At 49.3% G+C, this 138,437-nt stretch overlaps 9 protein-coding genes across 23 annotated transcripts in view; 5 read left to right on the top strand and 4 right to left on the bottom strand.

The window, feature by feature from the left end:
* TTC1 (tetratricopeptide repeat domain 1) overlaps positions 1-9,351 on the top strand; it is an 18,786-nt gene extending 9,435 nt beyond the window's left edge. For both annotated transcript variants that reach the window (XM_066196836.1, XM_066196837.1), the window contains exons 4-8: positions 442-554; positions 742-778; positions 2,553-2,701; positions 4,644-4,698; positions 9,054-9,351. In XM_066196836.1, coding sequence (XP_066052933.1) covers positions 442-554; positions 742-778; positions 2,553-2,701; positions 4,644-4,698; positions 9,054-9,187 — 488 coding nt within the window. In that variant the 3' untranslated portion in view covers positions 9,188-9,351. The remainder of the gene's footprint in view (positions 1-441; positions 555-741; positions 779-2,552; positions 2,702-4,643; positions 4,699-9,053) is intronic.
* A 1,265-nt stretch (positions 9,352-10,616) lies between these two features.
* On the bottom strand, positions 10,617-39,980 carry PWWP2A (PWWP domain containing 2A). 5 transcript variants are annotated; one of them, XM_066196899.1, is made up of 4 exons: positions 39,318-39,980; positions 28,564-29,531; positions 11,513-11,593; positions 10,617-10,879 (listed from the first exon to the last, which is right to left on the bottom strand). In XM_066196899.1, the coding sequence occupies exons 1-3, from the start codon at positions 39,974-39,976 to the stop codon at positions 11,562-11,564; spliced, it is 1,659 nt and encodes a 552-aa protein (XP_066052996.1). In that variant the 5' UTR covers positions 39,977-39,980; the 3' UTR covers positions 10,617-10,879; positions 11,513-11,561. The 5 variants fall into 5 exon arrangements, 4 of the variants coding, with proteins under 4 accessions (XP_066052996.1, XP_066052998.1, XP_066052995.1 ...); XM_066196901.1 differs by lacking the exons at positions 10,617-10,879; positions 11,513-11,593 and adding an exon at positions 16,281-19,028; XM_066196898.1 differs by lacking the exons at positions 10,617-10,879; positions 11,513-11,593 and adding an exon at positions 25,595-26,673.
* A 14,451-nt stretch (positions 39,981-54,431) lies between these two features.
* On the top strand, positions 54,432-56,417 carry FABP6 (fatty acid binding protein 6). Of its 2 annotated transcripts, XM_066197122.1 has the most exons (4): positions 54,488-54,592; positions 55,426-55,601; positions 56,038-56,127; positions 56,308-56,417. In XM_066197122.1, the coding sequence occupies exons 1-4, from the start codon at positions 54,526-54,528 to the stop codon at positions 56,359-56,361; spliced, it is 387 nt and encodes a 128-aa protein (XP_066053219.1). In that variant the 5' UTR covers positions 54,488-54,525; the 3' UTR covers positions 56,362-56,417. The 2 variants fall into 2 exon arrangements, with proteins under 2 accessions (XP_066053218.1, XP_066053219.1); XM_066197121.1 differs by lacking the exon at positions 56,308-56,417 and having other exon boundaries at positions 54,432-54,592; positions 56,038-56,193.
* Positions 56,418-56,859: 442 nt separating this feature from the next.
* Positions 56,860-62,342, bottom strand: C1QTNF2 (C1q and TNF related 2). Its single transcript, XM_066196961.1, has 3 exons — positions 61,841-62,342; positions 58,966-59,253; positions 56,860-57,797 (listed from the first exon to the last, which is right to left on the bottom strand). Exons 2-3 carry the CDS (start codon positions 59,204-59,206, stop codon positions 57,184-57,186), a joined length of 855 nt encoding a protein of 284 aa, XP_066053058.1. The 5' UTR covers positions 59,207-59,253; positions 61,841-62,342; the 3' UTR covers positions 56,860-57,183.
* Positions 62,343-66,061: 3,719 nt separating this feature from the next.
* GDF9 (growth differentiation factor 9) lies at positions 66,062-69,680 on the top strand. Its single transcript, XM_066197317.1, has 2 exons — positions 66,062-66,651; positions 67,677-69,680. Exons 1-2 carry the CDS (start codon positions 66,240-66,242, stop codon positions 68,609-68,611), a joined length of 1,347 nt encoding a protein of 448 aa, XP_066053414.1. The 5' UTR covers positions 66,062-66,239; the 3' UTR covers positions 68,612-69,680.
* Positions 69,681-71,458: 1,778 nt separating this feature from the next.
* Positions 71,459-72,461, top strand: UQCRQ (ubiquinol-cytochrome c reductase complex III subunit VII). The gene is made up of 2 exons (XM_066197239.1): positions 71,459-71,838; positions 72,259-72,461. Exons 1-2 carry the CDS (start codon positions 71,685-71,687, stop codon positions 72,351-72,353), a joined length of 249 nt encoding a protein of 82 aa, XP_066053336.1. The 5' UTR covers positions 71,459-71,684; the 3' UTR covers positions 72,354-72,461.
* Positions 72,462-72,555: 94 nt separating this feature from the next.
* On the bottom strand, positions 72,556-125,933 carry AFF4 (ALF transcription elongation factor 4). Of its 9 annotated transcripts, XR_010723145.1 has the most exons (26): positions 125,606-125,933; positions 109,475-109,601; positions 107,284-108,054; positions 105,951-105,995; positions 104,994-105,080; positions 100,066-100,102; positions 98,544-98,592; positions 97,403-97,423; positions 96,804-96,858; positions 95,799-95,836; positions 95,279-95,441; positions 93,902-94,819; positions 91,284-91,372; positions 89,520-89,757; positions 88,748-88,845; positions 88,160-88,223; positions 87,881-88,017; positions 87,407-87,478; positions 86,664-86,757; positions 85,908-85,951; positions 84,885-85,105; positions 79,067-79,133; positions 77,475-77,558; positions 75,130-75,223; positions 72,811-72,897; positions 72,556-72,724 (listed from the first exon to the last, which is right to left on the bottom strand). XR_010723145.1 is itself a non-coding variant. In XM_066197237.1 (23 exons), exons 2-23 carry the CDS (start codon positions 109,595-109,597, stop codon positions 77,534-77,536), a joined length of 3,456 nt encoding a protein of 1,151 aa, XP_066053334.1. In that variant the 5' UTR covers positions 109,598-109,601; positions 125,606-125,933; the 3' UTR covers positions 77,324-77,533. The 9 variants fall into 9 exon arrangements, 5 of the variants coding, with proteins under 5 accessions (XP_066053334.1, XP_066053330.1, XP_066053332.1 ...); XR_010723144.1 differs by having other exon boundaries at positions 72,556-72,897; XR_010723143.1 differs by lacking the exon at positions 72,811-72,897.
* On the top strand, positions 76,693-78,671 carry LEAP2 (liver enriched antimicrobial peptide 2). Its single transcript, XM_066197240.1, has 3 exons — positions 76,693-76,917; positions 77,335-77,486; positions 78,409-78,671. The coding sequence occupies exons 1-3, from the start codon at positions 76,861-76,863 to the stop codon at positions 78,443-78,445; spliced, it is 246 nt and encodes an 81-aa protein (XP_066053337.1). The 5' UTR covers positions 76,693-76,860; the 3' UTR covers positions 78,446-78,671.
* A 1,450-nt stretch (positions 125,934-127,383) lies between the features above and the next one.
* On the bottom strand, positions 127,384-137,756 carry ZCCHC10 (zinc finger CCHC-type containing 10). Its single transcript, XM_066197294.1, has 4 exons — positions 137,678-137,756; positions 135,170-135,331; positions 132,740-132,781; positions 127,384-129,418 (listed from the first exon to the last, which is right to left on the bottom strand). The coding sequence occupies exons 1-4, from the start codon at positions 137,716-137,718 to the stop codon at positions 129,142-129,144; spliced, it is 522 nt and encodes a 173-aa protein (XP_066053391.1). The 5' UTR covers positions 137,719-137,756; the 3' UTR covers positions 127,384-129,141.
* Between the last annotated feature and the right edge of the window lie 681 nt (positions 137,757-138,437).

Here is a 138,437-nt window from a genome sequence, read left to right as displayed (position 1 = left end):
AGGAGGGAAGAGGCCTGGAGTGCAGCTGGAGTCTCATCCCTGGCCTCGCCTTGCCCGTCCCTCGGATCTTCAGGTCAGGTGAAGATGATGTGACCATAAAAGCTCCCTGCAGCAGGTCCAGAGCAGTGACAGCTTTCAGCACCTCATCCAAAGGGATTCCACCTCTGCTCAAAGAGCACACAGTTCCAGGGATGAGAATTACATCCACGTCCTGCTGCACTTGTTGCATTCAGCTCAGGAGTATATTCCCGCTCTTGTAGGCAGAATTGAGTCAGTTTTTAAATACTTGATTGTATTTATGTACTATGGGATGTTCTTTGAGAGCAGCTGCTGATTCTGGTGTCACATCAGCAGATATTGAGAATTGTTTCCAAAGGAATCTCAGCCGTGGGGTTCCGTGGTTTGAAATCAATCCTTTGGGTTGGCTTTTTCCCGGTGCAGACTTTGGAGAGGCAGAAGATTCCTACACCAAGGCTCTGCAGATCTGCCCAGCCTGCTTCCAGAAGGACAGGGCTGTTCTCTTCTCCAACAGAGCTGCTGCAAAAATGAAACAGGTGAGTGTTGGCTTTGTTCTGTGCCACACTGGCTTGAGCCTGGCACAAAAGCAGCTCTGAAGGGATCAGAGCCCTCCAGCACCAGGGAGTGGCAGCTGTGCCCAGCCCAGAGCACTGAGGGCCACCTCCAGGGCTGGGGACGTGAAGAAATGTGACTTCAATCTAACAGAACTGTTCTGTGTTCTAGGACAAGACAGAGGCTGCCCTGAGTGACTGCACCAAAGGTACTCTTTTCTCTCTGTGCTGCCCTCGTGGCAGGTTTTTATCCATGAATTGTGTCATTTAGTGCTTTTACTGCAGAGCTGTAATTTTGGGCATAAGGGTCTTTTAAGAATCGAACAGAAAACTCCTGATTTGTGTCACTTATTTTGTAAAATGTCTGCCAAGCCTTTCCTATCTGCGGTAATTTACTTTCTATTCTCTTGCACCATAAGGCTGCAGTTGGTACTTGTTTTTAAAAAGTCTTTTCTCTGGAAACTGTTTCCCACACCTGGGATTTCAAACCCACTTCCACCTGCCATCCCCCCCCCAAAAATCCTGATTTAATCCCAGATTCCAAAGAGCTCTGAGGCTTTATAGAGTTAAAAGCTTTATCGAGTCCCTTTCCTGCACAGCTTTTGCTTTGTCACCAGGGCTTATGTTCCCCTGTTCCTGCCCTGCACAGTTCTCTCTCTGCACCTTCTGGTGGAATCAGTTCAGCTGTGCTTTGCTTTATTGCTTCCACCCACTCACCCACCCTCGAGTGTTTGTTAAACTCCCTGTGACAGCTGGGGAAAAAAAATCCAAATTACCAATCAGAGAACTAATCCAGTGGCCGTGTGCCAGCACTGCCTGCACAGAAATGGGAGCTGTGCCTGCTGAAAGGGCTCCTGGAGGTACCAAAGCCTCCCTGGCCTCTCTCACTGGGGCTTTGGTGCTGCTGCTTGCTGAAAAGCACCTTGAATTTTGCAGCGACTCCGAGGGGATTGATGTGCTTTGAGCAGGGAGAACTCAGCTGCCAGGGCCTGCTGCTCCCCGGGGACCGGAGCACAGCAGAGCAATTCAGTCACCTGCAGCTTGCTGACTGTGCCACTGCCTTTGTCCTTCCAGAGGAAAGAAACTGGAACATTTACCTGGATAACCTGAGATGTAATTGTCCCCAGAACCATTTTAATGGGCTGGGAATTATAAAATGGACAGACCCCTTTCTGTGATGAAAAATCCCTCCTAGTCCCTCTTCCTGAGGTGAAATCTTGCATTTTTCCTCTTTGTGTGATGAAAAATCCCTCACGTTCCCTGTTTCTGTGGTGAAATCTTTCACAATCTCAGTTTCTGTGGGAGGGAAATGGATGGAGGAATTCTAGAGGAATTCCCATGTGGAGGTTACTGCTGAGTTTAGCATTGAGCCTGAACTGCCACTGCAAACAGCCCTGGGTGCCAAGGGAATGAGGGGAGGCAGAGCTGAGATTCAGTCAGGGTGCCCCTCTGCCAGCTCACAGAGCCGAAATCACTGTTTGTGCATTCCCAGCACAATCTGGGCTGTTTGATATGAGATTCAGAAGAGCTCCAGAAATTCTCCTGGAGTTTGTCTCCACTTGAACTGAGATAAGCGTGGCAAGGCTGATTTTCCCTGCTGTGTGTGTCTGGAGGGATATTTAACTTGAGCTGCAATCTAATAATAGCCACTTGCTAAACACACCAAAACTGAAATCTCTTGCAGGTCCTTAAGGTTCCTGTAGCATCACTTAGAATCCCTGCACGGATAGGATTGCACATTTAAAGCTTTGTGATGATAAATCACTTCCATCTGTGAGAGATTGTGGACATTAAATGAAACATGATCCTGAGACTGTCCCAGGCAGCTGTTTGTGAATTCTGACTTAGCTTTAAGCTGTGCCTCTGCTTGATCCTGAGTTACATTCTAAGGACAACTTATAACTGTAATGCACACTTCAGAATTCATTTGAGGGGTGGAGAAATGTTTCAGATACGATCCTGGGCTTTGCTTTTGTTTTCCAGCCGTGGAATTAGACCCTCACTATATCAGAGCTTTGCTGAGGAGAGCAGAACTCTATGAAAAAACAGAAAAATTAGATGAAGCTCTGGAAGATTATAAGGCAGTCCTAGAAAAAGACCCATCAGTTCATCAAGCCAGAGAAGCTTGCATGGTAAGCTTAAGCCTTTCAGTGAACTTTGGCCTAACTTATTTATCATTATTTTAGTTCAGCTTCACACCAGTGAACCTGCAATGGATTCTGCCTCAGAAGGGAAAAAAAAAACCTCACGTGCATCACCTGCAAATTTGTCTCTAAAGCCACCCTGAATATGTTGTTACAAAAATCTTTTTGAAAGGCTTAATTGTTCTAAGTCTCCATTTGGGAAAATAAATCATTAGCAGTGATTCTGCCCCCCCTTTCCCCACACTGTGATGTTGTAAGTGACAGATTAGGAGCAGCTTTTATGGCATATTAGGCAAGAAACCTTGCCTGGAATGATTTCCTGGGGGACTGGATCAGTTGCACTGATGGCAGAAAATATTCTGCTTAACTGTGTGAGTGCTGTTGGTGCTGGGGGGTGATCCCATCAAACAGCTGAGCTCCCACAAAGGAGCTGCTGCCTCTGGAGCTGGCCTGGGCCTTCCCCTGGGCCAGGAACTGCTCCCCAGGGAATGGCAACGGACCCTGAGGCTGCCACAGCTCCAGGAGGGTTTGGACCCCACTGCTGGGATTGCTGGGGAGCTGTGCAGGCCCAGAGCTGGGCTGGGTCATCCTGGGGGTCTCTTCCCACTCAGCACAATCCAGGACTCTGAGTCAGACCCTCAGGGGTGGCTGTTCAGGCTGTTTGGAAGCCCTGCAAGTACAAACAGTGTCCTTGCAGCTCTGCAAAGCCAGGGGTTTCTCTCAGTGCCTTGATAATCCCACAGCAGAGCCCTCGCCCAGCCCCAGGAGGGAATCTCCAGCAGTGCTGCTGCTCCTCTGCCCGTGCTTCAGGCCCAGTTGAGAATGCTCAGGGTTTATTCCTGATTTCTGTGCCTGGGCAGTGCAGAGGGTGGGGGTTCCACCCCCTCCTGCTCCCTGACCTCCTTTGGCTGCAGAACCCTTGGGACAAATTTTCCCCCAAATTACCCTGCACTGGCATTTGGTCTGTTCTGCTCCTTGTCAGATCTGAGGGGAGAAGCAAACTATTGAGACTGAAGCTTAAAATTCCCTTCTTGAAAAGCTGTTAAGGAAATCCTGACAGCTATAATTTTACACTTTTCAAATATTCATCACAAATCTCTAAATTTCACAATAAACCCCCCCCTTCCCAGGTTTCAGCTGTTGACTCCACATACCTGGTGACATCTCCAGCCTGGAGGAGGCTGAGCAGCTTTGCTCTCTTGGAAGGTAAAAGTGTCTCTGCTTTGCAGGAACGTCACAGGATCTTCTCCCCCCTCACTGGCAATGAAAATGATGCCTCAAGAAAATCTACAACTTGGCTTCATTCACAGTTAGAGCAAAGCTTCCTCCTCCCTGCCCACAGGAATGATCTCACACTGCTCTGGGGAATGTCATGACCCTGTTAAGTGACAGATTAAAACACGAAATGCACAGTAGTTCTTTGATTCCTGATTTGGTACCTGCTCCAACACTTGAGCACTGTTTGTATTTCAGGAGTGCAGAGCTGGGGTTCTGATTTCAATCCTCAGCTATTTGTGGCTTTTTCAATGCCAGACTAAACAGTTTGGAGTTATCATGGTTTGTGGTCAAATCATCCCTAGTGCTGCTATCCCAGGAAGTTTCATTATATGGAAGCAATGCTTAGGTTTGGGTTTTCACAGGTGTGTAACTGCTGGGAGAATTTCAGCTTCCACACAGATTTTGAGGGATTTTAGGGCAGATAAAGTGATTTCCCAGAAGCAGCTGTACTCTGGGATAAGTATCCCAGATAAAAATGGGTGTCCAGAAGGACATTCCTGGAGTGGGAAATGCTGAGTCTCTGGATTAGCAGTGGTCAGAGTCTGGAGCAGGAGCTGCACATCAGGATTCGTGTCTCTGTCACTGCTGATGTCCAAAATGGGAGCACTGTTGAAAGCAGGGATCTGATTCCAGTTTTTCTCTCTCTCCACAGAGATTACCACAGCAAATAGAGGAGAGGAATGAAAAATTAAAGAAAGAAATGTTGGGTGAGTAGCATGTACTGCCATAAAAACCTTCATAATCTACTAGAAAAAAAAAAAAGCATGAATGGAATCTCTTGTACAAAATGTAAAGGAGGTAAATCAGAAAGGAAATATTTGTTCAGTGTTAAAAAAACCCTCCTGATTTCTTTGTTGCTCTCAATTGCTTGGTTTCTCCTACGGTAAACTGAAGACAAGGAATTCTCCCATGCAGACAAGGCCATTAGTTCCATTTAAAGAAAGAAAACTAAAAACTTTCTGAAACAATTTCAGACTGATGTGTGTAAGAGCTGAGGGGAATGGTCTGACACAGCCCAAGTGCTCAGCCCTTTCTCCCTGCAAATAAACCCTCAAAGCAAACATTCCCATGGAAGGGATAAACCAGGACTTTCACTAAACCTGGACCTAAAGGAACTCCCCCAGCTGGAATACCTGGGGGCTGAAGACATAATGTGGTTCTTTCTGTAGCACCTCCAGCCCAGAGACCTCCAAGCGTTCACGTTTGCCTTGATTTATTCAGCATTTCATTGCTGGCTGGTTGGAGGCAGAATTGGACCTACCCAGGGTCAGCACCAGGACTGGAATTACATTTCCTGAGGCAGTGTTTGGCTGCTCTGCAGAAAATCAGGTTAAACAAACTCAGCCTGTCTTTGCCACTGATTGTTGTATATTTGGGAAGAAGAGGCTGTTTCAGCTTATGCTGATGTTTTTCTGGAATTTCTATCCTGCAGCCTCTGGTTTGCTCTGCTCTGACCTAGCAGAGTGTCAGTGAGGTTTGCAGAGCTTTGCAGGATCAGAGGGGGACATTCCTGCCTTCCCACGGGGCAGCTCAGGGTTGTATTCCAGACTTTGGGGCTCCAGGACAGCAAGCCTGAGGCATCTTGAGAGTTCCAGGCCGGGCTGCTCCAGGAGCACTGACACTAAACTGAAATCAGGAACAATGATCCAGTTTGTGCTTTGCCTCCTTTGGGTATTGAACTGATCCTGTCAGTGAACTGGCCTGTCCTGGCTTTGCTGAGCTTTTATTCTTTCAACTCAAACGAGCCCTGGGTTGCCCAACCATCTGCCAGTGCCATGGAGGTGTGTACAAACACCCCCAGGTAACTGGAGTGCATCCTCCTCCTGCCCAGGTGTGTCTCCTGTTTCCCAGGGCTGCAGCTCATTTCTGGCCGAGGCTGAAGGCCCTGTGCAGTGCTGGTGTGTGAATGACCCAGCGCACACATCCCTGGATTTTCCCTGTGGGCCGTGTGACTGCTGAGGCTGATGTCACCAGGAAAATCCCATTTTGTGGCCAAGGCAAGCCCACTGGTGCTGTGCGTCCTCAAGGATGTCCCCTTGCCAAGGCTGACGTTTAAACTGAGTTGTTTCCACGTTTGGATCAGCTCTGCTGCCACTGAAGTGTGCTCAGGATGAAGTGACCCCTGAGTTCACATCAAAGAGAGCTGCACCTGGAGCAGCCTTGGGAAGGAGCTTTCAAATCCAAGTGCCTTTTCCCTCTCAGGACCATCATCATCATCCTCAGTGGCTGAGGAAATGAGCAGTGACCATTTTCTCGGGGGGGGGTTTGTATCTCTCTCCTTAAAACCAACAATTTCCAGTCTTGTTTAGAGACTTGTCCAATTGTTGTGATATCTGGGACCACTCTTTTGGGGAGAGGGGACCTTTGGAATGGTTTTAGCAGTTTGGGGGCCAGAGCACCTCCCCTGGGCCTTCCTGCCAAAAAGAGATTTTTTTTTCCAGCTACCTGAGAGCAGCAAAGAGATTTATTAGGCTTTGTGCCTAAAGAATTAGGGCTTGGTTTTTTTTCTTAATATTGACAGTTATGTTGTATTTGCAGCTGAGCTGCACAAGGTGATTTTAAGCAGTTAAACCAGAGCCAAATTGCAGTTACAGTTCAGTCCTCATTTACCATTTAGGGGAGGGAAGGGAGAAGGATTTGCCCTTGCTCTTTTAACTGCTTAAAAATGTTGGTAATACAAGAAGTTACACAGAGAGGAGACCTCATCAGGAAATTTGTCTTTTCTCCAAAAGAATTCTTTACACAAGCAAGATGGAGCTTTTCAACTTCCAAACCCCACATTACCACCAGCAGCTAAGCCAGAATTGTTGCCAGAAAGACTGAATAGCAATTAATTTTGGCTGCTACATCTTAATGTAAATTGTGAGTAATCTTTTCCTGCATCTGCCTCTTTCAATAGGGTGTTGAATTGCAGTTTAGGTGAGTAATGAATCACAGGCTTCGGAGCCCTAAATTGATTTTTACAGTTCTGTTTTCTTGTTAGCCTCTCGTTCATTTGCTTTGGTGAAGAACCTGAACGTGCTGGAGCTGCAGGTGGAAAATAAACGGGGCGTGTTTGGAAGAGAAAGAGCAAAATGTGTGAGAGTAAGGGCAGAGGGAGGAGAGGGTGACCCTGCCTGGGGACAGGGAGCGTTGGAGGCTGGGCAGCCTCCGCAGCTGAGTCCCAGCTCCACGTGGGGCCTTTTCCTTCCTCCCAGCACAGGCTCTGAGGGAGCTTTTCTTCGGGAGGGGGTTGCACTTCACTCCAGCCCTTAATTTGGGGCTGAAAGGAGCTGAGGGAGGAGGAGACAGAGCTCCCCTACAATGCTGGCTCTGTGTGTGCCAGGACAGCAGCAGCAGCAGCAGCTCTGGGCTGGAGTGCCCGGAAAAGCCAAGGCTTTCTTCTGCCTCATTAACAATTAATTCAGTGTGGCTGCCCCAGAGCCTGCCTGGGGAGGGAGAGAGCAGGAAGGTGAGCTGGGATGTGCTGCTGGAATTATCATAAAGCCCCAAATCCCTGCTGGGCTGGGGAGCTTCTCCCAGGAGCTGCTGCAGCTGCAGGGGGGATGCTGAGGCAGGCAGGGGGTGTTTGTGGGTTTGGAAAAGAGCATCCAGCCAGCTGCCTGCAATTGGAAAAGACCTTTCCCAGTGTCCTGCCAGGCAAACTCTGCTCTCCTGCCCAGCTGCAGGGCTGGGGGGCTCCAGCCAGGCCGGATTCTGCAGGATTTTCCACAAAGACACTTCTCACCCCAGGCCTGAAGCTCAGCCGTGGCCAAGTGTTTGTCCAGAAGTACAAAAAAATCTCTTTGTGTCACTCAGGTGCTACCAGAATGGTTTTATAACCAAAATGCTTTCAGGGTGCTGCATAAAGGGATGAACATCATAGTTAATTGATCTTAAACAGGTGTACTTTAAAAAAAAAAACCCAAAGATGTACAAAGAGGTTAATCCTACAATCCTACCTGAGCTGCTGCTGGAGTGACTTTGGCCACATCCCTGAACCACCTCATCTGTGAATTCCCACTTAAAAAAATCAAGTTGAAGCAAACTTGTGTCTCCCCACCCATTTGCTTTGGTGGGCTGAGGGGTAAGGGTGTCTTTTTCCAGGTACTGGAAGAAATCCTTCCCTGGGAGGGTGGGCAGGCCCTGACACAGGTGCCCAGAGCAGCTGTGGCTGTCCCTGCATCCCTGGCAGTGCCCAAGGCCAGGCTGGAGGAGCTTGGCGCAGCCTGGGACAGTGGGAGGTGTCCCTGCCATGGCAGGGGTGCAATGAGATGATTTTTAAGGTCCGTTCCAACGCAGACCATTCCAGGATTCCACTGGTCCAGTGTGTCCTTGCCCCAGAGGCCCAGGGGAGGTGAGCACAGTGCCAGGGGGGACTCAAAGCCCCTCCAGGCAGGAAGAGGTGTGGCATTCCCAGGTGTTGTTCCAGGCTTTTGGCTGCTGCAGCTGCTCAGTGGATTTTCCGTGGCAGCAGTTGCAGTTGTCACACTCGGCTCCCAGCAAAACAAAAGCCATTCCCTGAGGATCAGTGCAGGTGGGAGCTTTTGCAAAGGTGGGATGGAGCCTGGGGAGCCAAACCTCGAGAAGGCTTCAACTTGTCCCAACTTCTGCTTTTCCTGTGGGAAATCTACAATTCTGCATTGAAACCAGAAGGAAAAAGAACGTTTTTCTTTGAAAACTGACCATCCTCTTGCTTTGTGTTGTCATGCCAGGGGTTTGTGTTCAGCCACAAGTGAAGTTGTTACCTCTGCTTCCTGTTTCACTTCATCTATTCTGTAATTTCTATGTAGGATTTTTTTAAAAGATGTCCTTTTGTTGTCCTTCCCCTCTTGCAGCTGTAGCCAGATTCATTTCCCAGAGTCAGGAATCACGTGTGATCCATATGCTGACAGCACTCGATTTAAACTCTCATACTCTGTGGATATTTCACAATGATTTTTAATTCCTGCTAAGAGCCTCAACATTAACAAAATGCAGAGATTCCCTCAGGATGGATAAACCAGCAGGGCTGGGTGTAATTCCATGAGAGTTTTCCCTCTGCTCAGCTCTCACCTTGTGTTCTCTTGGGCTGTCATTGCAGGCAAACTGAAGGATCTGGGCAACTTGGTGCTGCGCCCCTTTGGCCTGTCAACAGAGAACTTCCAGGTCAAACAGGATTCATCAACTGGCTCCTACTCCATCAATTTTGTTCAAAACCCCAACAACAACAGATAACGTGGATTCAGTGTGGCTCTGCACGTGCCGTGCCAGGATCCAGCCCACCAACACCCTCCACCCCCAGGGGAAGGGGAGACTCAGCAAACTCATTTCCCAGCTTGTGAAATTCTTTGCAATGTGGATGTAAAGCAACTCATTCAACTTCTCATAGTGATAACTGTGTCCAGTGTGTGATTTATTCTTTTTTTTATATATTTTTTCTCCCCCCCTTCCCTTCCCTTGCGGTGTTTGGCTTTTCCAAGAGGCAGTTCCTTGGTTTGGCCCGCTCAGTGCTGGCAGCAGCAGTTCAGGGCAATCCAAAGGCTGGGACAAATGGGAATGGGGAAATCCAGCAGCAGCAGCTGGGTGGGACTGGCAGCCCTGGACACAGCTCTGCCCTGGGATGGTGGATCTTGAAATAAAGGCTTGGTACTTGTGCTCTTTGGGTTGTGAGGTTCTTGCCTGGGCCTTGTTAAAGGTCCCACAGGTAACACCTTGCAGGACATTCATGGGGAGCAGTGGATGGTTTTGGCCCTGCTTGCAGCAGTGTTGTCATTTAACTTCACGCCACCCTGCCAGCAGGTTTGTTTACTGGGTGTGGGATTTTTGTGAAGGCAACAATGACATTTTGTGCCTCCCTTTCTCTCTGCACACCTTATAAAGGTACCTTCAAATGAAACGTGCTTGTTTGAGATCCATTCATGTTGCAGGTCTCCACAGTAACTGGACCTTGAGGACTTGGAAGTGTTTCTAGAATGAGATGGTCTCTTCAGCCCAAAGCGGGTTGTGATATAAATATAAATATATGTATATATATATCTGTATGTTCTGTTGTGGTGGTTCATTCAGGTTTGGGAGAAGCTGCCTTTTGTCATTCCTGCTCTCCTGGGTTTTATCAGTGCTGAAGTGGTTAATTGGAGGCAGTTGTCTCCATGCAGATTTCAGTACATGATTTCATTAAATAATTAGCAGTGGCTGCCTTGGCTATTGGGTGTCATCTCCGATTCCTTTCAGGAAGTCTCTGTGTGTCTGAAATTCAGGAGCTCCAGCCTTTCACTGAAGGGAAAAGCCTTTCCAGGCACAGCAGGTTTGGTGCTTTAATGTCATTTTTGTCTCTGCATCTGTGCAGAGTTCTTTTGATTGTTAAACTCTGTCCTGGTGCATTTTTAGTTTAGTCTTAGTTTAGAGCTGGGCCTGGGGTCGGATGAGCTGTGAAAGCTCTGCAGCCTGAGCTGAGCTCTGCAGGGAAGACTCAGTGGCTTGGGATTAGTAGAAATGTTAATGATCTTCCCTAAAGCCCGCAGCACTGCAGAGCAGAGGTGTCCAGGCTGCTGCAGGGAGCCCTGGCAGGGCTGGGCTCAGGCCCCAGCACCAGCCCTGCACCACCAGCTGGTTCCACTCGCCTGCACCATCCCAGCTCCCCCCAGCACGTACAGAAACGGAGCCCCTTTGGAACGACCCTGGATGCTTTAAATTTTAGATTTTTCTTTTCAATTTCCTTGCTCTGAGCAGTGGCTTTCTGTCCCTGCCCACACTGTGTGCAGTGTCACTCACCCGTGGGTGGCTCCTGTGCCCAGTTACACCAGTGGCCTTTTCCAAGCTGCTGCTCCAGGGGCAGGAGTTCTGTTCCTTCTACTCTGTTCCTGCTTCACCCCTTTGAAGGCCTGGGGAGCTGCAAATATTCCTCCTCAGCTGGAGGCTGGGGAATTTCTGGGAAGTAGAAGCACAACAAAGCTTTTGAATTTCCCACCTGCTGTGCAAACACATCATCAAATCATTGTGCAACTCCCCTGCAGGACGCCTGATGTGCACCTGGAGTTTTCCAATGAGGGGAAGGGCAAAGGGAGCAGGACTGCAGCTGATTAGTGTTTGCAATTTGACTGGATTGTGTGAAAGTCACTGGGAATTGGGCAGGCTGGTAGTGAGGACTCAAACCTCCAGGTCATCCCTCCCTCCTCAGCCTCTCTCCAGCTGGAGCAGAAACCTCTGGCAGGTGTTATCTGCCACCACAGCAAGTTCTCCTCTAGGCAAAATTCCAATTAATTGCCTGAAAGTCCTTTTGCATTGCCCAAATCCTGAACAAGTGCACGGATCTTGCTTTTGATTTTTAAAGTGGTTTTTTAATGTCTAAACTAAACAGTCACAACTGCCACCAGTAAAATAACTGGTGCCTCCTCCTGGTGCCACTGGCCACAACCCGGGGAGTGCCAGGGAATTTTGACTCACACACGCTGGATTTACAGCCTCTAATAGGAAAAAACTGTTTCATGAAACACAATCTTTTAAATACAAGTGCTCTTAAACCAAACAGTTCCTTGCTGCACTGTTCCAACAGTTACTCACCCTCCTGGTAAGCAGCACGTGCCTCTGTTCCAGCTGGAGTTGTCCATCCTCAGCTCCCACCTTTGTTCCTCCTTCCTTTGCCTGCCAAACACAAAACCTTTCAGTACCCGGCCTTTGCTCTGGGGTGTTTGCACAGAAATAAAGGGAATGTTGGTCCTGTCTGTGAGCTGGGTTAAGTCTCTCCCTACAAAGAACTTTCTCCAGGATTTCCATAACACTTGTGGCTCAGACCTTCCACTTTTGGCCACCAGAACTGACACTGGGATTTGTCTCTGTTTTGTGGAGAGGTTCTCCCTCAAACTTCTCTGTTTGTCCCCTCAGAGACTTCAATCCTTTTGGCTGCAGATGGGCTGAGGTTTGGAATCACAGATTGCCAGGATGGTTTGGGCTGAAAGGGACATTAAAGTTCAGCCAGTGCCGCTCCCTGCCATGGGCAGGAACACCTTCCAGACACCAAGAACACCTTCCAGACACCAGGTACACCTTCTAAAGACCAGGGACACCTTCCAGAGACCAGGAACACCTTCCAGAGACCAGGAACACCTTCTAAAGACCAGGAACACCTTCCAGAGACCAGGAACACCTTCCAGAGACCAGGGACACCTTCTGAAGACCAGGAACACCTTCCAGACACCAGGGACACCTTCCAGACACCAGGGACACCTTCCAGAGACCAGTTTTCTCCAAGCCCTATCCAACCTGGCCTCATTCCAGATCCAGCTCATGAATCCCAAGGCCTGGCTCTCTGAGGAGCTGGACACTTGCAGTTCCCTGCATCCCACCAAAGATCGGGAGCATTTAATCTCTTTTAAAAGGTAAAAGAGCAGCTCCCCAGTTCAGCTCTGTCTGCCAAAAGCTCCCCAAGGGAGGCAGCCAGAGGCCACACTCCAGAGAAGCGTCAGTGGGACTGAGGCAGGTCCAGCACAGCTGATCCCTCCTGCCCTGCAGGATCCAAAATCCCCCCCCAAGCTCACCCCTTGGGATATTCAGGATCTGACAAAGCACTGAGCTTTAAAGCCCAATCCCTCCTGACTTGATTAGCCCAAAACTTCCTGGGCTCTACCTGCCCCTGATGAGCACAGCCCCAGCCCGTGGGCTGGGAGAGAGGAGAAGCTGCTGGTCACCAGTTCCTGGGCTTTAATTAGCTGTGTTATTCCCAAGGGATTAGTGCTGCAGCCAAGAACCAATTATATCCCAGGGCCTCCTCTCCAGCACAGGCAAAGATGCGCTGGGGCACAGTTAATGTGCAGCATTCATACGTTGCTCATTCACAAGCTTTCCCTCTTTGGATGGATCCCAACATTTTCTTGCTCAGCAACTTCATTTTTCCCACCCTGGGCAGGGCTGTGACTGCTGGGGGGGCTCTGGGCAGCCCTCGGCACAGCAACTGTGGCTCTGAGCCAGAGGCATCACTGCCTACCCTGACAAAGATTAAAGGCTCTAAAACAAGTGAAAATTAAAATAAACCCCTTTTTTTTTTTTTTTCCCTGATTCTGCACGTTCAGTGGGAATCTCCAAATTGGAAACCAGCTGCAGCTGCAGCCTGGAGTCCCCAGAACTCACGTTTCTCCCCCGTTGTTTCTCAAGGAGACAATTTACAAAATCTTGCACGCCCTAAATGGATGCAGCAGGATTAGGTCTGCCTTTCCTGGCCTGGCTGGGCCCAGCGCTCTGCTCCTGGTTCCCAGGACACCCTGCCTGATGTCCACGAGCTCTGGGCAGTGTCCGGGAGGCTCCAGGAGCAGACTGACCCCCCGCAGCCACGGAGCCGAAAGGGAGCCATGCCTGTTCTGGGATAAGCACAGCTGGGTTTGGTTTCTGCCTCTGGGCAGTGAAGTGTAGCACCCCCCTGCCTGCAGACCCTCCAGGGAACAGGGATGGCAGGAAGAAGGGGAAATGCTGTTATCTCGTCTGGGCGGTGGCTGCTGGAAAAGCTTCCTAAGTGTATTCCTGAGTGGTGCTGGCGAGTGCCCAGCAAGGTCCCTGGAGAGGCAGCGGGGCCAGGCCTTTGCTAATTGCATTTGTCCTGTTTCCATGAGCTCCTTTGGCTGTGACCCTCCATCACGGGGCACTTGTCTGTCTGAGGGAGGAAGAATTGCAGTATTTGGGACTTAGGGAAGGAGCAGGCTGGGAGCTCCCAGATCTCCTGCCTGTGGCTCCAGCCCTGAGCTGCCCTTGAAGCGACAGCTCTCGCTGTGCCCCAGCACATTTGTGTCCCTGCTCCCAGCTGGAATGCAGCTGAGGCCTCGGAACCCGGAGCCAGCAGCAGGTTTTCCAAGCCAAGATGCAGCTGATGGCTCCTGACAGGATCCTGCAGTGTTAATGCAGAGAAGTGTGAAGTCAAACCCCTCCGCTTCTGCTCTCACAGCTCATGCCCGGCGCTGCCTTTTTTAAAGGCAAACCACGGCCAAGTGAGTGGATCACGGGAGCATCGTCCACATCCGTCGGAGCAGTGTCAGCATTCCTGGGGGTTTATCCTTAGCGCGGTCCGGTGTCCATCCCTGAACACTCTGCAGCCCCCAGCCCCTTCCCCTGACAGCTCGGAGTTTGGATAAACCCTCCAGCAGGAACAGCCTCACTTAATATTTAATGAGCAAGACAACCACAGCCAGAAACTCCAGTCCCCAAGCTCTTAAGCTGCGGAGCTCAGCTGAAAATCTGGATTTCAAAGTGAGAACTGCCCCTCCTGGCCTTGGAAGATTCACCGCGAACACAGAACGCGCCCAAAACCTCTGCAGGGGTGTCCAGTGACCCACGGCCTGTGCTGCAAACCCAGCAAGGAAGGCCAAACAAAGAGCACTGGGACACTCAGGGGAAAAGCGGGAGCAGAACCATAAAAGCCGGATATGGAATATGAATAAACCCCTCGGTATGACCCGGCACAAACAACAGGAGCCTTTTCCTGGCTCCCGGTGAACAAACCCCACAACGAGCGGAGCCACGACGAGGGAGGAGGACGCAAAGCCGGGGCGCTGAGGGCGGGCCGGTGCCGAGGGCTCGGCCCCGGCACGGCTTCCCTTGGAGCAGAGGGACGAGCCCTTCCCAAAGCGCTGGGAGCTCTGAGCGCCCAGCCGCGGGATCCTCCCAGCCTGGGCCGCTCCGGCCTCTCCACAAAGTCCTTAGAGGCAGAAAAGCCTGTCCGTGCAGGGCGGACCCTGCCGCTGAGGGCCGAGGCCGACGAGCGCGGGGAGCGCCCCGGGCCCGGCCGCGCCTCAGGCCGCCTCACCCGCCGCGCTCCCGCACGACCGGCGTGTGGCGGCGTCAATGCGCAGCGCCGCCGTCACCCGGCCCCGCGGGGACGTCCCCGCTGCGATCGCCCCGCGACATCCAAACTCCGACCGCTCACGAATCTCTCCGAACCGCCCCGGGCCGGAGCCGCGCTTTTGGCCGCGTTAAGCGTCGCCCTTTCGATGCTCGGGGGCGGCAGCAAATGCGTTTAGAGGGTCCTTGTGTGGGCCTCGGGTCACCTTTATCCCTTTGCCAAGCACCGGAGTGAGGATTAATCCAGGGAGTAATTGCAGAGCTCTCGAATGTGCCCGGCCAGCCTCTCCGGTGGCTGCGTCCCCTCAGCGCCGCTGCCAGCCCCGTGTCACAAAGGAAAAGCCATTAGCGAGCAATTACATTTCAGCAGGATTTCCCAGCCTAATGAGGATCGCCAATTCGAGAGGAACTGCTGCAAGGCCGAAGGGATAATGAGAGAAAGGGGATGGGAGTTGCTGTAATCCCGAGAGAATGAGAAACAAGCATGAAGGAGAAGAAAACCATCTGCTGGAGCTGTGCTGGGGCCACAGCCAGATGTGGGCGTTTGTCACAGTCCTTCCAAAGCATCCCCGGCCGAGCCAACAGCAGTGGTCACAGTTAATTCGATTTTGGGGGGAAAACTCCTCGTTATTGACGACAGGTTACTGCAACAACCCCTTCCCGGCAGGGTTAGTACCCTTGGGTGAGCCAGCAGCTCCCGGCACCCTCGGTGCCATAAAAACACCCTGTGCCATAAAACCACCCATGCTGCCTGGGAATCAGAACTTCCTAGACATCAAGTTTACTCAGTTTCTTTTTTGTTTAGCCTAGGAGCTCAACTCAACTTGAGGAATCTTTCTTTACAGTACCAAAAATGCTAAGTGGAAAAAACGTGTTTTAAATGCTGCCTTCTATTTGATGGGAAAGTGCAGTTTCAGAGTCTGCCATTCCATAGAATCATGGAACCACTAAGGCTGAAAATGAACCTTTCAGATCATCAAGTCCAAGCATCAAGCCAGCACCACCAGATATTTTGGAAAAATACTTGCTGGCATGGCCCCCCTTTGAGCACAGTGGGATGGAGCTCTGGAACAGAAATCACCTCTCCAGCACCACCTGATCCCTGCTCCAGGGCAAGGAAACACAGCTCAGGACAAGGCAATTCCTCCCTGGATGGAGAAATTCTCCGTACACTTACCTGTGAGGGTAAAACTTGTCTGAAACTGAGAGTTCCATAAAAACCAGCCCAAGGTCTGCTTGTGCCAGGGCAGGAGCCCCTTCCCATGGCATTCCCTCCTCCTGGGATTGTGGCAGAGCCACCAGGGCTTTCTCAGATCTGTCTCTACCACACCATCTTTTCTCGCTAATTACAATTTTTCCTACTGCTTTGGGAAGCATCCAGCTGGCTGAGCATGGCTTGGGATCTTTCAGCTGCTGTGGTGAAAGGTGAGGTTACGTAGAGACTTGGCCACGTGATGGAATGCCAGCAGTGGACCAGCAACCTCAGTTTCATCTGCGTTTAATCCAGAAAAACCACTTCTGACATAAATCAAAGGGTTCGGGGTCAAGGACTAATAAAGCAAGAAAGTTAAAGACATCAAAACATTATTTCCCTTTAAAAGAGCACTGAAAAAAATCAAGGCTTTATTTGAATAAATGTTACACAACATTCTTTATCATTTTTACTTCTCAGCAAACCTTAAAGGGTGAATCAGATTTTCCTCATTCAAGTCTACAAAATGAAAGAGGCATAGTGACCATTCAATATACAGACAAGAAGGTAGCACGGAGCAAAGCTTAAATATTAAGCAACTAAAGCAAAAAAGTGAAAAGCAATACATTACTGTCACTCTCTCTCATTAGAATATCCCTGACAATTTCATTTCCAAACGAAAACGTGGTTTCCAACGCAATGCTGGGAAAAGCAAGGCAGACATGAGCTCCCTTGGATGCTATTTGCTCTATACCCATATTCTCCAGTGCACACCTGCATCCCTTGGGTTAATCCCTCCTGCTTCAGCTGCTGTGCTCAGGGAGGGGAGGGGAGGAGAGCCCTGGGGGATCCGGGGGCACAGCCAGGCACTACCGGCTTCCAAAACAACAGCAGGCACTCCTCAATCCCATGTGCAACAACAACCCTGCCACCACAGTCCCGGGCCTTTTTTCCTGAGCAGAAACTGGTTTGTGCCATGTGGTTTGGTGGCTTTTCTGTTTGGTTTTTGTTTGGGTTTTTTTTGGGGGGGGAGGTGGGGGAAAATGTACCTGATTAGGCCAAGCCCCCCATCCATTGTCAATCCAAGCGGAGGGGAAAGGCTGGCACGGACCTGGCACCAAGTCACCCCTTTCCTCATTCACGTGTCTCAATCTTTCAGTTCTAGTCACATCCCAGGCCTTGAGCAGGACCAGACTGCTGGGCCTCTTCCACTGGTGAAAAGGAAAAGCACTGTAGAACAAATATTCATCCAAATTCTAAAAAAAAAAAGTTTGTACTTCACGGTGAAATCGTTATGGCAAACGGTACGATTTGAATGCGCTGCACAGCACTGTACAGCCTGCTTTTAAAAAGTAGGTAGCAAATATTCAATTTCTGCATTTATAAATAAAGAATTTAGCTCTGAAAAGCAGACACTGAACCAGCACAAAGCGCGAGCTGCCACACACTCGGTGTGTGAATCCCTGATGGGCCTGGCTGGGGTTTTGGGGGCCTGTCCCAGCCTGTCACTTCCTCCTCTCCGATTGTTTAACAAGTATAAACCTGTTGCCAATGACAGAGTTGTCCTAACTTCAAATTTGATGTGGTTCATTCAGGCTCCAGACACGAAGGAATTGTCTTTGTGCTGACCCAGAGGCCCCTTGGAAAAGTCCCTCTGGTTTGAAACGGTCCAGACAAAGACATTCTATTTTCTCCAATTGAATCAGGATATCAGTAAGGAGGAAAAGAGTTTCCTACTAGTCCTCTCATCTCTATAGAAACAGAAATTTGACTTTTCGTAGATTATGTGCACATTTTCATCTCTTCAAAACAAATATTTATTTTCCCAGGTTACACAATAAATTCCCTGCTAAGAACTTTTAAAGAAATGGTTCTGCCGAGACAGTGTGCACACAATGGAAATAATTAGTGACAAATAAATTAATATTTAATAACTCAAGATTTCAGCAGCGTGTCCAGCATTCCCAAGCTCCACTGAAGTCAGTCTTACCCAAGACCTTTGCGGGAGGGGAATAAAATGGATAAAACCCAGTGAGTTTCTTTTTTTTTTTTTTTTTGATTTACAGCTTTTCAAAGGAGTCAACGCAACTCAGATCAACAACCATCAGAAACTCTAATAAAACCTTTGCTCTCTACTAGTTACCTATCTGAAAAATATTTATGTCAAAAGGAAAAAAATAACCCATGATTTGAAATAGAAATGCCATCCCATTGAATCACTCCCCATTCATGATTCCCATCCTGTTTGAGGATTGTAAGCAAAACGCTGCTCTCTGCCTCGTAGCCTCTCTCAAGGTTATTTCACAACCCTCAATTCCCTAAGTGTTACAATAGCATAAATAAAATGCAACCATATTCACACAGAAGGAGCTTTCCCATAAAACAGAGATCCATGGAGTTTGTGGTCACTGTCCTTTCCATCACCTCTATGGGAAATGTTGGTCTCAATAGCAGGACTGTTCATATTTCACAATACAACTGGGTTTGGACATGCTTTGATCACAGATCACAGCTCTGCTAACACCTGCACTAAATACTAACTAAGCCTCAGAGAATGGAAAAATTGCAATGCTAAAGTCAAGAATTAAAAGAAAAGTTCAAAAGTTACAGTCAACTTCCCAGGCAAATTGGCTCCGTCACTGGCACCTCTCCAAACATACAAGCGTGACTGTCACATTACAAAAACCCCAGTTATCTGCAGTGAGTCTTCATCCTAATAATTCAAGTGGTTCCTTGCATGTAAGTGTCTTAGAGTCTCTCGTCATTTCATGCGTCATTTATTGCAAAAAAGTTTTATAAAATATTTCCTAACATCTTTTGAAATTTTAAGGAAAAATGTACATTAGGTACAGGTGCCCTAACGGTGCGAGGGGGAGCTTTTACATCTTTTACCCCCTTTCCCCTTCAAAAAAAAAAAAAAAAAAATGTTTACTACTTGGTGAAGATTTCAGAGGAAAAATAGGACAAGTCAGTCTCAGATTTCTCTCAGTCCTGATGAGCTGGTGCTCTTCGTGGCAGTGTAGTGAGGTTCCATAAAAACAGCGGGTCATTAGTGTCTCTGAGCTGAAAAGGGGAGAGAAAGGGAACATGGTTAAATGTCTTCCAGTACATATTGCAAAAGTAGGTAAAAGCAAAAGCTGAGGTGGCCAGGAAAGTTACTGGCTCACCTGCTTTGTGCATCGTGTGCAGAAGACAAAAAAATAGATTGACATTATCACGAGACAGACACAAGTGAGCAAACTCCTCCGGGGGCTGGGGTTTGAGGAGGAGCCAGCGTAGCAATCTGTTACATCTCACCCCATTTCAGCATCCAGAGAGAATTCCAATTGGAAAGACGTTCAAAGACAGCTCAGGAAGCAGGGAGATTAATTCACAAAATCCATACATCGATGGCAGTCCACAACACAAAGCTAAATCTGACCCTGCGGTGCCCTTCCACACACGAGAGCCGAGAGCCCGAGGGAGCACTGAACTATAAACCTGCTAATGGTGTTTCCTTCCCATGGCTGCCTGTGCTCTCCCATTTACTGCAGAGAACGGGAATAAATTACCATAAAGCGGACAGGAACAGCCCAAGTGCTGAGCCCTGTGTGAACCACCACCAGTCAGACACCAGTTCTTACTGGGAGCAGGTTGTCCTGAGAAGCTGTGGCTGCCCCAAGGCCAGGCTGGATGGGGCTTGGGGCAACCGGGGACAGTGGGATGTGTCCCTGCCCATGGCAGGGGTGGCACTGGATGGGCTTTAAGTCCTTCCCAACCCAGTCTGGGATTCTGGGATTCTATGGAGATTGTGCTCCTCAGACCCAGCGACTGAAACCCTGAGCACGTGTGTCAGCTCAGTGTCTGTGCCACTGGACCCCCTGAGCTTCCTGAGTGCAGCCCATCGCTGCTCCCCAGTCATTCCATGGGGTCACTCACTCCGTGTGGGACCTGTGGTCAGCGGGGCAGTGACAGCTCAGCCTGGCTGAGGGCACGGCTCTCCTGGGATCTCCAGTGAGCTCACAGGCTGGACTCTGCTTCCAAGCAGCTCCATTCAACTGCTGGAGGCAGAATCACACAGAATGCCGGGATCACACAGATCCCAGATTGGAAAAGCCCTCCCAGAACAGAGTCCCAGCTGTGCCCCATGCCCACCTTGCCCCCAAGAGCACTGAGTGCCACCTCCAGCCCTTCCTGGGACACTCCAGGGATGGGGATCCAAACCTCCCTGGGCACTGCCAAGGCCTGAGCACCCTTTCCATGGGGAAATTCCTGCCGCTGTCCACCCTGACCTCCCCTGGCCCAGCCTGAGGCCGTTCCCTCTCCTCCTGTCCCTGTCCCCTGGCAGCACAGCCCGACCCCCCGGCTGTCCCCTCCTGTCAGGGAGTTGTGCAGAGCCACAGGGTCCCCCCTGAGCCTCCTTTTCTCCAGGCTCAGCCCCTTGCCCAGCTCCCCCAGCTGCTCCTGGGGCTGCATTCCCTTCCCTATGGAGCCATCCTAAGGCCTGGCCCAGGAAGAAGGTGAAGATGTGTGTCAGGACAGGCACTGACACCAGCCAGGCCTCTCCTGCCCGTCCCACTGAACTCAGCTCACAGGGCCTTTCCCTGGCAGCCAGCACTGCCACGGGCACTCTGATTTTCCAACGGGAACATTTTCTCAATCCCTTCACTCACTGCCGTCCAGAGAGAATCGCTGCCTTTGAAAGTCCTGGCTTTTATCTCCAAAGGAAAAGCAGAAGGACACCAGGCAGCCACGGAGGGGGAGAGAAGACACCCCAAAAGGACAAGGGAGGCAAAAAATAGCAGCACATCCCATCAGGGATTAAACCTCAAGGCCAGGAGCCCCAATTTAAATAGTTACAGTAACATTTATGCACCTTCCTGGGGCATAATGCTGTGTCTGTGCAAGGCTATGGAGCAGAAGGCACAAAACTGATTTTCCTGCTGCACATTCCATTTGTAGCCAGGGGAGAAGAGGGAAAGCAGGCTGCTCTTCCAGATGATGAGCTACTAAAAGCAAGAACTGCTCCCTCCTTTTAGAGCCTCCAGCAGCAGCACCTCAGCCCCCAGGAAAACAAAGAGCAGCAACACATCCTTCCCTTTATGTGCCTAATTCCCTGAAATATATGACACAGTATCAAGAATTCCTAAAACATGGTCCAACCCAGTTTTTCTCCATATAAATGTATCAGAAGAGATTTCCCCTAAATCCCTCAACACTTGAAATACCTCAAGGAAAGACTTTTTTTTTTTTTCCCCCATTAACTAAACTAACTAAACTGACTACAATTCTTTTAAAAATCATTTTTGTGGATTTAGTTCCTTTCCACCAGAGCTCCTAAGTACCCACACTGGCACCACGTGCTTTAAAATCCTGAGGCAGGGCAGAGGTGCAATTAAACCCCAGCATTTCCTAAAGCCAAACAAAACCCCCTACACATTACTCCATAAAAAATGATGCTAAATTAGCGTTTAAGCAAATATTTCCTTGGAATTGGATCTGGTTATGTTACTGACAAAGCAAGATCCCATTTCCCCTTTGTGCACCTGTTAAAGGACAGCAAGGACAATTCTGCCACCTGACTTTGCTGTGGCTCTGTCACAGAAGACAAAGCACAGATTCCCAGCACATGTAGGAGAACATTCCTTATTCCTATTTGACATCCAAAACATCTGTAAACAAACATGAAAACTGACCTAGATCTGTTTTTTCCTGCAGAACAACCTGATTTCAAGCTGCTGTTCCATAAATGGCACCAGCCAAGCTGCACACCGAGGCCCCTGGCAGAAGGGGCAGGGCAGGTTTGCTCAGACCAAACCTGGATGACTCCAGGTGTGATTCCTGCAGGATGTGACCAGCACACAGAGGGCAGAATCCTTCGTTATAGCCATATTTCCACAAATATTCTGCTTTTCCAAAACCAGCCTTGCCAATGACAAAGTGCCAGGACAGCTCCATCATGTGTCCTCTCGCACTCCCGGCTGCTCTGAGCCCAGGAGCTCAGCCTGATGCAGTGGTTTTCAAACCCATCACACCCACAGCACCCAGGGTGTCACAAATCAATATTCCAGTGCTTGATTTCACCCCCCTGCCTCAGTCTGAGTGTTATTTCCTGACCCAGCTGCAACTGACCCTGTGCCTCTGCCCCTGTCCCACAGGGATTCACACACCTGGAATATGCTCAGCTCCCACAGTCCCCTCCTCCTCCTCTGCACTGAGGGATGGCATCACTGGCACAGAAACGGAATTACAGCTGCTCAAAACGTGTCTGCTCCCGATTTGGGAAGTAACTTGTCAAACACAGCCCAAATAAACCCCACAGATCCATTTCTTCTCACACTGAAGGAGCAGAGCCTGGATTCAAGCTTGCTCCAGGGGATCCTGATTTGTTCCCCGAGCCAGTTCCTACCTGCAGGCTGCTAAATTCTCCCCTCAGGCCATGGGCAGGCAGAAAGAGGAGATCAGAGATGGCACATCCCATGGCACAAGCACAGGGAGTCATCTTCTCCAGGTTATTTCACCTTTGCTTTTTTTCCTTTTGCTCCCACGTGTCTCCCTCTTGGATGCACAACTGGCTCAGGTTTAGTGAAGCCTGAAAGCCCTGCCAGCACCACCCACTTCCCACCTCCTGCCAGGAACACAAATTGCTTTTTCCTGGGGAAAACACAGAGCCCTGGATGCGAGCTCTCCTCAGGGCTTGGTGCCTGGCACCGAGGTGCTGCTCCAGGGAGTCTCCCAAACTGCCCCAGCTGGGAGCAACAGCAAAGCTGTGCAGGGGAAAAGCAGGAGGGCAAACCAGTCAGCAAGTCCCTGGCACCACAGCCCTGCTGCTCTGCCTTGTGTTCACACAAGGCCACTTGTGTCACTGTTACATTGAAGGAGAAAAAAAAAAAAAATCATTAATTAATTTAAATGACAGTCTGGATTGTATCCACGTCCCAGGTAATGCAGAAGATTGATATGTATGAGTGAATCGTAAGGAATCATAAGCTGCTATTAGGATCCAACAATTAAACCCCAATAATTAAGGGATTTCTGACCTGGGAGGAATTGCTGCTGTTTGATAAAACCCATCCAAAAGAGCACAAACAGTTCCTACCAAGGAGGTCACAGACAGATGGGGTCAGACTGGACCAGGTGCCTAAAACTGCCAGGAGGGTGAGCAGGGAAGAGAAGGGGAAAGGTCCAAGGGATGTCCTGGACCTGAACAGCCACACTGTGAGCACACTGCCAGCGTGACCCCTGCGAGGGAACTGTTTAAACCAAAATCCAGAGGTGGCACAGAGAGCAGCAGCTGGGGGGTTCAGTGCTGCCTGGGAACTGCCCCTGTCACTGCAAGCGCAGGGATCACAAGCCAGCCTCTTTCCACCGGGAATTAAGGACGATTTGATGCTGGACACTCCCATCCCCATCTCTCACACCTGAGCTAAGGGATCTTCGCTCAGCTGGCAGCTACACAAGTTTTCAGTGTTCAGTGTGAGGGATCCCTGGTGACTCCATGGTCAGACGCTTTGTTAGTCATGAAAAAATTCCCTCTTTAAACAGTCCCAGTCATTTTGCCCAATGGATTTTGCCACCACACGCTGCCATCCATCCCTTTCGGCTCGAGCTCAGCGCGCTTCCCTCCCAGCTCAGACTTTAGCTACAGAGCACTGAGGGACGCCTGCCCTGCCTGGATTTGCTGTTCCCGCAGGCATTCATTGGAACACAATCACAAAGCAAAAGATGGACTGAAATAGCCTTTCCCTGGTTCTCAGCCTGCTCCTTTCCACAGCTCCTCAGCCAAGAAAGCTGCTCTGGTTCCTCACTGGACTTCACAGAACAGGCAGAACGCAAGATGACGATGCCGAGAATGAGCTGCTGACGTTTATTTTCCAAAATTCCCGTTCTTATTCTACTCTGACAGTTTTAGCAGACTTGAAAGAAAATCAGTATCGGGACTCCAGAGAGTTAAAGAGAACCAAACCTAAGGGCCAGCAATGCAGAAAGCAACTCTTACCCTTCCTCACCTGTGCTACTCTTAATCCTAACCAGAGTTAGAAACCATGTTTAAAAAACTCAACGGTATTTTACACCAGGCTGGAAAAAAAAAATAAAGAGATCTTTTCAGCCTTGCACAGACCCAAATCACGCAGGAACCCCACCCCAGGGCAGTTCTGTAGCTTCCAACCCATCCGAGATGACGATCTCAGTGAAGTGTTGGCACGAAGTTACGACTCTAATGAGAACAGTAACAAGTACCTGTTGGATTTCCTGCCTGACTCCAGACACACACAAGCATTTCCCCTTCCTTCCAGCTTTGCCCCTGAAGCCTCACACCTTCTCACGCCTCTGGGGAAGGAGATCTAAGTTTTGCAATAGCTGCTCTGTCTCCCAAAGCATTTCAACTGAAGCCGAAGGCTTTCAGAGGAACAGAACGGCTCTACAAAAACTCACCATGCCCTGTCCCGTTCTCCCCTAAACTGACAGGCCAAAAACATCCCCCAGCCACACCGAGGCATTTCACTAACTAAAAAACGCCATCGTTTGCAATTTATCCCATTAAACTGCTGGGGAAATCCCAGTCACCCTCTGTGCTGCTGTTCGCCTTCTGGAGGCAGAGCCACAGCAGGATTTAGGTTGGAAAACGCCTCCAAGTCCATTCTGTGCCCATCCCCACCTCGTCCTCAGCTCAGAGCACCGAGTGCCAGGTCCAGGAATTCCCTGGGCACCTCCAGGGATGGTGGCCCCAAACCTCCCTGGGCACTTCCCAGAATTCCCATGGGGAAATTCCTCCTGATCCCTCAGCGACTGTCCCCTGGCCCAGCCTGAGGCTGTTGGTACAGGGATGCTCCTGGAGGGAGCAACGGAGAAATCATGGAAAAGTCACGGATAGGTCATGGAAGTGCCACTGCCCGGGAGCTGTGGCACTGCTGGGGAGCACAGGACAGCAAAGCGGGGTTTAAGAGCTCAGCTAAACCAGCCCCAAGCCTTGGCCCAGCCTTCAAGGCTCAGCCCAGCCCCTGGAAACTGCTGCAGCCCCAGGAGCAGCTCCTTGGGAGTTAAAAGGAAAATCAGGGTTGAGCATGAAGAGGAGATTTTCAACTTAACTGTAACATGGTGCTGCAAAAAATTAATTGAACAAAACGAGTTTTGAGCCCTGCTTGGTCTGCAGCTACACAGCACATTCACTATGAAACCGAGGAAAGACTTCAAAGTCATCAGCTACAAATCGAAAGTGACTTTAAATCCTTCCATCAACAGTTCTTTTGAACATCCAGCCACCCAAAGAAAACCCTCCCATACCCGTTGCTCCCCCAGCGAACACCTGAGCAAACTCAGCCTACGTAAGCTGCAGTGCCATTCTAATTTCATATAAATTAAGAGAACAAAGCTTCCAGGTCTTCTAAAGAAAAAAAGAACAATGTCAATATTGATTTTGCCACTATTTGGCTTAGAACAACTAACTTAAAACCAGTTCACTTGAGCTCCTAAACCTCAAGGAAGTGGTGTAGACATCTGACCCACCTCACACGGGTTCCTGACTCCAAAAAGCAGTTTGCCTTAAGAACAAAATACAGCTTATTTACTTAAAGAAACTGTTTCTGTTTGCAGGAGAGAATACAGAGAAGTGAAACAGATTTTTTTTTTCCAATTTTTCTTTTGGTTCGTTTTTTTTTTTTTTTTTTTTTTACAAAATTTATTGTGTGTTTGTCACGTTCAAAAAGCATTGACCACTGGGGCTTTTTGGGAACTGTTAGAATGCCAAGGTAAAGCTGGGATACTTGGAAGCTTAATTAGCAATTAATGACTGTCAGCTTGAGGAAAATCTGAACAGCCATGGGTTTGACACTTTAGACTTCCAATAGTTCTGTGGGCACAACAGAATAATTTTAAAAAGCATAAAGAAACTGGATGCTTTGGCAAGACCAGACAGTGTCATGAACATATGAAATTAAATCTTAAAATAAAAATATTTTCAGGGTCCGATGATTAAATCCTTGCCCCCATTTTCACATCTGTTTAATTTCAGTCTGAGCTCAAATTTTTACATCTGTCACAATTGCCTACATGGGCAATTCTGGAAAAACCAGGATGAAAACTGCTTTGGGATGAGCACCAGGAGACTCTTCACAAGGCATTGCAAGGCTGAAGGAATGGGTTGGAGGACACAGGAATTCACATGGTCAGGTAAGGACCAAAACTCACAGGGAAAAAAAACCAAAAGTGCATTGCATGAGAATGCCCCAATAGTGAGCAAAGACCATGCAAGAAAAGCTGGGATGGCAGTGGAGAGCAGCTCTGACTGGCTCCGAGGTGGACACTGAAAACATTCCCCACTGGAAAGCAACATTATCCACATCTCTACTCAAATATATGGCCCAAAAGCTGATTTAGGGAGGAATTTAATCAACTTTCCAGAAAGCCCTCTACAGAGCTGGTTCTGAAACAAAAAGGGACAGAGAATTGATAGTCTCTAAATTAAGACTGAAGCATACCAATGGTATTTACATCAAGCACTTCATCTTTCTGAATGCATGAAAAAGGACAATTTGCTTTTTAAGGGTGTCCTCTAAATCCGGCATACAGATAAAATACTCTGACATCCTGGATTTGTTTCAAAGCTTTTTGAGAAACACACACAAATAATTCAGATTTAGTCAATTTTATTTACAGTTTGTTTTTTTTTTTTACATTTCAGAGCATTACACAATTACATATCTCATTTTTCTGACCTGCAAACAGATACCTTAAACGGAAATATTTAAAAAAAAAAAAAAAAAGGAAAAAAAAAAAAAAAAAAGGAAAAAAAAAAAAGTTAGATACATCCAAAATGCAACAATTACACATCTGACAATTCACAAAGTGTAATTTACTAGGACGTATCCTATAAGAATTTAGGAACAACCAGTCAGGAGAAAATCTGACCAATTTCAGCAATTGATTATTTACACATTCAAAAGGAAGCCTCTCTTTAAGCTAAACCTCCAGGCAAACGGCCTGAAAGATTTCTTCAGGAAGAAAGACCAGCACGATTGACACCTATGCAGCATTAACAGCCCTTGATCCCGAACGCTGAGGCCTCCTCAGCTTTGTCTCAGAGCTACAGGCATCCCTCGACTTCTCCGACCCTGAAGTGATTTACTTGTGCCCCCGTGTGCATAGAAAGGTTGAGTGTTTGAAGTGGTCACTACGAGAAAACCCCATTTAATCTGGTCTTTAAGTCACGAAAATTCTTCTTCCTTACAACTCGTCTCCAATGCCATTGAAACCGGCCCACAGAGGGGAGCTCGGACCCACCCGGGCCTGGCCAGACTAAATTCATCGGAGACTGGGTAAAAAATAATCTTTAAAGACCATTTAGACAAGGCTTACATTTCTACACTTCCCTGATGGGCCACCTACTGAAACAAACAAACAAAAAAAAAGAAGTCACAGCTACTACCTTCATCCCTCGTGTCAACCCTGGGCCACACAGAACTAGTTACATACTGGGTAGAAACTACTAAAAAAATTTCCCTGCAAATCAGCTGCCTTCCAGCTGAGGCTATGGCTCCTATGCGTCGGGTGGTTGAGGAGGTTTGGTTTGTTTTGTTTTTTTTGTGGGGTCTTTTTTGGTTTTTTTTTTTTTTCTTTCTCTTTAAAAAAAAAAAAAAAAAACAAAAAAAACCCCAAAACTCTCACTTGAAAAAAAAAAAATACCTCAGTCCTGACTTTGAGGCTAATTGCGATTGGTTCGAACCGTCACCACGGAGCGCTACGCGCGGCACGAGTCTCGTACGAAAAGAGCAGTCAGTCAACCGAGTGCAACTTCTGACTTTGCCACGTCCTTCCTGGCAGTCCTCCCTAACCTGGCTACGGGTTTTTGGTGGAGCCTCCAGGTTTCTTGCCTACCTTACTCTCCACGTTCACGTCTCAAACTGCGTCAGCAGGGCCCGCACCTCGGGCGTGAGCTGCTTGGCAGCCTTGGCTGCCTCAGTGACGGCCTTGCGGTACAGACCCTTTCTCTTCTTATTAAAGCGCAACTGGAAGCTTTCTAAAAAGGGGGAGAGCTGTGCAAGAGCAAGGAAAGACGTGGTGGTGGAGCCAAACCATGAGATACGAGCCTCCTGGCGCACCAGCAGCCCGGTATCCTTGCGGCTCACAGTTATGGTAAGGATACGGGCCGGCCACCAAGGGAAGCCATAAATCTTGGCCCAAACAATGTCCCCTACACATACGGTCCTGCCATCTGGTGTGACACATTTAGAGACGTTTTTGGAAAAGACTTCTGTTTTCAAGGAATTACTGAGCTTTTTCTCTTCCTTCGAAGAGGAGGAGGAGGAGGAGGAGGAGGAAGAGGAGGAAGGTGCATGCATGCTGCCTGGAGGAAAATCAAAGCTTTCAGTAGAGCTACACTCAGAGTTGGTGGATTTCAAATCATCTGTGCTATCACTACTACAAACTGATGCACTGGAAGAGTCAGATTTCTTTTGATTAAGGGTCATGTAAACCGTTATATTGCTTTTGCTGCCTCTCTTGCCCAGTGTCTGCTGTTCATCCTGCTCAACAGTTACATGCACTTCACTCGTGTCCTGAACCTCACTGCTGGCCTCTTCGGGGCCTTCTGAGGGGCTCTGGGTTTCTGAAGGGGCCTCACCTGCTGAGCGGGTGGAGGAGCAGCGAGACTGGGGCTTAGTTGCCATCTTGCCGCTCCGTATTTTCTCAAGTCCTGTCTTGAGGGAAGAGTCATTCTCTTCGTTGCGGTACCGCTGGGGCTTGAGGCGCAATCGGGGCGGGAGGGACCCTGAGCTGGTGTTCTGAAGACGCCGCGTGAAGTGGACCTTTGAATGTGCGTTTTTGGAAGAGGAGGTTGCACTCTGCTTCTTCTGTGCCTTCTCTTTGGCCATTTTCAAGACTTCCCGAGCTTTCGCATGATCCATGTTTTTGCTCTGGAGAACTTTTTTTGTGTTCAACTGCGCTTTCGAAGTGTTTGCTTGTGCGGAAACTTTGACCACTCTGCTTCTGCCGTGGGCAATGTTCGAAACCTTGACCACAGCGTTCCTTTTCTGGCTTTCGTTTTGGCTTTTCCCATCCACCTTATGGTCAGTCTTAAGTTTTTTATTCACAGTAGTCACGCTCTCGTTTCTTCGCTTTTTACTGTCCTCGTATTTGGAAGAGTCACTTGCATTGCCACCTTTCTTGATCTCCTTTTTCTCTGCCACCACGCTGTTTTTGCACTTGTCGCACAGGACCTGCCGGGGCCGTAGCTTGATGGCGTTCATGATGGAAGTGGGTTCCTCCCTGTACATCTTCCTCTTGGGCCGCTTGATTTTCCGGGGTGGAGGCTGAGGTATTGACTGGTTATAGGTGTCCCTGATAAACAAAGGAGGAGGGTACGGTGCTCCCTCGTGAAACAGAGGAGGTGGTTTAGAAGTCCAAAGGCTTTGAGCTATGCTGGGCTCCGATGGCTGCGTGAGGGAGGAGTCGTCGGGGACCGCAGCGTCCGCCTCGCACTTCACCTGCGCCTCCTCTTGGAATGGTTTGCTTTGGAGCTGCATGGCTTCAGGTTTGTCCTTGTACTCCCTTTTAGGAAATATGGTCACAGGGATTCCATGGGGGCCAAACCTGAAAGAGAGAGGGGGGGGAAATTTCAACGTTTTGAGGGAATTTTCGCGGCGTTCATCGCAAAGGATTTGAAAACTCGTCTCACGTTAGGTACCAGCATTTGAAAACCACGAACCCCAGAGCAGTTAAAGCTTCATATCCAGCCTTATGGGAAGCTTTGAAAATGCAAGACACCAAAATAAAGCCAGCAGAGAACAAAACACACCCAGCTTCACCGATTTTCAGTTTCCCTCATATCAACAAGATGCCCTGAAAATGTAACAAAAATATCCCCGAGACAGCAGCAAAAGGATTAACTTGCTGCTTCCAGAAAATGCTTATGAACATCCAAACTCACCCCAACAACTCCCAGTCTACCCAAGCTCATTTTCCGTGCTAAGTCGACCTCATGCAAAGACATCCTCAGGAACTCTTCTTCCATTTTTAGCACAGCAGACAAGGATGAAAGGCCCAGATTGAACAGAGACAAATCGGGGCTGCCTAAATCCTTGCAGTGAACAGGGAGTGTTCCCTCCATCCACAAAAGCTCAGCACCTGATGCTTTATGGCCCAAAACTCCCCAGCCCAGTCTGAACCTCTCCCAGCAAAACTCCCCTTTATTTCACCTCACTACAAACTATTCCTCACTGTTCCCCGAGCAAACTAGATTTTAAGCCTTTCCCTCCTTTTCTCCAGACTGGAATCGCCCTAGATCAGGACAAGGGAGTAACTCCCCAAGATCTGTCCTCAGGCTCGTGTAGCACTGTGGCTGCTCCACAGCAACATCCCCTCAGCTGATCAAACTGAAGCTTATTTACCTTATTTCTATAAGTGCCTACACGTTGCCTTTATTTCCTCAAAACTGGATTTGAAACAAAGTCACCGTGTGTCAGAAGGTTCTTTACAGTGTCCCCACAAAAGCCATTGCTCGCTTGTCCTTTTGCTTATCACCAGCTTCTTTCTACAGCTAAAGTTGCAATGGAAGCAAACGACCCACCCAAGATTAAATTATCCACCCAGTTTGCATTTCAGCAGCCTGTACTTGTACAGACGTTTTCCCAGCCTATGGTCTGGCATTAAACCACAAGGGACTCGCTCGTAACTAAGTTCTACATTCCCTAAAGTCCCACAAGTCCATCAAGGGTAAAGAAGTTGCTTTTCCACAAATACTTTTCCCTCCACAAAGGATTGTAAGCTCACTCACTTCCAAGCGGGGCTTTAAAAGAAACAACCGGCTGACAGTAATTAAATTAGCAATATTTTCAGTGTTACTTGCATCAAGACCTTCAGCTTCTAAAAGATCCAGATCCTATCACTCAGCACCTGATAAAGATTAGAGGATTTGGTAAAAAGTTAATCTGTGGTAGGAGCTGAAAACAAGGCAGGGCAAGATCTCTGCTGTGCAAATTCCAGCCCCAAAAGCACGAGAGCAGAACTGGACAGGAGTGGGATGTGAAACCCCCCCAGACAAACATCTCAGTGCCTCAGGAACTGCATTTCCAGCCCTCCAGGCTATTCCCCTCTCCCAGAGGGCATTAATGTGACTCTGTGTCGGGAAATGGAGCATAATTAGCTGTCGCTGGGAAGAGGTGGATGAAGAGGACTGCCAGGGTTTCCAGAAGGATCCCATCCGAGCATCTCATCTCTCTTCTCCCAGGTTTTCATTCTGTTGCCTCACCAGCAAAGTGTGCCCGATTTACACTCCAAAGGCACAAAGAGGCTGACGGAAAGCTCAGCACACGCCTGACACCAGGAAATCAAAGATTCATCCTGCACCTTCCACTCTCCTTTCCTCCAAGCACAAAACACAGGCCAGAACTGAAGAACAGGAAGCCACAAGGGGTAATTTTTATGCAGGATGCAAACCTGCTTTAGTAAGACACAAAAGCAATCCAGAGTGAAGCCCTCAAGTCAGAGAATCCCTCACCAAAGGTATTGCATAGAAAACAAACCAGGCTCTGCCACCCCTGTCCACCTAGAAATTCATGACTGGGGAATAAAGAACACTCATGGATATTGTGCCAGGTATGATTCCTGTAAATGATGTGTTAATACAAAACATACAGTTAGTCCAAACAATCCACAGGACAAAATGTGATCGTTAAATCAAGAGACTGATCGCAGTGTGTTGTGTCTTCTCTGGGCCTCACCCAACAGCAGACTCTGTTTAGTTTTTGATTATCTCCCTTTCCTCCCCGGCTAATCAAGTTCTCCAGCAACTTGGGAGAATGACACGAAAACAAAGAAGAGAAAACAATGGCTGAAAACTCGCAAATGAAACAGCAAAGAATAAAGGGAAAGAATAAAGACAAAGAACAAGGGCAGAAGAGAGGGATTTATTTTTCCTGAGACAAGCAGCAGAATGAAGGCATGAGCTTAAACCTCTTCAGGACAAGGCATGACACAGCACCCAAAGACTTCTGCAGCAAGCACAGGTGTTTATTGCGTGTACCAGGATTCCAACCTGCCTTGGTGGACCTTGGAGATAAATACTCCTCATACAACTACAACCTCAGTCGTTTTTGTCACACCCGCCGCAAGGCCGAACTGGTTTGTTGTGTTAGCACTTAGACAGAAGAGCTGCTTTGGTTCATCTGCCACAGGGATGAAGGAGGACTAAAAGGCATCCACAGAGAACAAAATTCAAACACTCCAAGGCACACAGCTCAGCCGTACCGTGACATTTACTGGTCCCCAGGCAGTCACTGCCTGGCACTAGATCAGCTCTGAGGAGAAACCATTTCAGGGACCCCACACTGGGGCTCCCAACACGCTCCTGTGCCCACACCTTGCACGTTTAACTCCTACAAGGAATTGCCTTGTCTTTACTCCAACAACAAAACAGGGTTCTTTTAATACACTGATCCCAAATATCACCTCACCCCATCAGATTGCAAGGGCAGGAAAGTAAAGATATCCTGCAATTACTGTTCACTTAAAATAAAACTCCCCTGGTGCCCAAGTTCCAGCTGCTCCCTGCCCGCCCCAGACTGGTGTGACACTTCTACCTCAGACCATCACACCCCAAGGAACGGCAACAATCACTGACAGGGCATCTGAAAGGGAAGGGCTGGAAAAAACCAAACTCACAAACGGATATTTCAGCCTCAAGCCCCAGGGCCCTGCTGCTTCCCACCTGTGGAAATCACAGCTGGTTTTCCCTGGAGTCACCTCCTCTTCTGCCAAGGTGTCCCAGCCCTTTTTTTGCCTCGGAAATGCATCTCTAAGAGAGGATGGGTGTATAAAAGTCATTTCTCAGAGGTTTTCCAAGCAGCCAGGGCAATCAGCAGGATGTGATTGCACTTCTGCAGATGCCACTGCAAAGTGCATTTTCGCTGGAGACAGAAATAGCAACGGGGGATCAGGACCTGTGCTGAACCAAGAGCCTGATCAATGCCGGCACTGCCATGGTATTTACACTGAGAGGAGCTTCCAATTGACCAGGGTGTGCAGAGACAGAAACAGGGTGAAACCGGGGTAAAAACGGGGTAAAAACACAGAGGCTTCATCTCCACTTTGCCAGCTGCAAGTTAATTAATAGGCAGCCATGGCATCCAAAAACCAGTTTTGGTACCAAACCCAAAATGCTGTCATTCAAAGCCAGAGAGTTTTGTATTGCAGACATCTAAACTTAAGTATTTAAGGAAAGTAAAGCCCCCTTTTTTTTTTCAAATCTAAATCCTGCAGCAGAATTACTGCAATGAATGCATATTACTGTTCAATTTATATGCAAAACAGAACAGTTAAAGAGTACTTTTTCAGGAATAACCATGAGAGAAAAGCAACAAATCCCATTTTAACTCCTGACTGTATGTACATAAACAAAGCACATCAACAACACTCCCCGGGGCAAAGCGTTTTACGTTAACACCTGAAGTTTAAAGTTCTCATCTTTAGCCTCCAATGTCTGGCTTCTCTGCTAAAAGGGAGAGAAATGAAAAGCCCCTTGTTCTGCCAAAGGAACAGGTTCAGAACTATTTCCCATTTGTCTCTGGACACATTGAACTGACACCAACAAAGCAGAGAAACTTGTGTCCAAGTGTAAAGTCTGTGGTAAATGATCAGAACCCATCCTCACCACCAAGGCAGGGCAGAAATTTCCTGTTCTTTCCTGCTCTTGTACCCAAGATCATCCTTGGCGTTCTGCAAAGCCGGGACAAGCAACAACTGAAGGCGTTTTTGTTGCATGGATGGAAGTTCCAGGAGGATAATAACATGCTGAAAGAACTATGGATATGTATTTCATGCATCCAAACTGGGGGTTTAAATTATAACATTCCATGGGATACACAGTTAGATCCCAGCTATTTGAACGCAAACTTTTTTTTTCCAGAATTCCTCAAAATACCCTGCATTGAAAACACAGATTATGCAACCAGCTATTTTTAATGGAGGATTGACTTGGTGTGACAAAGCACAAGATGGGGTATCTTGCTTTAAGTGCAGGCACCTTCCTGAAAAAAGCATTCCCAGAAGCCAAACAATCGGCTCCCCGGTTTAGTCACCTCGTGAGCGACGTAACAGCAGGCTGAGCAGCCCAGAAAACGCACATTTCACCCAGAGCTCGGAAGGCACGGCACAGGACTGCAGGGAGTGACTCCTGGGAACAGCACGGCACAAAGAAAAGACAGGATGCTTTGGGTTTAGGCTTTTCATTAACTCCCGTAATTTTACCGGCACACCTGCGAAGCTGCAGGTCGGTTTGAAGTGAGGTATCTTTTAATTTTTACATCTGGTGCCATTATCAGCTGTCACTTCCATGCTGAAGGAGATACTTCGCTGATACGTTCACTGTGATCTGTTTGGAAGGATTATCCCTCGAATAAACTCTTCAAGAACATCCACATGCCAGACCCAGGACTTGTGGAAGAGGATGGAGCCATTAAATAATGGATGAAGTGTCAAGATGGCCAAGATTCATCAGACCCATGACAGAGAAGAAAGTGAATGCAGAGTGAAAATTTGCCCCCTGCCTCAACACCTTGAGCCAAGCCAAGAACACTGCTGGAATACAGAGAATTCCCTAAGGAAGGACAGACCAACCATCACCTGTCACATCCCAGACCAACAAAGAACAGCTGGAGACCACAGATTCCTTCAGGAGAGGAGAGCTGGAGACCCAATCCAGACCCCAGTTCTAACCCCAGCATCCAAGTGGAGCTACATTGGAAACCTTCAATAAAATCTCTGGCACTCACAAGAAAAACCACCTGAATTACTCTCTGAAGCACTCTGATCACACCTGAGCTTCCCACGCTCTGGGGATCATAAAAACAAATGTCAAAGAGGTGTCGGGGCTGCTCCTCAAATGGCAGAATCTCACCAGGCTCCCCTGGGCTCCTGAGAAACTCCCAAGAGGGCAGGAGACGAGGTGTGGGCACACCCCGGGAACTGAGGGCAAGGTTTAAAATAAAATAAACCCGAGCACACAACCCCGAGTCACAGCCGCTCCTTTACTGCCGACAGTGTGCCTCACAGAACCCCAGGCCTCCGACAAAACCCTGCCCTTCCCCAGGCACGGCTGAGCACAGGCTGGCCCTGGTTATTAAATCTAGGAGCAGGGAGAAATGGATCTCATTTGTTCACGTGAGGCTTCTGCTCTTTCCTCCTCACATCGTTCTTTTGCAGCACAAGCTGAATTAACACACTGGGAACAGCACAGGATTCCAAGTGAGTGCTCTACCTGAAAACTGCTGCTGGGACTGTGAGGATTGCAAATTGCCTGTAAAAGTTTCTTTTCCTCACACAGCTCATGCACACCGCGGTGCAGGAAGTCCTTCCTCATCTTCCATAACAAAAGCCCAATAAAGACATCATTTCAAACATCTGTCTCCTAGGAACACACTGGACATCTCATTAAGGCTCTCAGGTCGGAAAACAACTTTTTGCTCTTTCTCTCTCCCTCAAGAACTATTCTGAACACACACAGGTCAGAAGGGAGCTGGTTTAGAACAGAAGACAAGGCACACGTCCTTCACATCTGCAGGGTTAGAAGGAAAATTTCAGTCAAATGATAAAGCCATAAAAAGGCCAAGTCTTGACTGCTGGCGAAACAACAGAACGTAAATTTAATCCCCGCCCTCCTCCCCTAATCTTTGGGAAGGAAAAAGAAAACAACAAAATAATAAAAGAAAACACACAGAAATAATTATCCTTTCTCCAGAAGAACAAGCTGAAACCACAACTTCTTCATCCTGTGTTTTAAGATTTACAAATGCTCCACTCCTCAGGTATTTCCGTCCCGCAGGTGCAGAGCAGGGTTTCCTCTGAGCCAGCAGGTGGGATGGAGCAATGGCAGGGACAGGCAGCTCAGGGGGCTTTAAACCCCCCAGAACCAGGATGGGCTGGAGGGGACCTTAAATCCCACCCAGCGCCACCCCAGCCATGGCAGGGACACCTCCCGCTGTCCCCAGTGTCCAGCCTGGCCTGGGACGCTGCCAGGGCCTGCCCGCCCTGCCAGGGAGCAATCCCTGCCCAACGGCACTGGGAAAGCCACTCCCTGTGTCCTGTCCCTCCAGCTCCTGATGAAGTTCCCTCTCCAGCCCCTTCAGAAGGTGCTCTGAGGGCTCCACACAACCTTCTCCTCTCCAGAATGAACATTCCCAGCCCATCTCCATGGGGAGGGTTCTCCTTGCAGCCCCCTCAGCACCTTGGGGCCTCCTCTGGAGCCTCCAGCAGCTCTGCAGGTGGGGTCTCACCTGAGCGGGGAAGGACGCCTGGGCTGTGGGGTTTGTCCCCAGGCATTTCTCCTCCCCGCGTGAGGCTGCTGCGCTCCCTGGCCCTGCCCTCAGGGCTCCCCCGGGAGCCCCCAGCAGAACCTCACCCCGCGGCACTAAAGCGCTGAAAAGGCAAAGGCAGCAGCACTAATGAAGTTCAACAGGAGGAACACGTCCTGAATTTGTGCAACGAGCCCTCAGAGGAACCACAGCGGGGACAGGCTCCTCTGCAGATGAGGATTCGCTGCGCAGCAAGCGGACCTGGCACTCAGGACAACGTGGGCTCCTGTTTTCCGCTCTTTTCAAAACTTCCTGAAGGTACAGGAGGCTGCCACTGGGACAGGCAGGGAAACCACCCCCAAAAATTACCTCAAATAAAGGAAGGAATAAAGCCCACTTGTGGTACAAACTGCTAAAGGGATATCCCATGCCCAGGGGGTGGGAGAGGGCATCAGGCCCCTCACACAACCGTCACTGACTTCCTACCAGAGTCACCAAGAATAAAATGCAAAGTCAGGGCATCATCCCAACAATGGAAAAAGCAGTAAGATGAAACAGCCAAAAAAACCCCTTAAATCACAAATACATGGGGATAGTTTTGTTTTTCTTTCCTTAAGAAGTTCGGGTAACTCAGAACATGACTTGGGAAGACGAAAGGGAACACAGTGCACGGGTTTTTAAACTTACTCTTCTCAGTACAGTCTGGAAGCAGCACCTTCACTGCTCCGGAGGGTGCAGAAGGGAAAGAGAAACGAAGATCCAAAAAGGAACAGGAATTATTTCCCCCTGATCACACCACGAACACAGCATCAGCACGTGCAGTGAACACAGCCACTTCTGCAAGCTCCTGAATGATTAAATTCTAATACAGATTGTCACTTTTACTTAGTAACAGCTGTCACTCTTAAAATATTGATCCCTTTGGCATTAGGAGAGTTGGTGAGATTATTCTCATGCATTTGAATGAGGCAGATTTCAGCAAGCAGCCACATCTCAGGCTGGAAATCCCAGTGTTGTCATGTAAATGTGTGGAATCGAGGTGGTTCTCATTTAACCCTGCCCTTCTTTTTACTTCATGGTCCAGTGGAAAAACTTATGACAAGAATTCCAGGGCCTGCCACGGCTACAGAAGGAAGTTCGTGAAAACCATTCGTGTTCTGCAAGTCCAGGTGCTGCCACATGAAACAAAAATAAAGAGATCTAAGGAAAAGCTGCCACCCAGACAATTGCACCTGTTAGTCACCACAGAAGGGGTAAAATGGAATTGCTGGACATACAGGCAACACTTCTTTTTTTTTTTTTTTTAATAATGCTTCCATTTCTTAGAGGTAGGAAGTTCTTGGGCTATTTCTAGAGCTTATTTTGCACTGCATTTCCTGCTCTGAGACATCTGATAAATCACTCTAGTTATCTTACCAACGTCTTGCTGTCACCAGCCAAATGTCACAGACCTTATGGCTCGAAATTCAGCTTTTCTTGTGCAGGCCCTCTGCAGAGCTGGGCCTTGGGGATTTCAATTCCCGTGTCAAAGCACCTCTGGAGGAACAAATGGCTGCAGTGCCAAGAGAGGGCCAGCCCCACGCTCCCTGCGGGGCTTTTCCCCAGGTCCCAGGGAGGCTGGAGAGGTTTCCACCAGGGCACAGCAGCAGCCTGCAAAGTGACCTGTGCTGCCCAGGTCAGAGCAGGGCACAGAAAACACTGTGATGGGATGTCTGCGCTCAGCAGGACAGGATCCCTCCCAGGAGAAAAGGAGGAGCTGGGATTTTCCTGCAGGGCCTTTGTCACCCTCCTGCCCGGGGTAACCCTGCCGTTTTCTGGGACAACTTCAAACCTACAAAAGAATTTGTGATACCCGGGATTACACTTCACTTTGTGTCACCTCCTGCCCTGCTCTGAGACGTTTCACCCTACCCAGGGCTGGAGTTCTGCTCAGCATTTCACACCTCGTCAAGTGACAGACTGCAAACATCATCCCATGACATTATCCCAAACCTGGGGGTCAGGAAAGGCCTTTGAGTGTCAAAGCCCAAGCCACAAGTGCTGGTCCCCACAATTCTCCTTTTAGGAACCACCGACAATATTAATATTTCAGGAAGTTGCTGAACAGCTCCTAACAACATAAAAGGAGTGATAAAAGACATTTGTCCGCACACAGCTTAAATCTGGGGCTGGGAAAGTGCTGCATATTTTGCATACCGATAATTTTAAATAATAACCTCGCTCAAATTTCACTTTTCTCTCAAGAACTTGCGGAGTCCTTACAAGTCTAAAAAAAAAGACGAAGAAGTATTTTCACCTGCTGATAGAAGCTGGATTGTTTGTAAGACACCACGATCTCTCCCGAGAGCTTCTCACTGCTGAAAGGCAGTGGAAAAAAAGCAAACCCCGAACGCTGCTGTCTGAGAAGTTATTCAGAGATGCGTAAAAATCCCCCCCGCCGTCCACGAGGATATTTAAGAACCGTGAAACTTCACCCCGTTCGTTGCATACAAGGAGCAATCAGTGCTAATTAATAACTGAGCTGGAAAACCATTATTCCGGAAAATAGTATGGACTGAAAGAGAAGGTTACCTAGGCAATGTGAGGCCGAACGAGCAGGGCGATCGGCTCAGTTCTGTGCAGACAGGGGGATAAACCCGGCTCTGCGCTGCTGCCGGCACTCGGGGATGCTGCTGCTGCCCGCCCCGGGAGCCGGCCGAGCCAAAGGCTGTGCCCGTGTGCCCCATTCCCCATTCCCCGAGCAGCCCCGGCTGCCAGCGGCCAGGAGGAGGGACAGGAGGGACAGGAGGGAGAGGAGGGACAGGAGGGACAGGAGGGAGAGGAGGGAGAGGATGCCGCTCCGCTCCCCGGGGAGGACGCGGGGGCAGGAGCTGCTCGGCCCGGGGCCACGGAGGGCTGGGATGGGAGGGAAGCGATGGGATGCGAGGGAAGCGCTGGGATGGGATGGGAAGCGAGGGGAGGGAAGGGAAGCCGCAGAGCCCACGAGGGTCCCGGCGGGGCCGCCCCCATCCCGCCCCCGGCGGCTCCGGGAGCGCTCCCGGGCTCGGCGCTGGGTGGGGGCTCGGGCTGGGCTCCCCCCGAGCTCTCTCACCTTTTCGAGAGGTCCATGAGGACCCCGGAAAAAAGCTTCTCTCCCAGCCGGAACGAGACCACCAGGGCGTCCTCGATGATGTGGTCCAGGGTGACCCGCACCTCGGAGCCGGGCAGCAGCGCGGGCGCCTCCGCCTCCGCTCCGCCCGGGGCCGCGGGCACGGCCGGCTCGGGCTCCTCCGCGGCGGCGGCAGCATCCGGCTCCTCCTCCTCCGGCCGGGGCGGCTCCTCCCCGGGCCCCGCGGAGCCCCCGGCAGCCGGCGGGCAGGGCTGCGGCGGCTCCCGGGCCGGCTGCGGCGGCGGGCAGGGCTGCGGCGGCTCCGAGCAGCCCGGGCTGGGCGCTGCGCGGGGCTCGGCCCGCGGCGATTCTCCCCCCGGGCTGCGCGGCGGCGGCGGCGGCTCCTCCGTCCTTCCCGCGTCCGCCTCGCGGGTCCCGCCGGGGCTCCGGGCGCGCTGCACCGGCGGCGGCTCCTCGGCCTTGCCGCCGTCGGCCTCCTCGCCATCCGGCACCGCCGACTCCACGGCCTCGCTGACGGCGGGCGGAGGGTCCGCGCCGGCCTCGCTGCCCGGGATCGGCTCCATCTCGGGCTCGGCCTCGCCGGCCCCGCCGTCCCCCGGCACCGCCGCAGTCGCCGCCGCCTCCGCAGCCATGGCCGCCATTTTCTCCGCCGCCTCCCTCCAGCAGCGGGAGCGACGGCCACGGCCCGCGGGGAGGGAGGGCCCGCCCCCCGCGCCCGCAGCCTGCGCGCTATTGGCGGGCGCGCCGCAACGCTGCGTTCCTATTGGAAGATGCGGCTGTCCATCCGGCCCCGCCGGAACTTCTCGTTGGCCAGCGGGGGTTTCATTCAGTGCGGAGCCGGGAAGGGGAAGAGGGGGCGTGGCTTAATAATTTATAGGCAGCCCATGAGGGAGGGCGGGGCCGGTGGGGCAGCGCCGCCATCTGATTGGCGGAGGGAGGCGTCGCTCCCGGGGGAGGGCGGTGATTGGCGGCGCCGAGTGCCCGCGGGGGGCGCGCGGGGAAGGTGCTGAGGGCGGGAGGGCGCCATGGCGGGCACCGGGCGCCTCTCTGAGGGAGCGCCTCGCTCCTCAGCCTGCTCGGGTCGCCCCTCGTGGGATCGGCCTGGGGCGGCTCCCCCGCGGGGCACAGCCCGGCGCTGTGTCCTGACTTGTACAGTGAGGGCAAGGCAGCTGCTGGTTCCCGTGCTGGGGGAGCACTTAGGGGTGACACTGCAGAGAGGGAAGATCACAGACTATGCGGAGTTAAAAGGGACCCACAAGGATCATCCAGTCCGACTCCTGCCCCACCAATCCCACCCGGGGCATCCCTGGAGCGCTGTCCCAGCCCTCCTGGAGCTCGGGGGACATTCCCTGGGGAGCCTGGGCAGGGCCAGCACCCTCTGCGGGAAGAACCTTTCCCCAAACCCAACCCCAACCTGCCCTGGCACCGCTCCAGCCCTGCCCCGGGTCCTGTCCCTGTCGCCCCAGATCAGTGTCTGACCCTCCTGGTGCCCTCACCTGGTGTGCGGAAGGCAGAGGCACTGGCGCCTTTTGTGAGGTAAATCGGCATTTTCAATGTTAAGCACCATGAATTAGGCACATCAGGTGAAGGTGGGGAACGTGGAGTCGAAAGGGGAGAAAAGGAGTTAATAATTCCCTCCTTCTCCAGCGGGTTGCCCCAGTCCCCGGCCTGGGACGCTCCGGGGCTGGGGCAGCCGCTCTGGGATTTATCCTGCGCCTCCCAACATTCGCAGACACTAAACTCAAACTCCTCAGCCCTGGAGCTGATGGGATGCTCAGATCCAGCAGCTCAGCCCAGCAGGCTCTTTGTTATGTTAAGCTCGGATTTCTGTAAAGGATGGGCATTAAATGGAAGATTTCCTCTTCTGCTGGAACGCACCTTTTCAGCAGGTGTTGCTGGTGGAAGACAGTGGCCATTTAAATGTAAATTGTCGCGGTTTACATCCCCTGGAGTTCCCCGGCAGTTCCTGTGCTCCATGGGGAACAGAGTGGGTGGATGGCTTCTTCTCTGCTCACTGCAGTAACAGCAGATTATGTGCGTGACCCTACTGAGGGATCAAAATAAAACATAAACCGCTCCTTTGAATGTTGAAAGGTGCCCTGTGTGCTTTCAAAAAGGTAAATAAGGACATTTATTTCCCAGAATAATCCCCCACAGAAATACCGTGCCATAGGTAGCTCTTACATTCAACCTCACTAACATAGGCATGTGAATGCAGGATGGAACTCATAAATTTAACAAAAAAAAGCCCCCACTATATAATTTCTCTCCATCCCAAATACATTTGATCACCATTTAATTTCTATTTGTTTCAAATCTAACCTGTAATCTCCTTAAGAAAGGATTTGCCTTACATTGGCTGGTCTGCAGAGTGGTTGCATAGTTGGAATCTTTTTTTTTCTATCCTGGAACCTTTAGAAACTGCCAAAATAAAACTAATTAAGTTAATGAAACAGATTGCACTACCACACTCTCTGTAAATTAAAACAAGTCTGTCTGTGTTCAGCAAGTGGCAGGAAGGACAGAAGTGGAGAGAAGAGACTATAAATTACAGAGAGGAACGGAGACAATCAGCAGGAATAAAACAATTAAAATGAAGGCAGGAAAGATGCCGAGCTCCATTAAGATGTGTTGCAGTAAATCGTTGGGATGGGCAGCTGAGGAATCCGTGAGCTTGGGTGGACAGAGTGAGGGGATGTGGGGAAGATCCCACTGGAGCTGTGTGCAGGGTGCCCACGGGGAGGGAATTGTGTGTGTGGGCAGGCTGGGACACGAGACGGAGTCCTTAGAAGCTGGACAGTGGGAGCATCACTGTCTGGGCATCAGTTCCCTGGAAATGCACTGCCGTGAAAGAGCCAGCACACAGTGCAAGGCTTTAAGAGCAATATTCATAACCGGGCAGTAATCAGGGTTCCAGTGACTGCAGCTTCCCCCAGCTTCCTGGGAGCCGGGCTGCGTTAGCAGACTGCACAAGGAGCTGCCCCTGGGAATTGCCATGGGGCTGGAGTCTGTGCTGCTGCTGGTATCCAGGGAGCTGGAGAGGTGCGAGTTCCCTGCGCTGTCCTTGCCGCAGCTGATGTGTGTCAGTGTGGCTCTGAAGGAGTGTGTGGGTTTCCAGGGACAGTGTGTCCTGGTGGGACAGCAGATCCCTCCCCTGGCACCTGCACTGGGGTGGAGGAACTTTGGAGAGGAGGTTCTCAGTCTGGAGTTCCAGCAGCCCCACGAGGCTTTGGGACTCCCACACTCCAGGATGAGGTTTATACCCTTTGCAGGCTCTCTGCCGCAGGAGCACAGAGCTCACAATCCCAGCTGCAGTGACAGTGGCTTCCTGTGCCTGCCACAGTGACAGCGGCTTCCTGTGACCCTGGGCAGGGCCGCCAAACCCTCCCCGAGTCGGGCTTAGTGTGCGCAGCTCTACACTGTGCTAATAAATCCACCAGTCAGCGTTTCCAAGGCATGATCTGCCGGTGGGGAATGTTCAAGGCTTTCTAAATTAAAAAGGAAAAGTGTAACCAGTGAAAACCACTGTAAGTGAGCAATGCAGAGGGATCCGGGCAAATGAACTGAAAGTAAATCTGGGTCTTGGTTGTGTGCTGCAAACTCACTGCTCCTCTAACAGATCAGGAAAGTAATGCTCTTACAACGATTGTTAACTGTATTTAAGACGGATTGGAATTTGTTAGTGAATTATTACAGAAAGTTAGTTTGGGGTGAGAAAACCATCAGTCCTTCCTGTAATGTTGGTAACTGATTTCTGTGGCCCTGTGAACACGGAGCTCATTTTGTTGGGTTTAGGAATGAGCATTAAGGGATTTGGAATGAGCATTAAGGGAAACCTCACTGCAGGCACACGTGCCCCAGAATTCTGCCCTGCACTCTGAAAAGTCAATTTTGTGCTGCATTTCTTGTGAACAAGAGACGAAGTCAATGAGTGGGGCTTTACCTAATATCCACATGGAGAATTGATTGAAATGGATTTCCATAGGTGGGGTTGCCTTTGAAAAATGGCAATTGTGAGCCCCTGGGGTGAAGGACTGGCAGTGTCTCACTGCTGACATCTCACTGGGTAATTGTAAGGAAATGGAGTCTGGAGGAACTTCCTGTCTTATCTCGTAATGTCTGGTTTCTGCCTTCTTCTGAAGCCTGTGCAGCTGCAGGTGCTGGTGGCATCCACACTGTATCTCCATGGATTTCTCCATTCAGAGGAAATGGGCATCGTCACTGGAGCCAGGACAGACTGGGAGGCCAAACTCAACGGCAGGTAAGGCAGCTTGGTCACTAAGAGAGAATTTCTCATAAAAGTCTCCTGAGAAATTACAGAAGTCTTTAGGCATAAATACGTCAAAGCACCTTTTCTGTTCCTTGTGGTGTTACTGAGGTTGTTCTACATCTGCAGCCAAGCTCTGCTCACATCAGGAGTGTCCAACTGGTGAGGTGTGACCTCTCCTCACCTGTGGTCCCTGGAGATTAATCCTGTTTCAAATAGGAATAGCAGGAAGGTAAAACACCTTAACTAGAGGAGTGGGAATCCTACACAGTCTGTTCTCATGGAGGTTTGTTGCTGACAGAGCTCAAGGAGACAGGACAATAGAGGAAATGGAATTGACTGGTAATCATTTGGATCCTTTGTACTTCCCGAGGAGCAGCTGCCAACTGCCTGTGACACTGTGTCCTTCTCTTTGGCACTTAGGTGGAGCCTCAGCTCTGCTGGCTGTGAAAAATGGACAATAACATTTCATTCACACAAGAGTGATGTGGTTTAATTATGGTGAAGGTTTAAAAACAACTTGAGGATGGAGTGTTGTGAAAGTGCTAAATGTTATCCTTGACAATGACACAGGGACCAGAAAATTGGTCTTTCAGATCATCAAGTTATTCCATAAATTACAAACTAATTTCTCTCCTTAAATGAAGAGTTACTGAGACATTCAGCTTTCTTGCTAATTGTTTGACTTTAACAATTGGATGGATTTCAGTAAATTGGCTGGTGGAGACAAATGTGTTTTCCAGCTCGACATTGTCTGACATACAACAATTAGAAATGGACTGGCTGCAGGTCAGAGCCAAGCTCTGCAGGTGGTCCCCAAAAGAGTGGTGGGATTTGCTGGGGAGATTTTCTGGGGAGATTTCAAAAGGGCCCGTATTTTATGGATATCTGGGAGGCATCTTCTCTTACCCTCTCCTAATCTAATTCCAAACAGGATCAATTTATGGAGTGCCCAGGCTCAGCCTGAGTTCCTGTCAGAGCTCACCTGCAAATCCCAGCAGGGTCCTTTGCAAGTCACTTCCTTTGGTAAAGTCAGGTCCATTTTTAATTTCTCTTCCCAGGTAATCCTGTAAGTTCTGACTGAGCGACACCATTTGCAAGGGGTTTGCACGTCAAGAGAAAGAATTCTTCACACCAAGAGCTTGCTCTGTTACCTTTCCAGGATTGTTAATGGTTGGGAAATTGTGTTGCCCTCATTCAGAGACTCTCTTTAACTCAGGCAATGGAAAAAACATCCCCTCACCTCCAGAACACAACAGGCTGTGGCTCTGCTCCAGGAATCAATAAAGTCCAGGGATTTGTGATGGCAGGGTGAGTGATTGGCAGAGATGATTGACATGAGAGATTTGATAAGGACACGTGGTGATCTGTGCAAAAAGATAGTGAATGTTGCTGGTTCCAGGAGTTTTGGGGGAGTGTAGAGTTGGAGTGATGCAGTCAGAATGGGAACTCTAAAATATCCTTTTCCTTGGTCCTGCCACAGACAAGTCCGTCAAGTGACAAATGCCAGGAATGAGAACCTCTCTGTCGGGGGTCATCCAGCTGTGCCTCTTGCACATCTGTCTGTTAGCAGCTCCAAAGGCAGAAGATGAATGTAATTAGAACCAACCTCGATGATTCGCAAAGCATTGTTTGTGCTTTGACTGCATTCCCTGGCATCAGGGGCTGCATCTTGACCCTCTTTCTAGAGCTGGCCCAGTGAAACTCTCCCCACTCACCCCTCAGCAAACAATAAAAAGAAAAGAGCAAGCCTTCAATGACTGTGTCACCACCCTGGTGAGGAAATGTGTTGGTTTATCCACACTGCATTTCTCCATATTGCCCTAATCTAATCCCCCACGTGGGGCTTATCACAGAGCAGGGCCCGAGCTGCAGTGCCCAGGATGTGCTGCTGGAGCTGGATAATATTTATTTTGAACAGTTCTTTCCCCACTGCTGCAGAAACCACCGTGCTGAGCAGCACAAACTGTGCTGGGAAAAGATACCTTTGCCAGCTTCAATTTATTTCTGTTCACTGGAACAACTGGGTGGAAGTGTGTGGTTGTTTCTCGTGGTAGCAGGCAAGGTTAGGCTTTCAGAACATCGAGAAATGCTCTAAAAATGCTTTTTTCCAGGCGCAGTTCATACTAGTTTAGAAAATACAGAAATGAAACCACAACAGAGGTACTTGATGCTGAAAAGGAAGCACCCGGTAATGAGTGCTCCGCTGTGAGATTGTAGCCTTCCTCTGTTTAGGCTCAGCCTAACTTCTGGAATAAAAAGGGATGGAAAATTGTAAGGGAAGCAAATGAACTGTACCCTTGTCATTGTATTTGTTCAGAGGAAAAGATTGAGAATTACAGCTACTGTTTGCAAGCCATCTGCCCTTCCCACAGGGCTGATCCCTTGTGTTTCCGAGCTCCGCACTCAGGAGAGTTCCTATCAGAGCCCCCTGGCACGTGGCATTGCTCTGATGGCAGTGGCAGTTGGGTGTTTACTGAGTGTTCCTTCTCCCCCTCCTGTGCTTCTGTCGAGGACAGATCTGGGGTGCTCTGTTGTGCTTTGGCATCCCTCGGAATGATAAAAATGTTCTGACATCTGGAATGTGGTGCTGCACCCCTGGAGGGACACGTTTCTGGAGGAAATTCCCTTGGTGAGTCACACAAGGCAAGGTGAGGGACAGGACCCCAAAAGAATTACCAGGATTGAATCAAGTCATCCCTTAATGAGAATGGAGAAGTCTCAGCCAGGATTCTGCATGAAAGCAGCCAAACACCTCCCCAGTGCAGGAAGGAACAGAGGGGGAAGGAGAAAATCTCTTGTCTTCTCTGAGATGAAGAATGAAAGATGTAAAAGTCAGTGCTGTTTAAAATTTGGTAAATGGAATAAAATCAGCCCTCACAAAGCATCCTCTGTACTCATCTGTGCTTGCAGGCACAGAACAGACTTGGCAACTGTCTCCTGCATGAAATGGGAAAGGTTTAAATGCTTGTGTAAGCTCTTCAAACAAAGTAACTCTTTGCAGTTAAAACCCCTTCTCTAGGACATTGTATCTGGGAAATGTGAAACTGTTTCTCTGGTGTTCACCACGGGTCCAGAGCCGTGTGTGAGTGGGGTTGGGAAACTTTGTCATTGCAAAGGGTTTTCCTCTAGGGGATAAATTTAATATAAAAGGCATTTCTGATACTCATTATATTTTCCCCTCAGAATCAAACCAAATTGGCTGGTGGATGCAGGCTTGGACCAGTGACAGCGCAGACAAATCCACTTCTGCCTGCAGACTGGAGGCAGGAATACTTTGTCACGTCAGTAGGTACAATTTGACTTTAGTTTTGCTTTTTCTCCACCGGTCTCCATTTGATTCGAAGTTCTGAAGTCAGCCAGGGTGAGTCAGATGTGGTCAGGCCAGAGGAAGCTCTTGAATCATTCCCAAAGAGGGGAAACATGAGTCAGTTCCGAGTTACAAAGCACCACAGATCTTTGCAGGGTTGGGTGGGAGAGGAGGTGCCCAGTGAGCTCAGGAGATGTTGGATTGCAGGGCTCTGGTGCTGCAGCACTGAGAGCTGTGCAGGTGCTGAGCCTGGGACGTGTTTTCCACAGGGGGGACACAACTCCTGGCGTTCATTTGCATTCCTGCTGCAGCTGGATCAGCCTGGGTGCACAGATTGCAATTAATGCCAGTGCTTCCCCCAGAGTCCTGGGCGAATCTGTGCTCCTGGCAGGGCCCCCAGGGAGCAGGCACTGCTCAGCACCGAGGGAAAACCTCCCCTGCAGAGCCTGCAAACAGCAGGGCTTCATCCACCACAGTGACACAGCAAAAGTCCTGTTAAACGTGCTTTGGGTTTGGCTGGTGGTGCTTCCTGCTCATCAGCACGGGCAAGACACGGGGCACTGCTGAGTCAAGAGGAGCTGCTACAGGGCAGAGCAGGCTCTGGGAGTGGGGCTACAAAATCAGGTGAAAATTCCTCACAGAAAGGCAGGACCTCGGTGATAATTTTAATTTACAGCCAGGAATGTGCCAAGGCAAATCCCCTTCTCTGAGCTCCTTTCTCCTGATTCCAGCAGCCCATTGCTGCTGCCTCATTACCCCCCTGGCCTCCAGTGGGGCAGTAAATCTGGAGGCCTAATGGTGCACAGGGCCCTTGGAGGACAGCCCTGCCTTTTCAAATATTCATTTCTATGCGGATCAGGGATGTCCCAGTCTGGCTGTAATCAGTGGAAGAGGGAAGGAGACAAATAATCACTGAAGATGACTGTTTGGGGAGCAATTCCTGTCAAAAAAAACAATCAGCAGCAGAGGTGGATGCGAGCTGGCCTTGCGGCCCCAAGCACAGGGAGGGATGTGGGTTTGTTTGATCCCCATAAACTCTAATTTGCTCCTTCCTTCACCCCCAGCCAGCTGCTTCCCTGGGCTGGGCTGAGATGCCAGTTGTTCTCTGGGAGCAGGGAAAGCTGCCAGGCTGGGAGAGCTGCTGTTCTTTGTGCGGACCCTGCTGCAGGGACGGGCCACGAGCACACATCCTGCAGCCCACCTCAGTCCCTGGGTGTTTTCTGGTTTCTCCAGGTGCTGCCAGCTGTGGCAGGGATTGCACGGGCTGGAGCAGCTCTCCTCCAGCTCAGAGCTTGGGTTATTTCAGGTGGAACAGACCTTGGGGCCATGAAATCAGTTTGCAGCCCCTGGGAGTTGAGCTGATCCCAGACTGATCTCACCCAGCTTAATGAGCAGTCAGCAGGAGTCACGGTCCCACTAATCCTGATTTAAATGTGAGTTGGAGCAGGGCTTGGATTCCACATCTCCAGAGTAATTCCTTGTGCCATCCAGACCTCCTCGAAGTGTCCTGGGGACATTGTTTTAACCAAGCTGTTGTGCTGTGTGTTGGCACAGGAACCTGGGGCTCAGGGTAACCGAGGTGTCAGCCCCCAGAGCATCTCCCTGGGCTCGGTCCTGGCCTTCATTCACAGGCACAGCTCCGGGCGAGGTTTTTCTTTCTGTTATCAGGATAGCAGCGCTAGCAAGGGCGTGTCCATCCCTTCACCCTCGGTGGGTAAACTGTACATTTTTTCCTCGAAGAGGGATATTGAAACATTCATATGATAATGAAGAAAATAACCCAGCCAGACAGAATTGATATAAACTCATATCTGGCCCTGTGTGAAAAAATATTCCAGAGGCCACAGAAGTGCGGGGCTGGCTCAGCCAGGCAGTGTCACAGAGAGCTCTTGCTCTTGAATTTTTTATTTGGATCCTCTCTGTATGTAGGTCACTATGACTTAAAAGAGCAGGCACTGACCAGACAAAACCAAACCTCTCTGAACAAAGCCATTGTTGCAGGAGGAGGATTTTTTTTCCTCAAACAAGACCCTAAATTCACACTGAAGGATTGCAGCATTCCCTGTGTCTGGCTCTGCTGGGATTCCCATTCCCAGGATGGGCAGAGCTGTGGCCTTGTGCTGGGCTGGCAGTGCAGGAGGGGCAGAGCTCCTTCCCGAGCCCCTGAATCAATCCTGACTGGGTCCTCCTTCCTCAGGACAGAGGAGGGATGGGGAGCCTCTGCCTGCAGCTCCCATCTGTGTGTCCTCCTGCTTTTCCCCAATCCTTAACCCCAGGGCTGGACAAACCTCTCCTGCTGCTCCCACCCCTGTGAGCATCACTCCGTGGCCAACAGCCACTGCAGGGGTTCATTCCCTGGGGGGATTCCTCCTTCCTGCAGGGCCACACAGCACAAACACTTTCCCTGAGCTGCTTTCCAGCTTTGAGGAGGGGAGGGAAAATCCTGGAGACCCTGGCTTGGTTTGGCCCTGGCTCAGCCTTGTGGCAGCAGAGAGCAGCAGGGGGTACCTGTATCCTGCAAGGTTTTATTTTGGGAGAGGAGGGGGAGCAGCCAAAGGTTGGGGCTCAGGAGGCTCAAACGTCCCAGCCAAAGAGTCTTAGTGAGCCCTGGCTTGCAAACAGTGCTGGGTGGCAACAGTGCAGATCAAAATCTCCCAAAAAACAGTGTATAACCAGGCCCTGAGTACAGATCACTGGTAGAAAAGCTCTGTAGAAATGCAGATTGATGGGTTTGAGATCAACAAAAGCCCACCACGTTCCCTTTCAGCTTCAAAATCCATATTATGCACGCAGGCTTTGCATCAGGGGGTTGGAAATGGAGCATGTTTAGGGTCCTTCCAACCCAAACCAGTCTGAGATCCTGTGATCCTGAATTGACACAAACCCCACTTGTGATGCAGGGAGAGCTGGGGTGTTTTGGTTCCCTCCCTCTCCTGTCTTTTAGGATACGAGCTGCAGCTTTGGCCCTGGAATTCCCAGGGTAGGCTTCAGCAGCACGGAGCCGGCGCTGGATGGTGCTGTGGCCCAGCACAGGTGAGCTCACCTGGCTGCCAGACAAATCCTGAGCTCACCTGGCTGCCAGACAAATCCTGCTGCTCCTGGAGCCACCAGGGGAGCCATGGGGACAGCCAGCATCCTGCGCTACTCCTGGATGCAAATTCTTTTCAAAAGCTGATTTTGCAAGAGCATTTTGTGTCCGAGGAAGCAGAGTTTTGGGAAGTTGGCTCCTACCCAGACACTGAGCTTTTAAGCACCCTGAGAATGGCCTGTGCATGTTACCAGGCTGAGCCATTGGACAAGGCAAGTTTAGGTTAAAAATCAAGTTTTACAAAATAAACAGATTTCCAGATCACAGAATGTCCCAGGTTGGAAGGGACCCACAAGGATCACCAAGCGCAGCACTAAAGCCCACACGGGGACTGAACCCACAATCCTGGTGTTGTGAGCACCCTGCTCTGGCCAGCTGAGCCAATCTGCCACTTCTGAGGGGCTTTTGGGCCTCTGATGCTTTCCCATCGTTTAGAAGGGAAACAGCTGTTGTTTGGTACTCTGGAGTAAAGAAACACTTAAGCAGAAGTTCAGATTTTGAAGTGTTTTCCAGATTTTTCTTCTTATTCTGGAAGGAGTCTTTAAGAGAAATGTGGTTTATTCCAGGGTTTGAGAAAATCGCAGCTGTTACCAACCCAGTCCCATTTCCCCACTTTTCCATCAATGTTGTTTGATTAATAAGAGCCAACTTAGTGCTGAACAACTCAGGAATAAATCAGACTGCAGAAGAGGGACACCAGATGTAACGAAAGCAGCTCCTGGAACAAGGAGATGCAAAGATCTGCTTGGTGTGGAGGTGGGGAAGGAATGGCACGTGAAATGTGTGTATTTTCTCTGCCACAGAAGTATATTTTCTTCTCCTGATAAATGTATCCAAGGAAATATAAACAATTTCAACGAGCTGAAAGTATGCAGTGAGATGTTGCTGTGAATCACACACATCAAAGCAGAGCTGAGGCCCAGAAGAGGCTTTCTGTGCAAAGAAAACTGGCTTTTCTTGTATTTCAAGGGAAGAAATCCTTCTCCTCAGACTCCATCTGTCCCTGCACACTTGACTCGGATCAGTATTTTCAGCGGGGCACTTACTAAACACTGCACTGCCATAAGAAAAATCCACTCAAATATTGGTTTCTCCTGCCCGCCTTTGAGATTATTTCAGATCAAATCTCTCTTTGGGTGGCTCCTGGGGCAGTTTCTCCCCAGCTCCAGGCAGGGGCTGCTCCACCTGAGCCTTCTCCCAGGTGAGCTGCAGCGAAGGGAGGGCAGGAAAGGCTGCAGAGGGTGACACAGAGAGGGGGGACTTGGGAATACCAAAAGGTCAACTGCAAACCAGATGTGGCCTCGGGGAAAGGCAAGAGCAGTGTCTGCATTGAACGTTCCCTTTGGCAGAGCCTGGGGAAGCACAGCCGAGGGAATGCTCTGGAACAGCAGGTTTCTCTGGACACAGAGCAGATCCCAGTTGGATTCCCTGGAGGATAAGCTCCATTTGGAGCTGTGTTATCTGATGTGTCAGCAAGGACAATCAGATATTATCAAGTAATAAAATCTTTACAGCACAGCCCGTGAACTGTGTAGATAAAGGGGGTTTGCTCAGGAAAGTCCAGAAGAGTTACAATGATTCCTGTCTTTAGGGCTGTCAGTTATTAACTTTATTAGAACTTCATATATTTCTATATAAGAAATCCATAGAGAAAGGAGCTTTAACTCTGATTTTTGACCAGAAGACTCTGCAGAAAAAGTTGAAATATATCTTCCTTTTCAGCAAATGTTTGAAATGTTGTCTATATTAGACTAAAACCATTGGAGTTCAAAATATTCCACAGTGGCTCTTAATCCGAGGATGATACTTCAAAGGAATCTGAGCAGTTTTGTGGGAGCCAGATTGAGAGCAGCCAAAATTAGTCTTCCTGTGCCTTTTCAGGATACACAAACCCAAACTGGCTCAAGAAAATCCAAGTCTTCTGTTGTAGTTGTGAAAAATCCAGATAACTTCCCATTGCTGCTGTCCGTCCCTGTGTCATTTAACTGGATACCACTGATAACATTTACTACAGGTTAATTTATGAAAGGGAAGAATCCCGGGGAAAGGAGGGAAATAAATTCCCAAGAAGTTGTGGTACCAGGTACATTTTCCCCAGGTTTAGTTTTCTGTCTCTGTAATCCCCAGCCCAGAGCTCAGCAGCCCCCCTGAGGTTCCAGCTGGAGATCAGGAACACCAGTGGGATCCAAGCCCTTCCCACAGAGGCTCTGCCAGCCTGGATCAGTCCTTTGGTTGCCTTGTTTTTCTGGAGATTTCTCTTCTGGAGATCCAGACACACCGAAGGTTCTCCTGATGGAGTGTTGTCGTGCAAAAATAATTGAATTTCCTTTTAAGGAGTCCCCAAAAGTATGGGATTTTTGGAAGATCTGTGCCTTCCTCCCCTGCAGGTGTTTCTGGCTCTGAATCTCCTGTTTTTCCTGGTTTTGTTAGGCGGGTCTGGGGCAGGGACAGGCTCCGTGCTGTGTCACCTGTGGAGCCTGGCAGGTGCATTTCTGTGCAATCTTTGAGCTGTGGCCAAGCTGAGCAATAATTCAGCCCCATTCTGGTAATGAATTCTCTGCTCTTTAGGGCTGGAGAGCGGCAACACCTCGGCCCAGACTAAACGGGCTCCTAGCAAGGCCGAGGTAACCGGACTCCCCTGGAACTACCCAGCGCATTAACGCCAAACGAGCTCGTCCCGAATTCATTAGCAATGATTACTCCGAGTAGCAGAGGAATTAATAATCATTAGCATTTGCTCAGGAGGGCTGCGGAAGAACTGCCGGATCCGGCTGGTTCAGGCTTTCCCCAGCAAGGTTCGTTGGGAGGGAGTCATTAACTGAACTCTGTGGTCACTGGAGACTCCCCGCTGCTATTTTGAATCCGCACTCCCAGTTCAGCCGCAATCCAGCTCTAAAAGCACTTCAAAGCCCGGCACTGCCTGCTTCAGTCACTGCTGGAATTACCTCCCTTCCCTCCTTTTGTCTCCAAGTGAATCTCCCCGGCCTTCTGCAGCTCTTCTGGAAGGTTAATAAACCTGCGAGGCTGCTGGGAGCCACCCAAGGGCAAGGGGACTCCAGAGACAAAAAGGAATGCAAAAAACGTTGTGTTCTTATTTTGTGCAAGCAAACTCTCAAAGTAGAGATATCCAAGGCTTTGATTTGGCTCCTTAAAGCTCCCTCTGTTCCCGGCAGCATTTGAAGACTCGGCTCTTTTGCATTTCAGAGGCAGCTGAGTCGGGAGGCAGAGGGAATTCACTGCTCACTTCGGATGACCTTTTCCTTTGGGGATGAGCTTCCACAAGAGTTTGACTTCTCTGCCAACTTATTCCTGTTCGCCCCTGTCTCCCAATGCCGCACACTTGGAATTTACATCATCCTGCTCCATTCAAATACAGCGCTGGGATTTTCTGCATAACTGCTCCTTGTAGTTGCAGAATCACACCGTGGGGTTCTGGAATATCCCATCCACGTCTTATGGAATATCCCATCCATGTCTTATGGAATATCCCATCCATATCTTATGGAATATCCCATCCATGTCTTATGGAATATCCCATCCATGTCTTATGGAATATCCCATCCACGTCTAATGGAGCTGTCAGCATTTTTGTATCTCGTCATGGGGCAGCTATCAATATGATCTGATCTTTATGGACAGGGAGCATAAAAGCTCAAGTACTGTTCACCTAATCTGATTATCTCCTTCCTTTTACACAGGACTGCTTTCCTTATCCAGTTTGATCTCTCTCCCAAGGTCCCTGTTACTCCAAGGTCCCTGTGGTGTTACTCTACCGGTGACTTGCCCCTGCAAGTTTTGCGTGAGCAGGAGAGTTTATGGCTTGGGGTCACGGGCCTCTTTGCCAAGGCTGTGCAGGTCCCTCTGGAACACAGCAGCGAGGGCTGAGGCTCCATGGCCATGCCACCCCTGCCCTGCTCCCTGTGCTGGCGCTGCTTTGCTCTTCACAGGTTGGGCCTCAGCACTGGGGTCCAGCTGGGAAAGGAAGTTTCCTTTCGTTGAGTTCAGCCACCTTGGGATTAAGGTGAAGGAGTTTTAATTAACAAACGAAGGGTCAAATATGTTTTTGGGATAGTAAGAGTCATTTTACAGCCACTTTTAAATCAAAAGTGCAAAGGAAACCCTGGTGGTGACACAAGCTCTTTCTCTGCAGAGCTGAGAACTGGTGCATGGTCCATTTTTATTTTACTTTTATTCCATCCTGAATGCAAAACCAGTGAAGTCTTAGAAGTAAAAATACATGAATTTTGTTTAAATCTGCACTAAAGGAAAGCTGAGCCTTTGGCCTTGACTCCTGCTGATCTCCAGGTTGTTGGCAAGGATGTACAATTGCCTGATAACCTTGATTGTCACACAGGTCGATGGCATCGCTGTGACTCACGGCGGCCATAAAGTTCCATTTCCAAGGGGTGTGGGCAGGTGGGCTGAGGGCTTGGGCTGCTTTATAAAGCCAGGGCTCAGCCCAACTGGTTCATTCTGCTCTGGTCCAGCTGCTGTCCCGCTTCCCCAGGCTCCTCCCGAGGGAACAATGGCATTCACAGGCAAATACGAGTTTGAGGCAGACGAGAACTACGATGCCTTTGTGCAGAAGATTGGTGAGTCTGGCTGGGGTCAGGCACTGGGCATGGATTGGATAAAAATACTGGGAAAGGCTGGGAGAGCTGGGATTGCTCAGCCTGGAGAGGAGGAACTTCGGGGTGACCCAGCTGTGGCCTCCCAGTGCCTGAAGGGGCTACAGGAAAGATGGACAGAGACTTGACAAGGAATGGAGTGACAGGACTGGACAAGGGGGAATGGATTCAAACTTGCAGGGTGTAGGTTTAGATGGGATATTGGGAAGAAATCCTTCCTTGGGAGGGCGGGGAGACCCTGGCACAGGGTGCCCAGAGCAGCTGTGGCTGCCCCTGGATCCCTGGCAGTGTCCAAGGCCAGGCTGGACACGGCTTGGAGCAGCCTGGGACAGTGGGAGGTGTCCCTGCCTCAGATCATCTTTGGTTCATCTTTAAGGTCCCTTCCAACTCAAACTGTCTAAAGATTCCATGATTCCATGTGCATCTAGGTAAAGAGCAAGAGCAGATATAAAAATAGCTCTGTGCAGCTCAACAGCAAAGGCCCAAGGTCCCACAGGTGAAATTCTAAGAATTGCATGTGTAGGTTTAAAGAGAACGGAATGTTTTATGTACTTTGTACATTCTTCCTGTGTATTGTTTCTTAGGGAAAAGAATGCAAGATTTATTTTAGCAAATGTATCGATGTACCAATATCTTCCTTTCCATCAGTAATTTCAACTCCGAGCTTTGATGCTGTAAAGAAATTAAAAATAAGGAATGAACAACAAATCAGAAGCTCTGAGAACATGCACACCACTGCCATCCTTCAGTTCAAATTCAGCTTAGATTTGATAACCTCTGTGTTTTGATTGTTTAAGGTCTCCCCAGTGACAAGATTGAAATGGGAAGGAACTGCAAAATTGTGACTGAGGTGGTGCAGAATGGGAACGACTTCACGTGGACACAGCACTTCCCTGGAGGCCGCACCACCACCAACACCTTCACCGTGGGCAAGGAGGCAGACATGGAGACCTTTGGAGGGAAGAAGTTCCAGGTAAATTCATGGAGCCCTTCAGCTCCCCAGCCTCAGGAGGGTTTGGATTCAGGGTGGAAAGCAGACCTGTGTCAGGCCCGTGAAGGTGTCCCTGCCCAGGGCAGGGGGTGGAACGTGAGCGGCTCCAAGGCCCTTTCCAACCCAGACCATCCTGGCATTCCCTGACTCCATCACCAGATTCCTGAGCTGCCTGCCAGCACCGTTTTCAGAGCTGTTAATGAGTGATGTGGAGATCTGGAACCTGCAGGAACTGCAAGATGAACAAATGTCTGTTTAAATTGCGAACGTTCAAGAACAAAAGCTCCCAGATTTTAGCCCTGTGCACGAGGCCACCCGTGTAACACGCAGCCTCTGTCTCATAGCTCCCAGCATCGGGGCTGCAGGTGTTGCAGAAATTCCAGCAACACCAGCAACATGAACCCTCTCTCTCTTACAGGCAACTGTCAAAATGGAAAGTGGGAAACTTGTAGCTGAGTTCCCCAACTACCGCCACACTGCAGAGATCTCTGGGGGGAAGCTGGTAGAGGTGAGTGCTCAAAGATCCAGGGTGGTTCATGAAAAACAAAGAAAATCCCCAACATTTGAAGTTTAGGAAAAAATCTTAAGTGAAGGACAGGCTCTGAGCCATGCCCTGGGCTGTTCCCCTGGGATTCTGCAGCTCTGGTTACACTGTTCAACCAAAGTTTTGGGTTGTTCTTTCTTCCAGATTTCTACTTCTTCTGGTGTAGTCTACAAAAGGACCAGCAAAAAGATTGCCTAAGGCAGCAAGGCCAGTCTCCTCCAGTGCACTGAAAGCCAACAATAAAAGAAATAAAATATAGTTCTGCCTTTGTCTCTTTCTTGGTATTACAAACATCCTCATGTTAGTGCTTACCCCATTCCTAAACAACCGACAGGGGTGGAACGAGATGAGATTTAAGGTCTCTCCCAGCCCAAACCCTTCTGTGACTGATTCTCAGCTCTGAGGGACACCAGAGGGGCTCAGAGCACCACTCTGTGCCCTGAGGGGAGCCCTGAACCTTCAAAAGACCTTTGAATCACTTGCTGTACAGACCAGACGCCTCTGCAGTTAGAACTGCCTTGATGGGGCCGAGAGGGACTTTTACAGCTCCAGCTGACAAATTGCCGACTCGGAACTGGCTGGCAAAGCCTAATGCCATTAACCAGGATTGTCCTGGGGTGTAGGGGAGGAGGCCCAGTGACACAATCTCCAGCATCAGTGGCACTTCCCAGCTCAGCTTTAGGAAATCACTCTTGGTTTCCATGCTTTATTATAACAATGCAATAACCAAAGCATTCTGCAGCAGTATTTGAGTTACATGTCCATGGCATGTTGGAATAATCACGGAATACATCACGGGTGGCTTTGGGATGGAGACATCCATGAGGCTGCTGAAAGCCTGGTGCCCTGTGGGTTTGGTGGCATCAAGGAAAAGTTTAAATAGCCCACACAGGGTGCAGCCAGCTGATAATCCCGTAGGCAAATGTGGAATCCTCTGGTAATCCCAGACATGTCCCATGGAAGGCCACACTTTGCTGGACTGAGGCCCAATTCCTGGTTTTTCCCCCCTAGTTTCTCATCCTACACTTCGTTGAGATAATCTTGGTCAGGATAAATCAAGAATCCAGTAAACAAGCTGTCTGTCCAGTAGGGATCATAGAAGAGCCCATTTTGCTCTGAGTAGAAGATTTGCAGCCACACCTCATCCTCCTCTTTGAGCGCCAGCACGGTGGATCCGGAGGCCACGTCGTGGTTGCCCGTGTTGGCGTCGAAAGTCTTGACGCGGTACTGGCCGTTGTGCACCAGCCCGATGGCCAAGTGCTTGTTGGCCAGAGTGATGTCGTAGGTGAAGTAGTAAATCCCCGGGATGCTGCAGACGAACTTCCCGCTGGAGGCGTTGTAATGCCCTCCCTCGTTCATCAGGATCCTGTCAAACTTGATGGGCAGCCTCTCCCTGGGGTAGCTCTTGGACACAGCCACGGAGAAGGCAGACCTGGCCCTGCTGCCGCTGCAGCTGCAGGGCCCCGGCGGGCCCGGGTCGCCCCTGCTCCCTTTGGGCCCTTTCTTCCCCGGGGCCCCGCTCTTCCCGGGACTGCCCTTTAAACCCTTGGGCCCCCGCGGCCCCGCCTTGCCAACGGCTCCCGCTTTCCCCTTCGGGCCTGGCTTGCCAGGGTTTCCTGTCCTGCCCTGGGGACCTGGAAGACAAATGATCCTATCAATTCTTCTTGCACTTTGGAGGGAAAGAGCTGATACAGCGTGGAAGGGGTTAGAGCATTGCAGCAGGGATTTCATTTAGGATGAAGCCATTGCTGGGGTGAGAATCCCAGTGAAATCCTGCCTGGGGCTGGACATCTCTCTGGGCTGACCGGCCAGGGTGGGCAGGGAGTTGGTGCGGTAACAGCGGAACCAGAACAGTCCTTTTTAAGGACCAAAAGGCTGATTCCATTTTCTGGCTCACTTGAGAAAAAGGAGGAATTAAAGCTTTAAATGTTTGGGTTTTACAGAGTGGGATGGGTTTGTGAAGCTTTCAGAGCCTCACTTTGAGCAGGTGAGTACTTTTGATCTCATGTCTTTTTTTTATATATTTATTTTTTTAACATTTAGCATGAAACTGTTTAAAAATGAGGTAAAAGTAAATCTAGACGTGGTAAAAAGCCCAGCCCAGCCCAGCTGGGAGATGAACCAGCAAACAACGGGGGCAGGGGCTGCCTTGAGATGGGAAGAGAGTTGGGCTGGCAGCGATTCTGGCTCGGTGGAATCTGATACGAGCAAAATCGTGAGGATTTATGCAGCGTCTCTTGACCTGCTGCAGCAAGAGCAGATCGAAATGCAGCTGTGCTGGAAATGTGCTCTCCAGATTGCCGGTTTGGGAGGGAGAGGGGAGGCAGCGGCGGGCTGGGCAGGCTGGCGTTGCTGAGGCAGGAGTGCTCTCTAGTGTGGCAGAGGGAAATCACCGCTCTGCACAGGCAGCACCCGGAGCACAGCCCCGCCGCGCGTCTGCTGTTTGCTCTGGATTAGGCCGGCGCCTGTCCCGGCACAGTGCTCCGGGCAGAACCTTTTCCTCACACGGCTCCTGTTCTCCTGGGAGCAGGAACCAGAGAGCAGCTCCTTGTCTCCCCTAGAGAGCCCTGACCAGCGCAGGGCAAACCCCAGTGAGTCACAAAATGAAGGCAACGGGACCTGCCCGCAGCTGTCAGGGCACGATGGAGCTGCCAGAGTCTGGAACCCCTCTGACAAGCGGGATCATTAGGAGAGCGGGCAGCGGGGATTTCTGGCGGAGTTTCCCAGGAGGCGCAGCTGTGAAGGGGCTGTTACACCACAGCTCCCACCTTTCCACGGTTATGTCGAGCGCCTCTCCCTTACCTTCATCGCCCTGCTCGCCCTTGTCGCCGTCCTGGCCGTCCTTGCCGTCCTTGCCCGGGAAGCCCATCCTGCCCACGGTGCCGGGAGTGCCGGGCACGCCGGGGAGCCCGGGGGGCCCGGGGGGCCCTGGCAGGCTGCAGGCCAGCTGGGCGCCCTCCTGCAGCTCCCGCTTGGCAAAGCCGCCCAGGATGTGGTTTGCCACGCAGGGCACAGTCCAGAGGAGCAGCACGGCGGAGATCATGGCACAGCCTGCGGGAAGGAGCAGCGGGTGGGCGCCGCTGCCATGGGCTGGTGTAGAAACGTGAATGAAAACGGGAGATTATTCGCCTTGACTTGGCAGGGTGGGGGAGCTCTTTGCTCTGGTGTGATGTGATTCCAAGGACTTGGCTCACCGAGTTTTCTAGGTCAGATCACTATTTTTATCACATTTACTCTCCTCCAACTCTGTGTTTGTGCCCATCCCTCATTTTGCTTTGCTCCCTGAGCCTCTTTCCCCCAAAAACACCAGGAGCAATGGCAGAGGGGTGCAGAAAGCAGCTGCTTGGGACCGGGGAGTGGAAGAAGGAGAAGGGGTTTGGTGTGAACACCCCCAGCATGACCTGCCCATGGTTGGGTCACTGTGGTTACTTCAAAGCACAAAACCCATGGTGAGCTGCAGGGCAGGACTCAGACGAGAGGCTGGGCAGGTTTTAGGCGAGGTCTTAGTGCCTTCTGCCTCATCCCCTTCCCCACTGCAGCTCAGCTTTAGCAGCTCCCCAGTAACGTTACGTACAACTCCTGCACTGGAAATAAGATGCTTAAAGCACTGGCTAAATTCCATATTGGCCTTATCTCTCATCCTGCTCTCAGCTCCTGAGGGGTGGAAATGCATATTTAGATGCTCCAAATCCAGCCAGCTGATCCTACATATTTATGCTCAGTGGGAGCCCCCAGTCCTGTGATATTATAATTAAGAACACGCAGAGGAGAGGGAAATGCAAACCAGACCCAGGGCTGGATTTGGCTGCTAAGCCCTTTGGTTCTTCAGCTCTGATTTGCTGCTGCTGCTGCAAGGCGTTGGTTTAATGGACCTGTGAGATGGAAAACACCACCCAGGGTTCATGTGGAAAGTTGAATGAAGGCTTCTGAGTTCATGGAAAAGGAAACAAAACGTTCAGATGCCTGTGGGGAGCGAGATCACAAGGAAAGCTGCATCCCTGCTTCTCCTGCAAAGGGCAGAGAAGTGAGAGGTGTCTGGAGGTAGATGACACAAGCTGTTGCTGGGAAAAATGTCATTGTGGAACATAACCTGGAGAAAACTGGGGATGGCTCATGTGGAGAAGAAAGGGGCCAGAAGGAGCAGAGGGTGGGAGGGTAGCTCCTCCTCTGCCAGTTTGTTACCAAAATCACTTCTGTCAACTTGAGACAAGCCAGCTCCTTGACCCGGTGGGACAAAAAGAGGCAAACAAAATCCCCGGAGGCTGGGAGGTCTGTGGGACCAGTACCTGTAGAAGTGGGGAGTATCCAAGAACTCTAGCACAGCTCCAGAGCTGGTGCTAATTAAGGGCTCCACGAGAATGCTTCATCCCATATCCCAGTGTGTGGGATGTAAAGCACCACCACATCCACAAGAGTATCTATAAATAACCTCTTCAAGAAATCTTTTCGAAAGAGAACAAACCTCATGCTGTTCCACCTTAAAAGGAAAAACGTTCCTCGATGTAAAAGGGCCAACGAGCTCCAAAAAAGCAAACTGGAAGCAGATCAGCATCTCCCCTCTCTGTGGTGTGGGCAGCCAGCCCAGCACGGGAGGCTGTGCAGCAGCAGGGCTGATTTTCCAATGACATTGTCACCAGGGTTAGAGACTTTTGGGCCATGACCAACGCCTGTTTTGCATTTAAGAAGTGTTTCTGTAAGAAAAGATCCTTCCTGGAAGAGTCAGGATCAGCTGCACTTTCTGCTGCTTCCAAGGCAGCTGGGCTGAAATCCCAGAGGAAAATCCCTGAGGGTTGCAAGATGCAGGGTTTGGTGACATGTGCGGTGGCTGGATGGTGATTTTTTTGGCCAGGGAAGCCACCCTGTGCCATGTGGTGGTGGGAATAGGAAACTGAGGGAATTGCTGCTTGAAGGGAGGCAGGAGCAGGATGAGGGGATACAGCAGAGAGCAAACACCGTGACTTTCTACTCTATTTCCTTTAAACACTTGAGGCTTTCTCAAACAAAACATCCGTCTTTCTACCTCACCGTTTCCTAGTTTACCTCGAGTAAACTAGTCTTAATTAATCTTTAAGATAATCATTATTCCCACGAGCCTAATTCTCAGCTCTAGAGGTTGCCCTGCAGTGTCCCCGGGGTGGAAGCAAACGGAGCCCTTGGGTGCAAGGCTGACTTAGGTAAAATCAGGTGTGACAGCAGTGGCAGAACACCTGAAATGGGTAGATTGAACTGAAGTACTTGCACCAACAGGGGTTTGATCTGTTCCCTGCTGCTGCACAAAGCAAGGGGCAAAGGAGGGAAAGCAGAGGATGCACCTTCTGTCCTGAACCTGCAGCGTTCTCTTGGCTTCAGGCACCGGGAACCCCTGTGCCAAACCTTCCCTAGCCTGGAGCAGAAACACCAGGAATTCCTGTGCCAGACCTTCCCTAGCCCCGAGCTCAAACCCGTCTCGGCAGCTGCCCAGTGCAGGGACAGGCTGGAGGAGGTGGGAGCTCCCAGCGAAGGCTGAGGAATGTTTCCCTCATGGTGTTATTTCTTTAACTGGCAACTGTTGCCTTCACGGATTCCTGCGCAGCCTTTGGAACCTGAGTGCTCAGTGATTTAGACCTTATTTGGGAAGTTTTCGAAGTTAAGGTTAAGAGGAGGGAGAGGCAGAGAAAGGAAAAGTGGATCTACTCACCAGCCTGATCTCCTCAGTGAGATCCTGACAGGCGCTGGCAGCCCCCAGGGCTTCAGGCAGATGTTTTGCTGCAGATCCCCGGCCCCGTCCTGTCACAGCAGGTCCTGGGAGGGCTCTGCACGATTGATTTTGGTCCCTTTTATTCTTGTTTTACTCCTTCTCGTGCGTAGTTTGAGCTCCCTGCAGCAGCTCCACTTTGGCTCCACGTTGCCAAAGGCATATTTTTATTATTGTGTAATGGATCTGTGCCTCTTCCTCGGTCACGTGGCATGGGAAGAGATTTTTATGCACATGTGGCTGGGAAGCTCTTGATGTTTGGGGAGCTTTTCCCTTTCTCCCTCTCCCTTGCAGTCCTGGAGGAAAGGCTCAGGGGCTGCCTGGATCACTTCTGATTGATGCTGCCCCTCTCTGCTGTAGTTGCTGCCCACACAAGCAGGGAATGGGTAACGCTGATCCAACTTTGACACTTTACCCTCGAGCATTAAAGGGAAGAAAATCTTGTCCTAGGGGTGGAAACTCACTTGAATCACTCCAGGCTTGAATTTAAGGACAAAGTCATGAAGCAGCAGCTCTGCAAATGCAAATTTGTACCTCAGCACTTCTTCAGGCTGATGTGCACTACAAAGCACAAGTTTGTCATAGGGATGGCAGGGCAGGAATGCTTCTGTCTTGGGAAAGGGTTGGGATTCTGTTTTGAGCTTGGAAGGTAATTAAAACCCCTCAACAATTACTTCAGGTAAGGCAGGAGCAGCAGCTGAGGCTGCAGCAGGCTGCTCTGGGATGCTGCCAGGGTTGGTATTGTCCAGACCCATCTCTGGCTGTGGGATCCCACACGGGGCGTGGGACGGGCGTGTGCCTGGTGGCAGGGCTCCAAACCCCGCCCTGCAGCCAGCAAATCCTTTCTGCTCAGTGCAGCACATCAGCTGATCAGGAGAACGCTGGAATTGTCATTCCTTGCTCTGCCCGAATTCATCCTTCTCAGAGCTGTCATGGTTTATTTTTAAGCTTTCCCCTGTGCTTGCTTTTGGCACTTGGTGGGAACGGATCTAACATAAAAACGAAGTCTGTACGCAGTTGGCTCCGTGAGCTGGGGCCAGTTTAGATGCTCCTGGGAGGGCTGGGAACACTTGCCTGAGGAAGCACAGGGCTGTTTTCGTGCTGTGCTCACAGTCCCACGGAGCTCCTGCAGAGCCAGCGCCCGGCCCCAGCTCCCTGACACTGAACAACTTCCAGGAGAACAACCCCCCTTCCCAAACCCCTGCAAGCGTCAGCTTGGCATTTCCCTGGGGAAAGGGCTGTGCTAGAAAAGCTGGCTCACCTCTGGCACTGGGGGGAGCCCGGCTGGGACAGACCCAGATGCTGCTCCGAGGGCTGCTCTGGACATTGCTCAGATAGAAATTCCCACTTTTTGCCTGTTTCCTGCTGGGCCCCTCTGCCTGGGTGTGGGCCAAAAGGCTCAAGGCACTGCACGGAAACCAGGTGAAAGCTTCCCCTGGGCTTTGCTGCAGTGCCAGTTGGATGGGCCTGGGAAGCCACAGTGGTTTCCTCAGACACTGATGGTGTGGAAAAGGAAAAGCTCATATGCTGATCCTGCTCCTAGCTCAATGGCACCTGTGCTTTGGGATGGCTGTGACATGGGCCACGGATGACAGGGCGCTTGGACACACAGCAATCCTGCCGGGCAGCTCCAGGCAGGAGCAGGGAATTCACAGTTAGGGGTGATTCTGTGCACAGGTCTGCAGCATGGGGAAGGCAGTGAGAGCCTGACCTAGTTCAGCAGCGTGGGGGAAAACTGCTGGGAAGCTCCTGCCAGGCAGATGGAAAATCTGTCTGTGCTGCATGGCCAGGCCAGGCTCCACCGGGGTCCCAGACAGCTCTGCTGAGAACACTTGGCAGCACAACTGACTGAATAAACAAACTGCACAGAGAATCAGAGCAGCCTGAGACTCACACTCAGTGATGTTTGTGTCAGTGAGACACTGCAGGGGACATTGCAGCAGATCTTGTCCCCTTTGTGCTGCTTTTTAGCAGAAGCCTCTGTGCTGTGACTCCCGTGGTGGCCCCAGGGAAAGGGGGCTGGCTCAGGGACAGGTGTGGGCTGCGGCTGCTTTTGGGGTGAATAATGCTAAAACCAGCCTGACCCACAGATCCCAAAGTTAAACATCCTGAGAGCGAGGTGAAAATGCAGCAGATGATCAAGTGCCTGATAAAGGAACAAGCAAGTGATGCTACTGACACCTTACCCAAAGCTGCTGAGCTGGCACAGCTGGCCCAGACACATCTGACAGTCCAGGCCACTTTTTAACAGAGGGTTTTCCAACACATCCCTCCTGGAGAGTGTGTGGAGATTCCTCCCTGGAGTGGGACACCTCTTGGAGAGTGTGTAGAGATTCCTCCCTGGAATGGGGACACCCCTGAAGGCCACTCCTCAGGGCTGAGCCAAAGAGATTCACCCACAGTCGTTGGTCTGGATGAGTAGCACCATTCTCTAGTCAATACTTTCTGCTATCTTTAGTGTAATTTAGTGAATGCTTCAATTTTGACTTCAAAAGGAGTGCACTGCAGTATACTAGTAATTCTGGCTACCAATACTAGGTAGCATATAATTCTGTTTAAGGCCTTTTTAGTCTTGTCATCAGCAAGATAAATCATTTATTTCTATATAAATAGATCTGGTTTGCCATCCTTTGTCCTGCAGGACAAAGTCACCTAAAGGTTCAATCACCCTTTGCTGTGCACGTGCTGTGGGGGAGAAGTGGGAGTGCCTAAATGTGGGTGACCATCAGTTCCCAGGCCAGGACAGGGCTGTGTCCCAGCCTGGAAGGATTTCCCCTTGTTTACCTTCTGAGCACTCAGTGCTTTCATTGTTAGGTACTGACCTTGCAGCCACGACTTTGTAACCAAATAAAATGATTCAGCAAATGCCAGAAGAGCTGAAATTCACCCCGAGGCTGGAGCAGCCTAAAAACCGGCAATAAAAATTGGAGTGTGCCTCACCAAACATGAATGTCAGTGCTTTGGGGTTTGGGGGAGATACTAATGGGAAGGAAGAAGCATTTTTCCACCCAACAGGCCTTCAGTCTTAGTGTGGGATGGTGATTTGAGTAATTTTTATTGCCCTGCATAAAAGCAGTTTGGAAGTCTGTAAGCAGCCTACAGAGAGTGATTGTCCCTCTCCAAAAGCCCCCATAAAAATGAGTCAAAACCCTGTTTAAACTTAAAGGATGCCCTTGAGACCATTAGCTCTGCTTAGGAGCTGCAGCCCTGACCCATTAAGATAAAAATAAATAGAGCTTATTTTGGGACGACGGAAGTGGGAATCGGCCCAATCACCAGTGAGCCACTGCCAGCACTGAGCAAATGCTGTGGAAAGCTTGGGGTTGTTGCTTTTTGTTCTCTGCACCTTTTATTAGTAATTCAAAATAGATTCGATAAATTCTGTAATTCAAAGTAAATTCAGCAACCTTTTTGACTCACCACAACTGTAAAATAAACAAAATGATAAACAATTTCCCTACTCCTACCTTAAAGCCACAACTGAGCCCAACGGCAGAGATCCTGCAAGAAGAACAAGAGCTGTTGTATTTAGGAGCAATAAAAAAAAAAATCTGAAAAAAATAACTCACAGCTGGTGTACAGCGGGTGACCTCAAACCTCACCTCAGGCAGCAAACAGGGCAGGTAACACTAGCAGGCTCTCCATTTTTCACAATTTTTGATTCTTCAGGGCTTTCTTTGCTCTCTAACTTGTAAACAAGAGCTTGTCAGGCAGGGAAATACACCAGGGAAGCTGAGAGTCATGAGCTTGGCAAACTCAGCTTTCCACTGCAGCACACCAAGGCAAGAGGGAGAACATCTGATATAACCTCGAATTAAGCTACCTGAAAGATGCTCTCAAAGCAGCCTCAAACCTTCTTCCTCAACAAAACCCACAACTTTATACCCAGAGAGCAGCTGGGGGCTGGGTTGTTCATCTCAAAGCTGGTGAAAACTACTCCACCAGCATATGGAGAGAGGCCAAAGGCCTAAGAGCAGCAATATTTAACTTTATATATTCCTGCAAAGAAACCAGGATTAATTAGACCAGGCAGCACTAATGCCTCCCCAGCTCCCTTGATCCCAGCTTGTAATTTCCCATGTGAAAAAGGTTAATTTAGAATTAGTATCTCTTTAAAATAAGCTTTCAGGGCCAAGGTTTAGCCCAACTGCAGTGAACCTGTGATTTCAGGGGCCACCTGCAGATCTTTCTCCTTGCTCCCTAATCAGAAAGAAACCTCCCTCACATTCCACAGCTGCAACCTATATAAGGGATGGGGCTCAGGCACTCTTGTTTTTCCTTGAATACTTGAGGGGAGGTATTTTATTAAATTTTTTTTTTCCCATCTGCAGCCCTCGAGAGCATGGAGAGCACTTGGAGGGTTTGTGTTTGTTTGTACTGCTGCTTGCCCTGGCTCTCTGCAGGCACCCAGTGCTCCCCCAGCTCCAGGGGCCGGGGGGGCTCTGAGGATGCTCCCGAGGATGCTGCCAGCGAGCTGAGCGCGGTGCTGCAGCTGCCCCGAGGTGGGGGACCAGCCCACGCCCTCCTGCCCCCCCTGCTCAAGGTGCTGCAGGACCGCGGCCCCCGGGGCTGGCACAGCGAGGCCCCGCGGCTGCAGCCCGACTCCAGGGCCCTTCGGTACATGAAGAGGCTGTACAGGATGTCTGCCACCAGGGAGGGCATCCCCAAGGCGCAGCGGGGCCGCCTCTACAACACGGTGCGGCTCTTCACCCCGTGCTGGGAATGTGAGCACGGCCACAGGGGCCTGGGGACAGGTAGGTGTGCACTGCCGGGGCTGGGAAGGTTACCCGCGGTTTCTGGGTGTCCTCTGCTGGCAGCACGAGATAAAAATATCTCCTTTCTTTAGAGCTGTTGCTATTTTAGTGCCGGAGGCTCTTCTCCTAAACGGTGGGAGTTTTTCATAGCCTACTTCTCCCTGAATGGCATCAGGCGCAGACTTCACAGGCTGGGGAACACCACACAAGTGGTATGTACGAGACATGCTGATGTTTCGGGCTGACTCATCTCCTCATGAGTCACAAGCAGATCTAAGTGAAGCAAGAAAAGTGGAAAAAATGTTGAGGCATAATGAGCAGCACATTTCCTTCCACAGCCCATCTTGCTTTTGCCTTTTTCAAAGAACCACAGCACTGGTATAAGACATGTACCAAACTGCCAGAGACTCCTCTCCTTGTCTGGTACATTTGCTAGAGAAGAATCATGACCAAAACCTGAGGGAAAGGTAGAATTACTCACAAATCAGGCTCAGAACTAGGATGGCTGGGCACTCTGTAACTAATGGCGCTTCCATGGCTTTCTTAAATGTGGACTGATCACAATAACAACACCTAGAAATTGTTGGCTGTTAATCTTCTGAGGCGACCTGAGTTCTCCTGACTGGATTTTTCACTGGAAAGACAGATAAACACAAGGATTGCGCTGCTGCACAGGAACAGCCCTTTGAGGTGGAGCTCATGGTTTGTATCATCTGGAGTGCTTAGTTCCTGTTATCCCACACCAGCACTAAAGAGACAACAGCTGGCTTCCTCCTGTGCTGGTTCTTTTAAAGAAATGAATCCTAATAAGTGTTAAAATCAGGGGTTCTCTTTGGTTTAATCTCTTAATTTTTAACTCATGTCCCTGACCAAAGTAGGAATATCACATAGTAAATGTAAGGGAGGGCATCTAAATTGTTTTCTTCTGCTGCTGAATATTTTTTTCTTATCCACTACACCAGTATTTATGTCTAGGTGGAAAAATAAGACACACTAACACTACAGGAATCTGTTTCCCTCCCCAGGAGATCTTCACTCAGTGGATTTACTCTTCAACTTGGATCGCGTTACTGCTCTGGAGCACTTACTCAAGTCTGTCTTGCTCTATTCCTTCGACACATCTGTTCCCATTTCCTCTTCCATGACCTGCATATGCCATTTATCCCTTAAGGAACGGGATTTTCCCAGCCAAGTTTGTCCCAGCACTTCCCACTCTCTAGCATTTAGCCTGCACTTCGACGTTAGGAAACGCAAATGGGTGAAGATGGATGTGACTTCTTTCCTCCAGCCTCTGATTGCTACCGACAGGAGGAACGTCCATATGGCTCTGAACTTCACTTGTCTGACGGGTGACTCACAAGGGAGCACGACACCGGAAAACGCCGTTAACGTGACACTGGTTCCCCCTTCCCTTCTGCTGTATCTGAATGACACCAGCGAGCAAGCTTACCACCGGGGGAGCTCACTGGGGCACGGGAGGAAAAGCAGCAGCCCGCTCGTGGATCCTCCGGAGGGTGACAAAGGACAGGGCAACCCGCAGGGTAAAAGAGCCTCCCGCCAGCGAAGGAACGAGAACCCGAGAGCGGCCGCCGGCACTTCGCCTCATAACCTGAGCGAACACCTGAAGCAGTTGGCGTTCCCGCAGCACGAGTGCGAGCTGCACAACTTCCGCCTGAGCTTCTCGCAGCTGCGCTGGGACCGCTGGATCATCGCCCCGCACAGGTACAGCCCGCAGTTCTGCCGCGGCGACTGTCCCCGCGCCCTGGGCCACCGCTACGGCTCGCCGGTGCACACCATGGTGCAGACCCTCATCTACGAGCGCCTGGACCCCGCCGTGCCCCGGCCCTCGTGCGTGCCGGCCGCCTACAGCCCGCTCAGCGTGCTGACCATCGAGCCCGACGGCTCCATCGCCTACAAGGAGTACGAGGACATGATCGCCACCAAGTGCACCTGCCGGTAGCGCGGGCTCTGCTGCGCCGCACGCCGCGCGGAGCCTTGGCACTCTCAAACACGGCGTTTAGCCCTGCATCCTCGACACCTGCAGCTGCAACGGACTCAGCAGCGTTGCTGTAACTCCGGGAGCTGGGGTTGAGCAGAAGGGGTTCACGTCGGAGCGCTGATTCTTGTACTCACTCAGCCTTTCTGGGAGGTGCAATGAAATGTGAATAGTGTCTTTTTATGGGGAGAAGTTTGCATTTAAAATGGGGGGAAAGGTTTCAACTATTAAATGTCTATTTTTAAGCTGCTTTATTACAGATTAAAAAAAAAAAAGAAGAGAAATAAATGGCTATCACACATACCCTGACATGCAGTGCCTGCTACTCCGCCCCTACAGAAACCTTGTGTGTGGCATCTCCAGCAAGGACTAGGGAGAGAAGAAAGTCTTTAATGTTAGAATTATTTCCTCAGTTGTTCATTCTCTTTCCCTACCACTCTCCAGCTCTTCCAAACAGGATGACAACACCCTTCCTCACAGTTCTATAGTTACCAGGTTGTTTTTTGCTTTTCTTCTGTTGCACTCTTTGGGATTTCAGAGGTAAAAGAAGGGTGAGAATTTAAGGGCAGCTGTGGGTAATCTGTGAACACTTAAATCAAGGCACTATTTTGGTAACTTTTGGCATCAGGTGAGGCTTCCTTTGAGTCAAGACCAAGGAGCAGCTGTCCATGGGGTGAGGGCAGAGGATTGTCCACTGGAGCCACACTGCCACTGGCTTCCGAAGTAGGAAGAATTGTTTAAAAAGCTTAATCCCCAAAAATGGCTTCTAAAAGCCTTAAATGTGTCGATGTAAATGCTGTTCAATGGGTTTAATATTCTGAAATGTGGGGCCACAGCTTTGTTTCCTCTCACAATGAAACTGTAGGTAACAAGTGCCTCAACTCTAGATGCTTTCACACCAAATTTCTACTGTAATTGATTTATTAGGATTTATTTTCTCCTTCTAGACTTGGGGTTCATGCACAAAACCTCTCAGCTTTAGTGAGGATTTTTCTTGTTTGTTTGTTTGTTAATTAAAGGCTGTGGAGCAGCACTAGCTTGTAAAATTTGTTCAGAACATCCTTTAGCTTTGACTTGCTAATGGATTAATAGATAAATGCTGTAACTTTCTGCACTTAGCCACCCAACCAGCCCTTACCTGAGATTCTGAGCAATTCCAGAGGCTGGGAATTCAGCCTGGCAGGGCAGGGACTGCTCCTGAGGGGCTGCTGTGTGGTGTCACAGCTCACCTGGTCACTGAACCCACAGATGATGGGGTGTCTGGAGAGCTCCTGGAGGAGCAACAGGCACAAATCTGCCCAAAAAGTGAGGATCCTGCTCCAGGTTTCAGTCTCTGACTGCTGAAATCAAAGTGGTTGACACCAAAAGCTCAAAACAGGATCTCGGTGTTTGGATTGTATCACACCTGCTCATCCCTCCAAACTCTGGGCACTGGGCTTTGCTCACCTGCCAGAGAAGAAAATGAATGGAATTGTTTCCTGAGACAAACCTTTCTAATTGTGGTGAAATGTCTAATGTAGTCCAATAATTCTAATGTTTCATTAATGGGGGTCATATTCAATGTAGTCTAATAATAGTATATTAAATATGTGTAATATATTGTAACAATTCCAATAATGTTGGACCTAATATATTCTAATAATAATTCCAACAATGTTGAAGATGTTTAACATATTCTGGCAAATCTAGTATATTGTAATGTCAGCTTAAATAATGGCAAATATGTCTAATATATCATAACGATCCAAATAAAGTTGAAAATGTCTAATACAGTCGAATAATTCTACTTTAATTCAAATCATGGTGAAAATGTCTAATATCCTACCCATCCTCATCTAATAATAATTCCAATAATGTTAAATGTGCCTAATAATTCTAATATCTTCTAATAAATTCAATTATATGGAAGATGATTAATTATATTATAGTAATTCCCCATTAATGTGGAAGCTGATTTATTATTATAATTACAATAATGTTGAAGATCTCTAATATATTCTAATAATAATTCAAATAAGTTTGATGTCGAATATGTTCTATAATTCCAATAATATGGAATATGTCTAATATAGTATAATAATTATAATAGACTCTATTAATCATTCCAGTAATACAGAGGATATCTAATAGTAATTTCAATTATGTGGCAGATGTCTCATACATTTTAATAATAGTTCCAATATTGTTTACGATGCTTATTGCGGGGGGTTGGAATTGATGGGATATTTAACCTTTAAAAGCCTTTTCTAGCGGAAACAAATCCATAATTCCACGATTTTCTGCTTCAGACACTCCCGCTGTTCATCGGGACTCCACAACCCCCACATGAAAAGTGGAGGTTTTTTTCCTCAGACCATTATTTATTTTTCATTGGAACTCCACAGCCGCCGCGCAGAAGTGGCGTTTTTCCTCAGACCTTATTTCTTTTCCATGGGACCTCCACAGCCGCCACACAGAAGCGGGTTCGTTTTCTCTCTTTTTTTTGCTTCCGGCGGCGTTTCCGCGCTGAGGCGCCGCCCGTCCCCTCAGGGCGCAGGCGCCCGCCGTGCCCCCCCCCCCCCCCGCTCCCCTCAGGGCGCAGGCGCCCGCCGTGCCCCCCCCGCTCCCCTCAGGGCGCAGGCGCCCGCCGCGCCCCCCCCCCCCCGCTCCCCTCAGGGCGCAGGCGCCCGCCGTGCCCCCCCCCCCCGCTCCCCTCAGGGCGCAGGCGCCCGCCGTGCCCCCCCCCCCCGCTCCCCTCAGGGCGCAGGCGCCCGCCGTGCCCCCCCCCCCCCGCTCCCCTCAGGGCGCAGGCGCCCGCCGTGCCCCCCCCCCCCCCCCCCCGCTCCCCTCAGGGCGCAGGGCGCCCGTGGCTAATCACAAAGGCCTGTTAAAAACACGCTTCAGCGTAACTCCCGTGTATCGCCGGGTTCCACCGCCGCTGCAGCTCGTCGCAACCGGAGAGCGCAGGCCGCGCTGCCCCGGAAGGCGTCGCGGAGGCAGTTCCGGGGCGGCCGGCGGCCATTGCCCACAGCGCCGTGACCGAGGGGACGCGGCGGCCATGGGCAAGCACTTCGGGAACCTGGCGCGGGTGCGCCATGTCATCTCCTACAGCCTGTCGCCCTTCGAGCAGCGCGCCTTCCCCAACATCCTGTCCCACGGCGTCCCCAACGTGGGCCGCCGCTTCACCTCCCAGGTGTTGAAGGTGGTGCCCCGTGAGTACTGGGGGGATTCCCTCTTTTTTGTACCCCCTTTGTCGTGTAAATTTGGGCAAGGGGAGCATTGGGGGGGGGGGGGGGTTGTGGGCTGTTGTTTTGTCGCAGGAGGTAGGTGCGGTGTCCCCTCACTGCGGTGTCCCCATGTTGTGAAGATCCCCTTCTCCCGGTGTCCCCAAGTCGTGAAATCCCCTTATTCCAGTGTCCCTTCCCTGCAGTGTCCTTTTATCGGTGTCCCCCTCACTGCATCGTATGTCACTTTATTGTGAATACCCCCTTCCTGTGCAAGTCCCGTTGTTGTGAGCGTCCCCTCACTGCACTGTCCCCTTAGAGCTGCCTTCCCTCGTTCCACTGTCCCTTGATGCAGAGTGTCCCCTCATCCCGGTGTCCCCTGACGTGCCTGTCCTCTGTCCCTGCCAGCCCTGGCCATCGGTTACCTCATTTATTCCTGGGGCACGGAGGAGTTTGAGCGGCTCAAGAGGAAGAACCCGGCTGACTACGAGAACGACCAGTGACCACGAGGCTCCAGAGCTCCCCGGACACCTGCTGTGCTTGTTCCCATGGCTGGAGGGGATTAACAGGGAGATAAGCCTTGGCTAATAAACTGTAACTTTGCCCCATGACTCTGTGTGAAATCCGTGTCTTGAGCTGTTTGAGGTGAGGAGCATCAAATCCCTCGTCTGGTTCTCTCTGTACAGGCAGATAATCAGGCTGAAGTGCCATGTGCTCGGATGTTTTTATCTTAGAGCACTTCCAGCCTTCGTAATTCCCGGTTCTTTGAAATATTCCTCAAAGTAAAGTGCAGCCAGGGGCTGGTTTGAAATTGTTCCTTGTCCCGTTTTCTTTTTCCCATCACTGGCCGCTGCTTTTCCTCCAGCCTTGAGATCTGTGAAAAACAAACACTGCCGGCTTGGGTATTGATCGAAGCTGGACGGGCTGGCTGGTGGCTTGGGATTTGGGGTGGACCCTGACCTCTGGCCGGAGGCTCGCTCTTCATGGGAGCCCTGGGCAGAAGATGAAGGGGAACAGGTACAGGCTGCACCAGGAGAGCTTTCATCTCTGTGTAACAAAGGAATTTTTTCCAGTGAGAACAATCAGTCCCTGGAACAGCCTGGGGGTTTCAGGAGGTGACTGGACAGGGTGCCAGGTAACCTCCTCTGGGCTCCCTTCCCACAAATGCCTGCACCAGCTGATCTGCCAAGGTCCCTTCCAACCTGGGCTGTTCTCTGATCCTGTGATTCTAATTATCTAGTTACAGTAATGTTAATTGGCTGTTTAACTACACTCTGATACCTGATCAGTGGTAAGAGGCTGTGTTAGAACCTCCTTGAAAACTGCTGGGAGAAGCAAGGCTATTTAATGCCTGAGGATGATTAAAACATCAGCTGCTGGTAATAAAGTTGCTTAAATATGTGACAAATTCACCCCGTGTCTCTGAGTATAGCAACACCTTCACTGTTGGAAGCTCAGAACGCCTGGCTGGTTCCTTTATCCTAATTTTTTTCCTCCCAGTGATTGCCTCCAGCTCCCAGCCCATGCAGAGCAATATGCTGGTGTTCCTGCCGTGCTAGTGCTGTAGCTGTCCTGGGAATTTATCTTATCTTCAGGGCAGGAATGACGTTTCCCTGTGTGAGTTTCCCTGTGTGCTCAGGGCTGAGCTGTCAGGAAGACGATGCTCAGGCTCTCACTTTGGGAAGCTGGGGCGGTGCAATTTTTATAGCTCAGTGCTGGAGTATTTTGGGGCTCACACCGAGCACATGAGGCTGAGCTCAAACTCTCGTGTGTCCTCCAAGCACAGCCTGAGGTTGGGATAAGTGGCAATAAAACCAGTCAGCCAGTGCTCCCAAGTTGTGCCAAAAATATTCTTTGCTTAACCGCATTTTGGGTAGCTGGTATTTTCTAGACAGCATAAGGAAGTAGGGAGCAACAAACTGCCTGCTGTAGCTGTGAGCTGACAGATGTACAGAGGCAGATTTATCCCAGAACTGACCTCAAAACCCACCCAGTGCCACGGGCCATGGGCAGGGACACCTTCCACTAGCCCACGTTGCTCCAAGCCCCGTCCTGCCTGGCCTTGGACACCGCCAGGGATCCAGGGGCAGCCACAGCTGCTCTGGGAAATGTGTGCCAGGGCCTCAGAGGGAACGATTCCATCCCAATATCCCATCTAACGCTGCCCTCTGGCAGTTTGAAGCCATCCCCCTCGTCTGTCACAGAACGTGGTGTCCTGCTCACGGCGCCTCCGAGAGCCGCGGCGCTGGCTGTCCTCTGACAGCCCCTGAGCCGAGAGCCTTGGCACCTCAGTCACCGTGCGCCGTCCCAGCAGCTCTGCTGGAGGGCAGCGCTGCCCGGGGCTCTCCCCAGCTCCCTGCTCCTGCCCGCAGACGGCCGGGCTGTGCTGGCCCAGGGGCCAGACTAACGCAAACAGAGGGGCAGCGGCACCGCGGCCACGCGCCGGCCCCGGGCAGGGTCAGCGCCGCTGTGGGCTCAGCACCCAGGGACAGGGTCAGTGCTCAGGGGCAGGGTCGGCACCCAGCTGCTGCACCAGCAGCCTGTTGCTACCCTGCCCCTGCCCCATCCCGACCCTGCCATCCTGTGACCCTGCCCTGCCATCCCAACCCTGCCCTGCCATCCCAAACCTTCCCAGCCATCCCAACCCTGCCTGGCCATCCCAACCCTGCCCTGCCATCCTGTGCCCGTGCACACCCATCCCAAACCTTCCCTGCCATCCCAACCCTGCCCGGCCATCCCCTGCCCCATCCCGACCCTGCCATCCCGTGACCCTGCCCACCCATCCCAACCCTGCCCTGCCATCCCAAACCTTCCCTGCCATCCTGTGACCGTGCCCACCCATCCCAACCCTGCCTCGCCAACCTCCACCTCGGATGCAGGCCCCATTCCCAGCTGGAACGGCTCCCGCCAAACCTGTGGCAGTGGGAGTTTGACCCGTGGGCATTTCAGAATCTGAACGAGGTGCTTGAAAAGTTTTCGCTCGTTTATTTCTACTCTCCTTTGGGCGATTATTAGATGTGGCAACAGAGCATTATTTTGTGTTTCTTCCCTCACATCTCTGCTGCGGGTCTAACCGGCCCCTGGGAATTGTGGGCATGGAAAGGACCGGCTCAGTTACACTCTTTTTTTCCCCCCAGTTTCTTGCACAGAGCAGTTTGCTCGCTGACAGGGACAGTCTGATGCAATTAGTGACCCAGAAGGACAGACAACAATTGTGATATATCATCACAAAGTACCAGCCTTCCCCAGCCAAAAAAAAGCTGAAGGACGGTGACTTACAGAGGGCTCTGCTGCTCTTCCAAATCCTGTGCTTCATGGAAGAAGTCAGGGCTCCTGCTGCTGCCTTGTCCTCCTTTGTGTTCTACACTAATGCCTGATGGGAACAGCAGAAATTAGAACTCGGATGCATGAAAAGGAAGGACTCCATGGGAAAAACTAGTTAGAAACTCCCAGTCAAATATAAAATAAACGTTTTAAGTTCAGCTACTTGTCTGCTCTATTTACTGTCTTATTTCCTTCCCTTAAAATCCAAGGTAAGATGAAAATTTTGCTTCCTCCTCCCAGAGAAGCAAAACAAATAGGGCAGAGGAAGGTGTGAAAGAACCACCCGAGGATGGGAATGATTGAATAGCGGTTGTAGACTATGCTGGGAAGGTTTTTCTTTTAATCCCAGTGAAATTTGGGCTAAGGGGTAATCATCTGACATCACAGCATTATCTTAATCTAAGTCACTTGCCCTCCACGCTGGCACTTGTGCCTTCATATTAAGCAATCAAAGAAATTGAGCCTGTGACATCCAGATCTGTATTTACAATTTAGCTAAAACACAGTTCATTATACACTTACTACTTTTATGAAGCATTTACCTGAATTAAAACTGTGTGTTCCAAAACCTGCACACAGTGACACAAGCTGGAATTCTCTCTGCCACTCTGCAACCTCAGAGGCACATGGGACAGATGTGGGAAGCAGACAGAGCCACAGCGTGGTTTGGGTTGGAAAGGCCCCAAAAGCTCTTGCAGTTCCCCCCACCTTCACCAGCCCAGGCTGATCCAATGAGATCCACAAGATCCCACAGGTGAGGAGCCAGGGGACACAAACACTGGGACAAACACAAGTGTGTAAGGAGAGGGGAGAGATGAGAGGTAGCAGCTCTGCTCACGCTTTTCTCTGCTGCTGCAATCTCACTCCACAATGGAAAAACCGACGCTTCCTCTCAATGACAAAGAGCCCCTCCACCCCCACGGGAGCTGCTGGCACTTTGGGAAGCCTGACGGTGAGTGACACAGCTTGGGGGCAGAGATGGCTCATCTCTGGGAAACCACAGTCTGCACAAGGAGCTCCTCAGCTCCAGACAAGCCCTGAGCGGCCTCTTGCATTATCTACCTAGAGATGATTATCTCTGACACCTTTGGATTCCTGGGGGAAGAGCTCTGTGAGATAGCACACATTTGACATTCCCAAACCCAGCTGGAAAGCGTTTCACCTGCTTTTTGAGCACCGTGTGCCTGGAAATAAAGGTTAAGCAACTTCCTTATGGTTATTTCAAGTACCAAGAGTGAGGAACAAATCAAAAGCACAATTCTCTGCTCCAAATCAGCTTGGCGAGACAACCCTTACCCCTGGTTGGCTAACTCAGAGCTACAGAAGTTAAGTTAGGCTTTTCCCCCCTTTTGCTTAAAAATAGACCGTGAAGTTCTGGTAACATCTTAGGTGGGCTTTAAAAAAAGGAACAGTTGGCACAAGGGGTCAGCACAAGTGACCAGACAAAGTACAAGTGGAAGGGGAGTAAATCATTAGCTCGAGACAGGCCTTGAACCAGATCACTGCAGCAGATGTAGACTTAGCGATTCCCTCTTGTTCCAAAGTGAACTTTGGCCCTGTAATAACTGGCAGCTGATACAACGATAAGAGAATGAAGTCTATAAAAATGTAGCTGAGAGCCTGGGAAGTCCTGACTGGAGCTCTTTGTGCCTGCTCTGCCCACAAGTGACAGCTCCCGCCGGGAAGATGCACTGGTGGAAAGTGACGGCGGCCCTTCTGCTCTGCTCACTGCTGCTCAGCCAGGTAAACTGAGATGATACTGAAATAAACTATTTAAAGGGCTGATTGAAAGGACAGGCAGCCCATAAAAGCCGTTATGATTTGGATGGACAACTGGCAGGAGTTAAGAGGGAGCTTTTTAGAGGATCCAGCATGGTAAAAACGTAGTTAGTGCCCAGGGAACACTGGGCTACTCTGAGCCACAGCTCAGCCAGTGATTCTGCCTTCACTCCCAAGAAGCTTCAAACCATCATTAATGCTGGTAGATATTTCTTTGGGGTTGGGCTGCAAGCAGAGCTTTACCCCGAGGGTGCTGCCATCTGAAAACCAGAAAGATTTCAAGCTCTCCACTCAAAACGAAGCCCGCTGACCCCAGCAGCAGCAGGAGGACGTGCTGTGGTGGCTGCCACGTGTCCTGACGGTCACCCTGCTGTGTTTCAGAGCCACGGCGTGTCCCTGTCCCTGAGGCAGCCCCCGGCCCAGCCCCGCAGCCCCCGGCAGCGGCGCATGACGCCCTTCTGGAGAGGGGTGTCCCTGAGACCCATCGGAGCCTCCTGCAGGGACAACAGCGAGTGCCTCACCATGCTCTGCAGGTAACCATCCTCAACGTGCCGGGCTGCAGACTGCTTCCCACCTGGGCTCATCCAAACGGGATCCAGAGGTCGCTTGGTGCATAAAAAAAGATACCAGGAATAGGGGATGGGGCAACAGACTCAGACTCTTTAGTAAGCAGAGCAAACAGAGCAGAGTCCAGCTCTCCCGAGTGCCAGCCACAGTCCTTTCACTGCAACCCCAAATAACCTGGCTGGGCAAAGAGAACGCAGGGCTCCAGACAGCTTGTAGGCAACTTACAGACCTTCCCATTAACCCTTCCTTTCAAAGCATGCACTAACAAGAAGTGAAAAAGCCTGCATTAATACCTTACCCTAAATTAAGCACTTTAAGCTCATGGTTTAAAAAGCAACTAGGATATCAAAAGCTATTTAGTTCTCATTAGGCATGAGCAAATTGTCCAACTACACATAAATTGATTAGTTAAAATGATTACTTAATGACTGAAAGGTGATTTTGTATGGCACCTGTTGTACACATACACCAGCCCTCAGAGATAGGACAGAAAATAGTCATTTCCTGCTATCTGTAAATAGCAGTAACGGATAAGTACATCCTATTATTAATGACTATTGTATATCCTATTATTAATGAATATGCTATTAATAATGAATATGCAATTATTAATGAATATTATTATAAATAAGCTTACTGTATATTATTAATTATTAGGGTAACTAAGTAAATAGGGCAGGGTGGTTGGGTTGCTCTGCTATGTTTGGAATTCTGATGGAAAGCAAAGACCGAAAAACGAATCAAGACTGAACAGCTGAGGGGAATTCAGTGTGCCTGACGCCAGCACTGCTGGCACAGGGGCACAGAGATGTAGCTGGGCCCCCTGGCTGAGCGTGGCACGGGCAGCCCCAGCTCCCAAAGCCTCATGATGGTTTTTTTTCCCCCCAGGAAAAATCGCTGCCTCCTCTCCACGGCCTCGGCGTGAGCTGGCACCAAGCACAGCCTGCACTGTTACTGCTGACCATGCTCCACACACTTGGGATGTATTTATTGACTGCTCAGGAGCTGGAAGGGCCTCGAGCAATCGGGGTATTTAATATTTCTGTCACCTGTGCTGATGAAAGGACTTCAGAGCTCGAGAGCATCTCCTCCCACAGCCATGCCTCAGGAGGCCGCTGGCCAAGCTCAATAAAAGGGCTCTGCATCTCCTCCTCGTTTGTTTGTTTTGTAATGTTTTCTATTATTTATTTGAAGGTGTGAATTAAAATATATATTCAGCAAAAGCAGCTTGGTTTTTCCTTGTATCTTGAGCAAAGTGGATGGTGAACACAGAGCTGGGGTTTAATTCCAGCCAGACTTTGGACATTTATCCTCCCCCACCCTGGCAAGAGCATGAAGTGGATCAGGCCCCATCTCCTCCCAATCTAGCTCTTATCAGTCCTCAGATAAAGGCCTGTTGGAAAGAGGGAGCCAAACTGATAATGCTGATAGCAATTCCAATATCTCAAATATATCCAGCGATAAGTGGAATGAGAACTATTTGCTCTTAATTACTTCTAATCAAATTTACTTAAATACGTGTCCTAGACTGACTTTTGCCACTGACCTTATCTCCTGTCTTAAAATGAACTGATCAAAATGCTGTTTTGATGTGCTGGATGTCGAGTTGGAGGCTGAAAGACAAAAAAAAAAAGATAAAATCAACAAGTCTGGACACACACACTGGATGCTACTTTTGTTCCGCAGAGCAGTAGGATCAAGGAAAGAAAAGTCTGCCTAAAAATGCACTTCCAGGGAGGAGAAGTCCCCACAAAACAGATACAAGCACAGGGGGTTGGAAGTTTAATACAGAAAATCTATTTGATATTTATTAAACTTAGTTTCTCCAGTTACAGTTTTGCATTGTACAAAGCATTTTAATGACACAGTAGTTAAAAAGATCTTTACAAATTGAAATGTGATACCCTTTTCTCCAAATATTTTAATTGCCATAAATTTGTTTAAAAATACACATTAAACGCATGTTTCAGACACTAAACTTTCTATAATCTCAATACCACAAAATACATAGAATATACTATACAGATGTGGAAAAAATCTAGTTAGTATATAATACTTTGCTCACCATTAACAGCTTTATTACGTGAAATGCACATACTGACTTAGAAATCCTAATTTTGAGCCCCAAAGTACCCTTTGAAATTTCAAATGTATTGCAACAAATAAAATCACAGTTTGTTTCTTTTTTTTTTTTTTTTTCCGGTTTTGGTTGAAGACAGATGTCCAAATCTTTTGATAGAAAACAAAATGTAACACATGGACTCGTCATGTACAAAGCATAAAACAGAGACATCCCATTAGTTACTAATAGTACCTTTCTGTAGGATTAATCAGGGCTTCATTTATAAGTGACAGGTTAAAAGTTACCTCCCCTCCCCAGCCCTCCCCCAAAAGAAAAACCCCGTTCTTCACCAAATAATAATTTCAAATAAGATAAAGGATTTTTAATAAATATATAAGCACTTTATCCTCCATATACAAAATTTTTTTTTTTTTTTAAACAATTTAAAAGGGGGACCAGATACAAATGTCAGGAACTGTGCTTGGAAAGTCATGCCTGGTCCTCGGAGTAGAGTTTGGGATGTGGAATGCCAAGGCAGCGCCAGGAGCCGTGTCCCGGGACAGGGACAGAGACTGGAGCCAGCAATGAGCCCACTGCCAGGGGGAATTCAATTCCCAGCTGGAATTAGAGCAGGGCACACCAAGAGCTCAGCTCCCTGAGCTGCCACAGCAGCTGGAATTGCTGCCAGGGGGATGCAGGGGCTGAGGAGAGGCCGGCCCCGGAGCAGCTCCTCCCTTCCCTCCCCACAGCCCAAACACCGGGACACACCAGGATTCCCAGGGACACATCCTGCCTGGAAACCCCTCCTGCAACACCCCTGCAGCTGGCTGATGGGAGAGCAAAGCTCTGGCTCCTCTCTGTCCTTCAGGATGCCCAGCACTGACCTCACTGCTCGGGAACAGGGGTTTTCCAGAACACTGACACCTCAGAGGGAGAAGCTTCAACCCTGACCCAAGGATTTGTCGTGAAGGTTAAGAATTTGGAAGTTGTTTACTCCCCAATGGGTAATTCAAACTTGACTTGCTCAGGCCCTCGTGGATCTGCCTCAATGGAAACACTGCAGTGACAGCAAAGGTCTTTTCAGAAAATGACATTAAATACAGCAAAGGTAGTTTCTCTCTCTTTCCAGCGGTTTGCCTTTTGGCAAACTCCGTAATTCTCTGCCTACGGCTTTATTTTACTTGCCCCAGGCAAGTGCTACATCATTCCCATAAATTCTGACTCTCTGTGTGTTGGGGCCATTCATAAATACATTTCAGGGCATTTTTTTGTTACCACAGCAATCAAGCCTCAGCAATCTAAAGGAATATACATTGCACTCCTGGATAATATGCAATATTTATCACCAATAAGATGGTGACTCAGCACTCAATAAATAATATATCAATATAGTCAGTTGCACCATAATCTAAAAACAAGTATAACATATACTTTGGACAGACTGAGTCATATATATATACATATATATTAAAAGACACATACAATACAAATTGCATACTGCCATCGAAGCCAAGGAGAGCCGTCCGTCTGCTCTGCTTTATGGCTGAGATTCAAATCAAAACAAAACTCTTGGGCTGGTTTACTCTGGTGTCCTGAAGATTTGTTTGGAATTATAAATAAATGGTTTGCACCTTTATCACCTGGAACCTGCAAGTCTGAGAGCAAAGTCAAACAGCACAGATAGCTGAGCAAGCCTAGTCTGATTGAGCCATTTTTAAGATTCACCAACTGGGGCCATGATCAGCAAGGGAATTAAAATTACAGTTTGGATATGCATCGATACACATTCCCTGTCCAGGGAATCGTTTGGGAAGCCAGGACTGGGGAGTCCCTCCTTAGTCACTCCTGTGACCTGCACTCCCCCTGTGGTGCTGGGAGCTGCCGAGGACAGGGACAGAGCCCCTCCTACGCTGGCAGAGGGATGGAAGCCTAGGACGTGTTTGCTTTTTTCTTTTTGGCTATAAAATCTGATCAAGTACAGAACTTCCCTCTTGGAAACAAGGGTCAATCCCAAATTAAGAAACGCTTCTGGAATTGAGAGGTCCGAACTGATCCGCTTGCACCAGCCCCAGCTGCACAAGGCATTTCCTATCCACCCCCCCAAGCCCCCTGCGGATCCCCCGCACAGACACACCACCTGGGACAGCACCTCCAGAGGCTCTGCCACCACGGAGTCCACCCTTCAGCCGGGACACTTCCGACCAGCTCAGGTCCGCATTTTTGACATGATGCAAAGGAAAGCCTTCTGCTTGTTTGAAGCCAATTTCTAAGATCCACTGCTCTAGGGATAAGCGATGCGTTTTCGAGAGGCCAATTCCGCGTGACACCAAAAGGTATTTGGGGGACTCTAGTTAAGGAAAACAAAATTCCCCGAGACGACACCATTCCTGCTGACAGCAATGGTGACTGTGCACAAAGGAGCAAGCCAAGAACAGCCACGCTGGCTAGTGCAGCACTACACACAAACCCACCCACGAATGCAACTTCTACCAAGGGATTTCTCAGCGTCAGAGGTGTGCGAGGCACTTCAGAGGAGGAAAGGAAACAGCTGACAGTGTCCCATGCCCACGGCGGGGAGTTTGAGGGTACAGAGTTCTGTCTCCAACAGCAAAGACTAACAGAAAGGTGACCTTGCACAGTGATTCCATAAAAAGGATGCTCCGACAGACCTGGAGAGTCGAGTCAGGGAGAGCCCCAGGTCTGTTCCCCGTTTATCAATCCGGACGTAGCAAAGCTTTTCTGGAAGTACAAAACACGCTGGGACGCAAAGGAAGCTCTACGAAGATGCAGCTACCTTGTAGTAGGTTTACTAATTTGCAAAACTTCTAAACTCTTAAAGCCCATAGGACATACTGCAGTACTAAGGAGCGTAGAATTCTATTCCTTCTCTCGAGGTTGCCGTGATTTTGGCACTTAACTACACCTACACAAAAAATTTAGTGCAATAATTTTCCTGAACATGCACGTTCATATCTGGTACAGAATAAAAGGGTTCAATGGGAGAGAAAACAAAGCAGCATTCCACAATCTCACTCCAAAGGATTCAGAGTTGGACTCTGGGGAAGGAGACCACCACGATGAGTCAGTTTGTGTGACAGACACCGGGACTTTGAAAAAGGAAATGGAATTTTACCCAAGTACTGCAGAAGACCACTGCATACAGTATACCTGGTCCTGCTGTAAAACATCTTGTAAACAGTTCATAAAATCTTCATCTAAAAGTAAGGCATAAGGCACACCAGACATGTTGGGGGCACTAAGCAATACTGAAAGCAGTAGCATTTGAAACCTTTAACTCAGACAAGCACCTCACGTGGAAAGGTACTTTGGTTTGCACTCGGAGAGGGGCCACCTGCAGCTCCAGCAAGCCTCTGTGGCACCCAGCAGCCCCCTCGGGAGTGGACGTTACGTGACATGAACGGGACCTTCATTAGCACGGGGTAAAGCCAAGTTTGCCATCCATCCTGCACAGCACAGTGCTTCCTGCAGGAGCAGCTCCGCTCCCACCCCAGGGTGGCCGCTGCACTGCCAGCCTGTAGTGTCCATCACCCAGCAGACCCTAAGAGGACAGCATGGACCTAGAGTTCTACTAAAGATTCCTGGTTTCTCAGTCAATGGAAAACACGCAAATGACGGTTCTGGTAGGAACTGAGCTACTCTTGGGGTTTGGAACCACAGAGTTCCCCGATTTCCTAACTGTCAAAAAAGTGACAAGCACAGAAACAAAAAGGTATTTGAAATGAAGAGATGCAAAAAAAAGCACGAGATTGTCCTTTTCCAAAGCCTTTCCTGTTTGCATCGCACCCACTGGACTGAAGGTCATTCCTACACCATTGCCTGGACGTTACATTAAACGCAAATTACTGTAATGTTTTGTGATTGTTATAGTGTTAATCCATGGCTTGAAGCTGCCTTGGAAACAATCCAAGGCAGATCCAGCTAAATATTTTTCCATATAAATTTCTTTATAATTCATTTAAATGAAGTATCTCAATACGTAGAAGAATATCTGGAACTTTTCTATTTAGTACAAATTCTGCAATAATAAATCTGTAGTTGTCATTTATTAGTCGACTCATAGGCATTAGGCATGAGAAGTATGGTGTCCCTACTCGTTAGAACCTATCAACCCTAGTTCCTTTTACAGGCTCTACCACCACAAGACATTACAGAGTAACAAAGCTCACAAAGTACTTAAATAAAGTGTCTAGGTTTAATTTCTAAGTACTCAAAAGGGGAAATTTAGGGAAGAAGAAATAGCTAAAACCAGCCCCAAATGGGGCTTTTCAAAATTAAAATTTAAAAAAAACAATTAAAATAAATAGGATTTAAACTGACTATTCATGTATTGTGACTGGAATCCCAATGATCTATCCATGACAGATCAGCGAAACCACCATTTTTCATGTAGCAAATTTTCAAATATTTAAATAACTTAAACCGGGAATACTGGAGAAGTCCGTGAACCAGCTTGATCTGGGGTTAAAACACAAAACACGAATGAGGATGGGAGACATGGGAAAGCATTCCTTGCTCTTAGTGTCAACTAAGCAATGTGTTATGGCAGTCTTCCTTATTGACATGACACAGTGTTGTGGAGAGGAATCAGAGGCAGCTGAAGAACGGGCCGGGCTGGGGCTCCTCACTTGGCGTCCAGGCGCAGCCAGTGCAGGCCCTGCCGCGTGTACCGCACCAGCTCCGTCATGATGCTCGTGTTAAACACCAGGGGCCCCATCACCTTGTCCAGTTCAGCAAAGAACTCTAAAACAGCACAAAGACACGTTAAAGGAGCGCGCTCGGTAAGCGCATCCGACCCCAGTTCCCAGCGCGGATCGCTGGGATGGACAGGAAGGGAACGAGCAGAGGTGGGGGAATGGGGCAGTCAAGGAGGAGAAAGGTCCTTGCTAATCCCTTTCTCTGCTCTTCTGCACAAGACTGCTTGGAAACGACTAAACCATTGCCAGACTTCTCTGTTTTCCCTCAAAACTTACATTTCGTTAATTGAAAATAATTAAACTACAGCCAAACTTCCTTAGGAAGTCTTCGCTAAAGGGAAACGCGCCAAGTTCCTCTTCCCGCGCTGAACGCTTTACAGCAAACGCAACAAAGATTTTTATGTCACAACGCCAACGCCACCTTGACAACCACAACACCCAGCCTGGGGTACCCCTGCAACCCCAAGTGTCACTTCCCCCTGATTTTGAAGAGGTTCAGCACCCAAGGGCACCGCCAACAAAATCAAAGCTTTGGGAGTGGTTCCAGCCCCTTGTGGAGGTTTCAACGCCCCCGAGGCAGCCCTTACCTTTCTGTTCTCTCGAGAGCTGTTCTGCTTGTTCCCAGATTTCAGTGGCATAGAGGAAGTTGGAGGTGACCTGGACGTAGCTGGCAGCCATCTGATGGATGCGCTGCGGGATCGTCACCGAGGACCCGCTCCCTGAAGGGTTGGCTGCCCCGGAAGAGTAATTTCCTGAATTCCCTGGAGACAGCTTTGGAGAGACTGGAGATGGCATCCCCACAGGTTTGCTGCTCACCCAGAGAGGAAGATGGAATTGGAAAGGCAGAAATGCAGCAGTTTTAGACACATCATGCTCTGAGATGTCCCCTAAGATCCCTCTACCCACACCCGGGGTGTGGAATGGGAAAACACTCCCACTTTACACATCAAAAATCAAGATTTGCCCCATAACAAATGAAAATCTCGAGCTGGGAACTGCTGAGGATGATCCAACAATTATTTCTGGCTTACAAAACCTAATTACCAAACCTCAGCATCTCTTTAGTCAATAAAAACTTTAAATTCGTTGTTTAAATGAACTTGAAAGAACATAAAAATTACAGCTACCTGGTAACTCCACTGCCAGCATATTGCACTATACAACATTACTGCAGACAACACAGGGGAAATCTGAACTGTCCTCCCCTCAAACTCATTGAATAATTTAGCAAAGGTCCGTTATTGGGTTTAAAAGAGCAGAAGTAATTGCTAAACTATGGAACAGAGAATCCTGCAAGTGCTTGTAACCTCTGGCCTTGCAACACTAATAAAGCTCTTGTTTGAGGGGGGGAAGCATTAAATTAAACACCAAAATTCCCTGGGATAAATGACTTGTGGGTCAGTGGCACGCTGTCCCATTTTTAACCTGACAAACCCTGCAGAGCTGCAGCACCTCCCTCCACCACGATAATTACAGAAAAAAATGGATCAAAATCCACACCCTTCAAATAACCACCCCAAAAGCTGCTCCCTGAGCCCCCCCACACACACAGGAAATGGACAAAACGCCCTGTGAGTTGAGAAATAGAGGAAACAGCTTTTACCACTCACCTTCCCATGCCAGGTGATGGTGCTTGAGAGTTATTGTAGCAATTCTGTGTTGGGGGAAAAGACACATTTCACCTGATTTGTGTTTATACTTCCACTAGTTACATTTTATCTGGTCGTTTAATTGGGTCGTTTTAAGCAAGTTTTTTTTGTTTTGTACTTGTACTTTCAAGTAACGTTCTCAATAATATCACAGTAAACTGAAATTTAGGGAAACATCCTTTTTTACTGATGGCTAAGACACAAATAAAGGGGTTATTTTAACAAAACAAACAAGTATTAGAGTAGTCCATCGCCCCTTTTGGGAACATTTTAGGTTTTCAGCCCTTTAATGGAAAAAGTCTGTTATCAATGGCATTGAACAATTAAAGATATCCCAAATCTGAAAGACTGGGTATGTGATGAGCCTGGTTCCTCTCAGCATGGAGAGCTGGAAGCTTCAGAATCAGCTGCACAGAAATTTAGATAAATTCATGGGCAATTTACCGAAACCCAGCCAACATCCCACTGCAAACACCCTTCTCCTTGAAGCCTAAAGGGTTTATTAAAGGGTTTATTTATTAGAGAAGAAATTAACAGAGTTGTCATGCCAGGACCAGCAGGGTTCTGGTTCTTAAAGCTCTGCCCAGCTTTAATACACCTTTAAGTCCAGTTCTAAACAGGCGTTCACAGTCTGAAATTGGATTTGGGAACTTTAAGTGATGCAGAACTTCCATACCAATAGGTTTTAATGCTCTAAGGAAACACAGATGCAATTACCTTTAGATGTTCAGTCAGGGTTTTTGAGTATTTCAATGCGCTTTCCTTTTTCAGTTTGAAAAGCCTCAGGTACAGCAGAGCCTGGCACCGAAGGCTGCCCAAAGACAGGACAAATCAGTCACAATTACAGTCAGCTTCATCTCAACTCAGTGAATTCCAAAATTCTAATAGCTGCGGTCTTGATGTTCTCTCTGCCAACTCAGCTCTCAAGTTGTAACTCGACCAGAAAATACACAAGCACCTTGAAATTCTGAAGGGGACTGAAGCAGCTCTGTGTGCCTCAAGCTGGAACTGAAACTCTCAGTGCTGCTGCTGGGCTTGGAGACAGCAGCCAGCGACCTGGACAAGGGACAAGTCTGTCCCCTGAGCACCAGGCCACCCTGAGCCCCTGCCAGGGCCCTCCCTTTGCTGTTCCCTGAACCAAAGGGTTCTTCTGGTCCTCTGCACCTTCAGCAGCCACTCCCTCAGCCTCAGGGCTCCTGCCAGTCCAAGTGTGATTTATCCCTGGCTCAGTGCTCAGGAGGCACCTTCTGCTGCCACTCTTCAATGTTTCAAAGCCCTGGCCCTGGCTGGCAACATCCCCATTTACAGCAATCAGACACAGATTAATTCTTGCGTACAGCCAAGTGGAAATCTCCTGCGTTCAGTTGAGAACACCCAAGGGCTCAGTGTAAACCAGCATTCTGTGCAGATTACAGATGGGAAATGCACACGGGCACTGCAGGAAGCTCCAGCACACTCACCAAAGCACTGCCAGCCTTTTGTCTGCAGCCGTGGCATCTGGGGCCAAGTAATTCTTCAGTTTCATAGTGTATCTGCAGAGAAAGGCAGCAAATCAGCCCCCAAAACAAACCTGCTATCATTCATCCTTCACAAAACGCTCATGCTCTCGTGAATTTCCAGTTTCAGCCGTCTCCACTGTTTTAGGTACAGCTCTCAGCCCCAAATAAAGCACTGACTCTGCAGTAACCAGAATAATTCTGCTCCTTGTGGGTCACCCATTGCAGAGGGCCTTGAAGCCTCCGCAGAAACCACCTCACCCTTCCTGGAAATGCTTTAAACCCCAGCAACTGGAAAGAACTGGTCACTTCTCCAGTGTTACTGGGAATGACAAGAGACCTCAAAAACTGGGGGGCAAAACCTCTGTACACCCCAAAGCTCTGACTCGCAGCGCTCCCCCCACCCAGCTGCCCCTGCAGGAGCCCTGCAAAGCTTACTTGATTAATTCCACAGTTTCTGAATACATAGGGAACGGGGACTTGGATTCCTGAGCATTTTTCTCCAATGCATTCCCACACTCAATGAAGGACACGACAGCATCCAGGTAGTACACGGCCTTCTCGAACCTGTCCGACTGCAGAGGGGGAACAGGACACGGCTCAGCAACACCAACCACACCACCGCAGGGAATTCCAGCACAGAGGGGATGGCAGGGGAATGGCAAAGGCAGCAAAAGGCACGCCCAGGACTGGGGCACACGCTGGGGATCCACTCACCAAAGCATCTGCATTATGTTTCAGCTTCTTTGCTTCCTGCAAATAATGATCAGCTGAGTAAGTCCTGCAAGAGAGGACAGGGATTTTTAGGGACTGGAGGCACCCATTTACACAGCCTTTTGTAACTGCAGCTCCTTAATATTGCCACATTTCAGGGCTTTTTCTGTTCTAACTCAAGCTACACTATGCCAGAAACTTTCTAAAGGAACCTGTTAAATTAGTTTACCACTATGATAGAATTGTTAAAAGTAGTTTCAAGTTAATTCTCCAGTTTCAGGTAATTCCAACAGTATTTCAACCAAGCTGATAAGCAGAAAGTGATTTTAAATTTGGTGCAAACACAATCTCATCTGTAAAGTGAATTTAAAGAAGTGCTTTCAGAGCAAGCTGACACCTGAATTGGCTCAACTGAGACCTCCAGTCCACACAAGATGGTGAAATATTTGTTTTGTTTTCTTTTGAAGGTATTTTCTTTGAAAGAGAGCTGGTATGTAACATCTTTTGTGGAGCAAAATGCCAATCTCCTCCACGGGGAGCTGCCTGTGCTGGAGATACAGAGCCCCCAGAGAGGGAATTTTCTGTCCTCACCTATCATCAAAAACGAGCTTTGCTCTCCTCGACTTCGCACTTTCCGTGGCCTGAGCAGAGGCAGGAGGGCAGCTGGAGGAATTGTTCAGGATCTTTTCCTGGAAGGGAAATGCACACCACGATTACAAGAAGAGCATTTGTTGTATAAATTCCCCTGTGGCCTCCCCTCCATTCCATCCAGGAAGGACAGTCTGCAGGAGCACTGGGAATGACTCAGGACGCTCCCACAGGGCTGGGGCTCCTCACTGCAGAGGGGAGGGTGCAGCCAAGGCTTTCCAGATACAATTTACAGAGTAAATTGCTGAGCTGGAGTTGAAATAATCTTTCTACAATGTCACAAAAGGAGAGCCAGAGCTTCCCATCCCAGCACTGAGCACAGACTGAGCTGCTGCTCTCCTTTGAAACCAGGACAAGTTCTGGATCTGCTCTGAGGAGACCAGAGCAGCCTCCCAGCTCCATTTCCAGCGTGCAGACAGCTTTTTTGTGATGCTCTTATTAACCACTTCAACAATGAACAGGCAGCACCAGGCACCAGGGGATGACTAAACCCATTCCTCTGTGAACACAGGAATTTGGCAGGATGAGCATTTGTACTCCACGATGTCTCCGAGTTGTTTTCTCATTTATGGCCTTCCAAGGCACTTGAGCTCCATGACAGGAAACAATGCACATCTCAAACGAATGATGTTTCAAACTGAACTGGAAATGGTTGTTTAGATCAAGCTAAAAAAGAAAAAAAATACAAGAGGCAGGCACAGAACCAGCCTTTCACCTTGGCTTCCTTGGCACTGCTGGACCCCTTCCCCTCTGTCTTCTTCTGCTTGGAAGAGGAGCTGCTCTTGCTGCCACTGCTGCTCTCCTTGCCCGGGTTGCTGCTGGATTTTAGGGATGAGGACTGACTGACTGTTCTCTTCCTGGAGCCATGCTCCTGCTTGGAATCCTTCTGCAGGGCTGGGGCAGCAGGGGAGGGCAGCAAATCCTTCTCCTTAACAGCACTTGGCTTTGAAGACCTGGAAAAGAAGAACAAATTCAGGGTTTGGTTTTCTGCCTTAATAAACAAAACCAAAACAAACAAAACCAAAAAAAAAAAAAAAAAAAAAAAAAAAAAAAAGCACAAAAAAGTTTGATTTTTACATCTTAAACTCAGTACCTTTCCTCCCCCCACCCCACAGGATTTTTACTGTCAGAGCCAGCTTTGGAGGAAAGCAGAATAATCCTCTCAGCGAGAAGGTTTCTCCAAAGCCAGACTGAACTTGTTTTCACCATTTTCTTTGTTCTGACCTGAAAACACAGGCAAAACCAGACAAGCTGTAACCATAAAACCACACCCCTGCACCAGTTCAGTACGAAAGGCACCCCAAAGCCTCCCAGTGCCAGCAGTGGGAGCCAATGGCAGCGCCAGGCTGTCTGTGCACACCAACAGCTCCAGGGAAAGATGCTCCAGATAAAGCTCTGCAAGCCAGGCAATGGGAAACTTCCCCAGCACAGCCTTCCAGGACACCCTCACCCGCCTGCTGAGGGATGCTGTGGGCTATTCCTGCCTTCCCACCATTGTTATTTCTACACATTATTTCGAGACAAATCCTAATTTCATTTAATTAAATGTCCTTCAGAGAACTGCACTGGCAGTCGAGCAAACACCAGGAAAAAAAGCAAATCTCAGGAAAAAAAAAAATCAAACTAGAAATGTATCCATTCATTCTACAGCTGCTCCCTAACAGGAAGACACTGTTTAATTCAGAAGGGGCAAACAAAGGTTGTAGCATCCAAACTGCTGCAGCTTCTCACATCTTTGTAATTTGGCAATTACTCACTGGACAGGAATATTTTCCATGACACAATTATACCAGTTTTCAGTTGCTTGAACTGAAACAAAAGTTTCAGAAAGCAGTGGAAAAAAAAACCTTAATCTCTCCCGTGGATTAACACTGTCCAAGAAATCAGTCAAATAAAGGCATAACAGGTGTTGCAAAAGGCATGGGGAGTCCAGAAATAACATATTAAAGAGTGGCACTGATCTGCTGATTCTGTATGACTTTGCTTTGGTATCACTCACACTTTCCTTGCACTAATAAATCAAGGAGATGGGAGGCTAAATCCATGGATCCAAAGCTCAATGCCATCAGCTTCCCAAAGAAAACTCCAGTTCAGGAGTTCATTCCCAGCTTAAAACTTACTAGACAGAGAATTACCAGATGGGGTTAATATAAAAGCACAGACTTTGATTTCTAGCCCAAGCCCCACTGTGTATCAGAGAAAACCAGGAAGGAAATATTCCCTTCACAGGAGGGGTCACCTCACTTGGTTAAGGAGCACAATTGTCCTTGGCCAGTGTTTTTGGGGATGGAAATTCACTTCCACCAATTGCTTGTAGAAGCTCTGAAGTAAAGTTGTTTGAAGGGTAAGGAAAAAATGAAATTTTACCAATTCTTTGAGGAAAACTTGGGGCGGGGGAGAGGAGAAGAGGGGGAAGAGGAGCACCATCCTCTCCATGGCCACCCTGCCCCTCAGTGCAGGGAAGAGCAGAGATACTCACTCCCTGCTGCTGGAATTCTTGTGTCCTGAGGGAGCTTTCTCTTCCAGTTTCGTTTTCTTGCTTTCACTGGCTCTGTTTTCATCCTCGTTCTGAGCAAAGCAAATGAGAAAAACATCCAGCAAAGATGCACATTGACACGTCACCGAGAGTGGCAGCATTTCAGCACTGAGAGGTGTTACATGAACATTGAGAGGTGTTCCCCAGTTCAACACAGACCCCAAACCCATGGCCTACAGCACCTCATCCTTCCCAGAGCCCGACGTTGGAACAAAATGAAAACTCTCAGTCTGGTTATTAAATTACAACCTGATAAAAGCAGCAACAGCCAAGTTGTTCATTTCAGCACAGATAAATTACAACCATGAAATCTCAGGAAAATCTGCCAACGGCTTTGGCAAGCTCGGGAGACAGATTTGATGTTGTGGGGTCTAAAGAGGTGTCTGATGAATGCCAGGAAAGGGTAAAAGTCTCATCAGTCTATTAAAGTTAGCTCAGAGGTGTTGAAGACTAGGTATTTATATCAATTTAATCCTCAAGTCACAGGGTCCTGAAGGTAAATTTCTAAGATGTCTTCAGCCAGTACCGGGAGGATCAATACAGTGAATAAGAGGGAAAATGGGGCCTCACAGGATAAATCATCTGGTAACACAGCCCAGACTGAAACCCCAGAGGTTTTGGTTTTGTTACTGATGCTGCAACCTGAGAATTGTCATCAAGGAAACCCAGGAAATGAAGAAAATCGAGTGGTGCCACTTGGGTTTGGAGCACAAACTTAAAACTGCAGGGGTGGGGAAAGGGGATCCTGTCCTTGCCTCACACAGGTTTCCATCCTCTCAGGAAGCATCAGAGTGGTCTGAGGCTTCACAACATGTAACCACCACTATTTCCTGGGATAACGCCCAAATTTAACTGCTCTCACCAAAGCTTTGTGGTTTAGATGCGAGAGCACACGTTTTTAATGGTGTTATTCCAAATGTGTGGTTAAAGGCAAAACTGGCCAAAGAGAGAGAAGTCAGGGAATTCAGACCCACTGGAACACGTGAGTGCATTCCCAGGAGCATCAGGATTTACACAGTAACACCTGCAAAAAGTAATAATTGTTCACTGCACTGGTCAGAGTGACTCCCTTTTTACAGAAGCAGCTCATTTTCTCTCTTCATTTCCTCAGCCAAACAGGAATCTCAGTTAGGAACAGCCCAGGATAAATCTGTTTGCAGCCCCACGGCAGGGCTCCTACACGGCACCGACTCCAGCAAGCGATCAAGGTCACTTTGGTTGCCCAGTAGGAAACTGGTGTAACTGAAATGATCCATCTGGGAATGATCTCCCAGAACCCAAGTCCCCAGCCCCTGCCAGATCCCTTGGACAAGGTAAAATGAAGTGTTCAGTGACATGCAGAGCAGCACAGGGATTTTTGAATCCCTGGCCCAGGGCCTCAGAGCCCTACACTCAGGGAAAGCAGATTCCCTGGATCACTGAGCCCATCTGACAGCCCCAGCTTTGCCCTTTAGACACAGTGTCCCTGTGCTGAGCTTTCAAAAAGCAGTTTAAAATTACACCAGCACTGACTTCTCACGTTCCCCCCTCCAAGAGTATCCCTTCCATTCAGTTCCCCCACTGACTCCTGCCCATTTCACTGCTCCCCAGCCATTCCTGCCTCTTACTTCTGGCTGGAAAGATGAAATGCCTTTGAAAAAGATTCGGCATTGTTACGGGGAGATCCCCCTGCTCCCAGTAAAGCAGCACCTGAGATGTTTCCTGCTGCTGCCACGCCCCAGGCCCAGTCCTGCCCCATCCCTTATCCTGGCAATGGGCAATCCCACGGCTCAGGGAGCTCATCCAGCTGAAAACTGACTTCTGGGGTTTTTTCCCCAGCTGGATTTCCCACTGGATCAGCTGCCTGAGCTGGCCTGCAGAGCACCAGGGGCTGGTTCCAGGGAGGCAGGAGAGAGCTGGATGCAGAGGTCAGAGGCTCTATGGCTACAGGGCTGACACCCTCACAGGTGCCTCTGTAAGAAAATCCCAACAGTCTCCTGTAACAGCACAGGGATGATCCAGCAGCTCTACACAAGGCAGCAAAGCCACTCCTGCACAGCTCAGTCCCTACCCTGAGGTGTCACCTGGACTCTGGGGTACTTGATGCCTTAAGTTTCAGCTTTCTTATTTGTCAGATTCTGTGCTGCCTAGGGGTGCAGTTCTGAGCCTCGTATTAAGTGTCAGTCAGCTCTCTTCACAGAGTAGGTAGGAAAAAACCAAATCCTTTTCCTGCTGGAGACCAAGGACAACTTTCAGCCCCAAAAGCACAAACAAGGGAGGAACAAGAAGGATGGGACCTCACAACCTGAAGCTGCAATTAAAACCCAATATGCAAATGGACCAAAACTTCTAAAAGTGTGAGACCTCATGACCTGTTTGTCCATTTTGTGACCGTTTCGGGTCCACCCTGGGTGTAGCCCTGGTCAGGCTCTTGTACTACCCAAGGTGGATCCTACAGGCGTTTCAATAAACATCTACTCTAGCTCTGTCCAGTCTGTGTTCCAGCTCAGCCTTGCCAAGGCACCACCCTCAGTGCTCTGAGAGCTGAGAGCACAGAGCAATCCCCCCAGGGGGCTGCTGACCTGTTTGTGTTTCCTCTTGCCTTTGGTGGAGCTCTTGTCCGAGGGCTGCTTCTGGGAGTCGCGCGCGTGTTTCTCCGGAGCGCTCTTCTTCTCCGCCTTGGTGGTGTCACTGTCCTTGTAAGGCTTCCCTGGAATTCTGGATAAGAGGCTCAGGTCAATCTTCACAATGAGTGGGTACCTTTCATCAGGATCACTCAGTGGGGACAGAAGCTCTTTCTCTTCCATAGGAGAGAACATTCTTTGCCGAAAAAAGCTGTCATCCTCCTCCATGGAAGATTTAACAGGAGTCCTATTGCTCTCAGAGTATTTGGGTGTTTGTGAGGAAGGAGGCAGACTCTCATTTTCATCTGAATCAGAGGATGAGGTATCTGTTTCGATGAATTCCCTGGATTTCTGGGCAGATTTGCTTGAAGCCTTGTATTTCTTTTTCTCTGTTGTAGGTCGAGGGGAAGACTTGGGCTCCTTCTTTATGTTGGGTTTCCTGGAGCCTTTGGTGGCTGCCTTGTGCCTGTTTGAAGGGATGTTTGTTGCCATGTCTACTGGGGTTTCACTTTCTATTTTAAGACCTCCTCTGGGCTCTTCCACAGATGTCTTTTCTGCTTTCTTGGGCTGCTTTTTCCCTACAGTCCTCCTCTGAGTCGAGCTGTCGCTCTGGGCAGGTGATTTCTGCCTCCCACGACTGCTCTCCGAGCCCTTCTGGGTGGGTTTGGAATCTCTCCCTGGCGTAGAAGAAATGGAGTCCTTGGATCCACCTTGATCAGTGTACCCACTCCCTGTACCCTGATCCCGTCCCTCTTTCTTGTAGCCTTGGGAAGAAGGGATATTGCTGTCCACGGAAGAAGCTGGTGACACTTTATGGGAATTAACTTTGTTCAACCAGTTATCCAGTTGCCACTTGTTTGTGGGCGGTGGCTCGGGCTAAAACCAAAGTCAAAAACAGAGTTAGACAAAACAGTTCCCATCTCTCCCATCTTTCCCATGCGGCAGCTGTAGGATGCTGCACACCAAAGCATGAGGTACACCCAAAACCTGAGATACATAAATGAAAGAGAGACCCAAATGACACGGATTTTCCTTCTGTCTGCTACCAACAGGCAATACTTATGCCACGGCTTTTTAGGGTTCTGACACCGTATCTAACTCTGCTCTCCAGCAGACAAGTGGTGGTAAAAACCACCTCAAATCAAACATGAAATGTGGGTTTATCCAGAGAATGGTCACACCCAGCACAGGAAGTGCAGCAGAGCAGCCCAGCCTGCCAGCGAGCCCATGTCAGTCTGTTTTCTCTTTAACAGCGTGAGAATTTTTGGAACCTCAGTGCTGCCCAGAGCCAGGATGAGAGGCAAGCTGGTGCAGGGCAGGCCCTGGCAGCCCTACCTCGGGGGATGCACTCTGGGATGGCTCGTTGGCCTCGCTGTCACTGGAGCTGCTCTCGCTCTCCGAGTCGGAGCCGGAGCTGCTCTCGGAGCCGCTGTGGCTGCTCGAGTCATCCCTGGAGTTATCTGCTCCTTCACTGTTGTGCTGGGAAGGCTCAGAGTTACTGCAACAAAAAGGAGGGAAACCAAGCATTACCCGAGGCACAAACACATCCTTCAAAAATTTCCATTAGAAGCAACAAAATGTAACACTTTAATCAAGGTTCAGGAGAAAATTCATGGTGAGTGAACACAGCTCAGCCTGGAAACAAACAGCTTTGGGTGTTGCCCCATTCCCAAAGTGGTCAGATTCATTTGCAGGAAATATTTAATATTGTATTTATCACTATCTAATCACTGGTTAAATTCTCATCACCTTTTGCTTTAGTACAAGCCAAAGGACAAAGATGAATTTCGGAAAGGAGGCCAAGCCAGGAGTGCTGACTGGGCTGAACATGCTGCAATCCCCCAGGAATTCCTACCTTCCAGGTGTGCTCCTTGGCACGGTCTTATCACAGTCCTGCAATTAAAAAAGCAGAGCATGAAGCTTCTAGAAGCTATTTTAGGCTTGTATACACAATTAAGTTGCAAAACATCGTTTTAAAGCCTTCCATTTTTTTAAAATTCATTATTTGCAGCAGTTTAAATTGATCTGCAGTTTCCTCATACAGAAAGAGAAGCGTTACTTTCTCCAAGTTCTCAGCACAAATCTCCATATTCTGACTCCAGTTGTGAGAATTCCCATTTCTACCACTAATTAATATCCTGTTTCCACCTTTTTGAGTCAGATGATTTCACAATGATTTTTCCGAGATGCCCAGGGTAAGCGGAGTTCACCAACTCCAAGTTTTCCATTCCAAGAAAATCAAGTACCAGAACTGGGAACAGGAATAAAAGAAACCCCAGAGCAGTGGGGGGTTACTGGGCAGCACAGACACGTATTTTATTTTTGTTTAGCATGTTAAGTGCCAGTCTGGCAGAAGCTGCACAAAGTTAATCCTGAAAAGAGTAAAAAAAAAAAGACTTTTTGATACAAATAAAGGTGCAGCTGCACTCCCAGGGACAGATACAGCCCGCTGTCACCCCCAAACATCCCAGGGCACCAATGCACACAGATGTTCACACCACGAGCTCTGTAGCTGGGATGGCAGAACATAAAAAGGGGTTTCTCTTTAATTAAGGAGCCATTATGTAAGTTTTAAAGTGCACTACTGTCATTTGATGTTCACAGAAGGCCCACGTGAAATCAGTTAGTAAGAATTTCTAGACAAAAGCAAGATGTTTCCACAAAACACAACTTTTCAACTTGTTTGCACAATTTTTTTCCCCCCCAAGATTCCATTTAGGACTATCTGAGGTTTGTCTAAAACCATTCCATGAGATTTTAGGTTCACAGACCTCCTGCTAAGCTGCCCCAGTTTGCTGCTGATCCCTGCCCAGGGCTGCCCCATGGATGAGTTTTTTGGGAACTCATTTCAGCAACGTACCTGCTCTCCATCGCTGTCTTCACTACTGCTAAGTTTTAAGTCATCTTTCAACATACTAAGGAGAAAAGGGAGAAAGTGAGACAAGTTTTTCCAAGCACTTAAATTACCTCCAAAGCATTCAGCTAGATTTCAGCACGGCACTGTTTATCCTGCAGAGGCTGCGTGGGTGAGAGCCACCAGACACCACTCACACATGGCATGGGTAAGAATGGTGACTTGAGTCATTCTTCAGACAAGAATGAGGATTCAGGTACTTTGGCTCCTGAGCCCATTCTGGTAAATTTAGAAAGGAAACCTGACACAATTTACTGGTGTGGGAGGAGGTAGCTTGTGTATGTTCAACTCCTTACACACGAGGGCCAAAAATTGTGTTTGAAATGGAGGAAACAAAAGCCAAGTCCAGTGGCTGCTTCCTGTCTCGTGGCAGCACTGCAACTGTCCTAAGCCATCATTAATTACTATTATTCAAAGCCATAATTACTTCTGGTAGTCACACACACACAGTTTCACATACTGAGAATACATGAGCACAATGAAAACACACAGCAGGGCCTTTGTGATTATTGGAAACATTTGATTATAAAAACAAAACATCTTACTCTGTCTGGTTCGATTCACATCTGTGGAGAGAAAATGAGAAAGAATTAAAAGCCTGGCTCTTCTGAGTTTCACAGCGAGTTGCTCTACTGATGACCTGAACAGGATCATCAACCTCCAGGAGCTCATTCCTGAACTATTGGTCACTGCTATCATTTTACAAATGGTGCAAAAAGGAGATAACCTTTTAAAGGATTTTCTTTACCAGATCATAATCACTTTAAAATATATATATATTTAAAGTTGTATTGCCACAGTAAACATCATTTAAACTTCCTTCTTCTGCATCCCAGCTCAGCAGGTGTCCAGTGCTGCCTCTTGTTCTCGGGGTTCTCCCACTCGCAGCTTTGGCACCAGCACAGTTCCCTCTCAGCACCTTCCTCACCTGCCCGCTTTGGGACACTGGCTGTAGGTTTCTATGAACTGCAGGGGGTTTCTCTGGTTTTATTCCCTGCCCATAGGTCAGCTGCTTTTCCATCTTGCCAGTTCCGTGGCAGAAGCAGCAGGCTGAATCCTGTGAGTGCATCCCAGCAGAAGTCACCTGAGGAATGTCACTAACCCAGAGTCACCTTTCAGAGTCTACAACTTCCATTAACACACAATCAGCTGGTAAATAAATATTTTTATGGGCATATTGATTTGGAAACCATCTTTTAAATGTATATCATTGATTTTTAGGTCTGAGAAAGGTGGACTACAGCCATGCAGAACGTTCCAGTTGCCTCTGAGTTTTTCTGTGCTGCTGGGTCTGTGTGAAAAGACTGAGCAGAACAAATCCCCCAAGATCCCAGACCCAGTTTTCTGTCTCCTCCAGTCCAAAACCTTCCCTCATCCTGAATTTGTGCAACCTCCAGCTGCCAGCTCTGCAAGGCCTGTTAGGTCCTAAGGTCCAAACTCCTGCTCCTCTCCTGGCAGCTGACAGGAAAACAAGGCAGCAGAAAGGCAGCTCAGGGTATTTTCTACTCACTCCACTGAGCAATGTTTGATTTATTATCCCAAAAAACCTGCTGGGATATGATCCCCTTTTCCTGCCAGCCAAGGAGAAGGATGCTGGAGTGTCCCTCACGTTCTACTGAACACTATTTCCTAAATCTCTTAAAATACAACTCTTGTCTGTGAAATGTTTTCTCAGCAGCCACTTACGATTTGGATTGATGACCATTGGATGCTTTGGATGAGGGATTGTATCGTTCTAGGAGAAGAAAAGAAGAAAAGCACAGCTGAAAACTCAGGCACAGCACAAGAAGTCCCCCCCAAAGCTGCCAGGAGGATGCAGAGATGGATAAAGCAAGGCCATGTGAGGGGACAGCAGGGAGCAGCACCCAGGTGACACCAGCTACAACCTCCCCCAGGCTGAGGGAGGGAGGAATGCAGAGGCAAAACACCAAATACAGCAAATAGTTTAACCCAGGAAACAGAGAAAATCATTTAAATTGTTGCTGTGTGAACCAATGCACCCTTAATCTGTTATTAATGGTGTGGAGAACTGTCCTGCTCCTGCCAAGATGAAACTCTTGCCTTTTCCATGCAGGATTTGGGATACAGATCCATCTGCTGAGCTCTGACTGCTCCAGCATCCCCACACAGCTGCTGACAGATGAGAACCTCCACATCCCAAAATCCACCTCACACACTAATTCTGACAGCAGGAACATACCCTGCTAAAATCTGCTTCTTAGTTTGGGCTTCCTTCCCTTCCCTTCCCTTTTCTTTAATTCTGCTGAATAACTGAGTGCAGCTCAACAAAAACAAGAAGTGAGGCTGTCAAAAGCTCTCCAGAAAATCCAAACAGGCACAGGAAACTGGCTCTGTGTTTAATTAACCTTGGCTCTTCTTTTCCACACCTAAAGATCAGCTGCTCCTCTAACGTGAGCCTAGGGTTTAGCATCATGGAATTAAGCTTGAATTTGTTTCCTTAATTCCCCACTGTATCAGATGTTCAGATTAAGCAGCTTGGGAATATCTAAGAATAAACTCTTCTTCTTTTACTATTTAAGCTGTTTAATCACTTCAAGAGGGAGTGGAAGGTAACAGCACAAATTTCATTCAATTTTACCTGGTATTTACCTGAGCTTTGCATTCATTTCAGTAATACTCAAAATAATGACAGTTAAAAGAAATAAAAGCTACTTTTTTCTAACATCGAAAAGTGCAAGAAACTCAAAGGTAATAGCATGTGATATAAGTTCTTGGCCAGTTCTCTCTCTTGACTTTAAAATGTCAAAGTAAAAATAAATGGTGAAACTGCCATGAGCTTTTTCCACTGAAATAAAAGAAAAGCACTCTTTTGGTTTCTAATATGTCCCTAAGAAGGGAGTTGGGTTTTTTTTTTAAGGTGTTTTGGTTTAGTACTCAGTTATTTTCAAATCAATCTACCAACAGAGGCATTTTGTAAAGAATTGGATCAATTAAAATAGATCTTTTTCCTCAAACACACCACCTTTCCCTCAGTGCTAACTTTCGAGATCTGAACAAGAAACGCAAAAGAAAATCAAGCAACTGTTTTAACAGCTGAAAACTTGAGAAAGCAGAGCAAATTTGAAGTCAGGCTCCATCCTGTGAGCAGTCTGCAAAACCTCATTCCCTGAATCCCCTGACATGTTAGGAGATGCTGAGAACACCGAATGACAACAAAAACACATTCCAGGAAGTTTCGTGTACTCACTCTGTTCTCCAGTGCCAAAACTGGACTGCTGAGACTCCTGGGGGAATAAAAAGATCACAAGTGGGTTGTTTTTTTCAGTGGGACTTTTTAAGGTACTAAAAACCAGGCTGTAGGGAAGATATTCTTCCTATCTAATGGATGACACTTAATCTCTGGAAACAGGGGAAAAATAACAACAAGCAAAAAAAAAGGAATTCTTCCTCTGGGCCCTGGGGCAGCCCAGGTGAGACCTTCACACTTCACTTCCTGCAGTTCCCAAGGGCACACCAGGGTTGAAACTCCCAGATCCCTGTGAGCCTCCCCTCAATCCCCTCCTCCTCTGTGTTCAGGATGTTTGTTTATGCTCCTCAGACACACACCAACTTTGCTGCTGCTGTTGGAAGTGTTTTCCTTCCAACTCTTCTCTCCTCCTTTTCCTTCTCCAGGCAGACACAGGAACAGGGAAAACCTCTCAACAACAAATATTCCTCAGCCACAAAGGAGCCTTAGGGACAAGGTGGGGTTTCAGATGTGAACAGCTCTGCACTCTGTGCCCCAAATGCTCCATGTGGGTCCCTGGTAAACCCAGCCTGGGCCAGCCAGATCTGCTCCAAAAGCCAGTAAAATCCTATTAGAGGTTCACAGGATGGGCTGGGCTGGAAGGGACCTCAAAGCCCACCCAGTGCCACCCCAAAGCCATGGCAGGGACACCTCCCACTGTCCCAGATGTCCAGCCTGGCCTTGGGCACTGCCAGGGATCCAGGGGCAGCCACAGCTGCTCTGGGCACCCTGTGCCAGGGCCTGCCCGCACTGACAGGGAATAATTCCCTCCCAGCATCTTTCCTGGCTGGTTTTACAGGATAAAGTCTTGCAGACTGTATCACCCTCAGTATTCCCATTTCAGGAAGTCCAATTCTGAGTCCCCAGACACAGCAGATAATGAACTCTTTTGAAATCCTAAAGCATTGTTTTAACAAATACACAGAGATTACTGAGCCACTGCAAACCCCCTTCCAGGCTCAAGTGCCTTTTTAAAATAGGACCTTCCTGACCTCCTTTCAAAATGAGGACAACTGACAGCCCCAGAAAAACAAACGGAGTCCAATGTTTTCAATTTCTAGTTCTATACACACGTTTTACTTACGTGCAATGGCAAACCAGAGCTACAATCCAACGAGTTCCACTCTCCCTGGTACACCTGTGACCTGGTTTTCCCTCGCACCACGCCAGGGCCAGGCAGTGGTTACAGAGGCGATTTACAGAATGAAGTTTTTAAACACACAAAAGCTTCACACAGCAGAGCACCCTCGAGATGTTTTCAATTTCCTTCAGCTTTGTATTTCAAAAAGGGAACAATGCTTTGAACAAGAGTTTTGTGGACGGAGAATTTCACAAGGGGGAACTTCACCTTGGGAGGTGTTTCAAATACTTCTGCTCTTTACTAAATGAAAGGAAGGGACAAGGAAAACAATGAAAACAATAATAAAAAATTAAAGAATTCAAGAGCAAGGCAAAGATGGAGGGAAGTCTTGTGAATAGCCACACTTCCTTCAAAATAAATCCATTTCTTATCATTTACACGGGTAGGAGGAGGCAGGTGTGAATCCCTGCTTACCTTTTGCCACTGGCTCAGCCAAGCCAACAAACTGAGCGAAGAAAGAAATGAAGAGCACAAACTCCACATTTCCAAAGCCACAGCACTGGGGGAGCACAGGATGGGGAACAGGCACCCCTTCCAGCAGCGCATGGATTGGGAATTCTGCAGAGCACACCTGCCTAATCCCTCACTTGAGTCAACTTCCTATTTCAGAGGCAAAGCTCTGGCTCTCAGCTAAGTGCACTTTAATGAGGTGCTATGGCTCAATGTGCAACTTTTTCCAACTCCCTTGCCATCTACTGGATACATAGCTCTTTAAGAAACTCAGAGAGGAAAAAAAAAAAGAAAAGAAAGCTCTACTTTCAACTCCCAGGTTATTTAGAGCAGCAGCTCCTAAAGGTCTGCTTCAGAAAGAGATTGCAAACAACTGAAAGGAAGGAAACCCTATAAAGCAAAGTATAATGGACTGAGGTTACACAGGGAAGACACTGGAGCAGGAAACAAAAACCCTGACAGAAAAACCTGGAGAGAGGAATTCTCCAGCTGGACAGGAGGCAGCAGGGCCAGATTCCCGGGCTGAGGGAACGGGGCCCGCTGCCAGTTAATACCTGAAACCTCAGCTCAGATCTCATTTCTGTTTCTCTGGAGGAAGTCTGAGTGTCCCAGGGATGGCTGCAGGGGTCCTGCAGCACAGAACCACCTCTGCAGAGGTGCAGGCACAGCCAGGCCTGCCCTGGAACCAAACCCTTCCCCTCCCAGGCAGCAGCTGGGCTGCTCACTGCATTCTATACACATTGCCAGGATTTCTGGAGTGTCTGACTGGGAGCCCATGGATAAAATTATGGAGTGTCAGGTCACAGGATAACATTTTTTATCAAGGCACAGGAATCTGCATTTTTCCACAGCATCCACAAAACTCTCCCTGACCTATTTTCATGGAGTTCTCTCTTCTGATCCAAAGACTTCCTGGGAACTGTTGGGATTTATTTATAGTAATCAGAGAGGCCCCAGTCAGGAGGTTGGGCTCCTCTGAGTTACTCACTCCCCACACACAGGGAAAGCGATCCCAGCCCAAGAGTCTGACAAATAAAATCAAGTGGTCCACCAAGGGCAGCTTCATTTTATGGGAGCAGGAAGAACACAGCAGGCTCTGCCCACGAGGGCAGTGCTGTGCAACACTTCAGCAGATGACAGGCAACAAATGGAGCGCAGTATGAAAGAGAAGGAGCTTTCCTCCAACAGAACCGCTTGATTAAAGCAAACCACTGTTGTGTTTTGTTTGGTGGATTCTGCTCTGGGCCCAGACTGCACAAGCCTATGGCTCACTAACTCCCTGGAATTCTGCAGAGCTGCTGCTGCCAAGAATGACAGAGGGGAGAAGGCAGAGGAAATTACAGGCTTTGGATGCAGAGAGAGAATTTGACGGAGTTCCACAGCTAAGATGTGCAGCCACAAAATAAAAAAAGCTGGCAAAAAGTCAAAAGACTTGGAGCAGCCATAAATGGAATTTTTTTGCAAACTGGGTGAAGAGACGCAATCCAGGTTGAGAGGTTCAAAAAGCCCCACGAGCCACTTTTTTTTTTTTGTTCAAACATCACCAGAGCTGTGCAGTGTTACATGGCCTCTGTGTCACAGCCACACGGATTTCTGCACACCTTCCTCTTCCCAAACTCAGTCAAATGCCGGGGAAACTAAAACCAAGCAGCCCCACAGCCAAGTGTGCTCAAAATACTAATGGAAAATATCTCCCCAAAGGCTCAGGAATGAGTACTCAAATTGGTGGAATAAGGACCTTTGTTGCTGAGGAAAGGTGTGGAATTTCTTTCCTTATAAGAAAAGGTACGAAATATTTCCAGGCTGACAGTTTTATACAACACACAAATAAACCCTGACTAAAAGTAATGTTTGCAAGATTAATATTGATCTAATGCTAGGAAAACAGAAAGCAGGATTTATTTCTAGGTGTGCCTTCCAAAGTAAAGCTGAGAGCTGAAAGGTAAATTCTGCATTTTGTGGCATTGAAGAGAAGCAAAATGCAGTGAGGCAGGGCCAGGTCACACAGAGCAGGGCTGCCCCTGGCTCGGGATGAGAAGCTGAACTTGGACTGGGCCAGGGGAGCTTTGTGGATGTGCCCTTCCAACAGGGACTGGAACCTGTGCCTGCCATGTCAGAGCACTCACATTAAAGGATGGGATTAGAGAGACAACAGTAGAAACCTCAGTGAGAAAGTCTTCTTAAAATTATTCCCTCAGACGTTCTGTTTTGGGGAGCAATTTGGATCAAACAGGAAATTAAGAGCAATTAAGTGGTGTCTAGAAGAGCAGCTGGTCAGAGAGAGCATGGTCTGAATTATTCCACAGGTAACTTTTAAAAGACAAACAGTGCAATTTCTACACTCTGAAGCTCTTGCCAAGCCAGGGGTGGAGCAAACCAATTCATCCCAGAGAGTTGTTGAGTCTGGAGAAAAATCACGCTGTTGAGTTGAATCTTTTAGTGGCAATCAGCAGCTCCAGGAGCCAGAGCATGTATTCCTGGGTGAGTCAGCTCCCCCAAGCTGGGTTTTACCCACAGCTGCCTCTCCTGGGTTTCCAGGATCCTGCAGAGCTGCTCTTCAAGGCAAACAACTCCCAGTGCCCTGGAAGGGCAGAGCTGCCAGCCCAGCCTCAGGGGAGGCAGCAGGAGAATTCCTTCCTCAGAGGTGTCAGCCCCAGCAGCTCCCCTGGACACGTGCCCTGTGCTGTCAGCAGCAGCAGAGGTGGATTTCTCTCTGGAATTAATTGCTTAAACCCTTCAGCACTTCTTAAGAACACAGGAGGTCGGGAAGAGGATCTTTTGGAACGAGGGAATTCTTCAGCAAAACGTGATTCTCAAACTGTCTTATTTTTTTTGTAATTGAAAATGCAAAATAATCTCACGCGACTATTAATGGACTTCAGACTGAGAGGAAAAAACCAGTTTGGGCAGAAAAGCCCATTTAAATTGCCCAGCATTTTACCATTCAGCCTCTGTTTTGCTACAGAACTCACTTGGTTCTACCCAAAATGGTGCAAAGCATTTCCCCGGTAGGGAAAGGGCTCAAAGGCATCTTCAAGCCTCAGGAGTTTGAATTTATCCAACAAAAATTAAAAAGGCAAGATGTATTATAGATAACTTTGCAGACTGTCTGTGCAAGGCAGAGGAAAACCAAGGACATTTTTCATAAGGCCACTGCTGACAGATGATAGAAAAATAAAGAGGGACAAAGCACTGAACAAACCCAGATTCTACCGAATTGAATGCAGGAGTTCCAAAATCCTGATCTCTAACAGGAGTTACTATTTCAACAGCATCCACTGTTTGATTCAGCACTGACCTTGGTTGGGAAGGGGAATTTGGAGGGTTCAGTTTTGCAGGGGGTGTGGATGGCAGTGAGTGGAGGAGGCCAGGAGTGGGTCATCTCCTAAAACACAACAAAAAGGAAAGTTATTGTCAAAATAAATCAGATTTCAACTTGCAATCTGGATTCTCTCCATTTTCAGTTCATTGCTCACCCGGCACTAAGCTTTATATTCAAAACTTAATTTCCCAAATGCGCAACAAAGATTTTGCATGTAAACCTGAACGCTGAACTGCTACCCAGGAGAAGAGAGAGTTATGACATAATAACAAGCAGCAAGGCATAAATCAATCAGCTTGCTTGGCCTGAAGATAACCCACAGTGCAAGTCAGAGTCGGATTCTTTCAGAGTGTGTGGGAAGAAGAATCCTAAGAAAGGGAAGCCTGCAGAGTTTGAGGAAAAGGGGGAAAAAAATCAAAAAGCCTGCAGCTGCAAAGTGCCTCCTTTTCTCTCAGAGCATCTCCAAGGCCCCTGGAGTACTGAAGGTCACAGGAAATAATAAGCCATGGAACTGCTCCAGAGGGATCTTTTGATCCTTTTGGGAGAGCAGACACAGAACAGGGGATCACAGGAGGGGTAAAAGGACTTGGGAAAATAACCCAGGTAGGAGAGAGGGGAAGTGCTGCCATGGGGCAGCAAAGCATTTACTGTGAACTAAAGTATCAGGACTAAAATCTGTATTTTGGGGGAAGAAACGTAGTTCTGGTTATCAGGGAGGAGGAATGGAGGGAGGGTCTCCAGGAGATGCTGAGCACAGCACAAGAGCCAGTGTCCAGCTCTGCTCCCAGTCTGGCCCAGTCCCCTGTGCTGGAGGAGCACCTGGAGAGCCCTCCTGTAACACCTGCACCTGGACAGGCTCTGCACAGCCCTGCCCCCTCCTTGGGAATGGTTGTACTTTCAACAAAGTCGGGGAAAAGAACACAAAGAACTTACTTTGAGGATTTCATCCACGCAGCTCACCTCACCAGAGGCTGATGCCTGCAAATCAAAACTCAAAATTAACATCTCCCAAAGTTTCCAGGGGCTACCAACAGTTAAAAACAAACTTCAACCCTTATTGTGACTCACATGGACTCTACATAGACACAAACAGCCCTTGCTAACTCTTTTCATCAATTTTAATATCAGATAGATCCGTGTTTTTATGGCATGAGTCACAGTTATGAAAAGCAAATACATGACATCCATAAAACTGTGATAATAATCCCTCACTTTTCACTTGACAGTTAAAGCGATCACAGGCAGGCAGCGATATTCAAAACTTGCAGAGAGGGGAAAGAGAATCACAGATCTCAATCATTTCCTGGAAGCAGCCCAGGATAACATCTGAATTCGAGTGCAGGAGCGTGAATGCACAGGAACGACAAACTGCATTCCCAAGTCCAACACTCCTCACAGAGTGATCCCAGGAACAGCAATCATTACCGCACTGTGAATCTTCTGCATCCCTGGCTGCCACAAGCAGAAAGAAGCAAAGCTACTAAAGGAGTCACTGCATCAGCATTGATGTGGCAAGTCTTCACTAATGAAGCCGTTTCTGATTTCCTTACCTGTGTGCTGGACCTTACTTTGCCATCTGCTGCAATCCCAGGAACAAGGGCTTTTCTCTGGCTACCATGATTCAAGCGGTTAGACAGGAGATGAAATGAGACTTTACTGCTAGGAAAGGCTCCTTGTAAGTGAGCTGGAGTCAGAGCCTGACTCTTAATGATTCGGGAATTACCAAACTCCTCAAAGTTCTTAACCCAATAGTATTTTATACCCAGCACAACTGATAAAAGTTCTGCACCCTGTTCAATTTGGTGTGAAGGTATAATCATCACATCTAGTAATTGCTACTGACTTCAAAAGAAAATCAGATACAGGCAGATTGTATCAACAACTCTAAGTCAATTCAGCTCCCAGGAACAACAATCTATTTACCCAGCTTGTCAAAATATTTGTGGATATCCCACAATTTCCCTAACTCCAGACTAGAGAAATACTCCGTGAAAATTGGCCTCTTGGGGTGAAGCAAGCCTTTCTGAATGTCTCGGCCTTTATTTAATAAAAAATCCCAGTATCCACACTGTGGAAGCAGAAGACAATTACTTCTGCGTGCTCCCCATTGAAAACACAGCTTAGCTGAAGGTGCTCTGAGTAACAAAAACACAGTGTTTACTAAAAACACCATCTGGGTTAGGGAAATTGGGATTTTGGAGCCGCTGGAAAACCCCAGCCCAGGCGGATTTACACTTAAGAAGGCAGGACACAGCCAACAACTTACATCCAGTGGCTGAGAAGGGATTTTCAGCTTGGTCAGGTGCGCTTTGCTGCTGGGCTTCAGCTCGTTGACGCCGCCGCCGTGGCTCTGGCCGCTGTAGTGTTCCGAGGATAACTTTGGTTCCATGGATTCCTGCCCGTCCATGGGCCTGACGTAGGCAGTGGGTTTCTGTAACATGGAGCTGGACTTGGACATGAGCGAGGGAGGGAAGGACTGCGTGGAGTGCTGCCCGCTGGCGAAGGACGGCACGCGGGAGGGGGAGTCCCAGCTGGGCTCGGGGTCGCGGGGCGATTTGGAGCGCTGATGGTCTTTGCCGTGGTGGTCGCCGCCGTGGGCCCTGGAGTGGCCCGAGGCCAGCGAGGACACGGCCGGAGGTTTCCCGGGGCTGCCGGAGCGGCCCTTGGAGTGCTCGGAGCCGTGCTGGCCCTTCTTGCGGCCGCCGTAGGAGTCGCGCTCGTGGCGGGCGCCCGCGGCCGCGCCGCCCCCCGAGCGCTGCCCGTGGCCCCCCAGCCCCGCCGAGCGCTTCTGGGGCTGCGCCGAGGTGCTGGGGGCCGGCCCCACCGGGGTCCATTTGCCGCCCTGGTGGGAGCCCGCGCCGTGCCGCTGCTCCCCGAAGAAGCCGGCCGGGGCTTTGTCATCGGGCGCCGAGGGCACCGAGGGCTTGGGAATGGCGACGATCTTCTGCAGAGGCCGGTCCCCGATGAGATCCGTCATCTCGTCATAGTTACCGAGCATGCTCTGGATGCGGCTGGACAGCTTGTCTTCTTTGCTGGTCTGGGACAACGAGCCACAGAGATCGGGGTTTAGAACCCATCGCGACTCCCCCGCGCAGTTAAATGATCTGACAGCTACAGCGCTTCACCCGGGTTTCGGCTAGAACACACCTCTTTCTCTGCCAGCGTTTCCAATTCTGAATTTTAGCTCTTAAAACAGCAATCTGACTCCCTAAAACAGATTCAAAGGATGTAATAATACGTATTTAACTCCCTAAAGCAGACTAAAAATTCAGCAGCAGGAAGAGCTGAACCAGCAATAGCCAAATAACGCACTGCTGAGCTGGATGCAAGCTGCAAAGTTGCAGATGCCTCCTGTCACCTTCCAGACTGTGATTTCTCTGACACAGAACGCATCGGTCCTAAAAGGCTTTAATTAGCACTAAAAATCAACTTAACCTCACCCCCGTAAGTCATTTTTAATTGGTATTTATATTGGCACAATGTTTGTTGCACACAGTTAAAAGGGTTCTTTCTTCTACGAGCATTTTGTTTTCCGAATCCGGGATCCTGACTCATTCCCCCATGCATCCCAGCCAGCTCCAGCTAACTTCATACATGTACAATTTGGTTATCGGGCACAAGCAAGTGATGAGAGGACGGGAATAAAAAACCACCAGGTATTTCTCAACTTTCCTCTTGCGAGAGGAGAGTTCTCAGTCACATTTTACTTCTTGCAAACCTGCTGAAATTTCAACAAGGGAAGGGTTTGCTTTCAAAGTGAGTTTTGAACTACGTAATTAACATATAACAATATATTTTATTCTTCATTATTAATTGATATATACTAATAATATTTTATTAGTTATTCCAGAATTAGGTTATTTTTTCCAGTTCTGTGCAGCAAAGCAACCTGGAAGGAAACCCAGCACAGGCTGAAAGCTGTGTAAGACCATGGACAGAATCAACTCCTTCAAAACAAACTGAAACATCAGATCCAAACTACTGGAGCACTAGTTAGAGCTGGTAATTCTGTCCTATCAAACACTCCAGCATTTAAAATTCATTATTAATTAATGCCATTAAACCATTCTCTTCCTGAACTTCTCCAGGTCTGGATTAGGTTGGTGAAAGGTCAGGAAGTTTAGCAGCAGGCTAAAGCACCCCAAAAATGGCAACTTGGCATCACACGATGGGCACTTTCATGGTTTTGAGTTACTGGATAGAAGGTGAAGGAAGGAGGGAAAAAATTCGGACGGTTTTATTTTCCTTTTCCTCGCTCCCCAGAAAGGTTCCTCCCCTTCCCAAGGACTATAAATCTGCCACTGGAGCTGTGACTGCTCACCTTTATTCTCAAGCCCTGCTTAAACACTTGGTTGTAAGAACTTTTGATCTAACGAGAACGCAGATAAAAACAAACCACGAATTTGCACCTGATTTCTGTCACAAAACCCGCAATTCTCTGAGGTGCAGGAACTCACCACTTTGTACGGCTCAGCAAAGAGAGGAGAGTTGGGTGGGAAGGCTTCGTCACCCTGCTGAATTTCTTGATTTCGCCTTTCCCTTTCTTTCATACGCAGCACATTCCGGTCTTCACGGTTCATGTTGCTACGAGCAAAAAAATATCAGTCCTGAGCACACAGGGAAGCAGGAGGGATGTGAGGGCCCGGGGGAGGGATGAGAGTGCCCAAAGGAGGGATCTAAGTGCCCCCAAGCAGCTTCTGGCCCTGTTTGGCCACGGAATGATGTCTCTTAAGAACCCTCTGACGGCCACAGTGCCTCAATACTGTCCAATTTCAGCCCCCCTCCAAAGGGCTGTAACCCCCAACCCACAGCTGCCTTCTAACAGGGGAACTTTATGCAGCAATAAAAAAAATAAAGAAAGAAAATTGAAAAAAAACCCACCAAGTCCTCAGGCAAGTAACTATTTCAAACCAATTCAGTCACTCGAATCATCTCGGGCCCAGCCCACGCCAAGCATCTCCCATTCATTTCTAAAATACCTTTTCTCCCCCACATCCCCCAGATGTTCTGCCATCCCCCCACCCATTCAGTGCTTCACTTCTCCTGTAGATTAGGGTTATTTTTGGTGCTGACATACCTTTTTTTGGCACCCATTCTCCAACATATTCTAACCTCAAGCTTTGATGTGGTTCCCAGGTCTCTCTCTCTCCCTGACTCCCAAAAGGCATTTCAACTCAAAGCAGTAATTTCAGGGAAGTTCTGGCAATAACGCACCTTTTGCCTTGGACCATATCCTCCTACTGCAAAAATGCAGATGAAAAACCTGCCAATCCCCCCACTTCTTAACAAACTTTCCTTTGCAGTTTGGTCTCGCTGCTTGTGTTAACAGAAACACATCAAATTCCTACAAAACACACACAAAAGTTGGCAAAGATTCCCTCTGAGCTTGACTCAGCTTTGGGGCATAAAGGAGTAAACAAAATGAGGTGATAAATAAGGCGCCACTAACTCCTTTAACATCGAATCCCAGGATGGTTTGGGTTGGGAGGGACCTTAAAGCTCCTCCAGTGCCACCCCTGCCAGGGCAGGGACACCTTCCACTGTCCCAGGCTGCTCCAAACCCTGTCCAGCCTGGCCTGGGACACTGCCAGGGATGGAGCAGCCACAATATGTGCTAAACTCTGCATCAAGAGATGTAGAAATGTTCTTTACTGATCTGCACAAAGTACAGTGGGTGCACCCAGGAAAGAAACTGATGTTCCACCACATAATTTGCAGTCTGAAATGAAAATGTTGGCTGCTTAGAAAAATCATTATTTCATGTCTTTAGACAGCTGTCTGATTATTAAAAATAATAAATGACTTGCTAGAGCATGACTGAAAGCTGAGCAAGCCTACCTATTGCATTCTCAATAGGAAAACTTCAACCCATCACTCAGTTTTGAAAACACGAATCTTTTCACCTCTTATAACCTCTTCCATTTCCTCCCCATTTGGCCTCACTTTGTCTATTGCTCTGAAAGCAGAGGAATCTCAGAGGCTGCCCAAAGCAGACTAAACTTACCAGGGGTAAGTTGAGATTTCGGATGCTTCCTAAGGCACCAGGTTTGTTGTATTTCCCTGCCTTGCAGAGAAGGTACAAGCACTGGCACAACCCAACTCTGTGCTGACCCCAAACCTGTGAATACAGCTTAGATCTTATGTGGAAAATCCCTTTTTTCCTCCAGTTCTCCTGTAAGCTGCTGAACTCATGTAACCACAGGTGGCCATCAAGGCTGGGAGAGGGACCTGTGCGCTGGAATGCGGCCAGCAAACTCCTGGGATCGTTCTGGCATTGATGACAAACTCGTTTGAGGAGTTTGAGGCTTAAAAAGCTCATTCTTGAGACTGCAGCCCAATTTGTTACATACGCATGATTTCAACACAGATAAATACCAGATTTAATTACAGACACTGATCAGTTAAAGCCAACTGCAAAAGGCTGAGCCCATGGCATTTACTATTAAAGGCAAGTTTTGAGGCAGGCAATAGGAAAGCTCTGGTTCTGGGGGGTTCATTCCCAGCAACACACTAAGATCAGGAATTACATACAGCTATATATCCAGAATATTATAATCTAACCAAGAATCTGGTTTCCAAACAGAGGGTTAAATATTTACGGACACCTTCACTATTTTTTTTACAGAGACAAGCATCATCTTTTAAAATCGCATCAACATTTCCTGTAACTCTCAGAGCTGAAGAAAAACCATCATTTGTACCAACACAGTCACACAAAACAAACATTCCAGCAGAGATTCGCTTGAGATCTGAGCTGGTGCAAAGCCAGAGCTGATCTGGCTGTACCTGCCCAGGTCAACGTGAAATTAGTCATCAGAAAGACACCAGTTAATGACGCTTTTAACCACTCCTCCCCAGCCTTTTGTAATAAATAAATGATAAACACCCTCATGGGGAGTCACCTTGACTGTACGGGGAGTTAGTTTAGGGTTTTTTAACTCTTTTACATTTCTTATTAGAGCAAACAGTTTGACTGTGATACAAGTTAGACTTGTTGGTATCTAATCATCCCATCTCCACGCAGAGCTATTTTAAGAGCCTCTAATGTGTACAAGGCCATTAAAATCACACCAGCATTAAATGTGTAAATAGAGGAAGCTCCAGGGGCTTCCTTAGCTCTGTACTTCAGACAGCTCCCCACTCAAAGCCACATCTCCCACAGCCACGAGCCTGCCACAAGGGAAACGTTCCCATGCTCAGGAAAAGCAAGGAGAGGGTCTCTGAAGGGCAGATGTCCAAGGCCCGTCTGCCCATCAGCACCACCGGTAATTAACTGGTAATTAACTCCAGCAGGGAGGAAACGGCAGCACATCAGTTTTCAGACCACTTGAAGTTGTACCAAACCTTTAATATCCACTAAAATGTACCGCTGCCACCACTCCTACCCCGTCCTCTGGGAACAGGGACAGCACCTCTGCTCCCTCTCTGCACAGGCCTGCAAGTGGAAGATGAAGAACCTGTTGTTGCCTTGTCCCTGATGCTACCAGGATGATCCTGCTAAAATTCCCCTTTTCCCAGGTGGCCTGAGCTGAAGTGTGAAGGAGGAGCAGGGCCAGAACAATGTCCCTGCAGCAAGGACCAAAGTCATCTCAGTTTCCACATCTGGGAAAAGAGAAGTTCAAAATTTTTTGAAAACTCAGAAAACAGGCCTTAAGCACAGCAGAGTATTTCATTTTTAGGAAGTTGAACCCTCCGTGGTTTGAGTCACTCCTCCTGCAGTGTGTCCCACTGTACTTTGAACATCCCCTGTGCCTGAGACTGCCCTGCACAACCAACCCTTCACACCTCTGCTCCAGCTCGACAGGAAGAGCTGAGAGCCAGCAGGAATTCCAGCCGGGAATTCAGAGAAAGCCCCCAGCCAGCTCCCGCTGTGTGTATCCCTGCAGCACCATCCTCTGCTGCTCCGGGCACCCCCAGCACATCCATCACCCAGACCACACACAGTCTGCATTTCTCCTCCCAACCCCTTCCTCAGTCCCATCTGGCATTTCTGTCCATGGCTTTGGCTTCAGAGATCATCGCCTGGCATGTGCAACTCGTGGGATGAAATGGCAGAGCTGCTGCTGCCTTCTCCTGCTTCCCACCTCTCCCTCAGCCCTGGGACTTTTGGACCGCAGCTCCAGACTGAAGACAAACCCCAACCAGCACACCCACGCCAAACAGCCTCAGTTCTCCTGGCAAAGCTGTTAAAAGAAGGAAGAGCTTGGCCAAACCCTGCTGAGCCCCTGAACCACATCAGGCAGCCCAGTCCTGGCTCCAGCTCAGCACCAGCGGCGTCTCTGCACCTCCCCAGACACCGTGAGGCAAAACCATCAAAGGTGAAGGTTGGCCCGAGGGACCTCCACACGAAACCCAACCATGGGGAGCGACCCCACCACATCTCACCCAGCCACGAGCACATCTCCAAAGCTGACACCACCTCCACTTCCTCCCAGACATCCTCATTTAACTCCAGGGGCTCTTCAGCCTCAATGGCTTCCACCAGCGAGAGGAATCAAACAGTTAATTGGTTAATTGGCTGCCATGAAACCCCAATTTTGTTTGACAACATTCGGCCGGGAAGGACGAAGAGGCTGAGAGGGAACGTTCAGGATCCCAGCCCCGTGTGGGGCACACCCAGCTGCGGGGGCACACCCAGCTCCCATGAGTTCATCCTTTTTTTCTTAAAAGGAAGGGGAAAAAGAGCTGGGGAGCCCCCTGTCACAAGGAACGATGTTTTCAGAAGGCATTTAAAAACACCTGAAGCTGCCTGAATGCTGCATCCAGAGACACCTGTTGGTTATTTCAAATGTTCTTTTTATCATGGGCAAGGGGCATCTCAGGAGCTGGCGCAGGACACTTCTCCCAGCTTGTGCACCACCACAAATCCTGCCCTGAAATCATGTGCATGAGCCCAAAATGCTACTCTGCCAGCTTTTGATACAAATGCACTCCCAGAGGAGCTGTTTAAAAAGGGAGACGTTGAAAAATAACTGCCCTGCAACAACAAAATTAACACAAAAACACCAACACACAAGGAGGAATGTGCCCTGGTGTCACCAAGAGCTGCTTATGGAAAAGTACATAAAATCTTCCACTTTCTGTGTGATGGTGAAGAAGAAAAAACAGAGGAAAAAAAACCCAAACGTTTCCTACTAAAACAATACAGCCTTGCCCAAAAAAGCACAAACAGGACAATTCTCCAGGACAGGTTGAGAGGATAACTGTGATGGTGCAAATCCAGAAGCGGCAGAATCACCTTCAGAGTTTTTTAACTGAAATAAGGAACACAACAACAAAAAAAAGAGTTTACACAGAATTCAAGTAGTTTTTGTATGAGTGCAGACAGTAAAAAACCAACTTCTCCAAAGTTTTCCGTTTCTGTCCCTCACCTTCTGACACAAAGGCTCCATGCCAAGGGAGGGGGATGTGGTTCGGGATGGCTCCTGTGCTCGTGGGATCTGCTCTGCCAAAGGAAAGGTTGTGACACCCCCAGGATCCCAAAATTCTACCCCATGACTCGCTATCACAGGCTGAGGCTGCACAGGTGAACACAGCAAACCCTGAGCCATCATCTTGCTCAGCTATTCCCATGTGAATCAACTTTTCCACAGCTCCATCTCCCTCTTCCCAAGGTTTCATTTGAGCTCTTGGGAATACAACTCAAATACAATTGCACTGGTAATATGATACAAATATAAATCAGATTCACCACCAACTGAAACATAAATGTTTCTCATTCCTACAACACAAACGCTTCTATCCCACCCTTCACATCAGGAACTCCCACTGCACAATCGACAGGGAGAATGTCAAAGTGCCCCAAGAGCTGTGTGGGAACACCTTTGTACGTACTGAGGGTAGGAGAGCTTTAAAGAAAAACAATAAAAAAGCGACTGGGCCTAGGTCTGGTTAATGTTTGACAAGAACTCCCAGGGAGGGCAGAGGCAGCAGTTTGCTGCAGGCACTTCTCCTTCCCACTCAGCTCTGGAGCACCCAGAAATCCCCACGATGTGCCTGGGCTTGTGCTGCTCCCCAGACAAAGCAGCACAAATCCTTCACCACCGTCAGCTGAGAGAAATTCCACTGCACTGTCTGTGCTCATTCCAGCCTCTCAGCCAAGTGATGGTGCAAGTAATTACATCCTGCTTTGGAGTCTTAGCTGCCAGAGTCCCCTTCATCCCTCAGATCTCCGAGGATCAGTCAGCATCTTCCACCTGAGAAGCCAACACACGGTGGATAAAAGAATTACAGTGATCATTTGTAACTCGACACTAACCACTGGAAAAGGACTTGGGGATCCTTTGGAAAGAGGCTCTGTAAATGCAGCATTTCATTTCACAAGTCCAGGTGAGAACTGGGCGCATCATTCATCACACGTGAGGTTCGGCACAACAAGGGGGAAAGGGAGTTTGGGTTGGAAGAGACTTTAGAAACCATCCAGTTCCGCTCCGCCTGCCAAGGTAAGGTGAAAGAACTAACTAAGGTCAAAGTGAACCCCCAGCAACTGGATTTTAGAAGCCAAGTCAAGGAGGACATTTCTCAATTCAGCACTTGCACTGCAGCTCCTTTAAAACGATTTTAAGTCCATTTTTAACTCATACTACTGCAACAGCTTAAAATTGTTTATATCCAAGAATTTGCAAGACTGGTTTGATGTAACTCACCCAAGGGACCTTAAAAATGCACAACCACATATCTTAAATGTCTCATTTTTGTGCAGAAGTACCTCCCAGGAGGGAAAATGTCTGGAACCCCCTCCCTGATGAACAGAGAAATTAATTCCCAACTCCTTTCCTTCACAGGCAGCAGAGCTGCTCCAAGGACATCAGCCCCTCCTTTCTGTCCTGTTTCTTCAGGAGCAGGAGAGGAACAGGAAAGGCCAGCAATGACAGCACAGACCCCAAGGCCAGGGAGCAGAGGGAGGGTCACCCCCCGTCCTCTGTCCCCAGGCTCCATCCTGGCAGACACCACAGATCCCACAGCCCCATCCCTGACACAGGAGAGCCTCAAAGCCACTAAAATTGTCATCTTCTGCACCTCCCCCAAGGTCAGGACTGCAGGTCAGATCAGACACGGAGCCTCAAGGAACTCCTGCCAGGAGAACCAGCCCGAGCCAGGAGAGGGAAGTGAAGCTGCTGCTGCTGCTGCTGGGCAAAGCTGAATTGCTACTTTGCCTCCCCAAGCCTTTGCATTTCTATCTGCTTCATCCTGCAGTATGTCCTCTGAGGAACAGGGGACTTTGTTAACCAGGCAGTGGAGTTCCTTGCCCTGAGATGACCAAAGCACAGCCCAGCAGGGCAGACTGACCTCGAGCCCAGCCATCCACCAGGAACACCCTTTTCTGCCTCACTTAAATCTCTTCTCAGCCCCATTCCATCCCCCACTCAACAAGGACATCCTCCTCCCCATCCTTTCCACTCTCCACCGCTGGGAGGGTCTTTAATTCCCCCAGTGCAAAGATGGACCATCACAAATTCAGCATTTTTACGCGCAATCCTTTCATGTCCACACAGGCTAACCAAAACATATTCCAACACAGTTTCCCAACAAATTTCTGCCCTTTAATTGGACAGAAACTTAATAACCCAATTCCTGTGCCTACATGCTCATCTGCTTAAACTTTGAAGCCAAGACAATTGGCATTTAGATTTTATTAAGCAATAGTTATTCAGACATCTAACATTAATCTGGCTATTATCATTCTGACTTCCTCCCAATAATTTACTTTCATAAAAGACATCATTACATTTGAGTGCTATGAACTCTGGCATTAGGATTAAGAAAGGATTTACTTGACAGAAATTCTCTGATAAATCTGCTCTGTGTAAGATTTGAAACAGCAGACGAGGTTTTAATGAGGTGCCATCTAAAGCAGGAGTGAAAAGGCAAAAGGGAAAATGACATTCGAGGTTCACAACCTTCTCCCATCTCAAGTACAGAAAAAGAAAGGAGAGAAGAAGTTTATCAGATGCTTCGCCCTGGTTTAACTGTCACTTCCTCAGCCTCAGTGTAAGATCATCTGTCTGCACTGTCTCACAAGACATTTATCTTGGACTTCCCTTGGTGACCAAGGCTCACCCACCGTGCTGCATCCCCCACTGAGCTGAACGTCAGGTTTGAGATGGTAATTCTGCAATGTGGCTGTGAGGGATGGGGGAAGAGCAGGAGGATGCTGGGCAGCAGGTCAGCAGAGCAACCAGAATTAAAAACTTCATTGTTCAATGATTTCACTCTCCTCAGAACCACGGGAAACCACAGAACAACGGAGAGGCCAGAAGGGAAACCCCGTGTCCAGGCTGTTCCCAGAACAGCTGCAGGGGAAGCTCCAAAACCACTGGGGTGGATCCATGTCAGCACCAATATTATCTTCCGAACTGTCATCAATGTGTTACTACCAATATCTGCTCAGAAGCGGTGGCTTCAACTCTCACAGGGCCAGGGCTCCCCACTGGCAGCTGCAGCAGTTCTGGGGTTGCTTTCACAGAATCCACAATTCTGAGTGCCAGGAAAGGGAGAATAAACCTTTCCCTCCCAGTTTTCAGCCCTAACTTGTATGCAAAGGCTTTACCCAACTCAGCATCATCTCCTACTTGTCTAAAATCTGCTGTCAGGACGTGCCAGCTTTGAGACCTGGGACGCTTCCTGGTACCTTCAAACTTTCCTTTGAAATTGAAACACGCTGAAGGTGAGAGCACAGAGCAGTTAAAACTCTGGGAAAACCCAGGGAAGAGGAGCATTAAAGATCTGCAGGCAGAGCAAAAATGGAAGTGAGAGGAAGGGCCCAGAACCGTGTACAGAGGGAAGGTGAAATGCAGCAGGCAAGGCACAGCTTTGATGTGCTCTGCTTCCAAACAAACACTGCTCAAAAAGTTGGAAGGTTTTCACTTTTCCTCCTACCTACTAAATGCCACCTGTACTTTACAATCCCCCGGAGCAGATTGAGAAAAACATTCACATTTCTGCCCCCAGGGAGTAACAGGGCATTTAGTGGAGTATCTTCTACCTCAGGTAAGCAGCTGATAAATGTTAATTTAGCTGGACAAACTCTTCTCATACAAATGACATCAGATTTTCCCATAGTAACGATGTTTGTGGGTTTTTCCCCCCGCAAAGTTCCTACGACTTTCCGCACTTTTCTGGATACTACAAAATACAGAATTCCCCCAACACGTTTCACTTCTAGCCAGTGAGACTCGGTGAGTTTTTGCCACCAGAAAGAGAGGTTCAGCTTTTTGTGGCACAAAATTAAAGGCAGACACAAGAACCGTTGCAAAAGCCACGTCAAAATTCAGTTGGGTTTCCAAACCCTCCATGCAAGAGGCCGCTTCACACCGAGCTGGAGGCTGGAAATGTCTCTGGAAGAGCCAAATCTGCTTCCAAGTGCCACAGAGATTCCATGGTGAGAGCTGCTAAAGCTCCCAGGCTGCAGCTGAGCAGGCAACGATGGCAATTAATGGAATTCTGCTAAGCACAAGTTCAAATTAATTTTTTTTTTTAAGGTATGACTCACTATTAATAGTGAGAGTCACACAGAATAATTAAAAAAAATAATGGAATAATGCTTCGAAATAAATGGTATGGCAAGGAATCAGCCCATTAGAGTGGCTAATGAGATCCAAATTTCATAGTCTAAAATAGCAGTGGAGATTAAACCACACCCATCTCTGACCACGCTGAGCCTCAAGTCTGTCAGCAAATCATGACCGGACGGATTTGAACGTTCCTCTGAATAAATAAGAAAAAAACAAACAAAAACGTGTTTGGTTGCCAGTTCAGCACGGACCTCGCTTCACGTGGCCAGGAAATCGTGCAACTTTTTCCACTAAAAAACAAAGAAAAAGCTGAAGAACAAAAAAAGAGAAGAAGAAAAAACCTGAAGAAAGTCGTTGTTTTAGGAGGTTATTAGCGATTAACAAATGGAAGCTGAAGACTACTTGTTAAAATTCTCTCCTATTAAAACATATTTCTGGTAATTATTGGCTAAGAACATGTCACAGTGCAAAGTCCTTACTGGTGTTTTTTGCTCATTAAATACAATTAGTGGGGCTCTTTCAGCACGAGCAATTGCTCCAGGAAAAACCTTCTCACCCTTTATCTTTTCAAGGCTGGTTTACACCAAACACCAGTTTCCCACCACGGCAAATCAATGCTGTAACACGGTGCTAATTTATCCCATCAGCATCAGAAGGCTGAATGAAATCTAAATTAATTAGTTTAAAAAGAAATTCATTAACTAGAACCCCCAAACTTCAGCAGGCGGTTTGAAGCAATATTCCATGTGGCCACAGTGAGTTCACCCCCGGCCAGGGGGGATTCCAGCGGCTCCACGAGTCACAGGGGAACTGGAAGGTTTCATGGGAAGTGCCAAACAAACAGAGCCCCTCACTCCAAAATTAAAAAAAAAAACCTCCTCAAAACACACAAACAAACTCTCAGGAAGCTCTGTTCCACAGAGGACAACTCAGAACATAAAAAAACCCAGGAGAGAGGGAAAATACCAGTGCATCAATCATTTCATCTCCCTTTGGCCAATCTTGGTGCTTCGAGGCCTCTGGAAGGGACCAAAATACAATAATCCTTGTAAAATCAAGTATTTCTCACTCCATTTCCGTCAGGTTCATTTTATTTATGCCAGAGCACAACGTGCTGAAGTCACAACACGTTCCTTGAAGTTCTTCAACCTGTTTCCCGAATTCGATTTTCTGAAATTTCCACCTTAACGTTTTCCAGTCTGGATTCTGACCAAGCGACTTTAAAATGCTCTTGAAACAAGGAAATGCTTCTGTTGATTGCAATGCAACGCTGGAAAGTGACGTTGGCAGATCTCTGACATGATTTATTTTTTCCACAGAAACTCTGGCGATTCCTCTGCCCACGAAACGCGCGACGTGACACAAGCTGAATTACCGTTTTGATGCAGTTTTTTTTTTTTGGTTTCCTGTTCCCCTTCAGTGTGGGAAAAACAGAATTATGGAATTGTTTAGGCTGGAAAAGACTCTGCAAGTTCCTTGAGTCCAACCATTGCCACTGCCCCGGGTGCCACCTCCATATTTTGAGCCAGGCAGGGCTGGGGACTCCAGGCTGGACAAGTTTTCCATGAAGGAATTTTCCCAATATCCAGCCTGAACCTCCCCTGGCACAGCTTGAGGCCCTTGTCCCTTGTCCTGAGCCTTTGGGATTTCCGGAACACTTCCTCCTGCCCCAGTTCCTCTGCAGCCAAACCATACAAAGGGAATTGTGGACTCTTATCTCCTCATCCTCCTCGCTTTAATGATTTGTGCACATCAAAGCCTTATTAAAACCATTTAAGCACTTCCATCAGTGAAATCTCTTTAGCGTCTTTTGGAAATCAAATTAAAGGCAGAAACAAAAGAAAAACCCTCCATGTGAACGCACAGAGCTGGACAATTCTGATCAGGTTGGCGCTTTTAGAGTCATGTCAGCAGGAATGGGGAAATACATGGGAGCACACAGGTTTTGAAGCCTGATTTATATAAAAATACAGCAGACAACCAATGTAAATGTCCAATACTCCTTTCAAATCAGACGCCTTCAACAGCATCACGCCGAGGAAAGTGAACAGGAAGAGCTCCAAGGGAAAATGAAGTGAAAACCTGAGTGACTGTTCTATGGCATGGAATTTCCACAGGAACCAAGTGTTGAGGGAAAACCCCACTCTGGAACAATCGACCTCGGCGAAATCTCAGAATCCCAGCGAAGGACAAGTGGGAAGAGCTTCCTGTCTCAGGAGTTTAACTTGTCACTGGTCACAAACACTGTTTTCCCAGTGTGCGGTTCTGCTAATTAAACACTCCTTATTTTCCTCTCCAACTGGAAAATGTCTGTCAGTGAAGTGATGTACGGCCTGGCTGAGGCACCAAACCTCGCCCCCACTTCCAGGAGGTGACAAAGTGGCACCAAAAACCCCTGGCTGCCCTCTCATCTCAACACCACACACAGCAAAGGGTACAGAGCTGGAGAAGCTCAGAGTTTCGGGATCTGCTTTGGTCTGAGACCTTTTCTGGCCCAACCCTCAGCCAGCCCAGGAGCTGCAGGAGGAGCACGGCCACCCCAGGGCTCATCCCTGCCCCTCCATGAGGAACCCACCGAGCTCCAAAGCTGAGGGAAGCTTCCAGCCCAAAGGACAAACGGCTTAAAGCTGCTCTTGGAAACTGCAAACGACGTGGGAACATCAATCCTTCGGAAGGAAACTCACTGAGGAGAACCACAGCATCATCCTGCTGTTCCCAGGGTAGCTGTGGGGATAGTGAGAACCTGCTGTGGGGCTGCAGGGGAGCACACCCATCCACAGGGAGAGATGAAATGATAAAACAGCCTCTCCTGGAAAACGTGATCACTACAGGATCACCCATCAGGAAAAGCACACTCTCTTTGTTTCGCTATAAAACACGAAAGCAGCACGTTCAAGTAATTTATCCATATATGTTGTGACGTGAATAAAAACTGAGATGAACCGTAAAAAAAAAAAAATAAAGTCAGTAAAAGGGAGCTCTGATCTGCTCCATGAGGTGTTGTTTTCCATAAAAAGATGAGCAGGAAGATTTCTCTTAATGAGCTGTTAACAGAAGAAAATTAGTTCAAGACTTCAGGGCAAGAACTTCCCTTATTCCAGGTTTGTACAGTATGGAGTATAAGGAGATTTTTTTTTTTTTCCTGCTGGTACCTGGTGCTGCCGGCAGTTAATAACCCAGGTTTTACCTTCATCAGCAAGAATTAATGAACCAAGGAAGAATAAGGGACAAGACAACCTGAGGAACTCCAAGCACTGGGGAGAAAAGCCAGAGTTAGGGGGAAAAAAGAGGGGTTTGAAACTCAGAGCTGAAGAAAGAAACTCGGAAAGTTGTAAAAGTCTGAGAGCCTGGGGAGGTGGCAGACACCAAAGGAGACTGCAGTGCACGAGGCAAACAACTCCCAGCTCCAGGGAAATGGGAATTTTGGGGCACATCCAGGGCTGGCCCTGCCCCAAGGAGCAGCTCACCTCAGAGAGCAGCAGCACTGCCCCAAACTGGGAAGTGTTAATTCAGCTGGAATACCGCACCTAGTGCAGGCAGCTAAAAAGGGAATAAAGCTGGATCCGTGCAGGAGAGAGGAGCCAGGGAACAGCACAGCTCCAGCTCTCGGCGACAGGAGGGAGCAGGGGCTGCGAGCTTGGGTTTCCTCAGCACTGACAGCAGCCCTGGCATTGCACAAGCTGCACAGCATCTCCTCAGTCATTAGCGGCTGCAGAAAAGGAACCCTCCTGCAAGAGAACAGTAACTGCCACACAAGTTCTATCCTCTCCACTTCTGCAATTCCATGAACTCGATTGCTTATTTTCTTAGTTCAACACAGTTAGCAAGATATTTTACATACACCTAACCCTGCTCTAGCTAAAGGTCACCTGGAAAAGTTGCTTAACACTTCCTCTCCATCCTACAGCCCCTCCATCTCCCCACAGCTCGGGGTGTTCTGGTCCCCAGCTTGGAGAAGGTGACGCCAACCTCATTCTGGTTTTGGTTCATACTCTGAGGTAGACGCTGGAGGGAAAGGAGGACAGGGGGTCTTGGTGGGAAGGGACCTCCAAACTCATCCAGGGCCATGGGCAGGGACACCTCCCGCTGTCCCTAATGTCCAGCCTGGCCTTGGACATTCCAGGGATCCAGGGGCAGCCACAGCTGTACCCTGTGCCAGGGCCTGCCCACCCCCACAGAGAAGGATTTCTTCTAATCTAAACTGAAATGTAGGTATCTAATCTCCAATTCAGCTATTTCTGAGCCTCTGCTGAAGACAACTGTGACATCACAGCAGTGAGAGAAAGGAAACGGGCCTGCAGAGCAAACCACAGGTGAGTAACAAACTGAAATGAGGTGGCCAAGAACAATTATTGCCACAGAAGAGAAACCTCAGTCACCAAAAACTCCAGACTATCCCCACACAGGGGGACTCCAAACACGACCCTGCAGCTCACATTCCCCCCAGCTCGGCACACACACATTGCTGAGGCCTCTTGGAAGCTGCTCAAGCTCTCCCCACGTGCCCAAATCTGCCCCTGGCAGAGGTGCTGCTCCCCTGGCTCAGCTCTCAAGGCTCAACTCTCAGCATTTCCGCCCTCAACGCTGCAAATTTCTGATGATCTGGAGCAAAGAGGAGGAGCAGGGATGATTCCAACACTCCCAAAGCAAGGGGATGAGCAGGAGGGGGAGGGAGGCATCAGCAGCAGCCACGAGCAGCTTTGGCACCCGCCCGAAGCCCTGAAAACACACTGGGGGACACAGTGACAGCAGTGCCACCATCACCTGGGCACAGCTCCCTGCTGCCAGCACCAGGGCATGCCAAGGGCCCCGTGTCACTCAGTAAGGCACAGGTCACACACGTCCTGAGTCACATCCCACACGAGACACCCACAGCAGAGCTGCTGTGCCAATGTCACCCTGCCAGGGCCAGCTGCAGCCTCAGGACAGAATTCTGCTGCAGCTCTTCACCCACCAGGCCCCCAGGAAGCAAACTGTGTGGTCGGTGCAGGCAGAAACGTGGCAGCTTCTCCATAAAGAACTGGGTTGTAACCATGCAAAAGCATCTGCACATTCCAGCTTCCTAAAAAACCATCCCAGAGATCCAAGTCATGTTTCACTTTTCTCAGGTTCAGGTCACTAGAGCTGGCAAGAATGGTAAAGACATAAATATGAATTGTTTTTCTGGGTTGCTGTGTGGCTTCTCACACAAAAACTGACCCCAGGGGCTCAGCCTCACTCACTCCATGTTTGAGACAAGGAGAAAATCACAGAACAAGAACTGCAAAGGCGTTTAGAGGAAACATCAGGGACCTGAGACAGCTTTTGAGACCACAGCTGAAATCCACTGTTTTCCTTCGCTGCTGTTACACTGCACAGGAGTCCTGGGGGCACTTTTGGGTAATAAAGAAGATAAAAAGCTGCTAGCATCCAAAGGAGGGACATGGGGATGGGGAAGGTGTGGAAGGACATGAAGGAGCTGCTGAGGGCGCTGGGATTGTGCAGCTGGAGGAGCCTGAGGGGACACTCCTCGGGCTCTGCAGCTCCAAGCTCTGCCCAGGGGACAGGGACAGGACCCGGGGCAGGGCTGGAGCGGTGCCAGGGCAGGTTGGGGTTGGGTTTGGGGAAAGGTTCTTCCCGCAGAGGGTGCTGGCCCTGCCCAGGCTCCCCAGGGAATGTCCCCAGAGCTCCAGGAGAGCTGGGACAGTGCTCCAGGGATGCCCAGGGTGGGATCGGGGGGCTGTGTAGGGCCAGGAGCTGCGCTGGGCGATCCTGGGGGTCCCTCCCAGCTCAGGATATTCCAGGATTGTCTCAGTCCTGAGCATGGCACAGTCTGCTCTCACACACAGCTGCAAACACACTGCTCAGGAGGCAGCAAACGACAAAAACTGACACTGACACATTAACAAAGCCAAGATATTAATTATGCCAAAAGATCATTCTTCCCTTTTGCTCCTGACCAACAAGCCGTGCCCAGTCCCAGCACAACCAGTGAGTAACTCCGGTGTGACACTGGGACTGGCCCAGACACACCACGGCAGGCAGCCCCGGGAGTTTAATCACGTTCCCCTCATTAGAGGAGACATGAAATAACCACTCAGGTGCACAAGGACTCCTGGAAGCACTTCACCAGATCCTGTTTGGCAATGACCCCCCCAGGCTGCAGATCCCCATTGCCAGGGACCTGAGAGAAGAACTCAGTCCTTTCAAAGGAACAGCAGGAACTGGAAACGCACCTGATGGACCAGGAGCTGGGAGGGAGCCCAGGTGACAAATAAACAGCCCACTGCAAACACGGGAATGTTAAAAACCACCAGAATTCCCGAGAAGATGATGAAACAAGGCTGTAAGGAGGTGAGAGATAGGCGTCTGCCCAGGCTGTGGGTGAGGTCTGGGCACAAACACTCACTTCTCCCCCAAAATCCAGTTCACCACCTGCTCATTTCCAGAGCAGAACCTCAGACACGGCCCTGAACGCACGGACACCTGGCTCACACATCTCGACACTCTCTGGCTTTGTTTTGTTCATTGGAAAAGGGGGAAAAAAGGGGGAAAAGTCAGCCCAGAGCCCAGAAATATTAAACGACCGGTGTTTTCCAAAGTCCAACACAACCCCCCGGCAGGGATGAGGCTTTACATAACAGCCACCCACTCACCCCGGCACGGGACTCCGGGCTCCCGACCTTGGGCAGCGCCCGCCCGGGGCCGGCTCCGGGAGCGGGGGGACCGGAGACCCCCCCGGAGCCCCCCGGTGCGGCCCGCCCCAGCCCTCCCCGCGGGGAGCAAAGGGGAAGGAACAAAGCGCTGACGTCAATGGCGGACCGGGATTAAATCCATGCCCGGGAGGGCCCCGCCGGCCCCCCCAGGGAATCCCGGCCGTGCCGCCCGGGGAGGGACCCCCGCGCCCCGCCCGGTGTCACGGCGGCCCGCCCGGCGGAAATCCATCCGCGCTGCCCGCCGGGGGACGCGCCCGGAGCGGCCGATCCCGCGCCGGGCCCCGCCGGGGGAGCGGCCGGGATGTGCCCGGAGTGCCCGGGGCGGGCCCGGGGCCGGCGGGAGGCCCGGCCCGGCCCGGCCCGGCCCGGCCGCGCTCACCTGCGCTGGCCGCTCCGCTAGGCCCGGACCATCTCCTGGCTGCCGCCACCGGGAACGATGAGGCCCGAGGAGCCGGCGGCGAGTCGCGGAGCGCCGGGGGGGCGCGGGGCGGGCCCGGCCCGGGGCGGGGAGGGGGGGGGGCGCCTCACAGGCGGGCGGCCTCTCCGGAGGGGTCCCGGCGGTCCATGGCGGGCCGGCGCCGGGCTGGCGGCTCGCAGGGCTGGGGCAGGGCGGCGGCTGGGCCGGGGCTGCGCTGGGCCCGCTGCCGGTGCCGCTCCCGGGGCCGATCCCGATCCCGGCCCGGTCCCGCCTGGCGCTTCCCGGCGGCCCCCGCGCGCCGCCGCCGCCCCGATCACGTGACGCGCGGGGAACCACGTGACCCCGGCGGAGCGCGCGCGCCTTGGGGGCGTGGCGGGGATTTTGGCCCCGCCCCCTCGCGCGGCGGCGGGAGAGTCGCGGGGGGCGCGGGCGCGGCGCCCCCTGGCGGCGGCGGGCGGAACCCGGAATCCCCGGGACCATCCCGGGATCACCCCGGGATCACCGCGGGATCACCGCGGGACCACCCCGGGATCACCTCGGGCCCGGAAAAGGCTGGGAGAGCGAGGATTGTTCAGCCTGGAGAGGAGAAGCTTCGCGGTCACCCAGTTGTGGTCTCCCAGTGCCTGAAGAGGCTGCAGGACAAGATGGAGAGAGGATTTCCAAGGGATGGAGGGACAGGACGCAGGGAGTGGGACATTGGGAATGAATTCCTGGCTAGGAGGGCAGGGAGACCCTGGCAGAGTTCACCCAAAGAAGCTGTGGCTGCCCCTGGACCACTGGAAATGTCCAAGGCCAGGTTGGACAGGGTTTGGAACAGCCTGGGATAGTGGCAGGTGTCCCTGCCCATGGCACTGGATGGGCTTTAAGGTCCTTCCAACCCAAACCATCCTGGGATTCTGGGATTCTCTGCTGTTCTGGTGTCCAGGTTTGCAGCACACAGCCCGGCTGAACAAAGGCAGTGAAGACCCACCTCAGACAGGACCCATTGTCCCGCCTGGCATCACAGACAGGACAGTGACAGGACAGGTTAAAGACACAGCTGGGACGAACAGAATTTCACAAAGCAAATCCATTCGCTGGAGAACCTCCCATGAATTAAGGACTCGTCCCTAAGAAAAGAAATCAGTGCACTAATCCCGAGACTAACAATGCACCCCAAAGCTGTTTGTGAGCGGCAGCTGTTGGGGTTAACAAAGCCCCGGGCTCAGGAACGGCGCTGTCTCCCCCTTGTCCTGCTGTCCCCTCTGTCCCCAGCGTTTCTCCTTGAAAGGTGACACCTTTTCCCGAGGCTGTTTTCCTGCCAGGCTGCATCAATTGCTCCCCCGCAAAGAGCAGCGGCAGCTTTGCCTGGAGTGGGAGGGATTAAACAGTGCAGCCCCCGGAACAATTCCTGGTTAACGGGGTTTGTATAAAATTCCCAATCCAGCAGGAAGTGTGGCAGCGGCAGGCGAAGGAGGATAAGGCTCTGGCCAGGCTGGGGGGTTTAATATGGAAAATAAGAACATGTAGACACAAAGTAACCAGAAAAGGAAAGGAAAAAAAAAAAAGCCAATACAAACATTGTATTTGAAAGAAAACTGTTAAAAAAAAATCTGGATACAGAGGGATTTCTGGCTGGAGAACTTCCTGGGGAGAAATCCTGCCCCTCTATGATGGAAGGCCAGGGCAACTCCAGCTGAAACCTGCACACAAACACCACAACTGGTTTCGATATCTGCAGTAAGCATCAACTTAGCAACTCCTGTTTAATAATTTATTCACCTTCCCATTAAATGGTACATTCAGTCCACGAGACTAAAACACCTTTCTGGTAGTTTTATTTACAGTCTGCAGCGTGTTCTGTAAAACACCGGAGCGGTCACAGACAGACACACAACACAGGTATTTTCAAACATTTAAATAAGTACAGTTTATTCCAAAGTGAGTCTACACACTACTTCTTCCATAAAAATATAGAAAATAGTTTAGTCGCTGTATTTAACCTAAACCGAGATACTTGAGGATTCTTCCACAAGTGATGCCCCCACCCCAAAAAGGGCACTCCAACAATAAGAAATTCAGGAGACTGCATCACCAAATAAAATACTAATGGCAACTGCTTCAATCCACCAGAAGAACAATTAATTCCCACCCTGCATCCAGGAGTCCCTGTTCTGCAGGTATTTGGATCAGCTTCTGTTGGGTTTGAGGGGGCTCTGCTGCTCCAGGGCCAAAAGAATGGCTGAACTCCTGCAGACTGCCACCAACACAGCCTGGCACTCCTGCATTTCACACATTCCTTGGGAAACACATCCGAAGGGGAACACTCTCCTTCCAGACCTTCAGTTCAAGGAGTCTCTCTTTCACTGAGCGTCCGGTGACAACGGTGCCCAGTCCTGTTTGCTATTATTTCTGTGGTTTTGCTGACCATATTTTGGATGGGAATATCCTGCTGGAGTTCTGCAGAACACCCACTCCAGCCCTTGTCTCACTGGGGCACGCCGAATTTACAGAAGTGTCTTGGATTGCAATGCAAGATGCAACCAAAAGTATGTACTCTATTACCAGCTGTTGAAACCAACTCAGGAGGTGTTTTCTTTATCTCTTGTACAACCCATTCCTCAGAACTATGGGGTGGGTGTCTTCTGTTAATGGGCAGCTGCTAAAACATCTGGGGCAGGGTTCTTTATCCCCTCCAGGACCCATCCTCCCTCCAGGGAATATCTGCTGTTCATGGGCCACGAACAAAAAGAAAGGCACAAAGATGAAACTCCTAAAGCAGCACCAGCCCCGACGCACTGAGCTGCTGCTCTCCACCACCAACACCCAGCAAACACCTCCACCACACGAGCCAAGGACACAGGGGAGTGAAGAGCCCGGAGCCTGTGGGCAGGACAAGCACTACATTGATCAGCAGCAAATCAACACAGCTCAACTGGATGGTGCAGTTAAGACTCGACCTGGAAGCATCAGGAAAAGCCATTGGAACACAAGCTCAGCAGCACAGAATCCATTTGTCACCACTGAGACGGGAGCCTCTGCGTGGGACACGTGCATTCAGGTTCAGCAATGCCAGAGCATTGCAGTGCTCCACAGCAGCACTGAAAAACTTCTGCTGGTAACAGTTTAGAGGATTTTTCTCAGTGGAAAGGAAGCTGTCATTAACAGAGGAACAGCACACGATGTACAGCATCATCTGCAATAAAAAGCTTTTGTTTTCCAGCATGTAAACATCCAGGTTATTGGACTTCAGCTCATATAAACAAATCTGATGATAGAATTTTTTTTTTTCCCAAACTAAAAAAGTAAAATCTTCCATAAAAGGAGAAACCACAAAAATACTCTCTCAGTAAGTCTCACGTGCCATTTAATACCTTCCATGTCCTACGAACAACTACGCAAAACACTGAAAAATCTGAGCAGTGAAAACGTCGAGCACTGAACGTCTGGCAGCCGTGTGCTCCAGCCCCCTGGCAGGGCAGTGTCACTCACTCCACACCAGTCCTGCACCTCCCCAGCTATTTCTTCTTCTTCTTCTTCGGGGGCTCATCCTCAGAGCTGCTGTCTGTGCTGCTGCTGCTGCTGCTGCTGCTGGAGGAGCTGGAATCCGACTCGAAGTCGGAGGAGGAGGAAGAGCTGCTGGAGGAGGGGGAGGAGGATGAGGAGGAGGAGTTGCTGTCCTCACTGTCACTGTCTGAGGAGGAGGAGGAGCTAGAGGAGTACTCGCTGTCAGAGGAGGAGTCGCTGGCTGAGCTGTCGCTGCTGCTGCTGCTGGAACTGGTCACACTCTTGGACCTGAGGGAGAACAAAGAGTTGAGCACACCCTGCCAGAGCCCATCGCGCCGCGTTCCCTCTGTCTGCTCTGCCGTAACAACCCAAACATCGATTGTTTGCCTTGAAAATTTCCACGCCTCACCAGCGAAGTTTCCAGGCCTCCCCATCCACCTCAGATGAGTTCCTGTGCTCTCCTCCCCCTTTTTCACTGCTGGATGAACGAATTTTGGCCATTTGAGCAATGGCAGAGCGGCCCCAGGGCACGAGATAACCCAGCAGCACTGCAGAGAGAGGCAGGGAGGGAAAGCTGGCCAGGATCTGTTCCTAGCCCTGAGCAGGGGCTTTGCTGGGCTCGCTGCCCTCTGCCACCCAGCCCTGGGGAAAATGACCCAGGCTCAGTCCCTGCTCATCACTGCAACAGTGAAACTCTGCCACTGCGAGAGCAGGGGAGGTTGCAGCAGTGATTGCACCAAGGTCAGAGCTGTTCTCAGCAAAAACTGCTCTTAGATTACTCCTGGCAAAAGATCCCAAAGCACCTGCCACTGCAGGATGGGAGTGTTTTCCAGGTGGAAGAGAAGGGTGGAAACAATCCAGGATCAAGACAGAATGAACACAGCATAGAGGATCTCTGTATGCTCTGCACTTTTTTTTCGTGTTCAGCCCTTCCTGGGGGCACTGTTCTCAAGATCAACATCTCGGATTAAAGGGGGGTGATATGAATTCCAAGAAAGTCCAATCCAATTCTTCCAGAGATCTTTCCTCCAAGTACAGGATACTGATCCACCTCCCTTCCCGCCAAAGTCAATCAAACAGCATCCAAAAATGTCAATTATGATAATGCAGAATCTCGTTTCCATTAGAAAACTAATGCAGTGTTTTTATCAGAGGGTTTGGTTAAATGTAACAACTCAGGAAGTGCCTGTGTTAAGGTTATTGAAGAGTGTGAGGTTTTCTCATCCTATCAGCTGACAAGTGTAGGTGTGGATTAAGCCACAAAGCACTGAAGGTTTTATAACACATCTGCTATCTCTGTCTGCAGACACAACAACTGTTCATCACACATAAACCCGTAAGGGCTGCTTGAACACTGACTTTGCTGGCGGAAAACCAGCACTAAGACAAGGAAAATAAAAAATACTGGAGCAGTAGTTTCAATCTGAGCAGTTCCATGAGACGGGCAGGAACCAGAGGACTCCCTGAGTAACTCTGAACTTGCTTTCCCTGATCACCTTTCGCAGAATCCATAGCAGCAATCCATGGACATCCAGTGTTGAGGTTTATTCCAAAACCTACTCCCAGAAATATCAGGATATTGAATTTAAAGCTGCCTCTCCCAGAGGGAAGCAAGAGCTGAGGCTGGGAGAGGAAACAGGCAGGAACTTGCTCTCAGGAGAGGCAACACGTGGGCTGCTGGTTCTGACAGCAGGAGGATGGAGATGGGAACAGGTAAAACTCCAACACAAAATACAATTTGGGAACGTGACTGCAGAGGCTGTAGGCTGCTAGTCTGAGGTTTGGGGGTTATCACACCCCTGTGAAAGCTGAGCTTTTTTAAAGCAGGTGCCATTCATCCTCCTCAGGATAAGTTTCTAAGGAAAATTCTGATTCTGTCCCCTCTGTGGGCCGAGTGCTGTTGGAGCCCTGGGTGTCACCCCAGGCTGTCACCCTGCTCTGCTCTGTCACCCCAGGCTGTCACCCTGCTCTGCCCTGTCACCCTCAGGGGTTTCCAACATGCCACTGACACCCAACCCACAATTGTGGGCACGGCCACAGCTGGGGCCTGAGGAGAGGAGGGAATGAGGACACAGTCCTGCCCTTCAGCCAGGCAGATTTCCTGTGCTCCAGTGCCAGGTGGGCTCTCAGTGGGTACCTCAGGCATTCCAGGTGGGACACTGAGGCCAAGGAGCAGCTGGAAGGTGGCTCTGCCACCTGAGCTCACAGGGCTCTGCAGCAGCTGCTCTGCCTCAGCCTGTTTTTCTGGTTAGGCCTGAGCTCCCTCATTAGCGTTTATATCAAAACAAACACAACTCTGTGGAAAAGGTTAGTGCTCCTCCTGCCACAACCCAAACTTTCACAGAGTTTTATTATAAATTTGGAACTCGTGAGTTTGCTGGATTCTCCACATTTAGTTCTTCCCATACTATAATAAAAATCGAAATAGCAAAGTGACTGGAAAGGAATTCACATTGATGGATTCTCTGCTTGTACAGCGGCAGGAGAATAACTCAAGATTTACAGGAGTTTTAAAATTTCAATGAAAAAGTGCCCAAACCAGCCCCTTTCCCATGAACCCTTTTGCTCTGCCCATCTTTGCACTGGTTTGGAGCTCAAACACTCTCTAAAATAAATAATTACGCTAGGAAAGGCTGCAGTGTCTGGGGGAGCTGCCCAGCTCAAAACCAGTTAATTCATGATCTCACCAGCCCTGAGTAACTCCAGCAATAAACTGGCACTTCTGGGAAAGCAGCCTCTGCTAAAACACTCTGAGACAGCCCAGCATTCCAACCAACCACATTCCACAGGACAGCCTGGAATAAAGGAACACTTTAAAGGTCTGCTCTGCCTTATTTACTGCCTGCCACACACAGCAAAGGCCTGGCCTTTAAACACCTCCTGGAAAGTGGGTTAGATCAGACTGAGAGAAGGGACAGTAAAGGGGAGGAGAGGCTGGGGCTGTTACTGCACAGATATTCCCTAGTGTCAAACTCCCAACACGATTCCAGGAGTGTGACAGCCACAGTTCTGGCTGTTCCTCCTTTCCATTTGCTAAGAAAGCAAATTCCCAAGTAAACATTAATGAAAAGTAAAGTACAAACAATGTCAAAAGAGTTCTTGGCTCCAACCAGGACTTGGAGACAGGCAGGCTCATTTCCTGGGTTTTGGTTTAGTTTGGGATCAAGGGGGTTTGGTTTGGATTTGGGGTTGGGTTTTTTAGGATGCTTTATTTCATGCTCTAGACAAAACTTGAGAGAGAGAGAACTGGCGGGAGAAGGGGAATGTAAACAACAGAAGTCAGAGCAGGATGGGCAGGTGGAGCAACGAGAGACCAGAAACCCCAGTGCCAGTCTTGTTTCAGAGACTCCTGATGGACTCTGAGACAGAAACAGACTTTTATTACCACAGCAAGATCATGCAGGGGGAGGAAAATCAGCAGGGAGAAAAACAGAGGATAAACTTTTGGGAGTTTTTGTACAGGGAGGAAGTAGAAATTCTCCAGCTGTCTGTCAGACAAAAGCTGGAAACAGCTTTTAAAAGCCAAAAAGCAGTAAAGCCAAAAGTTATTTGCAAAGCTGACTTTTGCCTCCCCCCTCCCAAAGTCCTGCAGTGTCAGTCCCCACATACCTTTTTTTCTTGGTCTTCTTTTCTGCAGCACTTTCTCCAGAGCTAATTAAGAGGGAAAAAAAAATAAAGGCTTTGATTAATGCAATAGGAAAATTAAATAAACAGCAGCACGCTGAGGCTGAGCTCAATATTCAAAGGGTACTGGGCAGCTCAGTCCTGTGCAAAGCACAGCAAATCCCACCTATGAGCCAGGGGAGGAAAATCCAGCAATTCACCTCTGATTTCCTGTGCTGTTTATGCTCTACTCTCTCCTTTGCCTCATTTTGTATGGCCAGCAGCAGCTGGGATGTGAAAGGCACAGGAGAAAGGGATCCAAAGAAGCTGTGTGTAACTGTATTTAGCAAAACTGAAATCAAGGGTAAACGCTTGACTTAGCCCGTAGCTTTCACATCTCTTTCAAGTGCAGAAAGAAAAACCCATTTATATTGATGCTTTCCAGCTCTGTGTCTCAGATCCCCAAGCATTCATCGCCTCACACAGCTTTAGTGGTGCCACAGAAGAAAGTCCTTTGTGTGCCACCAGAAAAATGAGACTTCTCCCAGTTTTATTTTCACACGTCAGGTATGACAGCATTATCATCACACGAGAGCTTTCCACACTCCCCTCCTGTGGGCAAGGGGAAGATTCACTGATATTCACACTCCAATCCCTCCTGTCCACATTTACATTCCTAAAGCCTCAGACCCTCTGCAGGTGACCAGGGGGGTCCCAGGTAAGAGGAATCACTGTGAGAAGAAAATTAAACCCCAAAGCACCTTTGAGGAGACAGGACCTCACTCAGGGAATGCCTCTCTCTGGTGTGCCTGGTGTGGGTTACTCAGGAGTTACTCCAGGAGTAACTCTGCTCTGGACACTCCCTCACCCTCAGAGCTGTAATTCCAGCCCAGGGTTGGGCTCAGAGCTCCAACAGCACCAGGAATGAGCATTCCCTCAGCTCCCAGCCCTGCTCTAGGCTGGGAAGGCTCTGAGGGCTCACTGACACCTCCAGAGTGGCCACCAGAACCGTGGGGCCAACAGCAGGGAGCCTGGAACAACCGGGAAAGGAGCTCATGCTGGAAAAGCCTGGGTGAGGCTGTCAGAGGTAAATATTGACCTTTCGGGGCTGGGTGTGCCTTCAGGTTAATGATTCCTGCGTGGCTCTTTAAAGGTGGTGGCACAGGCTCTCCAGAGCAGACCTGGGGGAGACCCAACCTCTCCACAGGCAAGGAAGGACCTCCCAAAGCAAGGGACACAAAAAGCACAAGTGTGACCCAGGAAGTTGCTTCTCCATGAAGAAAAAGCTACATGCTTGGAAGTGTAGCACTGGCAGCTAAGGAATCCCTGCTGGCACAAAGAGCCCCAAAGCTTTTGTGCCAGACTGGCCAGTGCTGTAACTCCCACAGAAAATGATCCCACACTCAGATTCAAGCCCAAGGACAGGACAAGGAATTTCACCCTCATTTCACCATTCTCCAGTGGTAACCTGTAGAATCCACCAGAAAAAAAAAGGGCAGAAAAGCAACAAGGAAATAATTTGAGCCTTAAAGTCAAACTTAGCCCAAAAATCCTGAAGAGACTCTGCCTCTAAATGGAGCCAAGTGTCAGAGTGCAAGCACCCCTGATCTATCCACAACTCTGGCTGACTCTAATTACTTCACAATTACTCACTGGATTAAAATTCATTTCAAAATCAATGGCTTTACATCACTCTCCTCACAAGCTGATGAGTCTCCACTCCAGGCAGGGTTTCAGCCTGTGACTCAGAACTGCTGCTGAGCTTGAGGAGCCCCAAGAACCTTTCCTGCCCCAGCTCCCACCCCTCCCTGTCCCATCAGGAGGCAGCAAAAGCTGGGAATGCTCTCCCAGCAGTGACTGAGGACATGTGGGCAAACCCTCAAGAATTCCAGGTGCAAGGAGTGGCACTGGGAGTGACCCTGCCCCTCTGCAGCCCCACAAACCAAACTGGAGTGGCAGAAATGACCCTGACACACAAAAACTTCATGGAAAACTGAAGCGCTGCATTACTTCTGCCTCTGCTTGTAAAAACAACTATGAACCTGGGGGGAAGCATTAAAAAGTATTCCCAGGGCAAAGTGGGAAGGAAATGAGGTGCCACATGCAGAGCTCTGTTTAGGTTTCTCTGTTCCTTCCACTTTCTCAGCTGTCACAGGAGGAAAGAATTGTGCAATTCAGTGAGGTGGTTTTACTTCATGCCTGAGTTAAAGCTGATAACCCAAGTCTCCTATACCTGTGTGGCCAAAACAGTTTTAAGTGCATTGCAGATGAGCAGGTGTCAATGAAATTAAAATGCTGATTTTAATTCTCTGGGACCTAGCACACAAATCAGCTCAAACATTGAGCACACAACCCACAATCTGAAGGAAAAGGTCACAGAAAATGGTCTAGGACAACGTATTTTCCTTTATTTCAATTTCATCCTGCCAGTCTTACCTCTGTTGCAGGAGGAGTTGCTTTTCTTTCTCCTTAAGGATTTTGGCCAGCTGAGCTGTCCTTGAAGGCCTGTGCAGGTATTTCCTCTTCCCTTTACATTCATATGTCCAGTGGCCAAACTCCAAACACTTCTGACACCTCACATGCTGCTTGTTTGCCTCCCTGGAAAAATGCAGAATTGCTTAAGTAACTCATTCCAGCTCTGGTCTACCCTCTGAAAAAAGAAAAAATATTTAGTTTATCATGCAGCTTTAATCAAGCCATGATTAAACCAAGTGTTGCAGGTTTTCTTTTGTAACACCAACAGGCACAGAATTCAGGCAAACAGATCTTCACCCACTAAAACATTTTCACACAGGAGCAATCACACTGCTCAGTTTGCTGCTTTCCAACAGCTGCAGGTGCTGCTGGCTTCGGGGAAATCACCGAAATTCTCTTTTAGGACAAAGAGCAGCAGCTCCATTTCCAGTTCCTGAAATGTAACACCCAAGTCCCAAAGTGCCCAATTCCCCACCCACAGCCCAGGACTGTGTGAGGGGCTCCCAGGAAATCCAGAGAAGCCCCACCCAGGAGCTGGCAAAGCCCGGCCCAAGGTTTATCTCTGGGTCAATCAGACTCCTGCTCGTTCCATGCAGAATGAATGGAGGCACAGCTCCCTGACTCCAAACACCTGCAGAGCAGGGAGATTTCACACACTATTTCAGTTCCCACTCTGGGAAAAACCTCATGGGAATTTTTAGAAACCAGGGAAGGGAAAAGACTCTTGTTTTCATGCTGGAGCCCTTCAGCTGCTCTTGGGAAGCACTGCAAAGCTGTTGTGCCTCCTCTCCCAGCTGCTCTGCTCCCTTACAAACCAGGGAACTCACCCAGCCCGGAGAGCGCTCAAGGTCACAACCAAAATTAGTTCTGAGCTCAGGGCTCTGTCACTTCAGTTCCCTGCCACCTTCAGTTTTTGTTCCAAGCACCAAAATACGAGTTTTTCAAGGCCAGCCCATCTAAACTATCTGAAATTGCAGCCTGCCTGCTCTAGGGAGCTCCCAGAACCACGTTTGAGGATGAAGTGACAGACCAGCAGTGAATATTTTTTCCTTTTCCAGCCACGCTGTGAATTGCTTCTCCCTCAGCTCCAGCCACCACTTCTTGTGCCAGTTCCTGAAGGGAATCTTGTGCTTCTCAATCACTTTCTCAATGCAGAGCATTTGGCTTCACCCTCAAGCCTCAGAGACACTCAGCTGAACCAGCACCAAACCCTGATCAAACTCCTGCAGAGCACAAAGAACTCGGGCAGGAATCAGAACACCTGGGCATGAACAGAAGCAACAGCTCAGGGGGGTTTGCTCTGCCTTTGCCTCCTTGCCACAGCAGCTGCAACCAGCAGAGTGATGCCTCCTCCTCCTCCTCAATACCAACCCCCAACATTCAGTGTTTGTCTCCCCCAGCCCCACCCGAGCTGTGCGCACAGGAACAGGGTGGATGTTTAAATCAACGCCCCATGATTCAATCCCACGGGAGCCAAAAGGGTGAGGGCAAAGCCCCAAAACCAGGATAATCACCAGGAGAACACGAGCTGCAGATCTGCAGCCAGCACTAAGGAGTCTCACACTAATGAAAAGCACAAAACTGAAGGAATTTTTAGCAGGGATCAGTGACCCCAAGCCTGGAGCAGAGGCTGACAGAGGGACAGCTCAGCACAGACCCAGCGAGCACAAAGACGGCAAATCTAAATAATGAGTCCTTCAAACAGCAGCTTAAAGGCACGAGTAGTTCGGGAGTATTTTGAAATCCCAGGTTACTTTCCACTGGAGAACAGGAATCATCACTAAACCACGAAGAAATTGGCCACATTCTGCACATCGTGATCGGGCAAAAACCCCGCAGCCCAAAAACTTCAACAAGAGAAATAAATTAAGGAAAAAAACCCAACACCCAAACGAACGAAGAGCTGGAAAACCGAGGCCAGCACTCCAGGGGAGCGGGACACATCTGCCGCACTTCACAAACAAACAAAACTGTGTTTTCCTCCTTCCGGGGCTCTGCAATCAGATCCCTGAGGGAATCGGTGAATCGGGTGCTGAGGGAATCGCCCGATCGCAACATCCCAGTCCGAGCAGGAGCCCCTCGCTCGCCTTTCCTTTGCCTTTCTGACAGCCCCGCAAACTTATCACGGTAACAGGAAGCTGCACGTTTTTGTTTCGCGTGTGAAGGGTTGAGGCTGCGAGGAGCAGCAGCGAGCGACCCCGAGAGCTCCTCCCCGCGCTCCGCTCCCGTGCAACCCCCGAGCAGGAACGGAGCCGCCGCCACCCCGGAGCCCCGGCCCCGGCCGCGCACGGGGCACCGGAGCCGCCACGTTCCGCCCCGGCCGTGGCTTGGGGCTGGTTCCCCTCAGCGCAGCTGCGCCCCCCGGGGAGGCCTCAGAGCGCCGGGAAAACGCGGGGCGCCGCGGCCCCGGCAGCGCCCGCCGCTCCTCAGCCCGCGCCCGCCCAGCGCGGCGCCGCCGGCCCCACTCACGCCTGTCTGCGGGCGATCAGCCGGTGCATGGGCGTCGCCATCTTAACGGCCGCGCCGGAAGTGAGGGAAGGCGGGGAACGGCGGGAATAGTGGCGGCCGCGGGGCGTGCCGGGACTGCGGCCCTGTGGGCAGGGGCGGCCGCCATAGAGAGTGTCCTCCCGGAGCATAGAGAGAGTCCTCCCGGGTCATAGAGAGCGAGTCCTCCCGAACCATAGAGAAAGTTCTCCGGCGGCCAGAGCGGCAGCGCCCGCGGGCCTACCTTCTCTATCGCCCCTGCCGTTCTCTCCGCGTTATTAAAGCGCCCGGGACCTGTCCCCGGTCCCTATCCCGGTTCCCGTCCCCATTCCTATCCCCATCCCCACCCCTGTTCCCATCCCCGCCCCTGTCCCCATCTTGGGTACTTTGCGGTTTGTTTGGTGGGCAGTCATCCAGCTCCGATGGTTTTCATTTGTAAACCCACGATATCTAATTGTCTTTCAGGTTTGATGGGAAACGATGAAACCAGAAGAAAAAGGAAATTTATCGTTTTGATATTTATTTCCCTGCGAATTCTTGAGATAAGGGAGCTGGTGGGAACAGCTCCTGGGTGACTTTGGTAGCACACGGAGGGAGGATTTTGGAGAAGTGGGTTGTCTGTGGTGTGGTTTATGTCAGAGCCTGGGGCACGCTGACTGCCAGCTCCCTCCGCGGGGGGATCACAAAGCCCTTTCCTGTTCGAATATCCCAGAATAGCCCCGTGAACCTGACCTCAGGTGACGTG

The sequence above is a fragment of the Chamaea fasciata genome, unplaced genomic scaffold, assembly GCF_029207755.1.
Source record: "Chamaea fasciata isolate MVZ Bird 193981 ecotype frontalis unplaced genomic scaffold, bChaFas1.0.hap1 SCAF_15, whole genome shotgun sequence".
NCBI lineage: Eukaryota > Metazoa > Chordata > Aves > Passeriformes > Sylviidae > Chamaea > Chamaea fasciata.
Note: the sequence above shows the minus strand (reverse complement) of the source record. Positions and strands in the feature narration are given on the sequence as shown.

Bases quoted from the DNA above. Each gene is read 5' to 3' on its own strand.
- FABP6 (XM_066197121.1), top strand. From the start codon at position 54,526: ATGGCATTCACAGGCAAATACGAGTTTGAGGCAGACGAGAACTACGAT. The intron at 54,593-55,425 runs GTGAGTCTGGCT...TGATTGTTTAAG, and splicing joins TGCCTTTGTGCAGAAGATTG to GTCTCCCCAGTGACAAGATT. The intron at 55,602-56,037 runs GTAAATTCATGG...TCTCTCTTACAG, and splicing joins TTGGAGGGAAGAAGTTCCAG to GCAACTGTCAAAATGGAAAG.
- C1QTNF2 (XM_066196961.1), bottom strand. From the start codon at position 59,206: ATGATCTCCGCCGTGCTGCTCCTCTGGACTGTGCCCTGCGTGGCAAAC. The intron at 57,798-58,965 runs GTAAGGGAGAGG...TTTGTCTTCCAG, and splicing joins GGGCGAGCAGGGCGATGAAG to GTCCCCAGGGCAGGACAGGA.
- PWWP2A (XM_066196897.1), bottom strand. From the start codon at position 39,976: ATGGCGGCCATGGCTGCGGAGGCGGCGGCGACTGCGGCGGTGCCGGGG. The intron at 29,532-39,317 runs GTGAGAGAGCTC...TCTCTCTTTCAG, and splicing joins CTCATGGACCTCTCGAAAAG to GTTTGGCCCCCATGGAATCC.
- GDF9 (XM_066197317.1), top strand. From the start codon at position 66,240: ATGGAGAGCACTTGGAGGGTTTGTGTTTGTTTGTACTGCTGCTTGCCC. The intron at 66,652-67,676 runs GTAGGTGTGCAC...TTCCCTCCCCAG, and splicing joins CCACAGGGGCCTGGGGACAG to GAGATCTTCACTCAGTGGAT.
- AFF4 (XM_066197233.1), bottom strand. From the start codon at position 109,597: ATGAACCGTGAAGACCGGAATGTGCTGCGTATGAAAGAAAGGGAAAGG. The intron at 95,442-95,798 runs GTAGGAATTCCT...TTTTTGTTGCAG, and splicing joins CCAAGGAGCACACCTGGAAG to TAACTCTGAGCCTTCCCAGC. The intron at 94,820-95,278 runs GTAGGGCTGCCA...CTTTGGTTTTAG, and splicing joins CCCAGAGTGCATCCCCCGAG to CCCGAGCCACCGCCCACAAA.
- ZCCHC10 (XM_066197294.1), bottom strand. From the start codon at position 137,718: ATGGCGACGCCCATGCACCGGCTGATCGCCCGCAGACAGGC. The intron at 135,332-137,677 runs GTGAGTGGGGCC...GCATTTTTCCAG, and splicing joins CTGATCGCCCGCAGACAGGC to GGAGGCAAACAAGCAGCATG. The intron at 132,782-135,169 runs GTAAGACTGGCA...CCTCTTAATTAG, and splicing joins CAACTCCTCCTGCAACAGAG to CTCTGGAGAAAGTGCTGCAG.
- UQCRQ (XM_066197239.1), top strand. From the start codon at position 71,685: ATGGGCAAGCACTTCGGGAACCTGGCGCGGGTGCGCCATGTCATCTCC. The intron at 71,839-72,258 runs GTGAGTACTGGG...TGTCCCTGCCAG, and splicing joins GGTGTTGAAGGTGGTGCCCC to CCCTGGCCATCGGTTACCTC.
- LEAP2 (XM_066197240.1), top strand. From the start codon at position 76,861: ATGCACTGGTGGAAAGTGACGGCGGCCCTTCTGCTCTGCTCACTGCTG. The intron at 76,918-77,334 runs GTAAACTGAGAT...GCTGTGTTTCAG, and splicing joins GCTCACTGCTGCTCAGCCAG to AGCCACGGCGTGTCCCTGTC. The intron at 77,487-78,408 runs GTAACCATCCTC...TTTTCCCCCCAG, and splicing joins TGCCTCACCATGCTCTGCAG to GAAAAATCGCTGCCTCCTCT.